At 35.0% G+C, this 144,179-nt stretch overlaps 2 protein-coding genes across 5 annotated transcripts; one reads left to right on the top strand and one right to left on the bottom strand.

Annotated features, from left to right (window-relative positions):
- Window positions 1-7,281: 7,281 nt before the first annotated feature.
- Window positions 7,282-32,482, bottom strand: LOC142347936 (uncharacterized). Its single transcript, XM_075399104.1, has 9 exons — window positions 32,169-32,482; window positions 27,483-27,748; window positions 15,659-15,917; window positions 14,698-14,817; window positions 14,012-14,342; window positions 10,201-10,322; window positions 9,710-9,886; window positions 8,773-8,947; window positions 7,282-7,641 (listed from the first exon to the last, which is right to left on the bottom strand). Exons 1-9 carry the CDS (start codon window positions 32,239-32,241, stop codon window positions 7,362-7,364), a joined length of 1,803 nt encoding a protein of 600 aa, XP_075255219.1. The 5' UTR covers window positions 32,242-32,482; the 3' UTR covers window positions 7,282-7,361.
- Window positions 32,483-39,110: 6,628 nt separating this feature from the next.
- LOC142347947 (uncharacterized) lies at window positions 39,111-66,818 on the top strand. 4 transcript variants are annotated; one of them, XM_075399129.1, is made up of 11 exons: window positions 39,593-39,673; window positions 39,939-40,020; window positions 44,670-44,684; window positions 44,978-45,252; window positions 48,556-48,701; window positions 49,479-49,795; window positions 50,921-51,102; window positions 51,768-52,132; window positions 55,743-55,934; window positions 57,140-57,681; window positions 66,430-66,818. In XM_075399129.1, the coding sequence occupies exons 4-11, from the start codon at window positions 45,020-45,022 to the stop codon at window positions 66,736-66,738; spliced, it is 2,286 nt and encodes a 761-aa protein (XP_075255244.1). In that variant the 5' UTR covers window positions 39,593-39,673; window positions 39,939-40,020; window positions 44,670-44,684; window positions 44,978-45,019; the 3' UTR covers window positions 66,739-66,818. The 4 variants fall into 4 exon arrangements, with proteins under 4 accessions (XP_075255228.1, XP_075255236.1, XP_075255244.1 ...); XM_075399113.1 differs by lacking the exon at window positions 39,939-40,020 and having other exon boundaries at window positions 39,111-39,673; XM_075399135.1 differs by lacking the exons at window positions 39,593-39,673; window positions 39,939-40,020 and adding an exon at window positions 40,033-40,047 and having other exon boundaries at window positions 44,668-44,684.
- The last annotated feature ends 77,361 nt before the right edge of the window (window positions 66,819-144,179 follow it).

The raw sequence follows: 144,179 nt of genomic DNA on the forward strand, positions 1-144,179 counted from the left end.
CTGTAACGAAACCGGAACTGAAGCCTTGATCTTCTGTATGATTGGCCATAACGTCAAGGAGAACAATAACGATCGCAGCGGATCACCCTGCTGAATACCCGATTCACTTTGAAGATTGCGTTGTTATAAAAGAGTGGTGTGTGCTGGGAGTAGCAAAAATTGTTCAAGGCGGCAGTTCCAGGAATAAAATTGTAAATTGCTTTTAATAAGTGTGAATGGTTGACTGCGTTAAAAGCGTTTTGGAAATCAATTTGAAGCAGGCCTTCGTCCGTCTGAGCACTAACTATGTTATCGTATGTATTTTTTGACGAATGAATGATAGCCTCAGCGCCTCTGCTAATGCCGACGCCCAATTGCAAACTATCAAATAGCTCAATTGCTCCTGATTTAGCTTCAACTGCCATGCATTTTGCTATCAGGCGTCACAACACTTTGCCAACTGCTATCGGACGCACCCCACCTTTCTTTTTGGTTAAAGCCGTGAGTGAAGCGCAGCAGATACCTTTGGAAATAAAGCAGGAAAAAGCTAACAAAATTTACAATTTTTGTTATCGTTTTAATGGAAAGCTCGAATCGATCAGGTGCAGTGCAGTCTACTGCGTGCTGAAGATGTTCTGGAAACATCTTAGAGGGACCGGATGCAGTGTGCTTGATGAATGTCTTCAGTTTTTCATAAACTACGTTTTCAGTAAATTGGAACGCATTGGACTCAGTATCGTCAAGTAAACTGACAACAGGTAACGGTTCTTTCGGTTGCAACTTTTCCATGTGTTTTGAATGTAGCTTTGTTATCGGGTTCGAGACCTTCAGAAGCTAAAACTTTAGCAGCTCGGCCAAGTTGGCCTTGTAGGCAAAAAGTTTTCGCTCTGATGGATATTTCTTCAAAGCGGTTAGTTCTCTGTCTTTTTGATTGTTTCAAGGAGACAGCTTTTGACCAAAACTTCCCAAATTCCCCGCCGTTCCAACGATCAAAACGTTCTGCGAGACGTTGGTCTTGATTGCGCTTTTCTTTTTTGCCTCCGCGGTTACAGGCACTTAGAACACATTTTCATACCGGAAAAAGTTTTTGCCAATTTGTCTCGTTGTCTGGAGCCTCAACACATTCAAGAAGCAATTGCAATTTCAAGAACACATTGCAATTGAGACCATCTTGCTCTGAATTTGATAGGAAAAAAGCGACAGGTGGGCACGTACGAACTCAATATTGTCAACACCTCTGGCAATTTGTTACTCTCGGACTTAGTTGAGAAACCAACACGTTCAAAAAATTAGGAGTAACTTTAGAATCTATCTGTATGTGCAGAACTTAAACACCAAATCAGAAAACTTTGACACTTCGAAAAATTGTCAATTTGTACCAGAATTTTGTTTGTGCTTTAATCCCATTGTGCGTCGAGCGGGTCAACGGTGGCTATTTTACTGGATTTGCCGGCTATGTTTTTGATTACTCTTAACTTGGGCATGATTTGGGCATGATTGCACAGGCTTCATTGCAATAAGTGCGCTGGAGCACATTTAAGCCTAAACTCTACAATTTTGCTTTGTTGAAAAGCTGTCAATTGTACAATAATGATTCACCACCAAGTAGTATTCGGTAAAAAATACGGCTACTGCTGTTTTTCCTACTCCAGTTATAAGCTAATAGCCCGTTATTTTTATTCTAATGAAATATAATGCAGGGAAGTTTTTGGATACAATTGCAAATAAAAATTGTTCCGCCTTAGATTGGTTGATTATTTGCCTTTTGTTGCCTCAAACCACCATTTTTTGTTCGGTTAATCCTGAGCTCGGGATATATATTAGCGCAAAAACTTGATAGAAATTTCATTTGAGTACAAAGAGTAGCTGAAATCTGGAACCCAATCATATAAATTCTCATTTTTGGATCACTCATTCTCTCTAGGGCCATGGCTGTTTTCCTGTCTATGTTGAACAAAAATCAAAAACAAATAACCTGAACATTCTCGTTTCTAGGAAACCACTGTTTTCCATGGTACTCTTAGGAGATAACAGGATAAATTCAAAAAATTCAGATAACAACCGTGATTGACATTATCACCCAATAATGGTCGGAATTTGATAAACATAATTATTCGTTGTCTATTTCTGTGGATCAAATGAAATTTAAATCACTTTGTACTATTTTGACTATTGTGGCTATTTTTTTTGTATCAAGTGAATGATTAATTTCACCTGAACTCGTCGTAATTCACTGCTATAGTTACAGCAACTACCTAAGAACAATTTTTCTGGTCAAATTATAAAAACAATTTGCAAAGGTTTGTATGGTAAAATAAAGTTCTGTATAAAAAATTCGAAGTAGTCTGGATGTTCGGTAGTGAAAGCGAGAAATATTGCTTTTCTTTTGTCGGTTACGTGCAAACTTGACAACTTTGGTGATGTTAATTGCAAAATCTTTGAAAACTTCAGAATGATCAATTTCAACAACTTAATATTTATCTACGCGTCCGATGTAGCTCTTCGAATTTGTTCTTTAACGTTCTTAGACCAGAGAGCAATCAGCGAGCACCAGCCCTAACAATAATACTAAACCCTAATCTTAGAATTAAACCCTAGTCTTTTTCCTAAAAGGCTCCCAGGCTGAGGTGTGCGCCTGAAATTGTCCTGATCTGACCGTACCCAACCGAAAGTGCCTCTGTCATACATCATCAATTAAATTAGTGCAGTATATTTATTATACGTTGTACTTATTTTAATTTAGTGTATTTATTCCATGGGCATGTGTAGAAGGGCATGTGTAGAAGTCGAGTGTAGTTCATTGTTATTTCATGCGCTAGTCTGTCACCTTAATTCCCGCATCGGGAAATTCTTGTTCATGATTGTTGTGACTTCTGAGATATCATTTTACTTTCAGTATCACTCTTTTAGTTTTGCACTTCGCGACCAGTTGCATAGTTAAATTATTCTTCAATAATCGTCTTTACTAATCAAGTAAGCTAGACAAGTATTTGCCGAGCGATTCCCTAAGCGAATTCATTTGTAAACTACTGAGCGCACCCGCCGCGCAAATTAGCAAAGTAGAAACATAATAGCAACTCACGACTCAAGATCAAGTACACAAATTCATTTGTGTACGACATGCCGCAGCCAGCAACCCAAAAGCGGACCCCACTTGGCATTGAGCCGTTTTGGGAAAAACCTAGTGTTGATCCCCCACTGAAGTGGGAGAAGTGGCAGATGCAGGCTAAATTGTCTCTCCTTGCGAAGGAAATTATTAATCTAGACACTTTACTGGAACCGAAACCCGAAACAGTGCAACTACCACTTGAATCCATCTATGAGAATACAATAACAGGATCGTCGGCAGAATCGGAGAGGGAAAGACTAGCAAGGAACGCACAACTGAAAATGAAATGAAAAAAATTGCTGCCAGAAACAAATGGAGATCATGGTGGGGACAAACCGTGGGCACAGGCTGACCGAAAGACTGTATCAATGCTATATCTCAGTTCAGGCACCGAGGGAAGACGAATTGTTTTTAGCAGGAAACCGCACCTCAAGATGGACATCTTAACAACAGGAGAACTTTGGAACATCATGGAAGCCACATTTATCCGCCAACGAAACATTACTTTTGATAGGTATATGCTTCTGACTACGAAACAGTCGAAAGGAGAGTCTATCGAGCACTTCTTCTGAAGGAATTATCCGAGAATTGTGAACTCGGAAGCCAAGAGGACACTCTGATTAGAGACTTGTTATTGCAAACATACTACGAGAAACTCTTGAACCAGCTTAAGCTCTCTGTTTGGTCATAAATATGGTACTAGGACAAAGAAACCAACTGCAAATCACAAATTCGCAACCCGCATCGCATGTTAACGCGGTAACTTCTCAACGATCCTTTCGACAACCCAGTCAACGGCCACAAACTTCTGGCTCCACTCGACCATCAAATCAACTGTGCAGAAATTGTGGTTTAACTTGGTCAGCAAACCACAAGGACAAGTTTATTGCAGGGAGCAAGACCTGCAATAACAGTGGTTTACAAAATCATTTTTCACGAGTGTGCCGAAAACCGAAGTCCTTATCAAATAAGCCTAATCGCTCGAATGTTAACTCTGTTGAAGACACCCCAACTGATCAGACGGTGAACGCAATTCAAAATATGGACTATAACCCCCAATGCGAATCTGACTACGATAGCTCAGATGAAAACATGGTCGCCAGCATTGCAAGTAACTCTATACAAATCGAACCAAAGAAAACTACGTTACAAATTGGAAATACCCAAGTAGGGCTACTCATTGACTCAGGCAGTGTGTGTAATATCTTGACCGAGTCTCTTGCTGCGGAAATAGTGGATAATTCCCCTCTTGCGCGATGGTTGATGACAACACTCCCTCAAGAACTCAAAACATTCGCAAATGAACCCATAAATATTATGGGTATGATACAAGCACCAATAGCGAGCAAGGGGTGGCGAATCGAAGACGCTGAATTTGTGGTATTTCGCGACGGACTAAAACCACTAATTGGTAGAGACTTGTTTGACGCTCTCGGAATCTCGGTTACTCAAACCCCAAACTCAAATGAAGGTAGTATGGTCAACGCAATCACACCTCAATGTCCATTCAAAACTCGCATTGCAAAGCAATTTCCACATCTCATTTCACGTATTGGACGGTCAAAAACTCATATTTTTGAATCTAAGTTTCATAAAAATTCTAAACCAAAACATCAAAAGGGTAGAAGAGTACCCATTAATCTACAAGAACGAGTCAATAGTGAAATTACAAAACTTCTTGAATAAGGACACATAGAAAAACTGAATAACTGTTCTGATCAATATTTTATTTCAACTATAGTAATTACAGTCAAACGAGATCGAACATTAAAGTTTGCATTGGATTCCAAAGTTCTTATTAAATCTATACACAAAAATAAGTATCAGATGCTGAATATTAAATTTTCGCCAATTCTGCTATAATTGGTAAAAACTGTTAACAATATTACGGTTAATTTTATTCTTAAAGACGGAAATGTATCGTTGACTATTTGATTTAATTCTTTTGGCTTAAATTTTGGCTAAATGTTAAATGTTTCAAAATTCAGCCTTTTTCATCAAAAAATGTCCCAAATAAGCTTCTTTGGTCCACTTTGATTAAATTTGTCAGAAGTACACACGCAAAACAACCAACAAAATCTTTTAAAACTACAAAGGGAGCTAGCCTACTTACAATTTCATTGAAAGCAGTCGCTAATTAAAATTTTGCCGTTTACCGCTAACTTTACTATGATTATCACAACTGATCTAGGCGTATAACATTCGAAAAAATTGAGTAATATTATTGGACGAACCGCAATAGTAAGGCTGGTTTTGGTTTTGGTTCAATCTTGGACTGTAAAAAAACCAAAAATACTTCTGTTGGTAATCAGTCGGCTTTTAAAATGTTAATTAAAGAAGAGAACAGTTGAAATCAAAGCTCAATGTCGATAAGCCTAAATGGCTTCCTAAGGAGCTCCAATTTAATGTTTCCAGTTTCTTTACTCGAAAGATTATGTTCGTTTTAACTTTCAAAAATTATTGATTTTCAAAAAAAACAAGGACTTATTGAACTTTGCAACTTTTCTTCTCTTAGTTTGGTCATTTTGTAGCCTAGTGTCAGCAAACAAAGAGTGCTTCACCTTCCTCTTTTCTCTACTGAATTAATTTTTAATCGTTTTTGTTGTTCTGGTTTTTTGGCCTTGGGTCATTCTTCACGGTTTTCTTTCTCGTTTTTTCACATTATGACTCTTTTGACCGTTCACATTTTGCTTTTTCACCGTTCAAAATAAGGCACAATTGAACATATAAAAGTCTCGAATGGAATAGATTATGCTTTTAACGGCTATCTCGAAGATATTATTTGAATTTTTTACATTTGTCTTCAGTCGTATCAAAATTACGGGATAATCACAATTCTCATTGTTTTTTGGAGGAATAAATGAACCTATTTTCTGATTTGAGTAGATAACAGATTTTTTTTGTGATTTAGGAAACAAATGTTTGAAAAAACGAAAATGAACAATTTTCTCTTCGCATTTTTGTTCATTTTTGTCTACTTGTTACCTAGTTTCGTTAATTACAGGTCACCTATGACAATATTGTTGCCAAGAGAAGGAGCAATTGTACACCATCTAACGTTTAAAGAATTGATTATGAGTTTACAGGCTTCGACACGGGTTTTTCGTCAAAAAAATTAACTAATTTTTAATTTTTTTCTACATTTGACGTTCATTTTGTAGACGTAAGACATATTCGGATTAATTAAAGGTCTCAGAGGTTACTTTCGGACAAACAGACCAAACTACTTAAATAGTTCGTTTTGTAGATAACGGCTTTAATAACTTTGAAAATAATTGTTTTCGAAAAATACAAAAGTTTTACTTTGCCCTTTTTCTCTTTGCCCTTTTTCTCTTTTATTTTTCAACTTGTTACCTCTTTTCATTTATGATATGTCATATACCACAATTTTGGTGTTCGTGAAATGCTCAATTGAACATATTTTGAGGCGCAAAACATGGCTTTACGGCTTCTACAGCGTTTTCTCGCAATTTTTGATTGAGTTTTTTTTGTCGTTTCTTTTTGTTGTTTTTATGAAACGGCATAAACAACTGATCAATGACAGGTATTAAAGCTGTCCTATAGAGGCATAAGTGATAATATTCGTGTGGGATGTTTTCAATTGATATCTAATGGTTTTCATTACTTTGAAATTAATTCTTTTTAAAAAATAAAAGACAATTTGGTAAATTTGCTGTTTTTTGTTCTTTTTGTCTAATTTTTACTGTGCCTTTTTCAGGAGTGGTCTTATTTTTGCTCTATTGAAGAACAAGTCATTTTGTTAAATTTCAGTTTTATCTGACGCTATTTTGACCTTGTAAATAAGTTTTTTTTTAACAAAAAATGGACATAAATTTTGGATGTAATTAATGTTTGTTGTTATTGTTGTTTGATTTTATTGTATGTCTTGAATTGCTTTCTTAATAATGGCTGATCTCATCAATGTAATGCCGCATTTTTGACTCCGCTGAGATGTTGGCGCTGGTGGCCATCTTTTTGTTCATACGCACTTTTGTTTTGAAAAATTCTTGAATTTTTGATTGTTTTCTATCTGTTCCTCATTTGTACATAATTGTACCAAAAATGGGGATGATCGTGGTCGGAACTTTATGTGTAACGCACATTACCGAGCCTCCTTGTCTTAGGTCTGAAACCAAACATTTCTGCATAGTGACATGTAGCATTCCGGCACAAAATTGCTTGTGAAAACATAATTTGCATAATTCTCTAGTGCATTGTTTTAAATTCTTCAATTCGACAAAAAATTTAATTTAACATTTTTACAGATAGCAATTTACTTCACAGGAGAAATAGCGAATCTCACGATGATATCTCTCAATAAATTGATGAATGTTTCTGCATCTCTCTCTTGTGTGATGTGATCGAAATAGCACATGTTCCAAATGAGTTGTCCATTGATAGTAGCCACGTAGTTCATGAACACGTTGCCCAGTACTGTTCCGGATACTCCGAACTGGATGTCATCCAGACAGACTCCAGTGGCACTACTGGTGCTACTGTTGATGGCACCCAAGTCAACGTTGCCCAGATTCGTCAGAAGAAGGTGATGATACCTTAAGAAAATAATGTTACGGAAGCTGCCAAGAAAAGTTGAGTTTCTTATCAAATGTTGACTCCGCTCCGTTTTAAATAGTTTTTCGTTTTCAGATATGTTTGTACTGGTTATAGCTTGTGCTGGTTATATTCTACCAGCTAGGTTGTTTAGGAAGTCTGTTCATTACTTGAACTTTGACTTTGCTCTTTTCTAACATTGACTTCTGTTTTCGATCGGTGACTTCCGTTCGAACATTGATCTTTTACAGTAGCTTAATCTCTAGTGTATAGTAATTGTCAACCGCTTGTAAAATTCAAGGCCAAAAGGTTACTCCGAAATATTTGTTTCACATATCACCCTAATAGTCCCTCCTCCCTATTTAAACTACACACACTCGCCCCACCTATCTACCCCCCCCCCCACCTACCTACTCCCCCCTCCCCACCCGGACGCACACGCACGGCCCCCCAATTCCATACCCCAAAATAGTTCCCCGCATTTAAAAACTTAACTTTACCCGCAAATACTTACCCAAAAAACCAGCATACCACCATGCAACCACCAAGAGCCCCCTTTAAACCCCCGCCCTAAACGCACATACCCACGTTCCTAAACTAAAAGATGTGTATGCATTTTTAAAAGACTTCTAAATTTTAATATTGCATTAAATTTTTTCTGATATTTCCGATATAGTTAATGTTAGTTTAGAGATTATATTAAAAGTTGCAGATTGGAGTAACCCATGATCATGAGGTCACTTTTGCCTGGGACCGGACAGACGTTCCCAGACAGAACCCAGACTAAAAGACCGAAAGTTCTTATACTTTCGTGCACTGGCAACCATCTCTGCGAACGGGATCACCTAACTGAGCAACGTATTTGTTGGATCTGGTTTATCTTCCCAGGTCTTGACGTGCGTTAATGATCAGACAATAAAAACGGAGAGCAAAGTGCGTTTTTATTAAATGGATGAGCTCCTTACTTAAAGTCTGCCTAAAGTCCGATCATGAAATTAATGAGCTTAAGTTATATGACCCATTAGGTCGAGGGGACTCAAGATAACTCCAAACACTTTGTCGGCACATAAAGCTTGTTCAGAAGCGATAGTAACGATTTGAATGCAATTTGAAGCAAAGAAAAAAAAACAAACCTGCCATACCCCTCTGCATCGTGCAGTGCCATGTCCATTACTGTCGATATACTCTCTTTGTCTGAGAAGATCTTCTGTCTCTGATTCCAGCTGCGCAACACCTCGCCAGAGTTGATTCTTGACTTCAGACTCAGTGACACCAGACGCGTCTTTGACCAGAAGTAGTCAAATAATGCTAAAATTACATCATTGGTTGAAAATAGGACATCATTCTTCTCGAACTGATTACGTGCTTTGAAAAGAATCGCAGTTCGAAAACAAAACAAAAAAAATTAAAATGCCTCTTCTGTGTGTTCCCTGGTTTCTACCTCATTTTATCTGAAATCCAATTATTCTTGTAAGTTAATAACTCTTTTGTTTTGAGCTGTCCTCTCAGAATCGTTTCATAGAGTTAGTTAGAAATTTGAAGAATCATTTTCAAGTACAAAACCTATCAAATTATCGTTTTGTAGCCCTAATTTTAAAAGAATCCAAGTGGAGACTTGCATAACAACTTTTGTCCCACCTAGTTTTCAAAAGATTCTTTTTTCAAGCGCAGAAAAATATTTCAATATCATGGAAGGCAAATTGGTTGTTGCCAGTAATAGCCCCTTCTTAAAATACTGGAAACCAAAACATACAGCATACAGACCCCCTTCCCCGCTCATTTATTCCAAAGGGCTGAATAGTTTGTCTTTTTTGGGACCGGGACTGTAATGGGAAAACCACACAAATGATTGATCGCCTGATAGACAGACAGACATGGATCTATTCTGCTTCGGCCCCCAGTATTTTTATGACCCCCAGTTTCAAATTTTGTGTTGTTATATAGCACGTTACTATGTAAAAATAATGCACGTGTGCCTGGGGGCCATAAAACATATATTCCCACTAAGCTGGGGGGGGGGGGGCAGAATAGATCCACAGACAGATATATATCTGTCGAATGTTATCTAACTTTTGTTTGCTGTTTTGCCGACAGTGCACTTGACAGTAAGTGTGGCGAGTGGGGTGGCACAGAAGACCTGCTTGGCCTTTTCTTCATTCCTTCCCCCCTCAGTCGCACTGATCATGTACTTCCTCAAATCCACTGTCACATCCGTGTAGATGTCCACGTTCTCATGGAAGTTGCCTCCTGTAAATTTCATTTTAAATATTGCCAATCAAGCCACTTTGATTGTAAAAACCAACAAGTTGATAATCATGAACGCTTTAATCAAGCACGCCGTTCGACAATTTCAGATAGTAAGATCAACTTAGTTACACAGATTGATAACATGCTAACATGCTAAGATGCAGCTTGAGATCAAATTTGCAGGACCTTACTAGATTATCATCCACCATGCAAGGTCCTTGCACGATTAACAACCAGCTCACTTTACTTTAAATCTTTTCAATGATGCACGTGCGCCTGTTGGACAAATTCGTCCAATAATGTGGGTTATTTACCCTGCATGAGGCTGGACATTGCGATGCTGGCTACTGTGGTGAGAGCAGCAGTGACTGAACATTTCTGTTGTTTGCATCGTCTAAGAAAGTAGGAAGTTTCCTTCTGTGTCAATTTCAGAACCCTAAAACGTTGAGACTCCATACTTTCTCCTTAAATTGTAGATTGCATTCTTCAATTATTACACTTATCCGTGATTTTGGTTCACTTTGGTTCAATTTCCATTGATTTTCAACGACATTGTCTATGAAACTATCACGAATTAAAATTTTGGGCATTAGTATGCCATTTTTGAATTAAGTTTCTCTGATATCCTCAAATACTTCACAAATTTCTCATTCATCTTGATAGTAAAAATGAATTGGGGAAATTTAATTAAATTATTTAGTTGTCTATGATATCATGCTTTTTCCGAAATTTATCGTTGATTACTTCTCTTTGGTCTTCAATATTAAAAAGATTTTGGTTTAATCAGATGATATTAAAAGATTTTTAAAATTGTGTAAAAATTCTATTTTTCTTTAATAAAAATTCATGTTCCAACACTTAAAATCAAAATTTTGATAAAATAAGACATTTCTGGTGATGAAACCCATTCTTACTTTAATTAGACTTTGAATGATCGATTATTGATCAGTTACAATTTTTACCGTTGTTTTTGTTCATTGATGACAAAGTTAAGGTTTGCTAAATTGTAAATGAAACTTCCTGAATGTCTTCATACTTTTGTTTATAGAATCAATATGTTATCACATCGATGGTACCCGAGTATCTTACTCTCGTTGTGCACTGTAGCCGAGAGTAGAGATTTGATGCTTCATTTTTCTAATGCTAAATTTTCGATTGGGATTCGATCGTTGATGTGAATTGCCCCTATTGTTACGAAAAAACCATCATTTAGACATTGATAGACATATAAGACGTTAGATTGACAAAATTGGGGAAGAAGTGCGCAAAAACTTGTCGGGGACAAGAACGTAAAATTTTACATTAGTTTCACACACTTTGCAAAGTCTAATTTAGTGTGGATTGATAAATTACACTTGCTTTTCAATCATTAAAAACATAAAAAAACTAACAAGAAGCGTGTCCGGACAAAACAGTCCTAGACAAAATAGTCCCAAAATCCTACAGATTCTGAGTCAACGCATTAATTAACAAAAGACAATTAAGCTAAACCGAATTGAAAATCAGAGTATCAAAAGTGGGCGGAAAACTAGTTGTTAAACTCAATGACAGGTTTTGTATTAATTGGGTAGCATATAAAAGAGTGCCTCACGAGGTTTGGCTTCAAAATTTTGATGCAAATTGTCAATATGGACCTCATTAAGTCCAACAAAAAATCGGAATTTCTCGTATCTAAAGGTTATGGCTATATTAGGCAGCGAAAACTCACAGATTGTGCATCTTATTGGCACTGCCATATTACAAACTGCAATGGCAGAGTTAGGCTCTGCAAAGAACAAATCAAAGTCATCACAGTTCATAGCCATTTACTTGATCAAGTAGACCTTGAAAACAAAAAATTCCGCTAGGCGTTGAAAGACAGAGCAGCAATGGCTGACGAGACTCCCGCCAAACAAAATTTGCTGCCCAAAAAGACATCAACAGAGATACAGCAGCCAGTATTTCAGCTTAAAACTCAAACCACAGGACAGTTAACAGAACGCGCCAACAAAATCCTCCACTAATGAGTGAGCGAAAGGTTTTGACATTCCCGAGTTATTACAGATGACACATGGTAATGAGAAATTCATGTATTATGACTCAGGGCCCCAAGATGAAAAAAGAATTCTTAATTTTGCGACTCTGCTAGCCATTAAATTGCTCGAACAACCGGACGACTGGTTCTGCGATCTCAACAGCTCTAAACGTCTTATATCAGCTCAACACAATTCACGCTTCGGTTGACGGCGTCAACTTGCCTCTCGTGCATGCTCTTCTTCCAGAACAAAAAGAAGGCAGCTATCGAAAACTACTCAGCTGCCTTCCGGAAACATCAAAACGGTTAACAATCAAATGGCAGTTCAAGACGCATTCCTTCAATTGAAAGATATCGTTCAACTTCAATTTTGTTTCTCTCACCTCGTTCAGAACTAGTGGAGATATGTGGAGTCAGCCGGCAAAACATCGCAATACAACAAAAACTTGGAGTTCCGAGAGCAAATCAGAATGATGCTTTGCACGGATTTCGTGCCAGTGAAAGATGTCATTAAAGCATTTCAAAAATTGCAGTCAACTTGCCCAGAGGACTGTGAGCCAATTTTCAACTACTTTGAAGACAATACATTGGCCGATGCAACTCAGAAACCGGACAGAGACAGAAACCGCGATTTGCAATTCAACGATGCAATGGCCTTGAGCGCATGAAGAAGGGCTGTGCTAGAAAAAACAACTCCATCAAAGGCTGGAACAGTAATTTTGTAAAATTGGTTAATACAAAACATACTTCACTACCCATTTTTTTTTATTTTCTGCCAAAATTTTATAAGTTCTCTTAATTGCAAATTGTCGATCATGAAGTAGCTTTTCATTTTGCCTTCTCTCACGACAATCCATGCCCGGGTTCTCCGGATTTTCCGATCTGATTTACCCTCAATTTTTCAATTTTGCGAAAATGTTTTTCCGTGCTTGAACCAGCGACCGCCAAATGTGCGTCCAGATCACTAACTACTGCGCCACCGTTATTTTGATCTTCCGACTTCAAAGGTTTTTTGAAGATCAAAGTTGCACTTTTTTATATATTTCTAACGAACACTTTGAGTGGGACTGTTGTGACAGGGACTGTTCTCTCTGGGACTTTTTTGCATTTTTGGATTCTTTTTAACTGGGACTGTATTGTCTGTTCAGCAAAAAGAAGTAATAAGCAGTAATAAAAACCACCGTAAGTAATAAACCGCCGTAAAAAAAATTATCAATAGTGAATTATAAATAGTGTAAAGCTTCACTTTTAATTCATCTATAATTCTTAAAATTAAACTGTTAAACTACACTTTTTCTACACTTATTAAGCGGAGAACGAACGATATAATAAACTTATTTTTACACTATCTTCATTCATTTCCCGGTTATATTCGGGTAAAATCTTCAGCCGGGGTAGTGCGTTTGCATATAGAATTTGTTGCAATTTTAAAGGGAAATTAATTATGCAAGGTTCTTAGCGTTAAATGTTAATTTATTGGTGAAACAGACTTTTGGGAGTAAAAAAATTAAACAGTTTTTTTTATTATAATTATTGATCAATCATTAATTGTTCTGATCGGATTTGAATCTTTTTATCCTATCCTAACTTTGAGGCTTTCTTACGTTTGAAACCAAACATACCAATTCTATGAAACCGAAGATACCGAATCTACAAAACCTAACATAACGACAATTTTTTTCATTTAATCAAACGTTTACATTTTAATCAAACGTCTAACCGATACCGACAAAAATCTGTAGAGAGAATGCAATCAGGTAATCTGAAATTTTGTATCTGGCTGGCAGCTGCTTTTAAGCGCCTAAACATCTTTTCTCATTTTTATATGTATGCACAAACATGTAAGGTGCTTTCAAAATCACAAATCGCAATTTATGATTTTTGCTATCAATGAGAGAATGAAATAAAGAATAGTTGTCGGCTAAAAAATTTGCATGCACGCTGTTTGGAGCGTTTAGAGCAAATCGGCATGTTTTCGCTGCGATTAAAATCTGAGAGGATGCAAAAATCGGAAAATTTTGCATCAACTCAAAAATTTATTGCAAGATTTTAAGTCTCTCATATCTAGGGTTTAGATGAGGAATCAGAAATAGACTTAAGATTTTTCTCACTTGACTATGGTCTCTCTTCGTTCTAATTCCGGTGGAACTGCAGGTGAGAAGGAAGTATTGGAACTCTGGTGTGATGTTGTCGTCTGGTACGACTCACTCGCTCCACCACTGTTGATTCCAATTCCACCCCCCGAACCACGAGTGTTGTCAGCAATCCCCTCACAACTATCCTCCTGGGGAGGGGGAGGCGGGAATGCTTTGAGGTATTTCTGCATTGCGGAGAAGTATGTCCATGGTTTGAGTCTGAACTTGATCATGGCTGCTATGGCCAGTTGAGATATCTGTTCAACTGGCCACGGGAGGTATGTGAAACAAACTTGCTTTTCAATTGCTGAAAAGAAAACAGCTGATCTATATTCAGAGCAAGCTTGAGGTAACTTTTGGTATTAGTCTTAATTAGTTAACCAGAATAGTTGAGGAGAGGGCGAATAGTGGCGGAGCACTATACAGATAGACCCCCCCTCCCCAAATAGCGTTTTTATCAGATCAAAATAGCATCTGAGAACATTCCAATTGCGAATGAGATGCTGGCTAGCACATATAGTTTAGTATAATAATATGTGCAAAAATTTTGCTCTCATTTTTTTCATGCGTCTTTCTCAGCAGTTATAACTAATCATTTCTAGTCATTTTTTCTCCTATATTTTTCCTAATGATTTTTGCAGTCATCTACGGTGCTGCCTTACGTGGTGGAATGGAGGATACGATTGAGGTGTATGTCTGATTGCCATTTAAGGAAGAGAGAAGGTACTGCAGCAGGATGGCTGTAGAGGTCCCGTCTACAATGCAGTGACTGAAGCAGATTCCTGAAACACACCAACCATCACCCTCACCCTGGTTTAGCGCAGACCTCAACCTAAGTCTATTGGGGGTATGTGAAGTAATATTGACTAAAAATACACCGACAAGTACTTTGTTAAAGTCGAGTTAGTCTTCATGGGTCCAGATAAGGTCTTTTTATAGAGATCGAGCCTGTCATTTTTTCATAAACACACTTGAGTGCACTTACAGTTACATTGTTTGAACTATTTTAAAATAAAATGCAGGAGTTAAACTTTCTCTCATACTGAGATATTAGTCTAACAGTGGAAGAGGTGGAATTTTACTTGTGGAGGTGGAATATTGAAGGTGGAATGAGTGGAGTTTAAGAGAGAAAATAAGTTGAAAAGAGTGCAATGAAAGGTGGAACAAAAAAAGTTTCTCCAATTTCCTATTTTATGTCAAACCCACATATTGGATATTTTTATTGTCTTCTTCCACTGCAAAACAAGTGCTTTAATTTTCTGCTCAATACAATTTTATGATTTAATTAGGTTAAATCAGAGAAGACTTCGTTCTTGCAACACTTCATTTTTTATGGTTTAGAATTTTGATTAGTTCTATAATCATTGCTTATAATTAACCTGACCGAGTAACCAAGTTGATTATATAATTTTTTAATTTGAAGTTTTATCATAAATGAATTTTCAACTCTTTCCACAAAGCGTAAATTTATTTCAGGAAGGCAAAAGAGTTCACCGTTTCGTTCTTACACTCTTTTGTTTTAAATTCTCTGATATAAAGAGCCACTTGCGCTACTGCAGTCTTTCGTTTTAGATATGAAGTAAGTGTGACGTAATATCCTGGGTATATCGCTTTAATTCCTACCTAATGTGTAGTAGTGCATGTTTCTATCTGGATCATATTCATGAAGCATATGCACTTTCCACAGAACATTCCTAGCTGATCCATTAGTCAAGTGGTTCACAATTCCACCCCCTACCCCTGAGATTCCCCCCACTGCCATAGAAGACGCCTTGGACTGTCGGCTGAAGGAGTGATGCAATAGGTCTGTTATGGTCGGGAACGTGTTCACATCTCTGTGGATTCTTATCAACTGACGCAACACTTCCGATGTTGAGAGTTGCTGCAAATCAAGTAATAATAGCAGAGAGATCTCACATTTACATCAACAAAGTATCAGCTGACTTTGGTGGCAGACACAGGTAGCTCTTTTCGCATTTTTAGACCACGTCTCACGCCACGAAAAATGGCTTTTCATCGATGCTACACCTATTTTTCTATTTTTTCTTTGATTTGTCTTTCATGCAGATCTATAGTCCTTCTGTATTGTTTCAGACCTTGTTGATTAGTTAAGCAAACAGAGAGCTTATCGATTTTCATAGGTCCACCACAATATCAGCAGCGAATTCAAAGGTGCTCTAAGCTCAAAAAAGATAGTAATTACCAGTTTATTACAACGCCAGGAAAACATTTTATTTACATTACCTATTCAGACATGCCAGTTGACTATGGTATTGTGGATTTCAAAATTTTTTAAGAATAATAAGAGCTCAAACTCAAGCTTTGCATGCTGCAAAGAAAAGCATTGGATGTCAGACCACAAAATTTTATTCACTGGCTTTCTCATAAATCCAACAAATTTTTCGTAAAGAACCACAATCTCTTCCCGTAGGATCTTTCTACTTGGAGACTCGCTATTTTAAAATTTACTTCTCCAGCCTTTTGATAAAAAACCGCATTGTAAATTCAGCACAACAAGCTATGCCTGATCCCATATCAAAAAACAAACTGCTTTAACTTTTTTAAAATTTTTTTTTGCATTCCCATCCATTGTGTACGTTTATTGTGTTACAAGGGTACAAGTTGATCCAGTAGCAAACAATCCCTAACACAAATTTAATGAAAACGTTGATATTGACGGCTTGAATTCTTTTGATCAATGGAGAATGAATTATTAAACAAACTACATTCGAACTCCATTTTCTCAAAACAAAACAATGTCAATTCAAATTTTGTTATCAATTTGTAAGTATCACATGGCTTTGTTTTCATTGTGAAACTTTTCATATCCCATTATTTTATACCCATATTTGCAAATTATGTTATTAATTATTCAATCAATGTTGTTTTTGAAGCATTTTGAACTTTTAATTCGAGCGTTAATCAGGTTTTGTTGCAAAATGTGAAAGATACTAATTATTATTCGAAAGAGTTAAGGCAATAAAAGTGTTTTTATTTTCTTTTAATAGTTTCTCAACAGAATTAAAATATTTAATTCCGATGCAGACGACTTCATTTAAAAATTCCAAGTTCCTAATTGAGATTACAAAAAATTATTTGTAATGTCATTGCAAATACTATTTATTAACCATAAACAAGGAGGCTCGTAAATGCGCGTTCGCAATTAAAGTTCCAATAATGCCCATGCGCATTGCAACTTACTTGACAACCAACTAAAAAGGGACAAGGTTATTTTCTAACCTCACATACTGTTCACAAACAACTGCTGTAAGATTATAATATCGTGGTAAACTCAAAGCACTTTATTTTTATATTAAGCAACAATAAGCATGATTAATAAATTGAATCAGATAAAACCTAAACAAGAAAATTCGGTTATACATCACAGCAAAGCAGATAGGACCTGTCCCTAATTGGATTGTCTTGGAAACATATCGAAAAAAAGAATAAAAGAGTTTTAAAATCCAATTAGTTTTTGGAAACCAAAGTTTCATATTGACGACCGAGTCCTTTTGGTCAAGAGAAAAGAGGTGTTAAACAAAAAATATTTGAACTCTATTTTCTCAATACAAAACAATGCCATTTGACTCTTTGTGTTTGAGTACCATTTGGCATTGTTAAATTTGTAAAACTTTTCATATCCCAATTTTTACAGAACCTTTTTTACCCTTCTTTGAAATCGTATCAATAATTATTCAATCAATATTGTTTCTTCAAGATATTTAAACTTCTAGTAAGAGCGTCGACGAGGCTGTGTCAGTAAGTTCGAAAAACAATGATTATTATTGCGAAGTGTCAACGCCAGAAAAGCGGTTATTTTTCTTTGAAAAATTTTTCAACAGAAATTAATTTTTTCTGTCCAACACTAACAGCCTTATTAAAAAATCCAGGTTCCTATTTCAGATACCAAAAAAGATTTCCAATGTTATTGCAAGTATTAATTATTGACAATGAACAACGATGGCTCGGTAATGTGCGTCTGCACATAATGTTCCAACCACACTTATCCACAAATTTTGACCCTGTTGTGAATCAATTGAAGAAGAGATAAGAAACTTTTCAACCTTAACTGTTCAAAAACAATGTATGCATGAGTAAAAATTGTTATAAACTGAAACAATTAGGTTTCTAATTGAATACGCTTTTATTTAAGAAGTGGAATCAGATAAAACCTAAACTAAACAACTTATTAATTAGGACCTTTCGTTGATGTGATTTTCTGATTATGGACCACTGAGGTTCATAAAATTAGGCAAAGTTCCAAAAATCATCTGAAAGTTATCAACTGTTATCAACTGTTATCATCTGAAAGCATAAGTGGACGATTGTTAAATCAGACCAAGAATTGAGTTTGCAAAAAGGGTCCCCAGTCGAGACCAGATGGTTATCTTGCAAGATTCTGCAAGAATCTTGCAAAAACTGCCTATCTTGCAAGATCTGACAGAAAAATGGTTATCTTGCAAGATCTGGCAGAAAAATGGTTATCTTTCAAGATTCTTGCAAGTTCGTTCCGGTCGAGCTGTCCTCTTATTGGCTCTCATTTATGCAACACATTTCATTTCGACCAGAAATTTACTTAAGAATCAGTTGCGTGTTTTTTAAGAAAAAAATAAATTTGAATACATTTTAAATCTGGAAATATTAATTATCTGAAGAAAACAAATTAAAATCTGCCTTTGAGAACAGTTAACACAAAATTACTATCAAAAATTATTTTTCGTCAACTTTATCAAGATTTACAAAACTACACGTCTATATTACCTTTTCTGATTAAAAAATTATGTGTTATTATTCTTTGCATCTTAAACAGCTTTATTTCGTTTAATTTAGCTCCTTACGCTTAATTTTTCTTGCCAATGCCCAACAAATTTGATGCTTAGATTAAGACTTTTCTGATGTTTTTTTAATAATTGTTTTTCGCTTTTTGGTCGATGCGCAAAATATCTGTACATTCGAATATTGCAACCGTTTTAGCATTTTCTTTCCAAGTGTAAGGTCTTTTTAAGTGCAAGAAAGTTTTTTTGCAAACGGCTATCTTGCAAGATTCTTGCAAAACGAACGGTTATCTTGTAAGATTCTGGCAGAACGAATGGCTATCTTGCAAGATTCTTGCAAAAAATGGTTATCTTGCAAGATCTTGCAAGATTCTGGCAGAAATTCTTGCAAGACGATGTATCGTCTTGCAAGATTCTGCCAGATTCTGGCAAAATCTTGCAAGATAACCATTCGAATCCGGCTTGGGGTGACAAGTGCAGTCAACACTCAAGAATTCAGCAAAAATTTACAAAAACTCATTATCATAGCCGAATCCGTGAGCATTTAACTGAAAATATATCATTTGCTTTTTGGACCTCGTTTGATCTTCCCGCTTTAATTGATCTTCTGATTGGACGCTGAATTTTCTCTAATTGGAACAAAAAAGCGCACAAACGTTTTAAAAATGAAAACACTATTACCATCTTAATGCTTACTAACTTTAAAACTCTAGATGAGACCAAATCTGGCTTTGCGATTACTGTGCAACTAATAAAAAAACCTAATTGTTCTTTGTCTAATGCTTTATTTTGCAAAAGACAATCTTGTTCCATTTAAATTAAATCATGCGGTTTTAAAATCAGTTGATTCCGCAAATCTCGTATCCTTTTTAAGGTAAAAACGAAAATCTTTTTTCAACCAATTGTTTCCTTTTTTAAGCAAAATCGGCAAAAGTTTTAATAAAAATTGTTGAAATTGTGAACAAAAATACAGCAATTCTAGGGAATGCTCACATAACCATAAATTTCAATAATTCGGAAAAGTTGAAATTCCAAAAAGTGTTATATTATTTATGCCTTTTAAAAAGATGTGCCTTCAAATCAAAGTGACCTCACTTTTTTTCAGCGTTGAATCATAGTAAAGTTTTTTCTGTATTTTAATCTTTCAAGTGCCATGTTCACGTCAGAATATTCAATAGTCGGAGACAGATATCAGACAACCTAGATTGCCTGTTGTTTTGAACTATTACATGCTAGACTGTGGCCTAAATTCGCGGAACATAACGTAACTTAAATGTAACTTTAACTACATTTAAGTTAAATTAAAGCTAATTGTACGTAAGATAAATCGTCGAAAATAATTAAAACCAATATTTCCCAATTGTGAGAGGTATTAAAAACGGTATTGACGTTAGCACTACGAAGATTTCAGTGATGAAAATTGGGTTAGAAAAGCCGCTGCTCTTAAACACTGCCACAATATAATACTGTTTTTCACGTTTACCGTTTTTCTTGTCAGCTGTCTCAAACTCACTTTTGTCTCAAAATTCACTAAATTTAATTTTAGTAAATTGAGTTCGGCTGATGAAAAATGTATCTTGAAAAAGAGTAACTTTCGTGATCTCAAGATATGTTAGATGGTCTAACAAAACACATCTGTCATGAAAATGTCCAGCATGGGGTTCGAACCAGAACATTATACCTGCAAACTGTTGAAATGATTGAAAAGTTAGACAAACTGCATATAAACTCCGGGCACCTCATATAGCGCATTCCAATTCCCGTTCTTATTCTAATATCTCTTAACTTTACGTTAAATAGGTGGAGCAGTTTTTAGCTATTGCCATCTCTCGTTTTTTCTTCAACACAAACACAGACTGAGGTTTCTTACTTTGCTATTACATTACAGCACGATAAAATTGTTTGAAAGCTCGCTTTAACATAAATTAACAATGTTCCTTATCAGCTAGAAATTATTGTTAAACACAAATATAGTCTTATTAGGGTAAAAAGATAACAAGGGGCCTCAAATGCGCGTTTGAACATATTGTTCCGACCCTGCTTATCCACAATACGATTTAATTGTCCATCAAATGAATAAAAGATTCCTGTTAAAAGATTCCTGTTAAATTCTAATCCGGTTAAAAAAATTGGTGTATGAGTAAAATTATCATTATATAATTAAAAATTTTTTGTTTAATTAATGCCGCATTACGGGACCGATGAGAGCTGCCACAAATGAGACTACGAGAAACAACAAACAACTAATTGAAAATACCTAAATCTATCTAAAAATGATATCCAGAAGAGAAAAATATCTGAAACACTAAAAATTTGTTTTTTTTTGGATTCAATCTAGCATGAGATAAGACCTAAGCTGAACCGAGGGGACATTTCTTTAATGAGATGGGGCAACAGGTCAATAAAAATGTTAAAGGAAAACTGATTTTTGCAATGGGTTTTGAATTTATTTGGTATCAAAAGAAGTTAACAGTTTTGATTTCCCTCTTTTTATTCTTCCGTTGGTCGACTTGTTAACTAGTCTCCTTATTGGCAGGTCCCGTCTGCTTTTGTATTGGAGAAAAAATTAACGTGTTATGTTTATGTTTCTTCCGATACTAATAAACTAAAAAACCCAAATAAATCCTAAACTAAATAATTCTCATTTTTTCTCACTAACAAGCAGATGGGGCCTGTAATAAAGGGGACTAGGTAAAAGGTCAATGAAAAGAAGAACGAAAAAAGATAAAGGGGCAATGGGACCTGACATAAGTGAGACGAAGCTATATGGCTGAAAACTGCCAAATACAGACAAAACAAAAAATTAACAAATAGCTTACAATAACACACAGTTTTGAAGCCATTCGAATCACAGATATAAACTAAAAATCTTATAAATGTTAAATTGGGCCTCATTGGAATATCAATGTGTCCCGTTTTAAAGGTGCTACGCAAAAAGATAACAAGAAAAACAAAATTATTGATCATTAACAAAAACATTCATTTTTTTAAAAAGATATATAGTGTAGGCGCGGAGGCATCGATTTTAAAACAGAACTAATACAGATTGATGTTCGCTTCGCAGGAAGTTGGATTGTACGTCTCATTAATGAGTCTAAACTGAAAGTTCACAACAAGTAGAACAAAATGTTCCAAATTGGATTGAAATTTTTGTTAACATATTAAATTTCAAATATACTTCAATAGGAAACAATGAGACATGAATTCCTTAGAATTTGTCATACGAGTATAAGAAGAGCATAAAAGACGTCCGAAATTCGAAATTCGATTTAAAAGTTTTGTGAAAACTGTCAAAGCCATTAACGCCGTAAAATATTCTTTGAAAACAATTTGCGAGCTTATTGGCCTCTTTTCAACACCAGTTGGACTACTCGTAGTTGTCATATTCTGAAGAGGGACTAAAAAAGAACAAATGAATATAGGCAAATATTAACTAATCAAATATTTTTCGTTTCGCAAACAAACTTTTGCTCTCAAAGTCAGAGAAAAATCACTTCAAACATAAAGCAGGTTACTCTGTGTCACTGTGGATGAGATGATTTGGTCTTTATTTCAAAGGAATATACACAAAGGGGGCTGAAAAATATTGTTTGCTGCGTTCTTGCATTTTAGAGTCTGAATGTTCAAAAACATAGCAAATTTTCATTAACAAAATTGGGTCAAGCTGTTTAGCAACCCTCTCCTCTTTTTATGTGTAGAACCATTAACATCTTCGTAACATTCTTAACAATTTTTGAGCAAATTATTGTGAGAAAAAACAACCCATAGTGACTGAAAATACACCGCGTTTTTACATTGATAACATCGTGGAAAAATAAAGTACAGAATTATATTTTTAATTTGCTCTCTACGCTTGATGAGCTTCCTAATGATACCTCTACCTACTAATGACATCTTTCTGAGAGGAAAATATTGCTTAGTCAACATTGACTAAAAAACAAACCTAACTGAGTTTACAGTTATCCCCCTCATTAACTGGGAGTTGGAATGATTATTTCCCAGGAATCTTCAATAATGCTGCTGCTATATGAAATTTTTGTTTGCATGCAATCTTGCATTGAGTTTTCCTGGAACTTTTTTTTCTATGGTGGCTCAACAGTAAGACTTTCCATCAACAATTGCATTTTTTTCAAGGCAAAATTTTGTGGTAAAAACTACTTTGCTACATTCTTTCTCTCGAAAAAAAATAGAAAACCTCCCTGTAATTATTCATTTTATGATATGCAAAATCCATTGCCCAGATTTCGATTGAATTCACACGTTTTGCCGTAGACGCTCGTTTGAAATTTTGTTCAAAACTTCTGATACTGTGAGAATTGAAAGCAGTGAGGCTTCTCCACGTTTTCCGATTTTTTAACTTTCTGTACAAAGATGTTTGTTATATTTGTAGATTTTGACGAACTCAACCTTTTGAAAGCTTTAATTTACCAGTTTGTAGTCCTTTTTTGTGCCGTACTTTGTGGTTGGCAAACTAGGTTCTAGTGGCTTCCTTTGTTCTCGTATTATACAACATTTTTCTTTGCTTAATGTTTGGACAAAGTTTGATTTAAAAAAGCGATTTTCTGCATTTTCAACGATAGAGATTTTTAACACAAAGTTTAAAACTCGATAAATAATTGGGAAATTGAAATATGAACCGCTTGATGGGTTTCCTAATGATAAACCTAGTGACGGGTTTCCTACGAGGGCAACAACTATTGATCAACATTGAATGAACAAAAAATCAAAGAATAACAATCCAATTTGAAAATTTATTTTAACCCCCCTCATTAGATTGGAGTCGTGAAAAGTTTTTCTCAGAAATTTTCATAAATGCTTCTGCTATATGAAAATTTCTTTTGCAAGGAATCTTTCGTGGAATTTGTTAGACACTTTCTTTTTATGATGACTCATCAGGAAGATATTCCATCCACAATTGCATTTTTTATGGCATATTTTAGTGGCGAAAGTCTCGCTCTTTTTATATATCAAAAGTTGGGGCAGACGATTTTGTCATTTTTCAATTTATGACGTGCAAAAGATCCATGGTTCATTGACTCGAATTCGCCTGATGGTTCATTCACTCGAATTCGCATGATGTGTTCAAAAATTGTGATAGGGAGAGAGAGAGAGAGAGAGAAATTTCGAATTTTTTTGCTTTCTGTACAAAGATTCCTTTGAAAGCTTATTTTTACCTGTTAATAGTGCTTTTATTTTGACGTGGTTGGTGGACGGCAAACTAAGTTCCATGGATTCGTTTGTCGTTGTATAATACGACAAGTTTCTGCTTACTGTTTGTTCATAACTTTATTTAAAAAAGCGATTTATTGAATTTTTCACAATAAAGACTGTTGACACAAAATTTGATAACCCGATAACTCGATTTTCAAATTTCGATAACTCGATAATCATAACTCAATAATTCAATAACTCCTCGGAAAAACGAAATACAAAAATATCATTTCTATTTACTACTCTACGCATGACGGGCTTTCTAATGATACCCCTGGCAACCCTCTACGAAGAAAATACCGATCGGTCAACGCTGACTGAACAAAATAAGAAACCCAGTTGAGCATATAGTTCCCCAATTACTAAGGTGGGCTCGGAACAACTATTTTTTTAAAGTTATGTGTTTAGGTATATCACTTTTTGTAAGATAATTTGTAAATACTTAAGAATGGTCAGTTGATACTTAAGAAATACCTTAAACCTAAAAACGAATCTTCTGAAATAATTTTTTAGTTGTTAATATTAAGCAATTGTATTAAGCACTGCAATTAGCAATCGTATCACATGGCACCAAACTACTGTTTTTGTTTTGGTGCTGTTAAATTTACTGCGTCTCAAATCAGTGCTTTAAATTCGATTGTTTTTCCCCGCACTTGTCGTTTCATCCTACTGCTTTTCGATTTGCAAGTTTTTCCAAACGCTAGGTTGAGTAGGAGTTTTCCTGCGTTGTTTGTCGCACAATTAGTTTCAATTGCAGCATTATCCACCACATAGATTATTCGCATCTATCGTGAAACAAAAGTTGAACTTAAAGGATTGCCAAATCAGGCAGAATAGCTTTCTTCTTTTGGGTTCAATTTGTTTTAATTTCTGATGGTCACTTAAATTTCAGAAATTGTTCAAATAACGCGTGCTGCGATATGAAAAGTATGTTTGCAAATCAACTTTAGTTGAATCTTCAAGGAAACTTTTTTTCTATGCTGTCGCTACAAGGAGACTTTCCATCCCCAATTGAAAATTTTTTGGGCTTAATTTTGCGGCGATAAACTACTTCGCCTCGTTTCGCTTTTTCTGTCAAACAAGAATTGGAGTAGACGTTTCTGTGATTACTCAATTTTTGATTTGCGAAATCCATGGTAACTGCACTCGATTTCGCTTGGATTCACACGTTTTTCCATAGGCACCGTTATTCATAAGTTTGTTCAAAAGTTCACTCGGTTTCGCTTGGATTGGCACGTTTTTCCATAAGCACCATTATTCATTAATTTGTTCAAAAATTTGAGAGAGTTACAGCATGCTAGTTATCCACTTGTTATTCGAATGTCTTTTTTCATTTCTGTACAAAGATAGTTGTAGATTTTGACAAAATCATTCATTTGAAAACTTCAATTCAGCTAATCGTAATACTTTCATTGTGACATACTTTGTAGACGACCAACTCGGTTCTAGTGGCTTCTATTGCCTCGTATTAAATGACGTGTCTCTGCTAAATGTTCCCATAACTTCATTTTGAATAGCCATTTTTTTTTGCATATTCCACCATAAAGATTGTTGGCATCAATCATGAGCGGAAAAGTTGACGATTTCCAAGGGTTCTTTCAAAATCTGTGAATAGTAGATTATTATGTTGAGTACCAGAGCGAAAAAATTGTTCCAGGATGGTGAATATTTCGAGATACGACTTCAGAAGATTCGTCTTCTTATTCACTCTGACAAAAAAAACCTTGACATTAGAGGTCAAATTGTCGCTAGGTACTGTTTTACATAACACCCCGGTAGAGATTGTTAGTATCAACCACAAACTTAAAAATGTAGAAATATCCCCGTTACATAACACCACCGTACAGGTTGTTCGCGTCAATCATGAACATGAAGTTGTTGCTGCCGAGGAATTTTCACGCCGTTTTCCGTTAAATCCCTACTCCGTTTTGAAATATATTTTAACCCTTCAATCTTCAATCCTTCGTGGGCTCAATTTTTGCTATCTTTCTCTAATATCGCGTGCCCAATATTGGAAGTCCTTGGATAAATACACACCGCATCTTTTAGATCTTTCAGAAGTTAATAAACCAATTGGTAGTTGATTAAGGAAAAGATGATAAATTTCTTGAATAATTGAGTGAACATCAATATCTGTTTTATTTATTGTGTATATATGTATCATATAGTCGAACTTGAAAAACGATAATTGGAAATAGAGACAAGTCTTTGAAAATAGTAACAGTAATTCTTTGAAATAAACTGCTTTGACATCAATTTTGATTTTTTTATAGAGCATGATACCACCGTACAGATTATTGGCGTCAATCACAAAAAGAGAAGTTAGACCTCGATTTCAGAGACTCACTGCCATTCGGCATAGAGAAAATCTACCAAATTTTAAAACGTTTGCAGCAATATAATCACCGAAGACAAAAGTTGAATGGAGAAAAGCAGAATTTGCTGAAAATAGTTGTAATAAAACATACATTAGAGTTTTTCTAAATTGTTCTATGCTTGCTGAAGCACTGATTTCTTGACAACAAATTTCCATAGAAAATAAAGTATTAGAAGGTATAAAGCACAGGAAACGAATTATAATCTGTTTCCAGTGTTATCCAACTCCAGTAGTCGTTTCAGCTTAGAGCCTGATATAAACGTAGATCCAAATATTGGGTTTTGAGAGGAAATAAAGGAGTTATAAACACACCCAAAAATAGCTCCCATTTTATTCTTATTGTGCGGACTCAGTTGCACAATTTAGGGTAAATTCTTATCAACTTTCGTAGACCAAACCATTTTATCTATGCAACCGAATGTTTAATTGCGTTGCTTAAAGTGTGAAGAGTTCGCGTTCAGGCGGTTGGAGTTTGTAGAGAATATTGGACTCAATTGAATGGTGGATATATTCCAAACAAATACAACTAAATGCTCTGTTCTGTTCTCAAGTTTACCAATTCTGCCCATTTTCCTAGAACTTAAAGACTTGCCCGGCTATTTCGTCACTATTGAGCATTCAATTGCTTTCTTGCTTAAAAAATACGTTGTATTATATTAATGAATCCACACAAATAAAAACATGAATTCCGTTTTTGATTTGATTTCAAAGATATGTCCTATATGGTCAGATATGGTAGCTCTAACATCAGATATGGTAGCTCGATAGATCAAGGACAAAACGGGAACGAACACTTCAGACCGTGAAACTGTTTAATACTTCTCACCGAAGTAGCTATTGGACCTTAATACTTCAAAATCTGAGATATCCTAAAAACTGGGAACAAGAATTTAGTAAATCATAATTGGGTAAAATGACACCAAAATGAACTGATAATCTCAGTGGTCTCTTAATATGTGGACCACTGATGTAGCACCCGTTGCTAATGTTTGAACACGTTAGGTTGAATTTTTTCTCGAAGAAAAAGTCAAAACCAGAAAATTCTAGAACCGATAAGAAACTTGACAAGTGCTTGTAAATTAACCTTGAAGTAAAGCACCCCAGAGGTACCCTGGGGATCTGCGCTATCACAAGTTCCGATGCCCATATTCAAAATAGGGTGCTGCTGAATGACACCCTCGAATGTGTTCACCCAGTCACTCATTTTGAAGTCCAGCTGTGAGTTGAGTCGGACTATACAGCCTATAGTCCCGTCTGAAAAGTCGGAGTAGTACTTCATGCCCAACTCTGCCTTGCCAAGACGTCTCACACATCTTCGTTCACACCGACACTCTGGGTTCTCCACTGGCGCTAAAACAGGCGGAGCTTGTTTATAATAAAGAACAAAAGTGATATGGTGTTGTGGACTGTTAGAAGGTTAAGAGAGAACAACCTAATGTAAATTGTGCATAAGATAAGCTTGACAGCTTGACAAGAAGCTGTACTTGTTTAACGTATACTTGGCTAGAGAAAACAAGCCTTAAGGAACAAGAAAGAACCTGAGAATGGGCTATAAGAAATGCCCAAGTTCGAGAGCTTTAGACCAGTTGGTGAATGGTTGGCACACTATGCTTGCAAGTAAGAGATGCTGGTTGGAATCCAGTACTGGTCCATTTTCACAGTATTTGCGCCTGCTTAGACCTCCTGATAGGGACTAGAGTTCAAGGTTGTTCAAGAAATAAAATTCAAACTGTAATATACCTGATTCAATCTTCAATGAGCTAGCTACCTATGATTATTGGATGGAAGAATTTTCAATATGATCATTCTTTCATCCATACATGGACTAATTGCTAAACAACGATGGAAGTTCGCTGAACCATGAAGAAATAAAATATAATCTAATGTGACTTCAGCCACGGACAATTTTTGTCGACAGGACGTCATTTTTTTTGTTAAGATGACGTCGATGTTGAAACTTTGTATTTCATTATATTTTACAATTAAATCGGTTTTTTCTTTCAATTCCATCAAAATAAGAAAATATCATCAAGAGTTTTTCGAAAAATTTTATTTTGTTGTTCGACGTAGCTTTTAAATGTGATAGGCAAATAAAGACTTTGATTGCAAGATATTTCAACTACATCATTCAGAAAAATGCATTATTAAAATTAGCATTTTATAAAGCAGAAATTTTTAGTTCTTTTGGAACGATGTAATATAGTCCACAGGTAACGGGACCAATTGCGCAAATCTACCCGGCAATTTTGTTTAACCAAATTTACAAGTTACTTTCGCAATAAATTCTTAACACAACAATGAGGTGTTCAGTTGCTATATATTACATCGTTAAAAACGAACTCAAAATTTCAGGTTAAAAAAGATGCTAATGAGAAGCTTAGGATTTAAAAAAGTCGTCTAAGAATATAAGGAGTAACAATACGAAAAAAACAAAGTTACAATAATTTTTGTTTTACTTGCAGCGAAAAGAATTTAATAATCTCCATTTAATAAGATGAGTATGTCTATGGGTCTGCAAGAAATTTATTTTCAACCAACCAAAGGAGATGAATATGGATTTAAAAGAATTATTTTTTTGTTATTAGAATTATTTTAATTTTTTTTGAAAATGGTTGCGAGGTCTTCTGTTTTCAATATTTCACGGAAAACATGAGCGCTTTTATATACGGCTTTTAGAATAATGCGACAAAGTTTCTAATGCAAAAATCTAATGAAGCACAAATTGTGAGTGAGGAAAAAGTTATGAAAATAGCCAAAAAATGATTTTTTACAACATTCAACAATTTGACGTTGGATACCCCTATTGACGAGACCGATACAATGGGTAAAACTTTTGTAGGAAATGATAGTTTTTGATCGGTTTTGAGCGTTTTTAAGAAGTATTTTTAGATTTTAAAGAACTGATGGTTTTTGATTGTTTTCGATCGTTTTTGATTGATAAAGTTTGGAAACGATTGTTTCTGACATGCTTTTTAGAAGACTGTATTTCCCTATATTTTCTTTAGGAAACAACCGTTTTTGCACGTTTTGGAATGTTTGATTTCAACCACCGCAAAGATCTTCGTTCAAAATCACAAATACGGATTTTGTAACCCTGCTTGAGATAATATTGCAGGAAAGTAAGTAAGAATAGCTGTGAATGCGTTGGAAGCGATGAAAAAATTGCCACTATGAATCGCAAATCTTGCCACAAAAAATCGCCTAAGGTGTGAAATATCGTCACCTCGAAAATATTGCAGAAAATTTAAGGATAGCAGTGAAAGCCTCGAGAAACTGCAAACCGTACAAAATTTAACCGCTGAGTTTTCACCTTCTTCATTCCCATATTTTTAATGAAACCATGTAGGAAAAAAGTTTCTCGTGTTTAAGAAACGCTCAGCAATGGTCTTTTTGTAAATAAAATACGCTCAAAAACGGAGATTTCTTAGTTTTAAGAACGCCCAAAACTGCCAAATTGTGAAAAACGCTCAAAAACGATACCTTTTTATGTCAGACAACGATCAAAAACAAATTTTTTAAATGTTTTTGATAAAATTTCAACTGGTGTAGTCGCCGGACTTAACCAGCGATAAACCATTTAATATCCTCCAACTGTTCAGCATTTATTTTGATTTTAAGGGAAACAGTGGATAATGAAGATAACAAGGCTCTATAAAGATAGAACTGCAAGGGAGGAAAATGAGGCCACTAGTGGTGCAAAACGTGATGGCAGCAACTATAAAATTTAGGCAATCAGTTTGATGGACATTTGTCACTAAACCTTAGGTCACGAAAATGAAGTTTATTATATGTACGTTTTTCAACTATGACCGAAATCGAATTCAATTTGATTACTGTACCTTCTGACTTTATGTTTTATTCTTTATGAACTTATTGAAAAGAAGCGAGAAAAAAATGGATCCTCAAGTTCATATACCGTTTAATTTATTAGAAAACTCGCTCAGACTTTAATGAATGTGTGAACTAAAAATGAAATGGTTTTTTTAAGTGTTTGCGATTGTTTGATATTTTTGATCTACAGCAAGAAAAAACGATAGCAGGCTTTAAAAAGCTTCCAAAATTCTCCTTCTTTTTGCAGTTAGAAAACTCGTCTATTTATGTTTATAAAACAGCAGGACAAGTCCTGTTTTTCAATACGAAGAATTGAAAAAAACTACCAGACTGACAATAAAGACAATAAACTGTTTTGTAAAAACCAGCCTCTGATGGTATTAGAGCACACGAAACAACAGACATAAAAAGACAACAGACGGAAGAGCAGAGAATCGCTTTAAGAGAGTGTTTTCCACCAAATTTTAGAGTTGAAGTTTTAGAAAAAGAGATAAATACTGATATTTTGAAACAGTTAAAACTATTCAACGTTCAAATGTGAACAATTCGGTTAATAATATCGCTAAGAGTGAAAGATAGCAAAGTAATTCACAGCCAATGTTTGCAAAAATATTGTGTCTGAGCATAAAAAACCGATAGGTGCACAATGGAGATGCAAAGTATTTCAACTTTCATTGGAGCAGAGGGCTGATGAAATCCATTAATTTTGAGAGTAAGCAAAAATATAGTTAAAAAACAACGACAAATACTAAAAAAACGGTTTTTTCAAAAACAGTGTCAAAGTTGTAGAAAAACAGCGATGAACTCAATACATAAAAGAGTTTCACATTTAGCTTAATAAAAAACTCAGTCGGATCTGTCATTATAGAGACTAAATGGCAAGACCCGTTTTTGCTCAAGCAATAAGCCCGAATTTCAAAGATGGCAAAAAGAACAACAGCTGAGCGCAAAACTGAAATTTATTCAAAAAATCTAATTTCAAAGTTACAAAAACAGTTAGCTATCAATCTGAAGTTGGTTGATCTATGCATTGTTAGAAAATAAGAAAGTAAATAAGACCTATCTTTACTGAGACGAACTGATATTACTTCAAACAGAAAAATAAATGGGCAAAATTCAGAAATTCACTATTTTCTTTATGGAAACACACTATGTCAAAATCATTAAAAAATTTTAGCTGTCAGCTGCAAAAATTGAATATGTTCGATTCTGTTTTTTTTTGCAAACTCAGTGGAACTTGTTATGAAAGCAAGTAATTCAAAAAGAAGCAAAAAGAATAACAAATACAAATGAGACACGGAAACAAACACTAACAAAAGCAAAGAACTCTGAAATCAAAGAACTCTGAAATCAAAACACTCTGAAAACAAAAACGAACTTTTTAGAACAGAGAACTCTGAAGCCCTAAAAACCATCAGCCATCCATTCAGGGATTTAAATAGCAACTGCTAAACGTGCGAACAGGTGTTTCATCCTTCATAGAATTCGAGAAAACTCAGGAGCAAAAACAGTGAAGAAAGAAGTCTGAGTTCAGAGTGCAGTACGTGGAAAAGGTTCTCATACAACTACCGAAAATTAAATCGCTTAAGATACAATCTCTTACTCTACCTAAATAAAAAGCAAGTTGAAAAAGTGCATGCTTTAAAACTATTCGTTTTCTTGCTCTCATTATTACTCCTGCTTGACTAAAATAACCATTCTAAATCATACTTTCATTAACAAGAAAAGGTCAAAAATGTTTGAACAGATCTTTAAAAAAGACTAGAAAATTATCGGCCTGCAAAATATATATCTACATTCGATTCAAGACACCAATACGACTAACAAAAAGAAAACATGATAAATTCGATTTTTAGAAAAGGAGGAAGTTAAAATCTGATTTTTTAGGATAGGATTCTACTCATACTTGGCCTGTATGGGGATAGCTGAGAAATTGTACCTTGAATATCTGTGATGGCTTTGTATGCTGTGTTCACACAGTAGGTAGCGAGAACTGAAGCTAAACCAGCCATCTAATTTTTCATTAAAATGCTGATTGCAATGTTAGATTAGATTGATAATTTTAACTGACGTTTTAAATCTATTGCAAGTTCATATTCAAACATCACAAAATACATGTGTTAAGTTTCGAAACGCGTGAACGGTTCTAGTTCTATAAATATGAAGAATTCTACAAACTAGCAAATGCGTGATAGCAGCAAAATTCGAGTTTGGTTGATGCTAGTGATGGTTAGTAGTGGCAAATAATCAAATAAAGCCTACTAGTTATGACAAGTTGAAACGGACGGCCGTTTTGATGGTCGCAAGGGCAGCAAATATAGTGAAAGTTTATTTTATAAATGACTGAATGTTACCTGTACATATTTATGGCGAAATGATTTGGCGTCGTGGTTAGTTAAATCAGTAAATTTGACTGTAAATTGGTAGATGTTGTATATCTGAAGCACAAAACATATCCTTCTTAATGCTTTTAAACTCAATTAAATACTTTTGATTATACAAAAGTTGGTGGTAATTTTACACGACCATATATGTGAGACATAATTGTTGAGACCATATTTGATTTGGCAACCATGTAAAATCATATATGGCTGTTGTGATCTCCCCGTTGTGATTCATATGCTAAATAAGATTTCTTGGCTAACTTTTTTGCGAGAGAACGAAAGTTCCAGGGGTTTAATTTTGGAACAGTTGCAACTTTTTAATGTTGCAACTTCTGATTTTATCAATGAAAAATTCCTTCAAAATTTAAATAATTTAATTTAAAAAAATGAAGAATAACTGAGGCTTAAAACATTTTTACATTTCTTTCCTTTTCACGATTTTTAAAGTGGTGTCATAAAAAGAAAAGAGATAATGCCTCCCTTCAACGACATGTCAAAATAAATTTTCAGAAACATTTTTTAGTCCGACCATCATTTCAGTCCGACATCAGTCGAGACACTTCGAAGTCTAGTTGAAGAAATGAGGATTGATTCTTTTCATTTTTAAAATTTTTGCGCAACTAATACGTGTCATGTTGTCACATATCAAAATCTATATAGCCCTTTTATGCCCTTTTATGCCTCAAGGTTGAATTATGCCGTATTTAAAATTCATGGAAAAAGATTTTTTTTAAAATTTCTGTTAACAATAAAAAAATCAAAATTACTGGATCCACATTGTCAAAAGTCCTAATATCCAAATTTTACAAAAAAAATTGGATTCATTCTGTTTTATAACCCCGTGTTTCTATTAACGCCTTACGAAACATGTGTAGAGATCATGAGTGGGATGAACAAAAAAGATATGAGAAATTTTCAGTTTTTTTTTCATTTTATTATCCAGGAGTTATCTAACGCAGACCCATATGCTCTTAAGAAAACGCACTTAAAGCAATTACTTCCAGAAGTGAACATGAGAATTTCTTCAAATTGCATGAAAAAAGAAAATATAAATTGAATCTTCAAAAAGTTCAATTTTTTGTTGAATTTTTTACTGTTATTTTTTTTGTTAATCTTTTAATTTTGGAACGCTGGGTTTCATTTTTATATAGTAAATGTAATTTTCCGACAACTGGTTTTTAAAGAGGAAAGATATATTGTTTAAATTCTCTGACCTTGACGAAACGTACGTCCAATGTTCAGTTTTTGACAACTTTGAAAGAATTTTTGCCTCTTAATTTTTGTTTCTAAGTAAACTAGCTAAAAACTGGTGCTGAAAATTTTTTGTAAACAATTTCTTTACAGGCAGTACTGAAGGATTTCTTTTCTGCCTTTCAGCTCTCACTTTCAAGGTTATCAAGCTTTTTCAATAACTATTTAATAAGAAATTCACTTTTTAATGTAAACTTGATTCGACATCTATCAGTTGATAGGAACCTATTATACAATATGGCTTTAAAAAGAGCCTATCAATTTTTGTTGAATGGATACAAAATTAGCGTCTAAATGAGGTCATAACTACTTTTCTTTCTTTTTAATTTTCGGAAATTTTCGTCGTGGCACATTTTAAATGTAACCTTTTCAAACAATTCATAATTTCAAACGTTTTTTAATTTTTGATTTGAGATAACGAATGAATACTGGCAATTTACCAAAGATACGAAAAACTTGAAAAAGTTTCTATGAGTTGATCAATTGGTTTTCTTAATAGTTTTTTTCAGTGTAGCAAAAATGCGCTTTGAATAGACTTTGTGTTAGATCTTATGAGTTCCTATGCGACGACATTGATTCTACCAGATGTGAAAAGCTAGGGCTCAGGATGCGATGATTTCTTTGTCAGATTTTATTCTATTAAAAACCAGTTTTCCGAACTAATATCGGATAATATCTTATAATATAATTATCAGAATTATATTATCAAAAATTTGAAGGAGTTTATTTTTATCATAATTTTTGAAGGAGTTTATTTTTATCATAAACTATTATCATAATTTTTGAAGGAACTTCACCAGAGCTAATAGAAAAAAGTAAAGTTGTTCATCACGTTGCAAGAGAAGAAAATTTTTTTCTCTTGTTCTAAACAAATAGTTTTGAAAATTAGAAGTTTTTACGAAATAAAGTAACGATGAGATATTTTGAAATGTCAAAAACCCATAATAGTTTCGAATCTGCATAATGACATCTCTTAACTGTTAATGCCAGTGCGGTTCGTGATAGAGAATCCGTAAAATTCTTTAACTAATTTTAGAGAGATTTTACTTTCTTTTGATGAACAATTTGCGAATGAAAAATAAGTTTTTGATCGAACATTTTGCGCACCAGTAGGATTGCAAAGATTATTTTTTGCTACTCTTGCAATTTTTTTGCATGCTACTCTTGCAGCTTTTTGTTTCACAGCTTACGAAAAGTTTTGCAAGTGAAATTTTTGGCATAAAAAGTAAAAAGTACGACCTTGCAAGGAAAAATTATAACAGATCTGACGAACTTTCATCTGTATCATGTCAGAACTCAAAAAATATTCCATTTAATAACACTTGACAAAAATTATCCAGGCTCATGAAAGAGCATTCACTGGGCTCATGATTTGTAAATAGCTGGATCTAATTTTTGTAAATCGTTATTTTTAGTCCAGCAAAGGTGAAGCAGAAATTTTTGATCGAGCTAGCTGAAAATTTTGTTCAAGCAGAAATTGAGGCTGATTATTTGGGACGACCAACAGTCCAGTGTAAACGGTTTGAATTCAACAAAAGTCGAGCACAATTTTTTGGGTCGAGCAAAAGTCCAGCGTGATTAAATTGTGTCGCTCTAAAAGTCCAGTTGTTTGCTAAAATCGAGCTAAAGTCATTTGATAGGCTAATGTGGTCGCGCATGATAATTTAATAGGTAGAGGTCTGAAACTCGGGTAGAGCGAGGCATGGCAGTGAGGAGGACATCAGATAGAAGGTGGCAAAATGGGCGGGATGATATGAACGAGTTAAAGTCTCATTATGATGTGTCTGAGCAACCTCATTTTTGAATTAGACCCATGTGTTTTTATGAGCAACAACCTCAGTCTGGTTCCTCCGACCCACTTTAGTGGGGAAGGAACCATATACTCAAATGGGTTTTTTTGTTCAGTCAACTTTGACCGATCGATGTAATCATCGTAGAGAGTTGTAAGTGGTATCATGAGAAAGCCCGTACAGTTTTCCAATTCCGCTTTTAACAGGGAGTTATCGAGATTTTGAGTTTTATGAATAGCAGACAGAGTTCCGTTGTTATAATTCACATTTTCCGCATTTTTTGACAAATTTTGCCAAATTTGCTAAATTTATTTAAAAATGTTATCGCTTAGTGTTAATTGTGTAATTATCAAGGATAGAGGAGATTTGCTGAATTGTTGATCCGGTTTTTTTTTGCTATAATATAGGCTAAATTTTTCACAAAATTCAGAATTCTTACGTCAAAAATGAGACCAAATTTGCATTTTTAGCCCACTTTCTTTAAACTTGCTGATTGTAGACACCAAAAAAACTGCGTAAAAAGCTCAAAAAGAGTGATAGTTGTACTCTTGCTGCCTTTAAGAGCTAATGGAATTGAAGTTTGCCAGTTTTGTAAACATAAACTCGATAAGTACACAAAATGCATTTTTCATTTCTGATATAGTGGAAATTTTTGTTTAAAAACTGAGGCTATTCGCAATTTTTGAACAATTAAGTGTTTTTTCAGACGCGCAGAAGTATCAGGGATGATCATGATCTCGCCATCGATCATTACATTAAAAATTTTGTTAGGTTTTATTTGGGCGCGGGCTATTTTTCAGAATTTTTCGGTAGTTTTTGTTTTTTATATTAATTACTGACAAGAGTTGAGCAAACAATTTTGTAAAATTTTATGTGCTTTTTAAGTTTTGTTTCCATTTGTTATACTTTTTTGCAGTCCAATGACACAATGCTGCCAATCAAAGATCCAATTGGATTATTTGGGGGCTGCATGTAAGCATAGACAAAGCTTCCAATTGCTATCTAATGTCTCTTATGACTTTGAAGGTATTTGTTTTAAGAAATTGCCTGTGAACTTTTGAAATTTGCTACTTATTTATCTTAGTTATCTCAGTTTGTAACGCATTATCAGTGAAGACAGGCCAAAATACATTTACTATGAGTTTTTTATCTACATTTGTATCGGTCTTATAAATAACTGGCGATTGCCTCTTGTTTCTGATACTACGATTTTTCAAAAAAAAGATTTTTGCTATGATTGCTTATTTTGGAGGTTAGATTTCTTTATTGATCGAACTGTCTTTTTATTGAAAGGTCCAATTGAAAGATTGTAGTGCCGGAAAAAATCAAAACGTTGAACAAAAAGGCAACTGAATATGCTGTTAGTTTTTGTGGAAAAGATTATGTTTTATGAGCTGAGACACAATTCTCCCGACCTTTCTTTTTATTTTTGCCATTGTTTGTCATTCTTTTGATGTTTCACAACATATACCTGATAATGATAGGTCTAAATTGCTTCCCCAAGACTTATACTATAACCTACTGAACGATTTCTCTTTTTAGCTAATTGCTTTAATGTCTTTCAAAAGAATTTCAAAAAGATTAAAAACTAACTGTCCTCTTTTTGCTCTCGTTTTTGTCATCGTGTAATGTAACCTCAATAAGAAGAGATCTCGACAACCATTATTGATTTATAAACATTAAACTCTCTGCTGCAAACTCTCTGGTTATTTAAAACATCTAATTTCGTAAGAATTTTTCAATTTTCCGTTAATTTTCAATTTTTGGGTGTTTTTTGTTTTCATTTCTACATAGTTTTTTTTTTTACAAAGAAGGCCCCTTAAATTCACCTGAGAATCAGTAGATAATCTGCAGTTCTTGCAGATAACATACTATAATTAATTATATTGCCTTCAACACTTTGATGTCATAAAAATTGTGGCTTCTGCCTGTATTTGTTATTATTCTGTAGTCTTGCAGAGTATTCTCATCATTAAAATGCTTAAATTATTTTATTTTCCAAAATTTTTCAATTTTTGGTGTTCTTTTTGTTGTCATTTCTACGCATCCCTTTTAGAGGGAAAGCCCTTTAAAATTAACATGAGAAGGAATAGCTTATCTACAATTCGTGCAGACAACATCCTATAATTAATTATAGTGCCTTCAACACTGTGATGTCATAAAATTGTTAATGAAGTTTTGGCTTTTGCATGTATTTGTTGTTATTTTGTATCTAGCGACTTTTTCTCATCATTAACATGCGCAATTGGCTTCCTGAAGTGTGGAACCTAATTCATCGTTATTAGTTGAAATCTTATGTCTTTTATTTACTTTCAAAATCTTATTTGCATCTTTCATCTCCGCCATTTTTTAAATCGTCTTCGTTTTGTAGTTTAGTTTATTTAAAAACAGATCACGAACCGTTTCCATTGAGCTATGATTTTTTTATAACGGCTCTAATTGTTTTTTTACAAACATTTCTTTCTCGCTTTGTTACTACGAGATTTCTTAAATTAATTGAGGTTCATAAATTAAATATAGGTCCCATTGACATTGAAAAATTGCGCATATGAAGAATTTCAGATGACAAACGTTCTAAGTGCATAGTGACAAAATAGTTATGACGTAAGCTGGATAATTGTAGGTCTCAATCGCTTCCTATGGAGGTTTGAATGAACAATTTAGTCATTTCAATTATTGTATAATGATTTTAATAACCTTAAAGTTAATTGTTGTCAAAAAAACTTATGTTTGAACTTCGCTCCTTTTTGCTCGCTGAAATATCGCTAACTACTGATAAAGAATTTACAGTTTCTCAGGCCTAGTCCCAAAATATTCGTTTTTAAATCGTCGCTCGGTATGGTCGGTTTTGGTTAGAGTTTTTGGGTATCTCGCAACATGTTCACACCGTACATGTCGACGATTTCATTTGTTGAAACTGAGCAATTCGAACAACTGTTGCAAAGTTTCTGTCGTTTTTGTGCGGTCTTCTTGAATAGGGAGGATCGAAAATGATGAATTAAAATCGCAGAGGTCACCGTGCGCTCGCATTCAAGTTGCCTCCAAGCAACTTTCGAAAAAATTTCGAGGGTATTAATCAAAATTTATCTCATAAATCTGACAACGGAATCCTGATGGCAGGTGTTAAACATCATCAAGTGTGACTGAACAGTTTATGATTTTGCGTTTGATCTCTTTTTCTCTACTACAGCTGACTCATTTTGTCATGTTGATTTGTCTATAACCAGTAATTGCAAAAATATAGTCTTGCAAATATAAAATTATATAAATTAAGTTTCAGATGTCGTAAATTAACTTACAGAAGCATTAAAACTTTGCCTAAAGGCTTCGTAATTTTTTATTTGTTCTTTTATTATGTAACGATTGGTTATTTATTAATTAAATCTCAATAATCACTCAAAATTTTTAAATTCGTTTTCCAGCACCAAAAACAAATGTTGAAGTAGTATCTCACAAATTAGGTCTACTATATAGATTTTTAATACAATTGTGTTTATACAACATTCGAATTGGTCTTTGACAAACGTGCTTGATGCACAAACACAAATCAATTACGTTTTTGCTTTCAATTTTTGCATTGTTATTCGCCGCAAACAACAGCTTAAACGGTTAAGTCAAGCTGTTTACCACAAAACATGCGATTTATTTTCAATCCTTTTACTATTATGATTACGTTGGTTATCAAAAATGTCTTAAACCACTAATAACTTGTGTCATTATTTGATTTTTCAAAGCGTTTTTACAAACTTTGACCGAATTATTTAACCATCAAAATGGCAACAATGGCTATAAACACAGACTTGAGCTGCAATAAACTGCGAAGCGGTCCTCAAAATCCGCAGGTTGAGAGTTTTGAAGACTCGCTACAGGCTAATTACACTTCAAGCGCAACTGCTGAAAAGTTGGCCGATCAAATAATTGGTAAAATTAATCGAGAAAATAATCAAAATTCACCACACAGTTTTCTCCTGCAAGCAGCTCAGCAAAGATGTGAAGAGATTCAATCTAGAGCTTACAAGGTGAGCCAAGAATACAGCAATATCTAGTTCCATTTTGTGCATTTCGAAGAGATACCCTAGTCGGGACCTGGAAATAAAAGACCATCCTCGACAGATTTAAGGTATTAAAAGACTGTCCTCGACAGATTTAAGGTATTAAAAGACAATCCTCGACAGATTTAAGGTATTAAAAGACAGTCCTCGACAGATTTAAGGTATTAAAAGACTGTCCTCGACAGATATTGGGTATGAAAAGAATGTGTCTGGGGCTAATGTGATGTTCTAGACTTTGGCTGGAACTAAAACAACCACCCTAGAATTTGGCTGGAACTAAAACATACGTCCTGGAATTTGGCTGGACAATAAAGGTATTCTGGAATTTGGCTGGACAATAAACCATGTACTTGAATTACGCCTGCGACCGTTATAATGACTTGTTTTCAATTTCTTTCAAAGTTAAGGACCTGTAGCGCAATTGGTTAACATTACGATGCAGAGGTGGACCCAAAATTTCCGCCTTAGTAAAATTGGCTCGAAAACTAGATACATACAATGAACGAAATTTGGAGACATCCTTTGTATCTTACTTTTCGCAAAATGGGTTCCACCAATTTTGCGAAATAAAAGAACAAGCGGTGCGAAAAGTAGGTAACAAATCTTGTAGCACGCTTCCGCTCAATTTAGATATCTATTATTCGCGCGCATTTTGAGCATGCAATAAGCACTTTAATAAAGATTCAATTAAAGCTTTCAAAGCTTAAAAGTGCTTTAAATACATGCAACCACCAAAATTGATTTTTTTACGAAAAAATCCCTCGCACACTAAAAGCTTTGTATATCAAATAAAGTAGTAATGAAGTACTACTAATAGTAATAAGTTAGGCTCAATTATATAAGTAGTAATTAAGTTAGGCTTAATTGCGGATTATATGCAAAATCGAGCTACATTGCGTGCGAAAAATTGATACATAAATGGAGCGGATGTGTGATACAACTCGCGCGAAAAATATGTTATTAAGTTTGTACTTGTGTTTCGCGGCTAAAGTTAGGACACTTTTGCGAACACGGGATACGATATTCCCTTCCATTTTGCCGGTTTCTGCTAAAGTAGCTATTTTCCGCAATATTGATTCACTTTCAATGTATTAACATAGTAAAAACGAACAAGAGATACACGCATCGGGCATATCTGCCCGTGACGATTTGGGTATACCTCTGCATCGTAATGAAGGATTGGGTAAGATTGATGAAGGTCTCGAGATCGAACCCAGATGTTGTCGGAACTGTTTAGTTTGCCTCATTTTTGCATATGAAAAGAATTTGGCTGGAATTATGGAAAGAATTATCCTCGAATTTAACTAGGGTCCTCGGCCGTGTAATTTAATTCAGTATTAACCCCCCTCATCTGGAGTTAATAGGTCTTTTCATAAATTCCAGGTCTCCACTAGGGTAATTGTGCGAGAACATAGTACAAGAGGCAATATGCAGAAATGATCGAAGGTTTCCGAAACTGATCATGATTTTGATCGAAACTAGCGGGGTCCTTCATAGAAATTCTCGACAAACATTAAGTTAAAACCGCAAATAATAATAGGTTCCACTTCTTTTTGCTCTGATTGTGACGAAATTTTTTTAGACGAAATCTATGTGTGCCTGATTTTAAATGTAAATTGTCACAGTATATAATGAACCAAAGTTGAGGTGAAATGGCAGAGGTTGACGAAGCGGGACACCAGAACAAAACAATCCCAATTTAAAACTCAATTAAGTAGAGGGGGGGCACATTATCTAGCTCCCCGGGTCGAGGTATTGTCAAAAAATAATGTAAGATTAGCGGTGAATAGCGGTGAAAAAAAACATTTTTCACCGCAAAGTGCCCGCATCTTTTAGCGTTGAGTTTTTGTAAGAATTGCGTTGAATTTTGCGGTGAAAATTTTTTTTCACCGCATTCACCGGATTTCTTACAAAAAAGAAACTGCTGTACACGGGTTCGAACCACTTACCTGCCGCATGTCACCAACTTCTTATTGCACTGCGCCATCTCTCACTTACCACAAAGATATTTCCCGCGAATTTAAGATAAGCGTTGAATTTAGCGGTGCATATCTGTAAGATTTGCGAATTAAGCGGTGAAAATTTTTTTTTCACCGCAGTCTACTGGTAGCGGTGTATAATTTTTTTACCGCATTCTGCTGGTAGCGTTGAAAAATTTTCTTTCACCGCTTAAGCGGTGAAGAAAAATTTTTCAACGCATAATTAATTTTTTTTCACCGCATTCATCGCATTGAGCGCAAATCTTACACTTTTACTCAAATTTACCGCAAATTTTACATCCTTTAGCGATTTTTAGCGTTGACTCCTCGACCCGGGTCAAGGAATTGTTCAATAATGGGAAACATCCAACGACGATTTCGGCCTCTGCATCAGATATTTTAGTAATGAAAAACCTTAGGAACGTAGGAATTACGAAACAAATGTACAACAAATACGACAAAATGTGCTGACTTTAAAACAGTTGTTTGGTGTTTAGAGCGTTCACAGCGTCTGGCGTCACAGCGCGCCAAATACACTGTATTTGGCACGGTAATCTTAGTTTTAATGATACTCTTTTTAGTTTGATTCTGATAGCAATGCTTTGACTGCAATCTTTAAGTTTTGTGGAACTAAAAAGGTTTGGGACTTATTTTTCAAGGTTTTGTTATACTAAAAATTTTGAATCATAGTCCGTCATTGTATATATGTGTCCGTTTTTTCCGTTTCGTATGTTTTTATTGAATTTTTGGCCATTTTTTGTCAACATGAAATATCTGCGCATTGAAATTGTCCATCCAATCCAATTTTTGTTGGTTCACAGGCATTTAATTTTTTATTTGTAGTTTTTTGGTCAGAAGTGTTTACACAGGTTAAAGTCAAAACTTATGATTCAAATTTTTCTTCTACGACTCGCAGAGGAGTATTGGATTTAAAATGGTTTTGACGAATCGAAGTGGAGTATGGTGAATCTACAGGGTTTTTGGATCCATCATGTTTAACCCCCCCCCCCCCAGATTAGTGGGCTTATATTTCTTACGCCCCCTAGGCGCATGTGTTATTTTTTCATAGTAACGTCCTATACAACATGTAGTTTGTAACGGGAGGAGGCGTTTAAAGAACTGGGGGGGGGGGGGTGGGAAACAGAATAGATCCTTTTTTTTTAGCTGAAGCAAGTTTGTTCTTGACTTGAACTTTTGACTTTTGTTTTTGAACATTGACTCCTGTTTTTCCGTTTTGGAGGGTTGACTTCTGTTCTCCTGGACTTTAAAAGTAGTTTAACCACCCAAAAAACCAAAAGAAGTTTTCCACCCATAAAAGTTAATTTTACCTGTTCAAACTACAAACAACCCCCACCTCATCGCCCCCACCACATCACCCCCACCTCACCCCTACTTCAACTATTCATTCTCACCCCTACTTCAACTATTCACCCTACTTCAACACAAAATACCATCCCCGCCTACTACAACATCCCCACACCTACCACAACCCCACCAACCACAGCTCCACCATTTAACTCCCATCTGCTCCCCCACCTCCTACGCCCCCTTCAAATTTAGCTACCCCCTATCCTTATCCCAAATCTCCCTTTCACTCCAATCACCTACCACAAAACTGATTCCAAAATCCAGAACGAAAAATAATATAAGTTTCTGAAACATTTTCTAAACTTGTATTAAGCAGTTAATTTCTTTCTTAAATTTTTTATATTTCTTATTTAGGTAAGTGTAAAGGTTATTTTGATCGAAGTTTAGAAGATTTTCTGTTTTTTACCGGCTGTGTTCTATTTAGCTGAAGTGATCTTTTTTCATGACTTGAATTTTGACTTTTTTATTCAAACCTTTACCTCTGGTTTCGAAAATTGACATCTGTTTTCAAACTTTGTTTTTATCTTTAGCTTTGGTCTTAACAGGGGCTTAATTTGTTATGAACGGTAATTGGGAACTGCTGTTAGTTTTTAGGGAGAAAATGTCATTTTCTCAATTTTTCATCGCACATATTTCCCTGCTAGATATCTAATTTACAGACCAATGACCTACCTATCATGCCCCTCTGTATTCCATCCCCCACCTGCCTACTCAACACCCAACTATCCCCCATACCTACTTGCAACCCTCCAACTATTGAACCCCGACACCTATACCCCCTACCTATTCCCATGGGCACCTATCTACCCCTTCCCTACGCCCCAAACCTCCTTTACCATCCGATCACCCCACAAACCTGCCACCAATCTCCGTACCAGCCTACTTCCCCTCCAACTAGCTACCCCCAATGATGAATTTTTTGAGAGATCATTATCAATAACAAACGCGAGGCTTTTGATTGTGCAATATTTTGTAATCATTGACATGATTTCGTGCCTTTTGCGATGTTACAGAATATGTAATTTTGAACGCATGACACCCCCTCGGTCTGGACATACTTGCTTCCGTCTCGGACCTCAACCTGGGAACAGTTGATAATACTGAAAGAGTAATAGAAATAACTAGATAAAGAGCTTACGTTTTTTTCTGTTCTGACTGGCAGATATTTCATTATATTCTGGCGTGGTCTTGTACTATAATATCATTTCCATTTAGATTCCATCATTAACGATCTGTGGCCCAAGCCACAGGCAAAAAAGCAACATCTCACCAGATTTTCATGTGCTCAATAACTTTTCTGCGCTCGTACCGAGGTCGAATTCGCATCTGCTCAGTGAAAAAAATTGGAATAAAATTATGCGCACATTTGTGACTATTTTCAGCACAGCAAATATTCCTTCATATGAGCATTCAAATCTACTGTCTGCCAGGCATTATTGTTCAGTCACTGTAATCCTATTGTATGTTTCTTAACTCATAATCCCAAACACCGACAAAGGCAAATATTTGTAGATATTAAAACACAAATTCATATTGCATTTAGTCTTGGCCTATTTTTCTACAAGACAACATAATTGTAAGGAAAAGCAGTAATTTTATTTTACGTGTGGTTTCAGCGATGGTCAAAAACAGTAGGTTTTGCACATTGTTTAGTAGCTGTTAATCTCTTTATTTTCAACTAACTTCTTCCTTATACTATTTGTGAAAGAATTCAGAGATATCTGTTGCATCTTTGTTCAAAACTCTTTGCTCAACTAAATGTCCCAATTTTATTAATTTCGTCAAGGTTTTTATTTTTCAATTAAAGTAGTACATTAAGTTCGATATTTCAGTTTACTAGCACACATCAGTTATTATTTGCATCACACTCTTTTCGAAATGCAAATGATTCTGATTAAAATACTATTTTGGTCATAACGTTTAGGGTAATGTGAGATTAGACCAGCTGGACAAAATAGCGCACACCATGTACCAGATACCAAACTCAACGCCTTCATCTGCCAGGCTCTACAATCACCACCCCAACTACCACTACTCCCCTCATCAGATGTTGTTGACCACAGGTGTCGTAGCAGACCCCTCGTCACCTTTGACCTCTGCCCAGTACAGAGTGTCATCCTATTCTGTGTTAAAGGGCAAACCCAGCATGGGTGGACATTATATGGCCACGGAACCCCCTTTGAGCTTCATTTATTACAAGTAACTGCAATACTTGCAATATAACTGCATCCCTACTCTTTAGCCGTCGCTTATCTTGCAAGATTTTTGTGGTATAATGTGTAATCTTGGAACAGCTTTCTGTTATATCTTGTAAGATAACCGTCCCTTTTTGCATTGGAAGATTCCCATTTTTCTTGCAAAACTCTATTATTTTTTTGCTATCTTTGATGGTACTTCTATTGATAGTACTCAGAAAACCCCTGAAAATGTCTTAGCAGTACATATCAGATTATGCGTCAACCGTCTATGACTTCGTAAGACATTTTTATGAGTTCCCTACAACAAAAACTTGTAGTGAGGTGTATACAAAATCAATTTTATCGGATCTTGAAACATCTTGCACGATAAAATTTTTTTTGAAAATTGTTAATTTATGAAGAATTTAACACCTTATCAGTTCACCAACACTAATTTCACCAAGCGATACCGAATCATTATCTCGCAAAATCTTGCATGAATCTGGCAAAAGCAATGAATATCTGATTTGGTATAATGCTCCAACAAGATTGCCTGACTTGAAAAGATTTGCAAGAATATGACTGCGTTGCTAGATCTTGCAAGACAAATGTTTATGTTGAACGATTCCTACAAGCTCATCATCTGCTCTCACCGGTTATTTTTGAAGAATCTAGCACTCGTCCATTTTCACAGTAGTGGCACATACATATCCCCCTAACAGTTCTCCCTTTATCTAATTGCCTGTGATGAAAAAAAAACAGAGGTCGCATCAGAATTTGAAAAAAGCAAAATTAAATTTCGCTAGATTACCGTTGGGAGTTACAAATTAAACTATGTTAAACCCAATCGACTTCAATTATTCATTTTACAATTTCGTGCAGGATATGTCACCTTATTGCAAGGTTTTCTTCTACAATTTTCCAAAATTTTACAAAGTTTATCTTATAAAATCCTCCAGGATAACCATTCAGCTCCTAAATATGCGATATATCTGAATAAATCAGCATGATCGAAATATCTATCACCAGTCTATCATCCACAATCTTTCCGGATAGTCGGAATTAACAACCAATAGCTGCATTCTTTTTCTGCACGAAAAAAAAAGTTTAAGAGAGAATTGAGGTGACACGTTCAAAGAAGTTAAAGAAGAGTAGAAACTGCAAAAGACGTAAATCTTATCAACAAAATGCATTTTGTTACTGGAAATTTAACCAAATGTGTAAGCGTGTAAATCCCCACCCAAAAAATCGAAAGTTTTAAGGTGTTTCTAAATTGCGTTATTATTGACCAGGGAGCAGTCACAGTTTACGCTTCTCGGAGTTACCTCTCATAGCATTTCATTAATGTATCTTTTTAATCCAATTTCACTGAATCTTGTTATTTGCTGACTAAATAAATCTGACTGACTGAGCATTGAATCAACATAAACTTAATGATGACGTTTTGAATGCTGTTTGTCTGTGTATGATGAGAAGTGGGACTGCTGTTTGTCTGAGCATGATGAGTCAGGCATTCTAGGATCACTAGCGTTCTGCTGTTTCACTGCGTAGTCTGACAATTATTGACCAACATGTTGCAGTATGTCATAGCAATTCCATAATAAGTGAATTTGAAAATTTCGAAAATCCACGACGTGTCCAAAATGGCCTTCCCCGAAACTAGCCTTCTGCAAAATTCCGCATTACATCTTTGGAGTGAAAGCGGTGTAGATTGGTGGAGGTCAGAGGAGGTCGATGGCAGAGGTCGGTGGAGGTTGGGAGCGGAGGTCGATAGCGGAGGTCGGTAGCGAAGGTTGGAGGCGGAGGTCGGAGGCGGAGGCGGAGGTCGATGTGCGAGTCAGAATTAGTTGTGGTGTAGTATTAGAAGTAGTAGTGCAAGCATCGGGCTTCGCCCGTGGGGTGTCAATCCCAGTGTTTATCAGTATGTTTCCGTTTATCTTTTTCCAGTGTCTCAGTAGTAGACTCAATGGTCTTCATTTGTTGTGTATTTCAGATTTGATTGTTGTTTTGTTTTAATTCATTTGTTTTTATTCATTTGTTTGCTTTGAATTGTGACAATGGCTGCTGACAACATATCAATTGAATTTTGTTTTCACGAGACGATCAATACCTATGGAGAGACTTTATTGCGGGGCGTTATTGATCCCAAAACAGATGTGTCATGGAACTGCCGGTATAAAAACGGTTATGCCAATGGAAAACAAGGTGAACAAGAAAAGAAGGGCGGCCAGTACTAGAAGGGCGCCCGGTGTCAAAGAAGACGGTTTTCTTGTGCAATTACTGCAACTATCAATCTAATGCCGAATATATGACTGACCGCCACGTGACGCGGATTCACAATAACAGCGTGGACCAGCAAAGTTGCAAGTTTTGTAAGTTTACTACTATATAATCCTTCAGTATGAAACGCATTCGACAAGAACAAATTCGATGGTAGCGAACATGGCTGCAGACTATGTCAACACGATCCCCGGCTGCAACACGATGGAGGTCAGTGGAGGTCGGTGGATGATTTTGAAGTGCTGAGATGACTTGCGGCTGCCAGAACAAAAAGTGGACGAGGGAGATTCTAAACTCTACCAAACTGTTTTAATTAAACTCAGTATTAAACTGATTCAATTTATTAAATTCTTCATTAATTCCTCAAATAAATCCAAATCATGTAAAACCCTTTTGTAAAGTCTGCATGCTTTGTTAACTCTGCATGCTTTGTTACGACAATTAATTTTTGTCAATTTTGTGTTTTTATTTTTCATTATGAGCCACTTGTATTTACACAGCCACTTGAAAGCCTCTGGAGCAAATAACTGTGTTTAAATTGCCGCGGTTTGCTTAAAATAGAAGCGCTTGAGTTTGCCGCGCTTAAGTCAGTATGAAGAACAATAAAATACTTGTAGACTTCCTGCTAGATAAACAGTAGAATACGTCAACCTATTCAGAGTAACAGCAGAATATTTTTCAGCCTGTTCAGAGTAACAGCAGAATATTTTTTCATCCTGATCAGATAATCACCAGAAGTGTTGATAAAAGCTCATTATAAACAGTCTATAATATGTCATGATCAGTATTCTGTGCATTTTGCAAAAGATCCATGATTCAATTCTGAAGTGTAATGACTGGTGAGTCCGGGTTAGCCGAACGAATTTGAGTTGTTCTTTTCTCCACTAAAATAGATATTCACAAGTTTATTTCATAACTTGTTTAAAACTGTGCGTAATGTTCACACCGTATGATATCGGTATGAATAATGTATTCGAGGTGTTATACTATCTTACTGAAAAAGGAAACAGGACCCGGCCTTTGCACGTCTTATTTTCTATTTCAGGGACAAAGCTGAGAAATACTACTCGACTACAAATGGTTTTAAGTTCACCCAGCGCCCTAAATCAGCTGGATCAAATTTAACGTCGCGAGGCCTCCTGAAGAACTACTATATACACGAGAATCAAAAAGACAAGCGAGACATTGCCGGTAAGATCATGGAAAATGATTCCTAGAATTGAAGTGTTACTATGACTTCTTCAAATAATGAATCTGGAAGGAACATGTAGAATGACGTTTACTGTTCAAGATCTTCAGTGATACGACGAGATATACGGACAGATTACTGGCCACAAAATTGGGACTAAATATGTTTGCTCTTAACGTTCAAATTCTAACTTAAAACCTGCTAAAATCGTTTTTGGTTTTGGTCAACTTTCTACCAAATTTAGGCTCACAGAATAATTGATCGGGGGCTCTAACTTCCCCAGATTTAATCCATACGAAATTCAGAAGATTAACAACATTCAATCAACTCTTGTTCAAATAACAGCAGTTTCATAACATCAATAAAATGCTAGCGTCCGGTGAATGCTACAAACATCTGTAATCGTAGCAAAACTCTTCTTCGGAATTTAACTACTTTTTAATCTGACTTTTTCTTGTCACGGTTGCTAGATAAACAATGGCGGGAAAATAGTGGCGGAAAAAATGGTCTAATCAACTACAAAAGAGGCGCAAAGTTATGCAACTGTTGTAATCGCAACATGCTGATTAAAAACATGGTCACACGGTTGTTATCGACCTCTCGAAGTAAATCTACGACTCGGCTTTGCCTCAGAATTTGATAACTTCTACATGGCAATAACAACTCAGGGATAATATTCATTCCTCAAAAATGCTAGATCTAGAGCTTCATTTCAATAAAACGTTAGATGCTACCGCTTGATTTTTCTGAATATCGTTCTTGCTTAATATACTGTTTAGTAATTGGTAACGAGATAACAGCAGACTCACAAGCCCATGTACATCGACTCCTCTGCAGCGAAAGTCGACTATTCGCATCTAGACCCCCCTCCCCAGTGGCATCTGTCGTCAATTCAGTCATCAAAGCCCAGCAGACCGAACCAGAGACACCAGCAGAGAATCGGTTGAACGAATACGGAGTCAAAAAGACTTCAGAATCGAATGTAGTTAACAGCTACAGAGACAATCAGGGTGACGATAATTACGTCCAATTTGAACTGAAGCAGCAACTTGAGACACCCAGACCTAGGAAGACGCTGGAGATGTTCATACCTCAGGTTAGGGCCGGAAAATTTACTCTGACCACTGATACTAAAAGGGAAAACTTTTGCAGAGTTTAATAAAATTATTGATCGCTGCCACCTATGATCACAGTTGAATTTATTAATTTGCAGCAGTTTTCGCCTCGAATAGCGTTTAATACCAGCTCAGTTTATGAAAAATGACAACGCTCAAACTATTTTCATTCCATTACAGTTTAGCACATTGAATAAATTGCGACCGTTTGCCTGAGCGATATCACTTACGGCGAGAAGCAAAAAGGGTAAGATTGCTACGCCCTGGAAAATTGGAATCAATTATCTGAAAACTTTTTCCTTTTTGTTTCGTCGAGGAAAAATTGAGGTTTAAAGTTTTTCAAACTTTTTTCATTTTTCTTGAGGAAACTATCACTTTTCAACCGTGATGTTCATTTTTTGTGCATTCTCACATCATCATAAATTGACTTTGTTGAATAGTATTATTTAGATTATTTTGTTTAGTTTTTTTTCGGAGAAAAATTTACTTGTTCGAAGTGCATAAATTTGGATTTGTTTTGTCTCAAGAATTTTCCACGATTAGTGAAATCGGTTGTTTGACCGCCCCACTCAGCAATTCTGACTCACGAGAAATAAACACGATCAATTTTTCTCGGCAACTGACAATTTTCGTCAGTTTTCTTTACTGTTGCCAACGATATTGATCATTTTGACCATTTTTTACCACTTTTGACTAGCACTTTTATAGATCAGTTTTTGAGAAAACATTTTAACAGCCAAACAATTATCGACACATTAAAACCTAGAAAACTTTTTTTAAATCCAAAATTGTATTATTCGCAATCTAAGTCGGGGAGGAAGGTATCTGGTGCGCAGGCTTCTTTTATATGATCGTGACTTCGGACTCGATGGAGAAGATGACCTCCCAATTTTGCTACTTATTACTGTGACTGAGTGATTGATGAATTCCTGAATTTTGTTTAGCCATTTTCTATTGTAAACAGTTTTCAGCTACGATAAACAAATATCGTTTTTATTAAATCAGTACAGTTTAAAATTTGTTCTGAAAACGATAATACTAATCAAATGGAAAATTTTAACTCACGAAATTGTTTTGACGAATTTTTTTTTTTTGATGGTTAAAAGGTGGAGAAAGATGCGGAGGAGGAGGAGACTCATCCAAGCGTGAACAACAAAGAGGATAAAAACAATCAATCACCTGTTGTGAATGGAAGAGACAATATAGGTGATCAGTTTCACAATGTGGGAGTGGTCCAGATCGAAGACACAACGGACTGCGAGTTGCTGGACTATCAGAAGATAGATTGGTACACCTACCGTTCGAAGTTGAAACTGATTTGCTTTTTGTTTTTGTTTATAGTGATTTTTCAGAGGGATTCAAGTTTTCAATATATGATCCTGGATTAGCAGAAATCGCGAAACCATTTCATATGACAGTGCGTATATGATTATCAGGATAAAAACGATTCTACAGTATGGTTGTTTATATCTCAAACCAATTTCTACAAGGTTCAATGAGCGTAACGTATATGTATTAATAAGTATAAGTATTATACGTATAAGTATAATCCCCTTACAAATTTTCAAAGAGACTGTATGGTCCTTTAAATTATTGTGAAATATTATACCAATCATATTGCCCCTATGACGAACAGGAGTACGGCATGAACTATGAATTATTATGATAATAGTATTGTTGTATGATTGTCAACCCGGGTCAAACGTTCGGACCCCATTGTAAAAATCTCAGTATGTTTTCCGAAGTGCGGGCATAATAGTTCAGATTTTTTAAAAATCTAAGTGGGATTTGAAACATGATTTTTAAATTTTATCAGTCCAAATTTAGTGGGCTAATGTCAAACGACAATTAGCAGAGATTCCGCCTATCCTATCATAAAGCCGTGCGCGTTTATGTTCTTAGATTTCCTATTGATCTGTGCGTAAAGAGAAAATCAATGTTTTCTTGCTTCAGGGAAAACGCCGATCTTCTGCCTGATCCTGAAAGTCTTACCCTAGACGCCCTTTTAAGTCCACTGGACATGGGTCCATCCTTGCGAGAAGTTACAAACGCCTACGCACACAATCTGTTCAGACGGCAGACGGACCCAGCTACCCTTAGAGAAAATTCACATCCTACGAAAGGATACAACCGTGTGCCAAGTTTAGGAGTTCGCTCGTTCAACAATGTGAAGCCAGGGTACTCGTCTGTTGATCGAACTAGGCAAATGAGACCACCAAAACCCGAGACAAAACGAGTTGTGAGTGAGAGCAGTGCTGCATTTGTACCCAATGGCAATGAGAAGAGTTGTGGACCATTAAATAACACGGAATCAAATGGTAACTTTTATACAATTAGAAAATTGCGATAATGCAATTTGAACCTTTATTAAAGAAAGTAAAACGCTTCCTGTCCCACGGCCAAGAAAAACAACTCAAAGCATATAATGCGTTAGTATTTTGCTAAATGCAAAATTGATGAGTTTTTAATGGAATCAACGCTCTGAATCTTTTTATGCTCATGTATTGAGTGCATTCAACAGAGTTGAAAAATTTCAAGAAAAAACCAATGATTTCGAAATTTTAGCAAGATTTTTTTAAGCTTCTAGAGACCTTTTGTCACTAATGTTATTATGAGTTCAATAATCATTGGACATTGTAAGCCAAGTATATTAGAATCGGTTTCCTCATCTCCGCAATTTCGAGAAAAAATCAATTTTCCTATTTGTGTTATTTGTTATTTTTATGTTGCTTTCCATATTGTGTCGCTCGTCGATTTCTTAGCTTAATTTGACGGAGACTCATAAACTAATTTTCTATTTGTTGTTTCTCCACCTCTCAATCAAGAAAAATCTTCGTAGCGTTTGTTGGGCTGAGTTCGCCATATAAACCAAACAAAGAGGCTCGTAAATGTGCATTTGCACATGATGTTCTGACCCGAGCTCATCATTATCTTTGACTTAATTGTCAACCAAATGAAAAGATAATCAAAAATAGATGTTTGAGTTTTAAAAAACTCTCTACACACCCAAACTAATAAATGAATTACATAATGCCATGCCTCATTCCAGCGCTCACGAGATCTGCCATTAGAAAGACTACAACAAAACAAACAACAAAATATGCAGAAACAAAACTTCACGGCAAAAAAAAACTCAAAATCTAAATTTAAAATCACCTAGTAACAACGTTAAAATCACCTAGTAACAAAGTTAAAATTTTAGCTAAATAAAATTTACACCTTTTCATAAATACAAAGCAGATTGGACTTTTCCTTAACGAGATAAGTAAAAAGTCGACAAAAAGAAGAAATAATGAGGCAAAGTTCAGAAATCAAACGACGTTTTTTTAAACCAAATATTTTCAAACGTCTTAAAAATCATCAGCTTTTAACAAGATAATTCTGAAAAATCTACTAAGAAGTCTTTATGATACTGCTATGACCTGTCTTTGGTTAGACTAAGTCATTGAAACGGACTAAAAAGGTAGAAAAATCAAAAATTAAAAACCATTTGCGAAAACACAAATTAATTAATCCAATAAAATCATTAGCTATCATCTGATTTTTTTGTTTCAAATGTTAATTTTAATAATTCACTAAAATTATACCGAGGGATTAAATGAAATCACTTGGGACTCATTTGAAAATCATTGGGATCGCTTATTACGCGAATGTGCTAAAAGAAGAGAAGAAGAAACACAAATATTGACCAATCACAAAACTTTTATGAAAACACATATTGTCCATCGATCAAAACCTCAGCAATGATATAATATCAAAAGACACGTTAATTTTTGAATTTTTGATTGACCAGAGATTGTATGGGACCTCACAATGGTCGGAACAAATTACAAGTTAATTAAAATAACAACAAAAACTAAAAATTGAGAAAATTTTTTTGAAAGGGAATAATATTATAAAACTTAAGACGATTCGCTATAAACTGGCTGCGTGGAGAGAAATCAATAATTCAGTCTTCAATTAGAAGCCTATGAGACCGCTCAGAATTTTACGACTACATAAAGAATAGAAAAACAGGCAAAAGCATCAAAAATCGCGAGAGAAAAATGTGGCAGACATTAAAAAACGCACTCCTAAGTAAAAATAATTCTTGTTTGAAATAGTTTTTAACGGCATTGGGTTTTTTAAACAATATGGCTGCAAAATTTCAAAAAAAGGAAAAAAATTTTAAAATCACGAAATTTTTTGAGAAAACCAGTAGTATCAACGCCATTAAATTCAATAACTTTTATTGGAAGTCAATAATTACGCTAAGTTATGCCTCCATGGGAAGAAAATAATTTTTGTCATTTATAAGTTAACAATAAAACTTTACAATAAGTCTAATGGCTATGAAAACAACAACAAATACAACCAAAAACAAAAAAAATTAATTAGAAAAGTACTTTGAAGAAGGTGTCGGAGCCATTAAAAAAGCTTCTCTCTGCAATTTTTATCAAAGATCAATTGGACTCCATGTTATACCAATGGGATTTGTATTTTTAGTATATTATTGTAAAGTTTCAAAAGGGACAAGATATTTGAAAAAAAATGCCCAAAAATTTTAAGAAAGTCTTAGAACTCCTGGCATCGAAGTCTTAAAACCAATATTTAGAGTATAGAACTGCCAACCAAATTAATTGGTTGCAGTATAAATGGAGTTCTCTCTTTACTGAGGTGGACTTACAGTTCACAAAAAAAATTGAAATCGGTTAATGTTGAAAAAAAATTCGAAAAATTAATTTTAAATTCCTGACAACCATTGGGTGTCCACTAAAAGCACTAGATAGTTTCAGCTAATCCTCAATAGGAAACCTATTGCACTTTAAATCAATGATTCTGTGCCATAGGACTACAAAAGTTTATTAAAATCTCGAAAAGAAAGTCAAAGTTTCATTGAAAATTACGAAAACTCTGAGTCGAAGCCAAAAAAACATGAGCGGTTCCTTGAAAACGAATCTTTTGTTCTTTGGACATCTTTTGTCTGCAGATGAAGTTGGTAGTTAAAAGAACCTCGGTGTAAAAAATGACTAGTCTATAAGTGACTTAAGAAAACAAAGAAAATGAAAAGTTTTCTAGAATGACAGCTCTCACATTGAATTCGATTTTTTTTATAGTGAACTTCCCTATGAGACCAGAACTAGCTTTTTTTAATCTCCTTTCGTCTATTAGGAGCACAAAATTGATTCCTTTTGTAGCATGAAATGTAATTTTGCATTAACTTCTTTACTGAAAATATCTTAATTGGAACAGAAATTACGCTAAAAGTGAGCAAAATCATGCTAAATATCCCGCGTTCACACAAAACTTTAATCCTCGATAACTTCTTGAAAAATAAGAAATTATTACTTTTTAATTTTTGAATTCTATGCTGGACGAGATTTTTAATGATACCACTCACATTTCTCTACGATGAATCTATCGATCGGCCAAGATTGACTGATCAATAAAAAAAACCCATTTGATTATGTAGTTCCTCCCACCACAAGTGGGGTCGGAACAACAAGTGGTGTTATTATTTTTGAATTGCCTCTTGCTGAACGAACTCGGTATTCATAAAAGGATCATATATGATGTCACAAAAATCATAAAGTTACTCCTAGTACAATAATGATTGCACCGAATCATTAAATCGTACATAATCTGGGCATGGAACCAAGGAAATCATAAACGATGGTAGCATAATTCTGAAGACAAAAAGTTACAATTGCTTTGGAAGTAAACGAGAGAGTTAGTTCAAGAAAGTTCTGTTAAATCTGTGACTCATATATGATCCCTGTAGGAAACTGCAGGAAATTGTACATGATTTTGTAATGTTTACCGGGAAAGAACCATTGTGGTCTCATTCAAATGGTTTATTTTTTTAGTTTGATGTTGCTGAATACCTGACTATAGAATAATTATCAAAAAGGCACAAGCTATGTTTATCAACTTGTTTATTTGTTCCAGAAAAAGATCTCTCCAGAAAGACCTCAACAAGTGACCTCAGGTCTGCATCTAGTCTGTCAATTGCCAGTCTGACATTCTTCGATGACTTGAACCCCGACAACAATCAAGACGCATCTGTGGCCGACCACATAAACAGTCATCGCTCCTCCTACTCTCTACTAAACAATAGAACAAAAAGTGCCTCAGTAGCAAGTAAGACAGCTAGAAGCATCAATTAGTATTTAAAAAAATGCTTTGTTTACTTTTGCAAGTTGCATCCCTCGTTCATGTTGCAAGCTATATAGTTAACTAATGTTTAAATTCCAAAATATCCAAATACAATTAACTTTGCAGAGGGCCCGAATGAATCTCGCAACTAGAACACGAATTGTTGAAAGTGCAGTGACGCACTAAAATTAGATATCACTTCTAACCATCTGGCCGCTAATTTGATCATTTCATTCATTTAGTCATGGCTTTTTACCAACCCAAAAAGAGTTCTGTTCATCTTCGTTTTTTATTTGTTCAAGTGTGAGAGAAACGGACACTCTTGAAACCTTAATTTTCAACGTACTCAATTTTACATTTTAAATTTCAACCTTTTTATGATTAACCGTGATTGTTCAGTTAAAAATGTTTCAAAAATTATTGTAAAAACTTAAAATTTACTTAATGCAAGTATTTTTCAGATAAGTTAGGGTTTAAACGGTGCCCACTTATTTTTCAGGTAAATGTCAAACAAAGTTCTTGTTAATTTAAGTTTAAGGTTAAGCCAAAACTACTTGATCATTTCAGGTAAGTTAGGCTGTTTTTCAGCTAGGTTTACACGAACTGTTTTTAGTGTGGGGATATGAGTCACTTTTGCTCGTGAAAACAAGTGTTCAGCTGAATCTTTGACACACGTTTCAGACAATTTTGACAGGTTTTTGTATTCATCTTGTTTTATACTTGCTTAGGGACGTTTTCTTGTTGCAATAAGTCTTTTTCACCGTCTTTTATGGGGATCGTGTCATCTTTAATTCGTTTTTTTATCGGCGAAAAGTAAGTCACCAAATTTGTGCTTTTCATAATCTATTTTCAAAAAATTTTTCCTATTTTGTAAAACTTTTGTGTTTGTTCTATTTTTCAGACTCTTTTTGTCCGTAGATTCTCAACTAAGAGTCTCAACAGTCTGTTTCGCACAATCTGGATATTAATCTGGTTAATAATTTCCAAAAAAAAATATGTGTCATATATCTTATGAAATTGTGCTTTTGAACAATTCTTAAAATGACAGTAAGAGTTTTCTATCGTGTGTTTTTGTTTACGTTGTTGAAAACAGTTGATAATAAAATATCAATATCGGCTTCTGGTTTCATCTTCAATTCGTTTTTCTGGTTTTTTACGAGGAGGCGCAATTAATTTTGTAATGCGATTAGGCGCAAATTCCCGGAAGAACGGAGTGATCCGGAAACAGGCCAAGTTGCGGGGAATAACCGGCATTGAAATTGTCAACAACCCAAAAGGAACTCCAACTGAGAAAAACTACGAGTACGAACGCGCTATGATCTCTGCTGCTGCTGCTGAGCCAAGAGAACCCGCTCAGAAAAAAGTGACTACGATAACATTCGGCTCAAAAGACACAGTTTTAGAGAACGGGTACATATTGCAAACGACTAATCGAAGTAACGAAAAGCAAAACGCTCAATCAGCATACAATAGCTACGCGAGGCCAAAAACAGCAATGGGAACAGCCATGACGCAACCGAATGTTGATAGTTCGACAAATATGCCACTGTCTCTCAAATCAGAATCTTCGGGAATTGAGGCGCAACCAAGTCACGCAGTGAAGGATTACACTTCAAAATCGAGGTTTCCGAACAGACCAACGCAGCAAGCGAGTAGTAACTTGAGAAGTAGGGTGAAAAGTGCTCCATTGGCAACCAGCAATCGAACTGTAGTCAAAGTGCAATACGAACCTGTAAGTCATACTTTTTTGCTACACAAATGCTCAATTTTTTAATTAACCGATGCAGCCAGTTACTGGACTGAAAGAATATGCTGTCAACTTTGGCAGTTGATCTGAAATAGTTTGATAGGAGCAAAAATTCTCCATAAATCTCTTTCGTTGGGAAAAGCGTACAGCCGAATCCCTCTTCGGACCTCTAAATATATACCACGGATAGGAACTTGCGCATCAAGTTCTAATCTATCAGTTCGCAAACTGAACTGTAAAGTCATTGATGTTCGTAACTATAGTGAGAATGAAGAGAACCAAGAACATCATTATCAAAGATAAGAAAAGAGTGCAAACTAATCAAAACACAAGATTCAAAACACCCTATCTATATCGATTTTGTCATATGATACGGCGGCTTTGAAGCGAAGCAGATTAAAAACTAGATAGGCTAACACGGGTATGCGGAAATCGAAAGACAAATCTAGAAATTTACTTTTACGTTATACGCGGTATTAGCCTTGGGCTGTAACTTGACAAACATCGATTGACTCCAACGTTATAAGCTGGGGTATCACCTGCTTTTGTGTACTAACTTTAATTTGATGCAATCCAATTGCTGCAAAACCATTGGTAAATGTTTTGTCTGTTGAGCAGAAAAGTTGAATTTTAAAATTCGAGTAGAAGAAAAACCCTTTTCTCTTTTTTTATCTCAAGACGCTTTGCGCTAATATGACACATGCTCAAAAAAACAATCAAGCATGAGCATTTTGACAAACGCCGTTATATGTTTCATTATTCAGTTTCAAAATTGATGGAAATTCTTTTTCTCAATTGTACGCAAGCTCTCGAAAGTAACAGCTGTCAAACGCTGTATATGCGTTTAAAGTAGTAAGTCAAATGACTGGACATTTTGTTCAGAAACCAGCAGGCAAATAACAATCAAAACCTTCATTCAGATGTCAATTACCTCTCTGGGTATTTTATAAAGTTTCATCTTTTCGAGCCTCTCGCAAAAATTTAGCTGAGCACTTACGATACTGATAAAAGAGACCAGAACTCAATGCAACAATACTTTCTTCATCAAAGCTCTAGATAATGTTGTCCTGCTTAATTTACCCTAAAATATTTGCGTCAGAAGCTTTATTCTGTTTTTGTGATTGAAAAAAGCACTCACTTACCTCTCAAGCCGGCAAATAAAAGCTCTCAAAATGAACCAGATAGTAAGAACCCCCAGTCATATCTAAAGAATTGGAAACAAATTTGACGGAAAAACAGAAAAAAAAGAATTCATTTAGTTTCCCTTTTCTTTTCGTCTTTAAAAACAAAGAAGGATTCTCGGTAATTTGCGTTCGCACATAATGCTCCAACCCCGCTCATCAACATTTTTCACTAAATTCTCTACTAAAGGAGGAAGAAATAAAAAATTACGTTATCGTTCAATAAATCACTACATGAATAAAACAATATACCTTAGAGGGCCGAGGAGACCTGTCATTAATGTGACTACCAGAAATGTCGGCGATGAAAATCAAATAATTACAAATAGTAATATAGACCAAAACTCCTTGTCCATTCATTTTGACTCAATTTAGGCTTTGTTAAAATTTCCACTGTGAGTTGGAGAATTGCGCCCTAACTACGTCACACTGTTTGAGCTTAAAGTGCTATCGTCTTTTTTGTTGCCATTGCTTTTCTCTTTTTTCTGTATATCACCGCCTTCTGAAAAAACACGAACACTTCATATTATGATTTTTTTCTAAAATGAGAGAATTACAAAACAAACTAAGGTTTTATGGTAACCCAGCATGAATGTGTTACGCATCACCAACAGAGTAAATTCCACATGCCAAAATTCTGGACTTTGATAAGATCTTACCAGTATGATAATTTAAAAAACCATGTATTTATTGAAAAGGCTCGATATAAAACTTAAGATATAAAAAACCTAAGGAGTCCCGATAATGTGTGTTTGCACATATTGTTCCGATCCCGTTCATCCACATTTTGATTTAATTGTCTGCCAGAGAAGGAAGGGATAGAAAACTTTTCTCAAACTCACAAGTCGTTCAATAAACAACTAGGTGAAAAAATAATGCTGCATTAGAAGACCTATGACAATTTCCACTTCTGAGAGTACTGGAAAAGACAAAAATAAAAACTAAGACAATAACAAACATTAATTACGCCCAAGAGTTGATGTCTATATTTAAAGAAACACTTATTGACAGAAAACGAAATCAGATAAAATCTTAACTAAACAAAGAAATTAACATGTACTTATTATTACTAACAAAGAAATTAACATGTACTTATAATTAGGTAAGATTTGAGACCTGTAAATAATGAGACTTGGTGACAGGTCGACAAAGAAGAGCAAAAAGGGGAAAGTTCAAAAGACGTTTCTTTTTTTTCAGAACAACCAATTTCGAATTGAATTAAACCAATAAGTATCAACTCGGCTTATTAAAAAGGTTAGTCTACGATTCATAGGAAAGAATTTCGACCTGTCATTGTCCATAATATGTCGGGCAACTATACTAAGATAGGCAGAAACGAAAACAAAAAATCAATTAATTTTAACAAGAAAGCCATCTCGCAAAATCAAAAAAAAAACAGGCTAGGGATGGCAAAAAAAGAAAATATTTTTTATAGCGTTTTTCTTGGACGACATTTGGGCCAAGCCATTTGTGCGATAATGTGGCAAGGCAACAAAAAATCAGAAGTCAATTAGTATCCAAAAATCACATATTCTTACAAAATTGCGTACTATTAAAAAAACATGTAGTTATTGAAAAGGCCCGACATAAAACTTAAGATATATAAAACCTAAGGAGTCCCGATAATTTGCGTTTGCACATAATATTCCGACCGCATTTATCCAGATTTTGATTTAATTGTCTGCTATATGAAGAAGAGATAGAAAACTTTTCTCAAATTCACATGTCATTCAACAAACAACTAAGTGAAAAATAATGCTGGGTTAGAAGGCCGATGAGAGTTTCCATTTCTGAGAGTACCGGACAAGACAAACATAAAAACTAAAACAATAACACACAGTAATTACGAACGAGAGTCGAAGTCTATATTTAAAGAAACACTTAATGACAAAAAACGATATAAGATAAAATCTTAACTAAACAAACAAAATAACATGTACTTCATTAGGTAAGATATGAGACCTGTCAATAATGAGACTTGGTGACAAGTCAATGAAGAAGAGCAAAAACGGCAAAGTTCAAAAGACGATTCTATTTTTGAGAACAACCAATTTTGAATTGAATTAAATCAATACGTATCAACTCGGATTACTAAAAAAGTTAGTCTACGCTTCAAAGGAAGGAATTTAGACCTGTCATTATCCATAAAATGTCTGACGACTAAACTAAGATAGGCAGAAACGAAAACAAAAAAAAATAGTTTTAACAAGAAAACCATCTCGCAAAATTAAAAAACCAGGCTACGGATGGCAAACATAGAAAATATTTAATAGCGCTTTTCTTGGACGCCATTTGGGCCAAGCCATTTGTGTGATAATATGGCAAGGAAACAAAAAACATATTCTTATAAAAATGCGTACTATCAAAGCTACAAAACCATTAGTTGGAAATGAAATCGCTACAAACGTTTGAATTCGGTTCCCTAAAAAAGCATTTCACTTGTGATAAAGAAAACCCAGATTACAAAGTTGACCGAATTATGATCAAATTGACAATGCTCAAATTTCGCCTGGTTCTTCTAAAACAAATATTTTCGAAAATCAAACCAACCAAAAGCTTTCAATTTAAAACAAAAACAAATTAGTTTTCAGCTGCTGAGGAAACGATAGATGTTTGTTAACTGTGGAACCGATTTATTAGACGACAAAAAATCATCAAATACGGATATAACTCAAAATTCGACAAACAACCTATCGACACAGTAATGAAGACAATAATAATATAAGACCTTGGGAATCATTAAAAGCTTTAAATCAACGAAACATGACCTTTTGCTGGCTTCTCTGTTCTGGTCCCCGTTGAAAAGAAGTTTTATGAAAACGACAGCAGAACAAAAATAAAAATTGACTAGTATCGAAAATTCACGAACTCTCAAGAAAACACTTCTCTATGCTTTAAAGAAGACAGTCAAAACATGAACATCAGCGCAAGTATAGTTCAGAACAACAGAAATTTGATGTGCACTGTCAATAATGATCCTAAGGGACTAGTTGACGACAATGAGAACCAACATTCGGATATCAAAAATATGTTCCCTAAAATATTAATTGATTGTCACTAAAACTACAAACGGCAAACAGAAATAAGTAAACAGATTCCTTAAACATCCACAAATTTAATTAAATTTAATTAAATAGGCTCTTTTGTCACAAATATGCCTTACAACAACAAAAAAGAACGACAATTAAAGCAAAAAGAAAAAAAAATATATTAAGATTTCCGAGACAACGGTTTCACACCATTAAACTTCTAAGCTACTCCCTGGGATCTTCATGCTATTTTTGTACATTGCTTCAATGCCAAATGGAACGATCTCTGATGTGATAGTATGAAAAGAAAACAAAAATAAAACATCAAATACAGTCAGATGTGCAAAAATCAGAAAAATTAGACTTTCCTAGTAAGTAAGCCAAGAAAAAACTAGTTAAGTAAAAAAAAATTGTATAAAGAGCTTTTTAAATCACGTGAAAATTGTTCGCTCCTTTGATTTTTGAGTTACATTTTGAGACTAAGCTACATGTAGACAGAAATAACATTAAAAAATTGGAAAACTTCGAAACTTCACTGACATTTCCTTAAGGAAAATGTATTCAAAGTCATAAGAAGCGTTAGATGGTAACTGAAAACATCGAATAGGTTCATTTTGTTTCATACAAGCTCAATTAATCGCTGTTTAATAAGTCGAATTCGCGAAGCTGCACAATGGATGAAAAAGCAAGGCTAAACCAGAGAGATCAATAAAGTTTACGCAAACACATAGTCAAAGCCAGACAAAAATATATGAGTTTCTCTGAAGAGATCTTATATATCATTTTGGCTTTGTTCTTTTGTAAATGGGATGTGTCATTAATTTGCACTTGACTTCAATTGTTCTCGTCAGTAATCTCATAACTTAAAAAAACAAAATTGCTGAAAAGTACTTTGAAAGAGACAGCGCTCCAATTGAGTCTGAATAATTATTGATTGTAAGAATCCAAGAGGATTCAAAACCTAACCTCATTTTTGCTGTGCGGCCATTAAAACAAAATTGTTTTCTATGCCTTTGAAAGAAGATTAATTATTAAATGAAAAATTTCATTAAAGCAATTTACATTATGCATTTTGTTTAATTGTTCGAAAAGTTGGCGAAATTTTAGTTAGAGGAGACTCTTATGGGAAACCAATGTACGAGTAGCTTTTTTGGAGGTTGATAGATTATGCCAGGTCTCTACTGTTGGCATATTTGAACAAAGTGGCAGAAAAAATCGTATTCGGAGCTATTTTTTGATCAGCAAGAATCCCCTCTCTTTAAAATTATCGCCATTAAAATTTCTATTGAATTTTTTTAAATAAAATTTTTCGCGAAAATTTTCAAAGTTTTGCTGAGAAAATGCGGAAAATGTGAAAAAAAACAACGGAATTCGGTCTACTATTTTCAAAACTTTAATCTACGACAACTCTCTCTAAGAAACCAAAATATTTTTTAAAAGTTCTTTCTTCTACGCCTGACGGGCTTACTGATGATAGTACACACAACTCTCACGATGAGTATATCAATTCACCAAAATTGACTGAACAAAAAAACAGTTGAGTATAAAGTTCTTCCCCAAGAAGTGGGTTAGAACAAAAAAAAACTTAAAGATGCTTGGAAAGTTTTTTAGACCCATTTCTTTGTTTTAGTAACCCGGACTTTAGTCTCAGAGTTTTGAAACATCGCATCTCCAAAATACGTTGATTTTCTTTATGTGCACTTTTTCTTCATTATTATTATATGAGGTCACAGAGTTCGTCCAGGCTAAAATTATACAGTATAGTCTGATAGTCTGAATATTACACATCATACCCCAAAATTAAGTCTGAGCAGAATAATGTCATACTTTTGTAGCTAATAACTGGTAATAGTAGTATACTTACTATTTATACTTAAGCTAGTTTGTCGGCAATTACCACAAAGCCCACTCAGCTTAGTTGTTACGACTTGCTGCGCAAATTAAATGTTACAAGTACCAACGCGGAAGTTCGAGTAGCATATTAAGCAAACCTTGTTGGCGGGAATTAAGCTCAACATGTAGTTTTTCATATAGTAAGTTTTACTCAAAAATGAAAACTAGGCAGTGTAAATTGTGACATGAACAGAGTACTGGTCATCCTAGGAAAACAAAATGTCTATTGACTGATTCAGCGCTGATTTGCTCTCACTGGTCGACCACCATAAATCTTTCTTGGCAACCATATCCAAGCCATATATGGAGTTTATGGTAACTTGGCAACCATATAGATGACCATGCAAAAAAAATTAACAGTGCTCAAAAAGCTCTTAAAACACCCATACATTGCACTCTGAGTGGAAAAAAACTCATCAACACACTTGAAAAAAATTGAACTTTATTGTGTCTTAGGAACCATATCCAAGACCATACATATTTATGGTGCCATATAAGACCATAAAAGTCAAAGTCAAAAAATACAAAAATATTATAGAGAACAGCTTAATTAACATCTGACTACACTAAGCGTTGCAAAAAGGCAAATTAGGTTAGTTCGATTTTTTATTTCTTGGCAACCATATCCAATAAATATATATGGTCTTGCATATGGTTGCCAAGAAAACCATGACTTTTCAGATTTCTTGAAGAGTGTTTAAAAAGCTTGAAAAATGGCAGTAAGTAACACATTTTTGGTAGCAGAAGGAATATGTTTACCTCAGCACTATGTGGAGTTCTCAAAAAAAATAATAGAAGAAGAGATACGAAACGACTTTGAAATTTGGCACAAATACATTGTTTCTTGAGCCAAAATCAGTAGTAGAAATAACGACCACTCTCTTCAAAAATAAAAGGCCATACTAAAGTGTTTTTGCGGGCATTTTGATCAGAAGGTATAATTAGTAACTGAGATCTCATTCACTTACACAAAAATAAGCTAATGTTCTTCTTAATTAGGATTTTTTTTAATTTGAGGTTAATATAATTTGCTGTATTTCGTGGAGTGCGATAAAATGTGCTATAAATGCTGCAAAAATATCTGGAGCTATAAAATGCGGCCTCATACCTATAAGGTTGTCACTTTTAGCATTTTGTTGTAATGGTCTACGATATGATAGCCAAGAACTCCGTAAAAAATATAACTTTAATTAAAGATCTTCTTTTCGTACTTTTTTATTGTTGCCCCATAGTTGTGCTACATTAGCGTAATCTGCCACTGTCGGAAACACATGTAGGAAACACAGAGCAAGAATGCGGAAAACACTTACTATACGTGGATATTTAGAGAACCATGGAGCCTCAGAAAAGGCAGTTAGAAGTTAAAAAACACAGAAAAACAAGTAAAAACTACAGTGGTAATATCAAAGACATTAAACCTTCGAAAAAGCAAATTCAGTTCTTTTTTATCCTTCTTGGCAACCATATGCATGTAGGAAACACAGAGAAACAATGCAAAAGCCATGTGCTATATGTGAACTTTTTGAGAACCAGTGGGTCTTAGAAAAGGCATTTATAAGTTAAAAAAAAACAGAAAAACAAGTAAAAATTACAGTGGAGATATTAATATGACATTGAGCTTTCGAAAAAGCAGATTCAGTTCCTTTATATTCTTCTTGGCAGCCATATGCAAGTAGCAAACAAAGAGCAGCCATGCAAAATCGTGTACTAGACGTGGATATTTAGAAAACCATAGAGCCATGCAGGAACCGTTATGGAACATTTTGTGGGTCATGCAAGAACTATGTATGAATCTTGTAAGAACCATTTGTGTATCATGTAAGAATCATGTAATTAATCAAAAAGGTTTTGTTGTAATAACCTGATATGGACCATGTTTGGATCATGTAAAAAACATGTTGGAACCATATATGAGCCATCAAAGAAACATGTAAGAACCATATATGTATCATGTAACCACCATGTCACTAATCACAAAGGTTTTGTTGTAATGACCTTGAGTGGACAATGTAATAACCATGTAAGAAACATGCCGGAACCATGTAAGAAACCTTTAAGAACCATATATGGACCATATAAGAACCATATATGGACCATATAAGAACCATATATGGACCATATAAGAACCATATATGGACCAATTAAGAACCATATATGGTACCAATATGCCATAAGTCGTGTAAAGCGTTTAAAGCTGGAACTGCTGCATAAGCTTTGTATGGGCGTTGAAAGAACGCATAAATCACCATATTGGATTCCTGGATGCCATATAAGAATCATATATGGAGATCTTGGCAACCATAGCAAGATCATATAAGAAAATTTTGTATGGCCTGTATGGGACCATATATGGTTCTTGGATATGGTTGCCAAGAAAGGTCAACCCGGGCTGCCACCAACCTCCGGGAAGAAACTGAATTCACTTGTGTGAACTTCTGCGACTATATAACTGCAACGAACAAAGGGGTCACTTTTACCTGAACTACATTCAATTATAATTAGATATTGAAATGTCATATTTTCACTTTTTAAAGCACTAAGGTCATCGACAGATTTTCACAACGCTCAGCGTGTTTTAATGTATAGCTGGTACGAAAATACAAAGTGAGATTTTGGCGATCGCTTTTCAGGATACAGAGTTAGGCTCTCTAGTTCTGTTCTCGACCAAAGATGAAACTGACCGGGTCCCAAACACCAGATACAGAAGCAGACCCTCATCCTCAAAAGCCACAAGGGTCAATTGCCAGAACACTCATAACCAACACTCAGTCCCCCAGACCACCCAGACCAACACCACTCCCAATTTGACCCCGAGACCAGTATTCAAACCTCTGTCTTCTGCCACAGATAGATCCAGAGCTCATCTTGTCCACCACAACAATCATATTGTCAAACCCAATGCTGCCCCTCATAGAACCGCGTTTAACAATAATGGCTAATTTTGATCAGTGAACATAATGACTTTTTGAAATATATTTCAAGTTCGGAATACAAGTTTTCTATACCGAGCTATACATACCACTCCAAAGAAAACAGACAAAAACAGTCCCGAGCGAAACAATCTGCGACAGAGAATTTTGGTTCCACCAAGGCCTTGAAAAAATTTCTTGCTCGAGCTCATATTGCGATATCATAGAAAACAATATATTGTTTTCTATGATAACGCAATATGAGCTCGAACAGGAAATTGCTTCAAGGCCTCTGTGGAACCAAAAGTCTCTGTTGCTTAATGTTTCGCTCGGGACTATTTTTGTCTGTTTTCTTTGGAGTGGAATGTCTGACACTGTTTTGTCGTGGAATATTTTGTTTTTGGACTGATTTTGTTACGTTTGCTGCATGGTTGTTTCAAAGTGCTCTCAAAATGTTTCGTCATTCGTGTCACAGGTAAGCCTCACTTTCAGTTCTGGACTTTTATCGTGTAACTGTAATTAATCAACGCCAAATAATCAAAAACTGACTGGCAAAAACTGACCAAGGTTTCTGATAGCCAGCTCATCTATTTGTCATCTATTTCTGATAGCCAGCTGTTTATTTTTCTTTGTAGCGTTTGACAGCAATGAGTTGGTTTTGATTATAATGTTATAAAGAAACTAAGCACCTTTTAGTAGAGATATTTGCATTTTTCCGTCTGTCATCGCGTCCTCTTTCTAATTTTTAATACAATTTTGTGTTTGCCGTTCGGGCTTTTGGCTATTAGATGAGTCAAATTTGTTTTTCCAAAGTTGTACGTAATTCTTTGAATTGTATTTTTTGTAGACTTTTTTTTACTGTTTCACTAAAGTTGACAATTTTTCATGCACGTCCAGGTGATATCTTAAAATTGCCCATTGTGTAATGTACTGAGACTTCTAACGCGGAAGTTTTAGTCGGCGGCGTCGGTAAAATTTCACATTTCCCAGTGGGAGAAGTGAGAACACAACGCACTGGAACACTTTAATGCTAATGCATCAGAACAAAATTTTTTGCTGAGTGAAGAAGGGATGTTGTCTGAAAAATTTGAAGAAAAGGGAAAAAATAAAAGGTTTGAATGGTGGGTATCAGATTATTTTAATAATTTAGTTTTGATGATGACACTGTGAATAAATTATTTTTAAAATATGTATATTAGATAAACAATATTGTTAAAAAACAAAACAAAGTGGAACGTTCTTTCTAACAATGTTAAAAAACAAATAATCAAAAGACGAAGAACAAAACATTTTTTTGAACTTTTCACGGGTGTTTCTCTTCCAATTCTTGTGTTCCAAATTTTTCAATTTTTAAAAGGGTTTTGAAAATAAACAGATAAAAAAATATAAACTTTGAAAATCTTCGAAAAATTCACCAAAAGAGGCTAAAAATTTATAAAAACAAAAAAAAGGAATTTTTTTGTTTGTTCCTTTTTTTGAAATGTTATAATAATGTTTCGTGAAATGTATGTAGTATGATTTAGTTGGTAACTTTTTTGCTAGCATTGAATCCAATTTAACAATATCACACTCCTGATGTATATAAAGACTTTAGGAATATATTTTTTAGAGAACGCGGAAAAAGACAAAAAGAAAGTGAAATTTTACACTAATCTTTTCGCTTGTTTTTCTCGCCTTTTGAACACAAATTTTTGTAAGAGTTGGGAACTGCATTTTGTGAATTACTTGATTCAACAAATCAGTGTTGTTTGTCTATTATAAATTATTCGAATTAAGAAAAAAATCAAACAAAATTAAACGAAGAATATTAGTTTTTTGTCAAATTGGGGGTCACTTGAGCTAAATCCAAATAGCACAATAGAATTGAGAAAGAATTCATATAGGAAGTTTACAGAGATGGCCAGATATTGGATGGATGAGATGGGAACAACAAAAACAATTTTTTCAAAAGGGAAAAAGGGTGTTTTTAAATATTTTCTTGTAGATTATCCCTGATGCTTCAACTGAATTTCTAAGTATAGTGCTAAAATGGCTGAAAACCTATAATCTTTTCTTTTAACTGAAAATCTGAAGTGTTCAGTTCTAAGTATATGTTTTCTTTAGGAAAGTATTTCCAATCCCGTATTTTGTTTGAAGACTAGAAAATGATAATTTTATTATAAATATCTGCTTTTTTTCACACTATACCTTTTATTTCTATATTTGGAAAACAAAATTTAGCAATAAATTTTGCTTACTGGTTTCAAAAGGTTAGTTCAAAACTTAAACCAGAAAAACAGAACAATAATGCCACTGGAGGGAACGTCAAAAAATTTATTGGGTTTTTCTATACTATATAGACTATACTTAAATTAATTTTGGCTATTGCGCTGTTGAGTCGACTTAATAAAGATAACTTTTATTTGGTAGCATATCAGAGTTATTAGCGATTCCTTAGGATTGTTTTATGGTTATCAATTCAAACAATAACACTAAACAAATAGTTTTAGAGAAGAAAAAAAATTTTTGCAATTTTTTTCCGCTGAACGATTTCTCAAAATATGTCTCAATGTGATTAAGGGTTCAATTTGACGGTTAGTTCATTGATCACCCTTGGTAACTTTGTGACATATACAAATTATTCTTAGAAATAAAAAAGAAATAAAAAAGTAAAGTCTTTCAACGCTGCTCAGTTCTTCTCAGCTGATCTAATTGACTTCAAAAAACTAATTCAAAAATTGAAATTTTTACACCTGAACCAACCAGCTTGAGGTAATTGATATACAAAGAATTTCTTTTTTACTTACAAAAATGAAAAAGCGTTTCATCTCTTCTGTAAAAATCATTTTTCTGTGAAAAAAACTTGAAGTTTCTGTAAATGATTATTCTAACTTTTTTTTTCAAAAAGCGAATGCCATACTCCAGATTGCTGCCGAAACAATGCTTCACATAGAATTGCAAATAATTGATACTCAATAGAGCTTTTTGTCTCAGAACAAGGAGAAAATTTTGAAAAACTTAAGATGTATGTTAGAACTTTCGGTATTACGCACAGTTACGCGCCAGCCGTTTTGCTAAGAAAACTTATCTTAACGTAGGTATTTAGTCGTAAATCCCATAGTGTTTTGAGATTATATGGTTGCTTATAATTTTAGGCCGCAAGTGGATAATGCTTCTAACCTCATCACGAATGCAGTGGTACTTCGGTTATGACGTTTTTGACAAAAAAGGACACAACATATTCTTGATTCCTCAAGAAGTATTATAATGTTGAAATTTACAAGCCAATTGCGCAAAAATACAATTGGCTTGTGCGATTGATGGCAATGGATGTACAAACTGAACGCAGTTTTAAAATTATACTGAGAATACTGTTGCAAGCAAATAGTACCTTTGTCATTTTTTTGTGAAAAAAATTGAAACTACGTCAATATAGCATATCGATTGGACATTGAACGCCCTGAATGCTTAGTACCAAAACTTTCACGAGTTAACGAACAAAAATGAAATCCAACTTTACTCGGTTTTTATGACAGACTAAATGATTCCAAATAGATTAAATTGTTAAACTGCAAAATATTTTTGTTACGTTTTTTGCTATGTTTTTTTTTATTCGGTTGATTTTTGCCGATCGATACATTCATGGTACAAAGTTGTGAGTGTATCATTTAAAAAAATCGTAAAGCGTAGAAAATGGAACTTAAAAGGTTTTTTAATTTCTTTTTTTCCCAGGCAATGATCATTGTTTAAATTTAAATAAACATTAGAATAAGATCCAATATTTCTGTTAACGTGCTCAATTTTTCATCAAGTTGCCAATTTGTAAAATTTGTTAACTATAGAGTAAGTGGTTTTCCCTCCAACCAAAGAGGAGGGCTACTAAGTTGTTTGATCTGCCAAATTTAGCTCTAATTTTTTATTTCTAAATTTTTCAAAAATCAGCCCTTTTTCATCTAAAATTGGACCAAAATTGTTTTTCTTTTTCCACTCTCATGATTCAGTATCACTATTAGAAGTGCCACTTAGCTTCCCTAAATGATATGAGTGAACCTATACAATGCTTCCGTTTGATACCTACTGGCTTTGATGTCTTTGAGTTTTTTGTTTTAAAAAATCTCGATAAAGTTTGAACACTGCCGATGACTGTGTACCGTTGTCAATTTGTAGCATAGTCGTACAAAAGAGGTTGCATCATTCTTCTTGAAAATGAAACATCAATTTTTACATGAAACATCAACTTTGAGGACTTTTTAATTAATGTTGCAATTGCTTCCACACCATGAGTTTTCATAAAATTTGACTATTGGACATTTGCCCAGCTTTCAGGTTTTTCAGTTGCCTTGATAAATTCTCAATTTAATAAAAGTTCTTTACGGCATGGAAGAAATTCTTAATGAAATTGGAATGAAATTTTTGAACTGTGCCCATTTTTGTTCTGCTTCATAACAACTTGTTACTTAGCCTCCTCATTGACATGTCCCAGCCTTTTTTTAAACAAAATTAATCCTTTTGTTGTTTTTATGTTGCAACTGACAGTTTTATCGCTTTCACAATTCGTGTTTTCAAAAAAATTATTAAGCTTTGGTTTCTGCTCTGTGCTTGTGGTTCTTTTTGTAGTCTTTATCGCATGTTTTAAGATGAGGGCCCAGTGGGTTCAAATGTGACCCAAGTAAACAATAATAAACGATTGAGATGTTTGTTAATCTCAGTTGGCGTTTTTTCTCTCAAGAAATAAGTTTAAATTTCTTTCCAGTTGTTTTGATGTTTTTGGTTTTTGTGATTCTGATACTTCGAGTTTTAATGAAAATTTAGTGATATTTGGATTTTGTGATATCTGGATTTCGTAACAGTATTTGAGTTTCTAGTTTATCTTTTTCTGTCATAATAAAACACCAATGATGGTTCGCATCGGCATCGATGATGAGCGAAACTGGACATTTATAACGGTTTTAGTGAACAATTCTTTGTTTCTGCGGCGTCGACACCATTTTCTCCCATTGAATAACTGAACTGAATTTCTAGTTTGGCGTGTATGTCGCTTTTTTGTAGCAGTCTGCCATTTTATGGAACTTGAAAAGTTGCTTTGGCTCACTATGGAGGAAAAAAGAATCCATTATACTACGAGTTATAATTATTTTCCTTTTTTTTAACATTTTCCCAATTTTGAGGCACCTTTTGCTTCCTTGTCTGATTTTTACATAAAAGACACACAAAGGAAAAGCTGCATATCACAATATTGGCATTGGAAGAACGTACAATTGGCTATTTTTGTCTACAGTTTTTGTTTATTGTTTCTGAAATTATTGAATAGATTATGATTTGAAAGTTTTCGACACCGTTTTCTCACAAAATTTTGCTTTTTTTCTGTGTTTGTTCTTTTCGTAGTCGTATGAAATTCCGGACAATGACACGTCTTAATAACTTTCTATAGAGGCATAGACAAAAACCCTTCAAATACTTCAAATGATAGCTAATGGTTTTAATCACATTGAAGTTTGTTGTTTTTAAAATAAAAAGTAATTTCAAATTATACTCCTCTGTTCCTTTTTGCTGACTTATTAGCTAGTTTCAGTAAAGCGCGGAGCCATATAGTTGCTAGATAAATAAGGTACAAGTTTTTGATTTTTCGATGCTATTCATATTTTTCTCATGCTTTATCTGATGCAATCTGGCTTTTTTATGGTTTTATCCAATGCCTTTTTGAATTTGTAATTAAGTGATTCTAAAAAAAACTGATAATGATTTTGGTCTAAACTAGTGTCTGTTTTTGGATTGATTGTAGTTTATTTTATTCCTTAGCTTTATAATTGACAGGTCTCCTCGATTCTCTAAAGCGGCATAATTTTGTTCAATTACGTTTAAAAAAGTTTTTTTTTTAAATTCATTTACCAATTATTTTCAAACAGCAAAGGCATTTTTGAAAGTATTTTTTCTATAGGTCATTTTTCACACATTTTTGTCAAAAATATGGATGAGCGGTGTCGGAACATTGTGTAGAAACGTACATTACCGCGCCTCCTTGTTTCAGTTTTCTAATCGAAGTATAATGCTTTATTGCCTCAAAATTTACTCTTATCATTTCACATATCGGCTTCTTTAGTGTGGTTATATAAACTGTTTTAGGACAATCTAAAGGGTTAGTTTTATTCTGGAAATGTATTCCTTGAACATGATTAAAAAACTTAAACCATGTTCATTTTTCAAAGCACGGAATCATTAAACTCTGATTTGTCTTTTAATCCAGAAAATAAAAATATTCGAAACGGATACGTAGATATCACCCAAAAAAAGACCCGACCAAATCACTTGCAGAGAAAATTTGCTGTCCCTTTCCGATGTACCATAGCACAATGACGCCTCCAAACTTCGTAAATTTGTAAAACTGCAACAGAGGATATTTGCGATCAAACCCAGAGATCTGAGAAAACTGCTGTGTTTTTATGTTATATGCACTGAGGTTTTTTTGAAGCAATCTTTTTAAGTTAAGAAAAATTCAGAAAGTTAATTGAATAGGAAACGAATATTGTATTAATTGAGACCCCTAAAATTTAATAAAGAAGTTTAATTGTCTTGTTCCTTTTACCGTTTACCCTATTCGGATTGCATTTAAAACTATTTTCCCATGTATCAAACTTTTTCGGACAAAATGCAGCAAAACTGTTGCAAAAGCAGTGTATCTGGCAAAAGTCCCGTCTTTGACAACATTCATTGCAGTAACTTTGTACGACAGGTGTTTTTCCTAGCCTGGTGGATTCACTTGAAAATATCTGTCTTATACTTTTCATGATTGTGAGATTTCCATACAAAATACGTTGGATAGCTGGATAAGTTGGATTGATAAGCTATCGCATAATTTTAATTAAAATATCGATTTTAATCATAAAAATATAATAGGAAAGGGTTCCCGGGTCATCGATCATACAACTTTCTTGGATTTCGTACTAGGTCATATATGATTCTTAGTAACCGTACTAGGTCATATATGATTTGTATGATTTCTTGGTAGTCATACAAGGATCATAAAAAAAATAAAACCTACTCTCAAAAGGGTGCAATCGCTATGCTCATGGTTACTGATACGAAAAAAATAACAATCAAAGATGCATAAAGGGTGGAAAAAATTTTTCTTTGTAATCATACTAGGTCATATATTTGTATGATTTCTTAGTACTCATACAAGGATCATACAAACATTTTCAAATGATGCCTCGCACACTAAAAAAAGTAGTGGGTTTTACAAGCAACAAATAAACCATATATGGCACTTCTGTGGGTAAAAAAGCAAAAAAAAAGAAAAAAATCTTTGTAATCATACTAGGTCATATATGATTTGTATGATTTCTTAGTACTCATACAAGGATCATACAAAAATTTTCAAATGATGCCTCGCACACTAAAAAAATGTAGTGGGTTTTACAAGCAACAAATAAACCATATATGGCACTTCTGTGTGTAAAAAAGCAAAAAAAAAACGAAAAAAAATTCTTTGTAATCATACTAGGTCATATATGATTTGTATAATGGCATCTCCCAAATAAATGTGATTCCTTTGGTTTCATACAAGGATCATATATGATTTCATTTTAAGTTTATAAATCCTTTCATCGGTTTTTAATTGAAAACTCTAAATGTTTTGGTGATATGAGAAGCTACAATTCCCTAAAAGGTTTTTTCGGTGCCATCCATCAAATTCTATAAGATTTCTTTTTTATCACACTAGGATCATAATTGATTTCTTTGGTTTCATACTAAGGTCATATATGATCTCTTTGGTTTCATACAAAGATCATATATGATTTCTTTGATCTTATACAAGGATCTCACACTTTTTAAAGCGCGTTTTCTTCGTTTCATGAATGGTCCAAATACGATTTCTTGGATATCATGCTAGGGTCATATATGAAAACTTGGATATCATACAAGGATCATATATGATTTCGTTGATCTCATACATCGATCATACACTTTTTTAAGCGCCTATTCTTGCTTTTCTTGAATGCTTTTCTTGAATTGTTCGTCTATGATTTCTTGGATTTCATGCTAGGAGTCATGTATGAAAATTTGGATTTCATACAAGGATCATATATGATTTCTTTGGTTTAATACTAGGATCGTACTAAGAAATCGAGTATGGACAGTATGAAATCATATATGATCCTTGTATGAAATCAAGGAAACTTCAAACCGGGTTGTCACGAATATCTGAATCAGAACATTATCGAACCCAAAAAATAGTTGCAACGCTATTTTGTTTATACAAATTAATTGACTTCATCAAAAAATGTTTGACGACCCGGGTTGACCACTATAAAAGAAACTTACTAATCATGAAATGCCATACATGAATTTTATGGAAATTTACTAAACAAACAACGATCATAAAGAGTTTTGAGTCTGGCTGAGAAACAGTCCAAAGGGACACATGCAAATCCAAAACAACGTTTCTGTGCATAAAATTTCAAAATTCTGTACTTTAATTTTATGGTACCGTACTTACCATAAAACGCCATGAAAAAAAAATTTATGGACCGTTTTGTGGTTAAAATTTTTTCATAAAAGATTCTGTCTCTTAAAATTCCCAATTTTTTCGGTTTATTTTTTAAATAAAATCAAAAGACCACTCTCAGATTCCCTAAACGTCAAAAAACAAAAAGTCCACTTTTATGGTACCGTACTTAACCACAAAACGCCCTAAAACATTTTTTTGGACCGTTTTATGGTTACAAATTTTCCATAAAAAATTCTGTATTATTAAATGCCCGATTTCTAGGGGTTGTTTTTCAAATGAATTCGAAAGCCCAGTTTTAGATTCATTATACGTCTAAAAACAAAAAGTCTGCTCTTATGGTACCTTACTTACGATAAAAAGCCATAAAAAACCTTTTTATGGACCGTTTTATGGTTTAAGATTTTCCATAAAAGATCATAAAATTTGTGGAGGAAATTGCAATTTGCCGCACAGGACGCTAAAATTGAATGGCTCAGTGTTTTCGTTAATTTTTGCTTGTTCTCGATTTTTGGCACAAAAGGCAAGCATACTAGTCTAACCAGTTCTGAATCTGCGAAGGAATTGGTCAGAATAAGTTTTGTGCAAGAAAAGTTGGATTTGTGGTGAAAATTACATTTTGCCGATTAAATGGAAAGGGTTTTTAGCCTTGGTTTCTTTTAACCTAGTGCGTGCTCTATTCTCCAATAACTATTTTCTTAACTCCGCCACTGCTGGTCCCAAGCCCGGAATGAAAAAGGAGGAGGGCAGCAAAAGCATAATATAATTGAAAAGTCTCAATTAGTCGGTTTTTAATTCGACATTGAGACGTTTCCGACATAAGTTAGCTATAATTTATTTTTAGCTCTTTTAATCAAATTTACGTGTCATAAAACAGACCATATAAAGTATCTTACTAACCATAAAACGGACCATGTATGGTATCTTACTAACCATAAAACAGACCATATATGGTAGCTTGCTAACCATAAAACGGACCATAATTGTTACCCATAAATTATCATCTTCTCCATAAAAAGGAAAAATTTAATGAAAACTTTCATATCATAAAGCGAGCCGTAAATGGCAACTTACGAATCATAGCAAGATCATAGAACGAAAACAATTTATGACTTTTATGGGCCATATATGGTCCGTTTTATGGTAAGTAAGTTACCATATATGGTCCGTTTTATGGTAAGTAAGTTTGGTCAACCCGGGGATTGTGTTAACGATGTAAAGCAATTGTGTAGTATGAAAAAATTAAATGGACGTAAAAGTAAGACGAATGGTATGTAATAGTTATGTAAGCTTTCAGAAATGTTACCCTAATGAACGCTTCAATTAAGGCACTGCACTGTTTTGCAAAGGATGATTTATTCGAGTGCACGAAATACGTCATTTGTAAACTTCTAGCTTTGCGAGTCCCATGGCCGGACACAGTGGAATGTCGTCCTTGACCTCCATTGTAAAAAAGTTTATGTTCCGAGATTCTGCCAGAACCTTGAAAGACAATTCTTCGTCTTGCAATATTTTCTTCCAAATTCTTCCAAGTCCACTTTTTTTGCAAGATTTTGCAAGATACACTTCTTCTTCCAAATAGGTAAATTAAGGTACAAAACTGGACGCGCTTGAGCATGATCAGCAAATGATGTCTAAAATGAGTTTCAATAGTTTTTTAGAAATAAATCTTTTTTTTTCAGATTTTTGAGATTTTTTATTTTCAGATTTTTCAGATAAAAATCTTTTATTGAATTGTGGACACTGAAAAAGTGCACTAAATAATGCAAGGAACTAAATACGAAATAACACAAAAAGATTTTAAAAATTAGTTAATTCTAGGTTCTATGTTTTGGGCAAATACAAAATTTTTAAGGATAATTTCTTTTCTGAAAATAATAGCAACAAAGATTTAAATTGGCCCGGGTAGGTTTGCGGTAGGGCAAAAAATGTTGCCCCTAAAAGAAAATAATGGAGCAGGTTAAGTTCTTTAATTTACTAACCATTTTTTTAAATGGATGTTGAATCGAAGCAGTATTTGTAATTTTGTAATTTTTGATCCTCTTAAGTGTTATTAATTTTGGTCAACTCGCTCCTGAGCGGTATCTGCAAAAATAGACAAAATAAAAGTTAAGATTGAAGCAATCAGAACATAGATTAAATTTTGCAAGATTATATTCCCTCTTGCAAGATCTTTTAAGATAACTTTTCATCTTTTAAAATCTCGTATTATTACGAGATTAATTTTTGTCTTGCATTGTCTTACAATATAAACTTTGTATACAAGGAAATTGCAAGATCTTACAAGATAGTATTGTGTCCTCGGTTATAGCTTACATCCCAACTACTGTGGGATGTAATTAGAAACAATCAGCGGGATATCGCGGCGAAGCCACGATGCACCGGAATTGTACCTCCAGGATTGCTTGGGACAATTTACAATGTGGTCATCTGTTTTTTTTTCAAGTTTCTTCTGTCTACCTCTTTTTTTCCAACACTAGGCTTGATTAGTCGCCATTGCAGGTTAAAAATTTGTTTCTTATAGATATATACATTAATGTCAAATTTCTAAATCCAAGTTCGAAGTTAGCTGCAATTGTTAACTTTCAGGAACGCAAAAAACTGTTACGCACTATTGACAGAATTGTTTTAACTACATGAAGTGCTTTTCACTTCAACATAATATTATTCTGAAACTTGGAAGCCTTATTTGCGGCTGTCGAGAAATAAATTTTTCTTAATCTAAGGTTTCTGAATTCAAGATTTCTTTTTTGTTTTTGCAGAAGTCTCAAAAAACCTATTTTGCCTCCATTCAAATCAGCAAAACTTTTTGCCTAGAGTTTTCTAATGATAAATTTCTATTAAAACCATTCATTACGCGGCAGAGGTATACCTAAACCTTCACGGGCAAATTTGCCCGATCTGAGTTTCTCTTTTTCGTTTTTCCTATGTCAATACTTTGAAAAAGCAAAAATATTGCAAAAAATTGATACTTTAGTGAAAACAGGCAACATTGAAGGGATTTACGCAACCCGTGCAAAATTGTGCAAATTTTAAACGCAAATTTGAGATACAAGCTGCGTATCCTACTTCTCGCCCCCTACGTGTCACGAATCTAATCAACTTGTTCATTTTTTTCGCACGTAAGGTAACTCTATTTCGCACTGAATATATCAAATTGTTGAACTGAATGTATATTCAACCCGCATTTAGGCTTTTTTTAGTGCGCGTTATTAATTAATAGCAATTAAGTAATTAAAATGGAATTGGCATGATCCAAACCCTTTTTAGAGATTTTTCAGAAAATTTGACAAGTAAAAGAATTTCTGAAGAATACCTGTTTCTTTCAGGTAATGGAAAATTGATATAGCTTTGACTGATATTCTTGATCGTCGCCTCACTATTTCTCTATGGTTTTACAGGCTTTTATTTGTATTCAAGCTTCTTTGTTTTGAGATAATTTTTTTAAATATGTTAAATTATTTATTTCTGAAAAATATCTCAGTTTCAATTTTTTAATGCTCTATGGTTGATTTTGCTATTTCATCAAAAAATTGGGCAATTAGGTAAATTTTCTGTCTAAAAAATAAAGATTTATCCGGTAGCAACTTATTAACTCCTCCTATTTGTCCATAACAAGATAAGATTGTATAGAGGAAAATCTCGGGTACTGTTCTTTTCTTGCTCAATTCAATTTCATGAGTGATTTGTATTCGAATTCATCAAATGAAATGTTTGTTTTGAGTTTGCTTAAAAAATTTTGCGTCTATTTAGAGTTTTACAAGTTTCCAGCAATTTTTTCTGGAAAATCCCTCAATTATGCGTCTGTTTTTCATGTCCATTTTTTTTTTGAAAAAAAAACTCTATTGCTTGACCGCTTGTTGCGTCATTTGATAGGTTTGGAGGGGTCCAATAATTTTTGAATTAACATTGTATAGCGCCTGATTACAGTTTTATGGGTGTTTATTGTTTTTTTTGTGTATTTACAACTTTACAGATGTCTATAATTTTTCCTGGAAAATTCTCCATTCTGCTTATTCTCTCTCTCTCTCTCTCTCTCTCTCTATATATATAATATATATATATATATATATGTAAATCAGAAAAAAATTCAGCAGCAAAAAAGGGTGTTTATCACATATGAAAATTTTTCCTCTAAAAAACAACAAAAACCAAAATTCTAAAAAATCTATTCCTTGTCGCGTCATTAATTCACTTCCTTAAGCCACTTTCAGATGTTCAAATCAATTTTGCATGCTCAATTTAAAAAACTTTAAAATTTTTTTGCATGCTCAAAAGCGTGCTTTTAGTTAGGCTCAATTTCGAACCAGAGACAAATTTATAGGACAAAACTATCTTAGGACAAGACTAGTCACCTATTTTACTATTTTAATGTATCTCAATTTCGCCAAAATGGCGTAACCTTTTTTGCGCAAAAAAAATACAAAGCTTGTTTCTAGTTTCGCTCTTTTCATGTATCTCTTCTTCGCTGGATTTTTACTAATACGTCTGCGTCCTAAATTAAAGAATAGTTATATGATATATAATAGTTGGAATATATGATAACAGCTTCTACGCTATTGATAAAAAACTATGCGACTGTTCTCAAGTTCTCTCTCAGCCTTGAAACGAACGCATGCTCTTACTTGGCCAAATCAGTGCAATTTGGTTATCAATTGAGTCCAGATCAGTAAGTGTATAACCTTGTTAAAAAATGAAGTATTATCCGGTAGCAACTAATTAACTCCTCTTATTTGTCCAAAACAAGATAAGATTGGACAAAGGAAAGTCTCGGGTACTTTTCTTTTTTGCTCAATTCAATTTCATGAGTGATTTTTATTTGAATTCAGCAAACGAGTTGTTAAATTGAGTTTGCTTAAAATTTTTGCGTCTATTTACAGGTTTGCCAATTTTTTTCCGGAAAACTTCTCCATTCTGCTTGCCCTCTCTCTCTCTATTTAAATATATATATATATATATATATAATATATATATATACATATACATATATATATATATATATTATATATATATATATATATATATATATATATATATATATATATATATATATATATATATATATAAATAACAAAATAACAAAAGAATTCAGAAGCAAAAAAGGGTGTTTATCACATATGAAATGATTTCCTCTAAAAAAACAAAAGCCAAATTCTAAAAAACATATATCCTGTCGCGTCATTAATTCACATCTTAAAATCACTTTAAAAACTTCAAATCAATTTTGCATGCTCAATTAATAAAGCTTTTTTATTCTTTTGCATGTTCAAAGGCGCGCTTTTAATTATGCTCAATTGCAAACCAGAGACAATTTTATTGGAAAAAATAGTTGCCTAAATTGAGCGTAAACACGCTACAAGACTATTCACCTATTATACTGTTTAAAGTATCTCAATTTCGACAAAATGGCTTTTGCGAGAAAAGACACAAAGCATTTTTTTCTACTTTCGCTCGTTTTATGTATCTATTCTTCGCGGGATTTTTACTAAGGCGGAAATTTTGGGGTACATGTCTGCGTCGTAATGTTAAGAATAGTTATATGATAAATAATAAATAATAGTTATGATAACAGCTTCTACGCTATTGATAAAAAACTATGCGACTGTTCTCAAGTTCTCTCTCAGCCTTGAAACGAACGCATGCTCTTACTTGGCCAAATCAGTGCAATTTGGTAATCAATTGAGTTCAGATCAGTAAATGTATAACCGCGTTCTTTCAAGCTTTCTGCAGAACTAAATAGAATTAACTACTGCATCTCATTGGTGATGGACTTATTTAGCTTTTCAACGCATTTAAGAACTTTCTTTATTTAATTACGTACAATTTCTACTGTATGCCTTTGTTTTTTTTATAAAAATTTGCGCTCAGTGCCTTCTTGGAGTATTTAAACAGGTTCTTAACAACACAGAATCAAATCAAACCAAAACACATCAAAAAAGGTTTTGCAAATTTAACTACTCGTTCTGTTTTTATCGGTTATATGCAAACAAAGTCCAAATCTGTCCCCACCAGATCTGTCCCTGATTGAGGAATAAATAGAATTTTCTTTTCAAATTCAGGAAATTCAATTAAAAATATCTTGATTTAATTTAGCAGAGTCCGAAATTTATATCAATCAGCATTGACAGTTCAGTGCATTGATCAGACCCAAACACTCATCTCGAACTCGCCTCTTTTTGGTGAGTTCAATCAAACTGAGAATCCATATACCATATTGCTTTGCTCCCCATTTTTCGGTAAGTCTAAAATGGAGACGAATTATTCTCCTCTTCTCTAATTGGGTAAAATGAAATTGCGTACGTCTTTCTAATGTTTCTCTAAAATTCAGCGTGCTAACAGCATTCTTAGCTCGGAAAATTCACGGCACGCGGGCTAGCAGTATTATAACAGAAGCATGAGTTGCAACTACAACAGTGACTGGGCCAGCTGGTATTACTTAATACAGAATCCCTTCGACTCATATCTTCTGCCCTCTGCAAGTATGGCCAATCGTCTTAATGTTCATTTGAAAACACGTTGTTATGTTGGAGAAAAACGTCAACTTTGCTTCGCACAACGTAAAGAGAACTAATTTTCGTAGCGAAACTAACATTTATTTAGCCGTGAACTAATGTGTCTAAGGAATACTTTGTATGAATTCAAACTAGAATGCGGAACAAATTGCTTGTACGATTGAGTTTTTCTCCAAATTAACCTGACCCAATTTTCTGCCTTGAATATACCGTAGTTGCGGCATTTTTGTGGCGAAATCTCTTTCCATTTAAATATAGCCATTTTCTCTACAAAGTCCAGCTTTTATTAACTGCTATATTAACTGTCACAAATGTAAAACAAGGAAGATCGCGAGGATGTTGTGAGGATTTTGTTGAAAGCAGTGTACACGATCAAAAATAATTCCTCAAAATTTAACTCACTTTCTTTACAAAAATTTAGTTTACAATTTACAAATTTTTTTTCAGAAAATCACGGCCTGAGATTTGCATAGTAACCATGGTACGAATGACAATATTACTCATCAGTTATTACTAGACCGCTTATTCATAGATATTAACAACTAAAGTCCTTTTTACCCATCAGACCTCAAATTATTTTTTATTTGCGTTTTATTTAGAAGAAATTTACGCTAATATCAGCTGACTTCTTAAGCTGAAACAAGATGAATTTTTTTCAATGTTTACTTTAACTAAAATTGATTGAATTGTTTTGTATTTCTACAGCATGTTGTATAACCACTATGATACGTATCGATTCCACTAAAAGACAAATTTGAATTTAATAGAACGATTACGACGCCATCAATTTTTCTATTGTATTTTTAGCAAATTTTTTTTGCAAAGTATGGGTCGAAAACAGTGTCCAATGCAAAATTAACAGGCTAACAGTTCTTAATTATTTTGAGAAAATGTATTCTGATCAAGTTTTTTTTATTAAATTAGATTGTGCTTAGTGTCACTGTTAACTGAGATATATGTTCCGTAGTTTCCACCAGCAATTGTTAAGTTTCCTTTAATATCTCACCAAAACAGTATTAGGAAACGTTTGCTCTGAAAATGAATAAAGTTACCACATTGACAAAGCTTTTTTTAATAAAGTTATCTTCAGTTAACCTAAAATAAGTTACGATCTTACCTTAAATCGTTACGATCTTCTCTCCGTTGTTGGTTCAAGAAAGCTGTACAAAAATTAGCAGCTGTACAAAAAAGAAAGCTGTACAAAAATTCAAGAAAGCTGTACAAAAAAAATATTGAGCAGACTAAAATTTTGGTATGTATTAAAAAATTACCTTTGTTCTTGTTTTGGAACAAGTAAAAGCTGAAAATTAAATTCTGTTAATAAGCGGCGGGATATAGTGTTGCAAAATATTTCTATGGAAACCTTAATGTTATGAAAACGAAGTGACTAAGCTTTGAAAACAGAAGCTATGAATTCACCTCTTTATTATAAATCTTACAAAAATTTCCCCTGAAAAATTTTCAATTCCTAAGTGCTTGTAATTTTGTTAATATTTAGTTGTTAAAAGCTGCCAAAAAAATTTTGTTAAGAAAGTCTTGACCAAAAAATGAATATAATTCAAAAAAGCAACCCACGGAAATGAATTCAAGATCTGTCGTCTGTAAAGAACAACAAAAAATTGTCGAAAGTTCAGAAGCGGTAAAATATTGGTCAAAATTTTAATTTCTTCAGAACCTTCTATCAAAACCTTTCTGATTATTCTTCGGATCTCCCCTCATATAGTCAGATTTAGGCACCCCACAAAAATAAAGTTTTCTCTGTCTTCTCCAAGGTTCCCGTACCTAACGCCAAGTCAATAACAGTACTGGGCAAGTATAATTCCAATTCTAGATATCAGTACTGATTCAGAGCTATGATTATAACACATTTAAGGCTTGTCAGACTTGGCAAGTCTTAATACAAGTGCGAAAAGAAAGTTACGTACGGGGATGGAACCCACGCTCTCCATCTCCTTATGTTTATGTCCTTCTTACTGCGCCACGGCGACTGTTGAGTTATTTCTTTTGCGCCGCTCTAATGCGCTTCAAAGAATCAAATTTCAAGCGAGAAAGCGAGCAAATTATATTACATGGGAGACTTACATTTACAATTGCCCAGTACTGATTAACACTTGGAGTTCGGTACGGGTTTACTCATTTCCATACCTGCGTACCTGGTATAGTAGATGTAGTAGATGGACAAACATATTTGGATCACCTTTCAGGGAAATCAAAATATGTAGACTCCTTTACCGAGCGCATAAGTCCAAAAAAATGCAGCACAGAAAATAAATTTCATTTTGATGTCTGCAGCATGGTGACGTCTTACCAGATAGACGTACCAAAATATAGAAATTTCAACGAATGTGATTGGTTGAGAAATTTAAAACACTGTACCTTTATGCGTTCAATTAGCCTAAGTTGGACAAAGCCTAATGCTAGATTGTAATTTTTTTTACCGCATCTGACCATGCCTCGCGGGCCATGGCCATGCCTCAGCGGCCCGTGGGACTTGATATGGATCTATCACAACCGAACGTGAGACCAGTTTACCTCAAAAAATTATAATTATTCTATTTCGGCTTATCGCGATTTCTGAAGAATTTTACGTTAACACGCATATCCTATTTTAAAACATGGAGAATTTGTTGAGATATCAGCCAATCAGAAAACAACACTCCTATTGTCTCAATTGTGATTGGCCAGCAGTAAAATGTCTATATTTTGGTACGTCTGCCATTTTCACTAGCGCCATGCATCATATATAATGCGCTATAGATGTATTAATTTCAGACCTCCCCTCTGTTTTATAAATGTCTATTCACACGTATTCATACGTACATAATAAAATGCAAACATAATGTTCAATTATTTACAAATGGGGGGGGGGGGCGCCTAATGTCTAATTTAGTGGGGGAGTGGTGAAAGGGGGTAGTGGTGCTATGTGTTGCTTAACAACCGGGCAAGCTCAGTGCGCGCAACCCACGTAGCCACGCGACCTAATTTGGTGTGAACAGATGGCTGGGGTTGCGCACTTCTTAGCCATGTGGCCCGGGCCGAGGAACTTGGCCAAAATTATGTAAGATCAGCGGCAACTAGCGTTGACAAGTCGGAAAATTCACCGCAATTTTCTTACATAATTTTGCGTTGAATGCGTTGAATTTGAAGACAAAAATTCAACGCATTCAACGCAAAATTATGTAAGAAAACTGTGGTGAATTTTCCGACTTGTCAACGCTAGTTGCCGCTGATCTTACATATTTAGCGTTGAATTTAACGTAGATCTTACATAATTAGCGTTGAATTTAGCGTAGATCTTACATATTTTTGCGTTGAATTTAGCGTTGATCTTACATAAATAGCGTTGAATTTAGCGTAGATCTTACATATTTAGCGTTGAATTTAGCGTAGATCTTACATAATTAGCGTTGAATTTAACGTAGATCTTACATATTTTTGCGTTGAAATTAGCGTTGATCTTACAAAAAATCAAAGCGTCCACTTGAACTATTGACCTCCAGTTGCGTATGGGACTCGAACTGCTGACCTCCTGTTTGCTTGTCGCCTCTTCTACCATTGTGCCACAGTACCTTGGTTTCCTTAAGAGCCGCAATTCTTATAAAGCGTAGATCTTACACATTTTGCGTTGAATTTAGCGTAGATCTTACATATTTGGCGTTGATTCTGTGCAGTATAGGGGGTCGAAACAGTAAAAAAAATCAATTTTTTGAAAAAAAAAACTTGAAGAATTTCTGAAATCGTAAAATGGTCTGAATTGGATTTTGCACTATAAAAGAGCACTGAAAATGATATTTTTCTGACCTCAAGTTTCTTACCTTTGCAATATAGGGTTCGAAAGAGTGAAAAAAATTGATTTTTTGAAAAAAAACTTGAAAAATTTTTGAAATAGTAAAATGGTCTGAAATGCATTTTGCACTATAAAAGAGCACTAAAAAGTGATTTTTTGCTGACTTCACTTTTCACGCCTGTGCAGTATAGGGGATCGAAACAGTAAAAAAATTAATTTATTGAAAAAAAACTTGAAGAATTTGAAATAGAAAAATGGTTGGAATGGGATTTTGCACTAGAAAAGAGCACTAAGAACTGTTTTTTCTGATCTCATGTTTCTCACCTGTGAAGTATAGGGGTCGAAGCAGTGAAAAACGTGACTTTTTGAAAAAAAAAACTTGAAAAACTTTTGAAATCGTGAAGTGGTCTGAAATGAAATGGAAAGATTAGCGTTGAATGCGTTGAATTTAAGCAAGATCAACGCTAAATTCACAGCTAAATATGTAAGATCTACGCTAATATTCAACGCTAAATATGTTAGATCTACGCCAAAATTCAACGCAAAATTATGTAAGATTAGCGTTGAATGCGTTGAATTTATGAAAGATCAACGCTAAAATTCAACGCTAAATATAAGATCTACGTCAAAATTCAACGCCAAATTATGTAAGATTAGCGTTGAATGCGTTGAATTTATGCAAGATCAACGCTAAAATTCTACGCTAAATATGTAAGATCAACGCCAAAATTCAACGCAAAATTATGTAAGATTAGCGTTGAATGCGTTCAATTTATGTAGGATCAACGGTAAATTCAACGCTAAATATGTAAGATCTACGCTAAAATTCAACGCTTAGTTAGTAAGATCTACGCCAGAATTCAACGCAAAATTATGTAAGATTAGCGTTGAATACATTGAAATTATGTAAGATCAAAGCTAAAATTCAATGCTAAATATGTAAGATCTACGCCAAAATTCAACGCAAAATTATGTAAGATTAGCGTTGAATGCGTTGAATTTATGTAAGATCAACTCTAAAATTCAACACTAAATATGTAAGATCTACGCCAAAATTCAACGCAAAATTATGTAAGATTAGCGTTGAATGCGTTGAATTTATGTAAGATCAACGCTAAATTCAACGCTTAATGTGTAAGATCTACGCTAAAATTCAACGCTAAATATGTAAGATTAGCCTTGAATGCGTTGAATTTATGTAAGATGAACGCTAAATTCAACGCTAAATGTGTAAGATCTACGCTAATATTCAACGCTAAATATGTAAGATTTACGCCAAAATTCAACACAAAATTATGTAAGATTAGCGTTGATTGCGTTGATTTTATGTAAGATCTACGCTCAGGCGTAGATCTTACATAAATTCAACGCATTCAACGCCAATCTTACATAATTTTGCGTTTTTTAGCGTTGACACCTCGGCCCGGGGGTTATCATTTCAAGTGGAGATTTGGTTCACAACTCATTCAATTATAATTGGAGACAGTCCTAATGAAGAGTAGCACACAAAGTTTAGTTATCTTATTCTTCGGTTTATCTCTTTTTGCTATTATCGGCTTCCACGACAACTTTTGGAGCCCTTTCTTGCCTACCGAATTCACAGATCGAGGTCTTTCCGACTCGACAACCGGAATCATTATTGCATCCTATGACGTAGCATGCCTCTCCACACCAGTTCTAATTTTTGTTACAAAAAATATCAAACTAAACAAACACACTTTTTCCATGTCAGCGCTGTCCCAGGGATTTTTGTCAGTTATATTAGGAGTATTGATCTTTATAGAATCAAATGTATCGTTTGTAATTCTTTGTATTATTACACGATTTTTAATGGGTATAGCAAACGCATTGCTTTGGTGCTCAGGAACCAAAATATTCCTTTCTCTTTTTCCCGACGATCCTGGGAAAGTTTTTGGTGCAATCCCGGGATCGGTTAGCATTGGGATAATTCTGAGAACGCCTTATGGGAGCTTTTTCTACGGAATTGATGGGTACTATCTACCGTTTGTGATTGATGGTTGCTGCGAAATGGTCTTAGCCCTTATAACTTTTATAGTTTTATCCATGAAACCAAAAAAGTTCCTCGGCAAAAAAGATTTTACGCTTGAAGAAAAAAATTGTGATGGAGAAGTTGGAAAAGATTACTGCCGTGAAAATGAACAGACGTCCTCAACAAAACTTCTATCGTCATGTTCAGCAGATGATGAAAGTTTCTCTGTGGTCCAGTTCTTGACAAACAAAGGCGTTTTGGCTCTATCAGTAACGTTTACTGCATACACTTCGATTGTTGGATTCTTTTTTGTTACTTTCGGACCATATTTGTTGAGCAAGTACCAAATTCCAAGCGAACGCGCAGGTCAATACTTTCTACCATTTACGGTTATAAGGATAGTGGCCGCACCACTGTTAGGCTATTTAACAGACTATGGTTTTGCCGGAGTAATTTTTACTTGTTTCAGTGCAATAATCGGAATTCCGCCATTTTTGATATTTGGAATTGCAGAATTTGCAGATGGGTTGAACAATATCTACCTAGCTGAAGTATTAATAACTTTTATGGGCATTAGTTCTATGACTTGTTTTGTAAGTTTTGTTCCCTTAATTCGAAAGATATACCAGACAAAGAACGATACATACAATGTGGAAATTTTGGATGTCTACCCGGGTTGACCACCATAGAAGAAACTTACTAATCATAAAACGCCATATATGGATTTTATGGAAACTTACTAAACATACAACGATCATAAAAATTTTCGAGTTTGGCTGAGAAGCAGTCCAAAGAGCTACATACAGTTCCAAAACAACGTTTCTGTGCATAAAATTTAAAAATTCTGTACTTTATTTTTATGGTACCGTGCTTACCATAAAACGCCATAAAAAAAACTTTTATGGACCGTTTTATGGTTGCAAATTTTCCATAAAAAATTCTGTATTATAAAATTCCCGATTTTTTGAGGTTATCCTCCAGATAAAATCAAAAGACCAGTCTCAGATTCACTAAACGTCAAAAAAATAAAAAGTCCACTTTTATGGTACCGTACTTACCATAAAACGCCATAAAAAAAACTTTTATGGACCGTTTTATGGTTTCAAATTTTCCATAAAAAATTCTGTATTATAAAATTCCCGATTTTTTGAGGTTATCCTCCAGATAAAATCAAAAGACCAGTCTCAGATTCACTAAACGTCAAAAAAATAAAAAGTCCACTTTTATGGTACCGTACTTACCATAAAACGCCATAAAAAAAACTTTTATGGACCGTTTTATGGTTTCAAATTTTCCATAAAAAATTCTGTATTATAAAATTCCCGATTTTTTGAGGATATCCTCCAGATAAAATCAAAAGACCAGTCTCAGATTCACTAAACGTCAAAAAAATAAAAAGTCCACTTTTATGGTACCGTACTTACCATAAAACGCCATAAAAAAAAATTATGGACCGTTTTATGGTTACAAATTTTCCATAAGAAATTCTGTATTAATATATACCCCTTTTTGGGTATATTTTTCAAATCAATTCAAAACTAAGTTTCAATGCCAAGATTCAACGCTGAAAAATGTCTTTTCTGATTTTCAGCTAGAAAATTTGTCAAGTGTTAATTAAAAAAAATTTCATTAGTACAAATTTTACCGCAAAAAATTTGTTTCTTAAAAAAATCCAGGTATAATTTTAAAGCAGATTACAGCAAGAGTTCAATAACGTAGGTTGGGGGCTCGATTTTTTGCTTCATCATCTAGAAAAAAAAGATTTAAAAACAATTTTTTTTTTCATTTTTTCACTACTTTTGTCTCCCTTCAACACTTTCCGGTTTCACTTGCACCCAACTGATTTTTCTGAAAAATTGCAAAAATAGATTGAAAGTAGATAAAAACAAGAAGTCAAAAACTTAGGTTGTGCAAAATTTTTTTGCTCGATCATATTGAAAAAATGATTTAAAAACAAAATTTTTTTCATTTTTTCATTACATTTGTGTCCTTTCAACAACTTTCCAGTTCCAATTGCACCCGACTGATTTTCTGGAAATACAATACTGCAGGTATAATTTGAATTAATATTTTAGCAAGTGTTCGAAAACCTATGCTGGGGGTCGATTTTTTGCTCCATCATCTAGAAAAAATTGATTTAAAAAACAAAATTTTTTGATAATGTCACTAGTTTTGTCTCACTTTAAAACTCTCCGGCTACACTTGCACCCAGTTGATTTTTTGAAAAAGTGTAAAAAAATTGGAAATAGATTACAGCAAGAACTCAAAAACATGGGTCTGGAGGTCGAATTTTTGCTCCATCATATAGAAGAAATTGATTTAAAATTAAAAATTTTTCGGTATTTGTACTACATTTGTCTCCTTTCAACACTTTCCAGTTTCACTTGCATCCAACTGTTTTTTTTTTAAAATTGAAATTATAATTTAAAAAAAGATTACAGCAAGAGTTCAAAACTTAGAATGGGGGTCGATCTTTTGCTCCTTCATATAGAAGAAATAGATTTGAAAATTAAATTTTTTGTTAATATTTCGAAAGTTCATGGCTTTTATAGCAACTTTGCAGTATTTGTTAGTTAACAGTATAGATATACGGAGTCCAATTATTTTCTATGTTACTGCATTTTTTCCCAGGATAACTTGTAATGTTGTTTTTATATCAAGTGTGCGGTAATTTTTAGTATCCAGCCCGTTCTCATTTAGCAAAACTCGGTGTAAGAGTTTTTTTTCGGTAATTCTTCATCAAAAACTGTTTCAAAATGAATCAAATAAGAAATAAGACCCGCTTTTGTTTTGCTACTGAGTGCTATTTTGTTGTCAAATATAGATGTTGTACTAGAAAAGCCTAGCAAGAAAATTGAAGAGCTAATTTCAAAAATTTTTGTTTGGCACAATTTTTACGTTAAAAGATGTTATTTTTTTCATTAGGATATTTTTGAAGTTAGAAATTGCTTTATTTGTTCGTTTTTCAAGTCTATGAATCTACTACAATCAATTGTTTATACATTTTCGACAATTTTCTCTTTTTGGAGTTTTCCGTAAATTCCAGTGAGTTCGTTTTTTTTGAAAATACACAAAACATCCTGGTCTTAGTGGCGAGGTGGGAATTCTTTACCTCTTTGCGGTAGAGGTCTTCTGTGTCCAGTAGATACGCAGTGCACTTAGATTGCGTCCGGATTTACATCCGAGGCGCCGTTGATAGCCGTTCTGCAGATATTTTCGAGAAAATTAGGTCTCAGCGTAGCCTAGAAATCGGGGGACGTTTCAATTGTTTGTCGATTTCTCCAAAGTTACTGCATCAAACTGAACAAACTTAAGTGCGTTTTTTTTGTACTGATTGCTTGTTCAAATGATTTTTTGAATCAACCTTACCAAAAAAGTTATTAAGGTGTAAATTTGAAAGACTAATTTTTTCTAAGCGTTTTTATGAACAGATGATTTTCTTCTCCTGCAGGACATTGTTATCGATTGACAAATGAATTATTTACGCTCCAGTCAATGGATTCCAGAGGCTCTTTCAGTCATACAACAAGTCTTATTAGGTTCTGAGGAACATTTTGCATTGCTTATCTTTAAATTTGTGTCTTTTAAGAGATCGAAAGTCAGGTTTCAGTTTACTGTTTTATTGATATCTCCTAAAGTACGCAATCAAATTGAACAACTGAGGTGGTATTTTGTTTTTATTGAGTTGTTCCTGCTAGTCCTTTTTGTCTAATTTTTGTATCGGTCTTAGCAAATAACAATTAATTTGTAAACGAAGTTTATTTCGTCGAACAAAAAAGGCGCTCAGTTTTTGGATTTTTTCTTAGTTCTCGGTCAATTAACCATCAAAATAGGTAACTTATAACGCATTCTCTTCCCTTCAAGCACATCTTCGATGGAATTGTTAGTGTTCTTCTTAAAAAAAGTTTTGTGGAACGGTAATTTAAAAGTGATTGCTGAAAAACAAAACATTTCTCAAATTTTAATCGCTTATTGGTGTTTTGAATCGAAGAACAAGTTTTTCGGCGTGCATTTTGTGTTTTCTATGCAGCATTTAGGCCCCTGGAGCTACTTGTATTGAATAACGAGGTTAATTCAACAATTTTTCTTTTTTCACGATTTCATCAAATTTTTATGGATGCTGTTTTATGTCAAAACACACAAAACATCATAACCTTCATGGTGAGGTGGGAAATTTTTTCCCACCTCCCCATGAAGGTTTTCCGTGAACCAGAAGTTGCAGTGGACCAGAATCACACCCACAAATACTCCGGCAACGCTGTTTCACGTTTTACGTCAGTTCCGGAGATTTTGGGCTTCGCTTTTAGCCCAAAAATGGGGTTCAGAACAGTATTTTGTTAATATCTGCTAAAGTACTCGACCAAATTTAACGGGAGTGGTCGCATTTTGTTAGCACTGAACCCCTCTTGCTTGCAGTGTTTAGCTGGTTTCCCAAATCGGCCTAATCAAAAAGTTATTGATGTTCAAAGTTGAAATAGGTCGAATTTTCGGGCTATTCTGGGTGACCCAAATTTCGGTACAACAAAACAGCTGATCTGCGGAATAAATGTTAGTGTTTTAGAATCCCCAGTTAGTGGGGAGTATGCCCATATATATTTTCCATAGCATTTTACAGAATTGAGATACTCAAATTTGGCTCTGAAGTCAGGTCACCGCGCTTTTTTGGTCATTTGGTACGGTACATTATAATTGCTATAACTCCTCGAAGAACGTACCGATTGTGCTCATTTCTTGATATGATGCGTATCTCAAGCAGTGCTACAAACTGTACTAAGGGGGTTTATTTTTGTTCGGCCGTTTCAGAGAAATTGGCCAGTAAAGTTGCCCTCGGTTTCAGCCCCAGAAGCGGTTGACACCATCCGTTGACACCATTGACACGACACCTTGAAGCTTTGAACTATGTTACAAATCTTAGTGTTTTAGAATCCCCAGTTAGTGGGGAGTCTCCCCATATATATTTTGTATGTAGTTTTATGTAGTTCGGGTGGTCAATTTTAGCGAAACGTGACCCGTACTTGTCCATTTTTGCGATTTGGTACGGTACCTTTATGTTGGAATATCTCCTCGTAGAGTGAACCGATTTTTGATTTGTTTGTTGATTTGAACTCAGCGTGAGCCGTACTTGGATCCCTGTAAATGGCGTTTTGTTTTTTCCAGCCGTTTTCGAGAAATTGGCCAGGACACATACCCCCATTTTGACCAATTCGTGTCCGGTACATTTCGGGTATGCACATGTTAGACCAACAAAAAAGACGAATTTAGCCCCGCGAATTGATTCTTTAGACTCCCCCGATAATGAGGATTCTCATCATATATGTTTTACAGGGCGTTTTCCGTAGTTTAGATGGTCAATTTTTGGTCTGCAAGTCACCTCTCCTCGTTTCTGACGAGATTGGTACGGTACATTAACTATGCAATATCTCCTCGTAGAATGGACCGATTTAGATGATGTTTTGACATAAAGCGTATCTTAAGCAGTAACGTTTTTGGTCCCAGTCTGGTTTTTTTTTCTTCCGGCCAGTTTTGAAATATTGACTATTAAAGATACCACCATTTTGACCTGCTGAAACAGGAGAACCGCCATCTGCAACCTGTTACTAACTGACCGTAAATATTCCGCAATGCGTGGAACATTTAACAGCAACCATGGACAAAGAAAAGGAACACAGTCCGCGCCCGACGACACTGAAGGGCCAAATTCCTATTACTACTACTCCTACTACTACTACTACTACTACTACTACTACTTAAGGTGAGGGCCTCGGGCCCACATGAGGTGCACACCCCCCCTGCCCCGTTGAGACGCCGGTTAGTCGGTTTCCCCCCCGCTGGGATTTTGTGCACCTCATGCTGGGGACGTAGTTTGCGTGCGGTCGATTTTTCGGGCTCTCTTGAGAGGTCTGTTTGGTCTGGCCCACGGTCTAGCCTATGGTCTGGACAACGGCCTGGCCATGGTTCTGTTCGGTCTGGCCAATGGTCTGGAGAAAGTCTGCTCAGTCTGGCCAATGGTGGTCAAAGTCTTTGGTCTGGCCAAGGGTGGCCAAAGTCGGTTCGGTCTGGCAAATACCTATCTTTGGGTATGGTCGGTCTGGCCAATGCCTATCTTGTGCATGGTCGGTCTGACCAATACCTGTCTTGGGTCGCGAACTTCATCTTGGGTAATTTTCAGCCTTAAAGCTTAGGCATAGAGTGTCCCATGTTAACCTAGAGTGTAAAACAAAAAGAGTTTTTGTCATAGCTTGACTACGAAAAAAGTTAGCTTTTCAAACGGAAAATTGCGAATTTCGCGATTAGCGAATTTTAAAAATAGGTCTCTTTCATCGGGTCAAGGAGTTGTCCAAATCAAACCAAACTCAGTATGGAGTATCCCCTGTGTACTTAGAGTGTAAAACAAAAGAATTTTGCTATAGCTTGCTTAGGAGAAAAGTTAGCTTTTCATACGGAAATTTGCTATTATTTCGAATAATTTTGCGATTATAATTTTTAAAATAGGTCTTTTTCGTCGGGTCAAGGAGTTTTTCAAATCAAACCAAACTCGGCATGGAGTATCCCATGTGTATCTAGAGTGTAAAACAGAAAGATTTTTTGCTATAGCTTGTCTAGGAAGAAAGTTAGCTTTTCAAACGGAAATTTGCGAATTTCGCGATTAGCGAATTTTAAAAATAGGTCTCTTTCATCGGGTCAAGGAGTTGTCCAAATCAAACCAAACTCAGTATAGAGTATCCCCTGTGTACTTAGAGTGTAAAACAAAAAGAAATTTTGCTATAGCTTGCCTAGGAAAAAAGTTAGCTTTTCATACGGAAATTTGCTATTATTTCGAATAATTTTGCGATTATAATTTTAAAAATAGGTCTTTTTCGTCGGGTCAAGGAGTTGTTCAAATCAAACCAAACTCGGCATGGAGTATCCCATGTGTATCTAGAATGTAAAACAGAAAGAATTTTTGCTATAGCTTGTCTAGGAAAAAAGTTAGCTTTTCAAACGGAAATTTGCGAATTTCGCGATTAGCGAATTTTAAAAATAGGTCTCTTTCATCGGGTCAAGGAGTTGTCCAAATCAAACCAAACTCAGTATGGAGTATCCCCTGTGTACTTAGAGTGTAAAACAAAAAGAATTTTTGCTATGGTTTGCCTAGGAAAAAAGTAAGCTTTTCATACGGAAATTTGCTATTATTTCGAATAATTTTGCGATTATAATTTTAAAAATAGGTCTTTTTCGTCGGGTCAAGGAGTTGTTCAAATCAAACCAAACTCGGCATGGAGTATCCCATGTTTATCTAGAGTGTAAGACAGAAAGAATTTTTGCTATAGCTTGCGTAGGAAAAAAGTTCGTATTTCAATCGGAAATATCGACTTATTCGCTTATTATTCGCTTATTCTATTTTCAAAAATATAGAAATCTGATCGGGTCAAGGAGTTGTCCAAATCGAACCAAACTCGGTATGGAGTATCAACAGTGTGGTTAGAGTCTGGCACAAAAAGAATTTTTGATATAGCTTGCCTAGGAAAAAAGTTAGTTTTTCATACGGAAATTTGCAATTATTTCAAATAAATAATTTTAAAAATATGGCTTTTTGATCGGGTCAAGGAGTTGTCCAAATGGAACCAAACTCGGTATGGAGTATCTCCAGTGTATGTAGAGTCTGAAACAGAAAGAATTTTTGCTATAGCTTGCCTAGGAAAAAAGTTAGTTTTTCGTACGGAAATTTCCGATTAATTCGAATAATTAATTTTAAATAATTTTTAAAAATAGGTCTTTTTTATGGGGTCAAGAAGTTGTTCAAATCAAACCAAACTTGGTATGGAGTATCCCCGGGGTAGGTAGACTCTTCGACAAAAAGAATTTTTGGTATAGCTTGCCTAGAAAAAAAGTTAGTTTTTCGTACGGAAATTTGCGATTATTTCAAATAAGTAATTTTAAAAATAAGTCTTTTTTATCGGGTCAAGAAGTTGTTCAAATCAAACCAAACTTGGTATGGAGTATCCCCGGGGTAGGTAGACTCTGCGACAAAAAGAATTTTTGGTATAGCTTGCCTAGGAAAAAAGTTAGTTTTTCGTACGGAAATGTGCTATTAATTCGAATAATTTTGCGATTATAATTTTAAAAATAGGTCTTTTTCGTCGGGTCAAGGAGTTGTTCAAATCAAACCAAACTCGGCATGGAGTATCCCCGGGGTAGGTAGACTCTGCGACAAAAAGAATTTTTGGTATAGCTTGCCTAGAAAAAAAGTTAGTTTTTCGTACGGAAATTTGCTATTATTTCAAATAAGTAATTTTAAAAATAAGTCTTTTTTATCGGGTCAAGAAGTTGTTCAAATCAAGGCAAACTTGGTATGGAGTATCCCCGGGGTAGGTAGACTCTGCGATAAAAAGGATTTTCGGTATAGCTTGCCTAGGAAAAAAGTTAGTTTTTCGTACGGAAATTTGCGATTATTTCAAATAAGTAATTTTAAAAATAAGTCTTTTTTATCGGGTCAAGAAGTTGTTCAAATCAAACCAAACTTGGTATGGAGTATCCCCGGGGTAAGTAGACTCTGCGACAAAAAGAATTTTTGGTATAGCTTGCCTAGGAAAAAAGTTAGTTTTTCGTACGGAAATTTGCGATTATTTCAAATAAGTAATTTTAAAAATAAGTCTTTTTTATGGGGTCAAGAAGTTGTTCAAATCAAACCAAACTTGGTATGGAGTATCCCCATGGTAGGTAGACTCTGAGACAAAAAGAATTTTTGGTATAGCTTGCCTAGGAAAAAAGTTAGTTTTTCGTACGGAAATGTGCTATTAATTGGAATAGTTAATTTTGAATAATTTTGAAAAATAGGTCTTTTTGATTAGGTTTTAGAGTTGTCCAAAGTGAACCAAACTCGGCATGGAGTATCCCATGTGAACCTAGAGTGTAAAACAAAACGAATTTGCTCTATAGCTTGTCTAGGAAAAAAGTTAGCTTTTCAAACGGAAATTTGCGAACTTCGCGATTAGCGAATTTTAAAAATAGGTCTCTTTCATCGGGTCAAGGAGTTGTCCAAATCAAACCAAACTCATTATGGAGTATCCCCTGTGTACTTAGAGTGTAAAACAAAACGAATTTTCTCTATAGCTTGTCTAGGAAAAAAGTTAGCTTTTCAAACGGAAATTTGCGAATTTCGCGATTAGCGAATTTTAAAAATAGGTCTCTTTCACCGCGTCAAGGAGTTGTCCAAATCAAACCAAACTCAGTATGGAGTATCCCATGTGTACCTAGAGTGTAAAACAAAAAGAATTTTTTCTATCTGGCCTCTGGTAAAAGTTAGCTTTTCAGAACGGCTAAATTGGCTAAATTTTCAGAGCGGCTGAATACTTTAGTTGAAAACTTTAGTTGAAAACTTCCTTATTTCTCGATCAAGTTTTGGTTTTATTTCAGGTCTTGTCATGAGTTCATCATCTTCTGTGTTTTCGGGTTATAAAATCCCCAAGAAAACGGTATTGTCATACAAGTCGGGGTCGATTGAGATTCGAGAATCATATGTTCAGAAAGTGAGTAATTTTTTTTTGCATGTAATAGCATGTATGCCTCAATGCCAACAGGTAATAGTTCGGGAAACAACCAGATTTTCCTGATGGCGTTGGAATGAGGGCTTTTGAGTAGTTATGTAAAGCGAAATTTTTCATGTAATTCATGTTAAAAAAAGTCTTCAAAGTTTTGCACAAGACGCCAAGTTTTTCTTTCGCAAAAGACACCATATCTTAAAGTCTCACTGTTTTCGGTAATGTTTGCTTTTTCTCGATTTTTAGCACAAAACGCAAACATTCCAGTCCAACCAGTTCTGAATCTGCAAAAGAGCTGGTCACAATAAGTGATTTGGAAGGAAAGTTAGAGTTGTGGTGGAAATCACAATTTGCCGTATAAAGCGCTAAAAGTTGAAGTCTCAATATTTTCGTTAATTTTTTGCTTTTTCTCGGTTTTTGGCACAAAACGCAAACATACTGGTCTAACCAATTCTGAATATGCAAAAGATTTGGTCAGAATAAGTGTTTTGGAAGAAAAGTTAGATTTGTCATGGAAATTGCAATTTGCCGTATAAAGCGCTAAAAGTTGAAGTCTCAATATTTTTGTTAATTTTTTGCTTTTTCTCGCTTTTTGGCAAAAAAACGCAAACATACTGGTCTAACCAATTCTGAATATGCAAAAGATTTGGTCAGAATAAGTGTTTTGGAAGAAAAGTTAGATTTGTGGTGGAAATTGCAATTTGCCGTATAAGACGCTAAAATTTAAAGGCTCAGTATTTTCCTTAATGTATGCTTTTTCGCGGTTTTTGGCACAAAACGCAAACATACTGGTCTAACCAATTCTGAATATGCAAAAGATTTGGTCAGAATAAGTGTTTTGGAAGAAAAGTTAGATTTGTGGTGGAAATTGCAATTTGCCGTATAAGACGCTAAAACTCAAAGTCTCAATATTTTCGTTAATGTTTGCTTTTCCTCAGTTTTTGACACAAAACGCAAACATACTAGTCCATCCCATTCTGAATATGCAGAAGAATTGGTCCGAATAACTGTTTTGGAAGAAAAGTTAGATTTGTGGTGGAAATTGCAATTTGCCGTATAAGACGCTAAACTTTCCGTTCAAGTCTCAATGTTTTCGTTAATTTTTGCTTTTTCTCGATTTTTGGCACGAAACGCAAACATACTAGTCTAACCAATTCTGAATATGCAGAAGAATTGGTCAGAATAAGTGTTTTGGAAGAAAAGTTGGATTTGTTATGGAAATTGCAATTTGCCGTATAAGACGCTAAAATTCAAAGTCTCAATATTTTCGTTAATGTTTGCTTTTTCTCAGTTTTTGACACAAAACGCAAACATACTAGTCCATCCAATCCTGAATATGCAGAAGAATTGGTCAGAATAAGTGTTTTGGAAGAAAAGTTGGATTTGTTATGGAAATTGCAATTTGCCGTATAAGACGCTAAAATTCAAAGTCTCAATATTTTCGTTAATGTTTGCTTTTTCTCAGTTTTTGACACAAAACGCAAACATACCAGTCCATCCAATTCTGAATATGCAGAAGAATTGGTCAGAATAACTGTTTTGGAAGAAAAGTTAGATTTGTGGTGGAAATTGCAATTTGCCGTATAAGACGCTAAACTTTCCGTACAAGTCTCAATGTTTTCGTTAATTTTTGCTTTTTCTCGATTTTTGGCACAAAACGCAAACATACTAGTCTAACCAATTCTGAATATGCAGAAGATTTGGTCAGAATAAGTGATTTGGAAGAAAAGTTGTTTTTGTGGTGGAAATTTCATTTTGCCGTACAAGCCGCTAAAATTCAAAGTCTCAATATTTTCGTTAATGTTTGCTTTTTCTCAGTTTTTGACACAAAACGCAAACATACTATCCCATCCAATTCTGAATATGCAGAAGAATTGGTCAGAATAACTGTTTTGGCAGAAAAGTTGGATTTGTGTTGGAAATTGCAATTTGCCGAACTAGACTCTAAAATTTAAAGGCTCAGTATTTTCATTAATTTTTGCTTTTTCTCGATTTTTGGCACAAAACGCAAACATACTGGTCTAACTAATTCTGAATATGCAAAAAAAATGTCAGAATACGTGTTTTGGAAGAAAAGTTAGATTTGTGGTGAATATTACAATTTGGTGAATATTACAGATATTAAAATTTCTCTGTGAACTTTCTTTATCTACAACTTTGAAAATACTGTTATGCGGTTTTTCGTGAGCTGACTTGTGCGGCTGAAAAACTGCTGTCAGTATTGAATAAGTTTTACGGTAAAGTTACCACAAAAATTGAAATTTCTCTGTAATAGTTAAAAAAAATGGTCTTCTCGAAAAGTCTTCTATTTCTCGAGGTGGTGATATGACATATGTCTGCTTTTTTGTAAGTTTTAGTAGTTTGCTTTTTCTCGATTTTTGGCACAAAATGCAAACATACTGGTCTAACCAATTCTGATTTTGCAGAAGAATTGGTCAGAATAAGTGTTTTGGAAGAAAAGTTGGATTTGTTATGGAAATTGCAATTTGCCGTATAAGACGCTAAAATTCAAAGTCTCAATATTTTCGTTAATGTTTGCTTTTTCTCAGTTTTTGACACAAAACGCAAACATACCAGTCCATCCAATTCTGAATATGCAGAAGAATTGGTCAGAATAACTGTTTTGGAAGAAAAGTTAGATTTGTGGTGGAAATTGCAATTTGCCGTATAAGACGCTAAACTTTCCGTACAAGTCTCAATGTTTTCGTTAATTTTTGCTTTTTCTCGATTTTTGGCACAAAACGCAAACATACTAGTCTAACCAATTCTGAATATGCAGAAGATTTGGTCAGAATAAGTGATTTGGAAGAAAAGTTGTTTTTGTGGTGGAAATTTCATTTTGCCGTACAAGCCGCTAAAATTCAAAGTCTCAATATTTTCGTTAATGTTTGCTTTTTCTCAGTTTTTGACACAAAACGCAAACATACTATCCCATCCAATTCTGAATATGCAGAAGAATTGGTCAGAATAACTGTTTTGGCAGAAAAGTTGGATTTGTGTTGGAAATTGCAATTTGCCGAACTAGACTCTAAAATTTAAAGGCTCAGTATTTTCATTAATTTTTGCTTTTTCTCGATTTTTGGCACAAAACGCAAACATACTGGTCTAACTAATTCTGAATATGCAAAAAAAATGTCAGAATACGTGTTTTGGAAGAAAAGTTAGATTTGTGGTGAATATTACAATTTGGTGAACATTACAGATATTAAAATTTCTCTGTGAACTTTCTTTATCTACAACTTTGAAAATACTGTTATGCGGTTTTTCGTGAGCTGACTTGTGCGGCTGAAAAACTGCTGTCAGTATTGAATAAGTTTTACGGTAAAGTTACCACAAAAATTGAAATTTCTCTGTAATAGTTAAAAAAAATGGTCTTCTCGAAAAGTCTTCTATTTCTCGAGGTGGTGATATGACATATGTCTGCTTTTTTGTAAGTTTTAGTAGTTTGCTTTTTCTCGATTTTTGGCACAAAAAGCAAACATACTGGTCTAACCAATTCTGATTTTGCAGAAGAATTGGTCAGAATAAAGGTTTTGGTAGAAAAGTTAGATTTGTGGTGGAAATTGCAATTTGCCGCACAAGACGCTAAAATTTAAAGGCTCAATATTTTCCTTAATGTTTGCTTTTTCTCGGTGTTTGCCACAAAACGCAAACATACTGGTCTAACCAATTCTGAATATGCAAAAGATTTGGTCAGAATAAGTGTTTTGGAAGAAGAGTTAGATTTGTGGTGGAAATTTCATTTTGCCGTACAAGCCGCTAAAACTCAAAGTCTCAATATTTTCGTCTCAATGCCAGAAAAGTAGAAAATGAATTTTTTTGAGAAAACGATTTGTTGTTATTTTGATTGCAAACTGTTGGGATTTTTTAGACATTTTTTATAGACAATTTTGTTTCCCCATAAAAATGAAGATACTCTTTATTCTAGCTTCATCAAAAGAGTGGAAATTTTTGTTGACTTGTTTCAGAACTTCGAACAATCAAAAAAGCGCTGCAGTGGTTTAAAAGAGGCAATATCTTAAGAATGGGCTCCGATTACTTCCGAAAATGTGGACTTTTAGGAATATTCACATTCTATTTATACTCTATTTTGTTCCATCTATAAATTGCGTGAGTGCTCACTTTCTTTGCCCATGGTTTTAAGGAGATTGGAACACTAAAATGTTTATTTCAAAAATTTTTCTGTACGCCTAATTATGCTACAAGAAAAAATGATTTCTCAGTTTAATTATTCTCAAGCAGGAAAGTAATTGCTTAATCACATCTTTTAAGTTTCTATAATTGAAGGTATTTCTTTGAGTTTGCAAGGCATCTATTCGTTGCTAGCTTGAAAGCTCAAATAACAAAAATTATTTAGAGATAATATAAAGGTAAGATTAAACAATTGGTGACTGGATTGCAATTAATTTGAAGATTAATTGAGAAATCAGAAATCAGTTTCTTTGATTCCACCTGTATCAAATAAACAACCACAAAATTGTTTAAAAAATACATCAGCCACTGGCATTTTAAATTTGTTGAAAACGCTTGGCATGGTGTTCTTCCGGGTCAGAATAAGTGTTTTGGAAGAAGAGTTAGATTTGTGGTGGAAATTGCAATTTGCCGCACAAGACGCAAAATTTTAAAGGCTCAGTATTTCCTTAATGTATGCTTTTTCTCGGTTTTGTGGCACAAAACGCAAACATACTGGTCTAACCAATTCTGAATATGCAAAAGATTTGGTCAGAATAAGTGTTTTGGAAGAAGAAATAGATTTGTGGTGGAAATTTCATTTTGCCGTACAAGCCGCTAAAACTCAAAGTCTCAATATTTTCGTTAATGTTTGCTTTTTATCAGTTTTGGACACAAAACGCAAACATACTAGTCCATCCAATTCAGAATATGCAGAAGAATTGGTCAGAATAACTGTTTTGGAAGAAAAGTTGGATTTGTGCTGGAAATTACAATTTGCCGTATAAGACGCTAAAATTTTCCGTACAAGTCTCGATGTTTTCGTTAATTTCTGCTTTTTCTCGATTTTTGGCACAAAACGCAAACATACTAGTCCAACAAGTCCTTAATCTGCAAAGGAATTGGTCATAATACAAGTATTGGATGAAAAGTGGGATTGGTGGTGGAAATCACAATTTGCCGTATAAGGCGCTAAAATTTGAAGTCTCAATATTTTCGTTAATTTTTGCTTTTTCTCGATTTTTGGCGCAAAAGACAAACATACTACTTTTATCAGCTCGGAATCTGCAAAAGTTTTGGTCCGAAAAAGTGTCTTGGATCGATAAACTTGTCAGAAGAAAAATCTGCAAAATGTTTCAGGTGTCGAGAAAAACTTCTGGAAAAGAAAATAGCAAACAAAAACCGACTAGGAACGAGTATCGGAAACCAATTGCTTTCAGATTTTCCAAATTTGCACCGTCTTCTAAGGGTTCTTTTTCAAAGGCAAAGATGGAGATTAGAGAGCTTTACCCATTGGTGGCAAACGTCTCGTTTTTTCAACATCGAAAAAACTCAGAACTTCTTAGTGGTTGGATGAACTTCAAAAATCCAAAAGATTGTGCGTTGACGTACGATCTTGTCAAAAACTGTCCACAAAATGGAACTGTGGTGGACAAAATGGGAGATTGCCAGGCAGCAGAGTTCAAAGAAAGCTTGACAACGCCGAAATGTCAATTTCGAAAAAAAATGGTTCCTTTGCAAAACTTTTCTGAAAATGTAGATCAAACAGAACTAAATTTATTGTAACCAAAAGCATTTGTAGAGCGTAGACTCATTGTTGTCGTCTGGTATATTCTTTTGAATTTCTTTCTCGAACAAACCTAGACGAAATATAAGGTCTTCGCCAAAAGCCTTCTATTTTTCGAGATGTAGGAAGTCTTATTGAGTTTTATTCGTTAATGTTTAATAGCCGCGAAGCGATAGCGGCTATTATTGGGGAGATCGTGGTTCCCCCCCAGTACGTTATGCGCCCCCCACAAGTTACAGAGCACGTGTCATTACATAGTAAATTATCATGTAAAAATATTGCTCGTGCTTCTGGGGTGTGCAAATAATATGTGCCCACTAAGCTGGGGGCACAAACGGAAAAGATCCCTTTTTCCTAAAAGAACGTCAGTGTCAAAAAAATTGAAAGTCCGAATTCAACCCAAAAAGTCTAGTGATTTATTAAAGGACTGGTGGTCGATCTGTCTATCTTATTTCTTTAGGATTTTCAATTCATGGAAGGCCACGAGCGTCTATCGCGGCTATTTTCCGGCAATCTGCCGGCTATGTTTGCTTTTTTGCTAATTTTTGGTGCAAAACGCAAACATACTGGTCCAACCAGTTCTGAATCTGCAAAAGATTTGGTCAGAATAATTGTTTTGGCAGAAAAGTTAGATTTGTGGTGGAAATTGCAATTTGCCGCACTAGACGCTAAAAATTAAGGGCTCAATATTTTCGTTAATTTTTGCTTTTTCTCGATTTTTGGCACAAAACGCAAACATACTGGTCTAACCAATTCTGAATCTGCAAAAGATTTGGTCAGAATGAGTGTTTTGGCAGAAAAGTTAGATTTGTGGTGGAAATTGCAATTTGCGCACTAGACGCTAAAAATTAAGGGCTCAATATTTTCGTTAATTTTTGCTTTTTCTCGATTTCTGGCACAAAACGCAAACATACTGGTCTAACCAATTCTGAATATGCAAAAGATTTGGTCAAAAAAAGTGTTTTGGAAGAAAAGTTAGATTTGTGGTGGAAATTGCAATTTGCCGTATAAGACGCTAAAATTTAAGCTCTCAGTGTACTGTCTTTATCTACAACTTTGAAAATGCTGTTATGCGGCTTTTCGTGAGCTGACTTGTGCGGCTGAAACACTGCTGACATTATTGAATGAGTTGTACGTTAAAGTTAACACAAAAAAGTTTAAATTTCTCTACAGTAGTTAAAAAAATGGTCTTTTCTAAAAGTCTTCTATTTCTCGAGGTGGTGATATGAGATATGTCTACTATTTCTCGATTTCTGGCACAAAATGCAAACAGACCGGTCTAACCAATTATGAATCTGCAGAAGATTTGGTCAGAATAAGTGTTTTGGAAAAAAGTTAGAATTGCGGTGGAAATTGCAATTTGCCGCACAAGACGCTAAAATTTAAAGTCTCAGTATTTTCCTTAATGTTTGCTTTTTCTCGGTTTTTGGCACAAAACGCAAACATACTGGTCTAACCAATTCTGAATATGCAAAAGATTTGGTCAGAAAAAGTGTTTTGGATGAAAAGTTAGATTTGTGGTGGAAATTGCAATTTGCCGTATAAGACGCTAAAATTTTCCGTACAAGTCTCAATGTTTTCGTTAATTTTTGCTTTCTCTCGATTTTTGGCACAAAACGCAAACAGACCGGTCTAACCAATTATGAATATGCAAAAGATTTGGTCAGAAAAAGTGTTTTGGAAGAAAAGTTAGATTTGTGGTGGAAATTGCAATTTGCCGTAAAAGACGCTAAAATTTTCCGTACAAGTCTCAATGTTTTCGTTAATTTTTGCTTTCTCTCGATTTTTGGCACCAAACGCAAACAGACCGTTCTAACCAATTATGAATATGCAAAAGATTTGGTCAGAATAAGTGTTTTGGAAGAAGAGTTAGATTTGTGGTGGAAATTGCAATTTGCCGCACAAGACGCTAAAATTTAAAGTCTCAGTAATTTCCTTAATGTTTGCTTTTTCTCGGTTTTTGGCACAAAACGCAAACAGACCGGTCTAACCAATTATGAATATGCAAAAGATTTGGTCAGAAAAAGTGTTTTGGAAGAAAAGTTAGATTTGTGGTGGAAATTGCAATTTGCCGTATAAGACGCTAAAATTTTCCGTACAAGTCTCAATGTTTTCGTTAATTTTTGCTTTCTCTCGATTTTTGGCACAAAACGCAAACAGACCAGTCTAACCAATTATAAATATGCAAAAGATTTCGTCAGAAAAAGTGTTTTGGAAGAAAAGTTAGATTTGTGGTGGAAATTGCAATTTGCCGTATAAGACGCTAAAATTTTCCGTACAAGTCTCAATGTTTTCGTAAATTTTTGCTTTCTCTCGATTTTTGGCACAAAACGCAAACAGACCGGTCTAACCAATTATGAATATGCAAAAGATTTGGTCAGAAAAAAGTGTTTTGGAAGAAAAGTTAGATTTGTGGTGGAAATTGCAATTTGCCGTATAAGACGCTAAAATTTTCCGTTCAAGTCTCAATGTTTTCGTTAATTTTTGCTTTTTCTCAATTTTTGGCACAAAACGCAAACAGACCGGTCTAACCAATTATGAATATGCAAAAGATTTGGTCAGAAAAAAGTGTTTTGGAAGAAGAGTTAGATTTGTGGTGGAAATTGCAATTTGCCGCACAAGACGCTAAAATTTAAAGTCTCCGTAATTTCCTTAATGTTTGCTTTTTCTCGGTTTTTGGCACAAAACGCAAACATATTGGTCTAACCAATTCTGAATATGCAAAAGATTTGGTCAGAAAAGGTGTTTTGGAAGAAAAGTTAGATTTGTGGTGGAAATTGCAATTTGCCGTATAAGACGCTAAAATTTTCCGTACAAGTCTCAATGTTTTCGTTAATTTTTGCTTTCTCTCGATTTTTGGCACAAAACGCAAACAGACCGGTCTAACCAATTATGAATATGCAGAAGATTTGGTCAGAATAGGTGTTTTGGAAGAAAAGTTAGAATTGCGGTGGAAATTGCAATTTGCGGCACAAGACGCTAAAATTTAAAGTCTCAGTATTTTCCTTAATGTTTGCTTTTTCTCGGTTTTTGGCACAAAACGCAATTATACTGGTCTAACCAATTCTGAATATGCAGAAGATTTGGTCAGAATAAGTATTTTGGAAGAAAAGTTAGATTTGTGGTGGAAATTGCAATTCGCCGTATAAGACGCTAAATTTTTCCGTACAAGTCTCGATGTATTCGTTAATTTTTGCTTTTTCTCGATTTTTGACACAAAATGCAAACATACTGGTCTAACCAATTCTGAATTTGCAGAAGAATTGGTCAGAATAAAGGTTTTGGTAGAAAAGTTAGATTTGTGGTGGAAATTGCAATTTGCCGCACAAGACGCTAAAATTTAAAGGCTCAGTATTTTCCTTAATGTTTGCTTTTTCTCGGTGTTTGCCGCAAAACGCAAACATACTGGTCTAACCAATTCTTAATATGCAAAAGATTTGGTCAGAATACGTGTTTTGGAAGAAAAATTGGATTTGTGGTGGAAATTACAATTTGGCGTATAAGACGCTAAAAATTAAAGGCTCAGTATTTTCCATAATGTTTGCTTTTTCTCGGTTTTTGGCACAAAACGCAAACATACTGGTCTAACAAATTCTGAATATGCAAAAGATTTGGTCAGAATAAATGTTTTGGAAGAAAAGTTGGATTTGTGGTGGAAATTACAATTTGGCGTATAAGACGCTAAAATTCACCATACAAGTCTCAATGTTTTCGTTAATATTCGCTCCTTCTCAATTTTGGGCACAAAACGCAAACATACTAGGCCAACCAGTTCTGAATCTGCAAAAGAATTGGTCAGAATAGGTGTTTTGCAACAACAGTTGAATTTGTGGTGGAAGTTACAATTTGCCGTATAAGACACTGAAATTTAAAGTCTCAATATTTTCGTTAATGTTTGCTTTTTCTCAGTTTTTTACACAAAACGCAAACATACCAGTCGAAACAGTTCTTAAACTGCGAAAGAATTGGTCAGAATAAGTTTATTGGAAGAAAAGTTAGATGTCTGGTTGAAATTACAATTTGCCGTACAAGCCGCTAAAAATTAAAGTCTCAATATTTTCGTTAATGTTTGCATTTTATCGCTTTTTGGCGCAAAACACAGTCATACTAGTCCAACCAGTTCTGAATCTGCAAAAAATTGGTCAGAATAGGTGTTTTGCAAGAAAAGTTGAATTTGTGGTGGAAATTGCAATTTGCCGCACAAGCTTTCAAATATAAAGTCTCATTTCCGTGTTTATGTTAATTTTTAATTTTTTCTCGATTTTTGACACAAAATGCAAACAAACTAGTCCAACCAGTTCTGAATCTACGAAAAAATTGGCCAGAATAAGTGTCTTGGAAGAAAAGTTACATTTGTGATCGAAATTGAAATTTGCCGCTCTAGACGCTAAAAATTAAAGGCTCATTATTTTCGTTAATTTTTGCTTTTTCTCAACTTTTGGCGCAAAACGCAAACATACTGGTCTAACCAATTCTGAATATGCAAAAAATTTGGTCAGAATAAGTGTTTTGCAAGAAAAGTTAGATTCGTGGTTGAAATTACAATTTGCCGTATAAGACGCTAGAACTTATTCTCAATGTTTTTGTTACTGTTTGCTTTTTTTCAATTTTGGTGCAAAACGGAAACATATTAGTCCAACCAGTTCTGAATCTACAAAAGATTTGGTCAGAATAAGTGTTTCGCAAGAACAATTGAATTTGTGGTGGAAATTACAATTTGCCGTACAAGCCGCTAAAATTTAAAGTCTCAATATATTCGTTAATGTTTGCTTTTTGCGCTTTTCGGCGCAAAACACAAAGATACTAGTCCAACCAGTTCTGAATCAGCAAAAGAAATGGTCAGAATAAGCGTTTTGGAAGAAAATTTAGATTTGTGATGAAAATTACAGTTTGCGGCAGAGGACCAGTACGCTAAAATTTCTTCCTCTCTTTCTTTCTCTCAGTGTACTGTCTTTATCTACAACTTTGAAAATACTGTTATGCGGTTATTCGTGAGCTGACTTGTGCGGCTGAAAAACTGCTCTCGGTATTGGATGAGTTATACGGTAAAGTTAGCACAAAAATTGAAATTTCTCTTTAATAGTTAAAAAAACTGTTCTTCTCCAAAAGTCTTCTTTTTCTCGAGGTGGTGATATGAAATATGTCTGCTTCTTTCTAAGATTTACTAGTTTGCTAGTTTGTACCATCTGTATCTACTCTAATTGGAGCTTAGATTTGGTCAAAAATGTTTTGCCTTGATTACGGCAAGACTGTAAACTCGCCAGAAAAAATATTATGTTCCAAATTTAATTACTTTTCTAATCGGTGAAATTGACCAAAATTTTTAAAATTCCTCTCAGTTAAAGAAGTTTTTTTCACTGAGATTCCTATATTTTTGAGAAATGCCCATTGTTAGTTATGTCTATCGGAGTTTTTAACAGTTCACTATATGTAACCTCTATAATCGTTCCTGGTTGATATTATTTTATAAAAGATATTGATAAAGCTCAAAAACCTCGGTGTTTTACCTTCAGAAGTACAAAGCCTCAAAGTGTATTGGACTCACAGGATGCAACTGAGTCACAATGTTATCAACGACGGATAAACAAAGGTGTGAAATTGGTTGGAAATGATCCGGAGCTCGAAAGGAAAGCTCAAAAGCTGATGTGGTTCTTCGTCAGCCCCAACGAGGTTAAACCGTTTGCGCTATCGTGTAATGATGGATTCTGGCCTCAATCTATCAGTCTTGCTGACAGAATGGAGATGAAGAAACCGAACTTCGTTCAATTTACGTCCGCAAAAATGGGTGATTTTCTTGGGGAATTTGTGTGCAAAGTGAAAAGAAAGTATGAAAAGCAAACATGCGAAATGATATCAGCCGAGAGAGCAAGGAAATTGGACATGGCATCTACAACAATCCCTAATATCAGGTTTTCTATTATATTCTCTTATCTGTCTCTTTGACTTCGGCAAGAGCTTAAATAATCAATCGCATTGTTTTTCTGGCTTCAATTTTCTTTCCAATTGTAATTTCTCCCAGTATTGATATATGATATCTTTTTTTGTCCTGCAGGTTCTTTAAGACGTTTTCCAGTATAAAGGTGCTTTTTAGAGTCAACGGGAACTTTTCACTCATTAACGAGCCTACTAATGCAGAAAACGTACCACCGGATAACCATGATGAAACGATTGTAATTGAGCCTGCAAAAAAGAAGAGAAAGGACAAAAAATCTACCAAAGATGATGCGGTTGCAGATCCGATAGTGGTTCTAGGAGATCTTGACGCCAATACCCCTAAAAATTTGAAAAATGCTGAGGTTAGATTAATTGATTTAAAAATATGGAAAAAATTATAAAAATGTTAAAAAAATTTATTCAGCGATTATTGTTCTCAGCGATTTTTTGTTGTCATTTCCTTTTTATAAGGACGAGAAGGACTCTGATGAAGTTCAATGCCAAGAGTTGATGGAGTTTGTTGCCCGAAAGTTCCATGAGATGGCAGAGGTCAATCAAGAGCATGCCAGGAAGCAGGTCAAAGAGGCTGCAAAGTTTAAACATAATTTTCTCGAACTGCTTAAGACGAATGGTAACCAAGAGAGTGCAATAGTTAATAGCAGTTCCGTCATGCTAGATGATGAAACGCAGAGTTGTGAACCTGTGATGTTCGAAGGCGAAGACCTGACGAAGATTTTTGCGTCAGATGGTCCTTCATGTTTTGGCCGCCTCCTGGGATCAAAAATATTTGGAAGTAACAAAAAATGCACTCTGACATTTGAGCGGCTAGGGAGCAAGTACAACCGAAAAAATGGGAGAAGACCCTGTGCAAAAGAAAAAGAGGAACTGTTCAAAAGTTCGTATTCTGTTATTAAAAGTTCCAGTTTTTTGTTTAAAACTAAGGATTTTCGTCACTTTTACTTCATTTATGATTTCAGCTTTAGATTAGCTCTTTATTTTCATCAAGTTTCTTGGATGAAAAGTACGCTTTTTTCAGAAGTTGTCAGGCAGAAGTTCCCAAGCAATCCCGATGAAGCAGTAGCAGAGGCTATCAGAGGGGCCAATCAATACGGCAGCGAAATGAAAGCATTGTTATCGGTGGTAGATGAACACCAAAGACAAAATGACCAAAATAACGACAATTGATTTGCTGTGATTATTGATAAGCTGAAGATACGATAATCAATTTTTCGGGCATTTGGTGCTATATTTTTATCTCTGACATAAAATTAGTAGACCATTGTCTGATATTTTGATTTGTTTGGTTTTGATATTCTTTAAAATGCTGTCAAGTTTTCAATTGACCGTGAGTTGATTTTTACCAGTCGATTTGCTTTTTCTAAGCACAGTCAATCCCAGTCAATTGATTTTCTGCTCTGATACTATCAATATGATTGAACGCTGTTGTTGTAGCCATTTGAAGGTTAGCTTGTTTTCTTCGGGTGTGATATTGTTGAAATGGGAAAAAATCTTGGCAACAAAAACGGACAGAAATGTCAAGCTAAAAATAAATCCCGCAGAACGATTACCAGTTGTCTGGACTCCTCATCAGATGAAGACAATTTTGAGATGCAATTAGCAGGCTGGCAATCAACTCCTATTAATCTCAAGAAACAAGAGTTTGAAAGTTTCAAAATTAAAATTAACGACTGTATCGTATCACACAAAGAGAAGTTGAAGCGCATCCGTGATGAAGAAAAAGCGAATAACGAGGAGTTGATAAATGTGCTGAATGTGGTCATGAAAGGCAAGGAGCCTAACGTAGATAATTTATCCAACCATGAGGCTATTATGTGGAACGGCAAAAACGTTTTGGAATTATTTGCAGGTCCTGAGCCGTCAAGATTTGGGCGACAGTTGGCTGTTGAAATGTGGGGTAGCAGAAAAGAATCGTTGTTGAAAACCAAGATGATTGGACCGGTGCGCTAAAGAAAAGAATGTAGGACACCTTTAGATGACAAAAATCGTACAGTATTTGAAAAAGTGGTGAAATTGAAGTATCCGAAGACACCGTCGTTTGCTTTTTCTGAAGCAAGAAAGTCTGCAAACCAAATGGGATTGGACTTTCGTGCTCTGCTTGGTGATCAAATGGAGGAAGTTCCAATTGATCAATAGAAGAGGAGTCAAATATGCAGCTGTAATATCTTTCGTCTGGTGAAAATTTATTTTCAGCTGTTGCTTTCCAATTTTAGACATCTCTAATTGTACTTGCTGTCTGATATCTTGATAAATGATGTTTCTGAAACTATGTTAGCTGTTGTCTTGTAGAACCTGCGTAGCTGTTTGGTTGACTTCATTTACGAAAATTGACTTCCTTCAAAAACTTTTGTTCTAGATTTTAACGTTTAGTTAAAAAGTTAATTTCATGCGGTGTTTCAACGCTCGAACATTTCCATTCTTCGGATAATTTTATGCCACTGATTTTTTCTCTTCAGGTATGCAGAAATGTTTTGCGATTGCCCAGGCAGACGCACAAGTAACAAATTCAATCATCAAGGTTGGTTCCTTGGTTGTAGCGCCTATGGTGGAAATGCTCACTGCAAGCGAGTACGGGGAAAACTTGGAAGAGGACTCTCGGCTTCAAGAATTTGACACATTGTTGAGAAATTGCTACGCGGATGCTCGCTTGTCGGGGTTTTCTTTCGAGGCTGATCAATTTGGCGGATATGGGTTGTTTTATAAGGGTGATCGTTTGCTGAAACCAGAAATTACTTTCCCAAGAACCTACTTACCGGGAGTGGTTGGTTTCATTGAAAAAATTCCAGAGGAGTGTTTGGATAGCTTTGCTGATATCTCTCTCTTCCGAAGAACAGATGTCTGCAAGTTTGATAGAGTGATGGTTGGTGCTACACGATTTGCCAATCACAGCTGTAGGCCAAATTGCAGGTACAGCATTTGTGATACTGGCAAACGCAAAATTATAAAATTAGAGATTCTCCAAGCGATTAAAACTGGAGAAGAAATTACAGTTTTCTACTCCTACGGTGACTTTTTTGGCGAAGGAAACCAGCACTGTGGTTGTCCACATTATGATTTGCATCTAACACAAGGCTTGGAAGTTCTTCCCAGCTGCTCAAACGATTTGGATTTCACAACTGGCCCGCGTAACTATGAAGTACGTAAAAAAAGAAGGAGATTTTTGGTGTCAAACTTTCAGAAGAATAAAAAAGTTAGAAAAGAGGAACTAAGAAAGTTTTTCAACAGTAGTTCCGAAGATTGATCGTGTTCTTCCGCTGACAAACAGATTGTTGATGAAGCAACCTGCGATCGGATTAAAGTTTATTTTAAAAAAATTCCAGAGGACAAAGAAAAGGAAGACAACGCTAACTGTAATGATTTTGTTGATGGCTATAGCAGTGCTGACCAAAGTGCAATTGATGGTGATGATCAAGTTGATGGCGATGACTGTGCTGTTGACGTTGATAATAATTGTGGTGATGATGGTGACTACTCTGAGGATAGGGGAGGTGCTGACGATAATGACCATGATGATGATGCTGATGATGATAATGATGATGATACTGATGACGACGTTGATGATGATGATGATGATGATGATGATGATGAGGATGATGATGATGATGATGATGATGATGATGATGATGATGATGATGATGATGATGATGATGATGATGATGATAGTAATGACCCTGATAGTGATAATGACCAAGTTGATGACAATGATGGCGAAGTTTATGACGATAATTTGACCGAAGTCACTATTCAAGATAATTTTGCGCTCAGTAATACTCACAGCGTCGATTTTGTTAATATTAGAAATCATGAAATAGCTCCTAGATTCATTTCCTCTCCTCAGAGCAACCCGGAGGGCTTAAGTTTCAGTGTCAGCACGATTACATGCATTGACGAAAACAATTTTTCCAATTCTTCTTCTCAAAATAGTGACGCAGATAACCAACCGAACCTCAACCAGGTATCAAATGAAAATTTTCTCCTATGTGTAAATGAAATAATAGCAAAGCACGGAACCTCAGATGCCGAGGCAAATGACTGGTTGAAATTAATTCGAAAAACTTTCCCCGAGAAAAACTTTCCAAGTTACAAAACGATCAAAAAACGATACACTTTTTCGAAAAAAGATGAAAAATTACAGAGTCTGGATGGCGCAAAATGGGAGCTTTGGAAGTTAGATTTCGTATCCGAAATCAAGCAAGTGGTCGAGGACAATTTTGATGAAATTTGGAGTTTTTCCGCTTCGCGAAACAATGAAACTGATCTACAGCTTCCAGCTTTTTTCAACGAAGAGCTTGAAAGTATGAGAATTTTCCTGTTGTTGAACTCTGACGGTGTACGTATTATTAATTCTAACAAACAGTCACTTTGGCCCATCTGGTTCGCAATAGCAAAATTGCCGCCCATCAAAAGATGCATGTACAGAAACATTGTACTCGCGCGTCTCTGGTTTGGGAGAGGAAAACCGAACTGGGATTGTGTCTTCAGTGTGAGTGTTTTTGCTTAAATTTATTCTCTTTAATTTTGTTTTGAGTAACAATTTGTTTATGAACTGAAAAATGATCTGAAGATACAATTAGAAGTGCGAGGAAAAGGAAAGTTTTGGAAAGCCGAGTTGAAAGTTGTACTTCTTATAGCTGATTTACCAACAAAGTCTTCCATTTTGAATATGCAGCAGTTCAATGCTTATTATGGTTGCACATTGTGCTTTTCAAAATGTTGTAGAGGAGAAGGTCGTTCATTGTTTTACCCTAATTGCTGCTCTCCAATGAGGTCTTCTACTACACATAAAAACCTCCAGTCAATTGCTCAAAGAAGAGGAAGCCCCCATTATGGTGTTAAGGGACCCGCTGAGATATTCGACGTTGTTCCACATCTTCCTCTTACTGCCCCAGTAGATTATATGCACCAGGTTTTGATTGGTGTCACCAGAATCATTCTGCTTGGTGTGAAATCTCAAATTGGAAGTTCGAACATGGAAAGTTTTAACAACTCCCTCCAAAATTTGAAGGTTTACTTTTAACTGTGTTTTAATTTTTTTCTTTGTGTTCATGATTCTAATTTTTTTAGCTTCCAGACAATTTCAAGCAAAGGCTGCGACCGCTTGCAGAACTCGAGTTTTTCAAGGCCATTGAGTTTAAAGTCTGGCTCCTGTATGTGGGCCCTGTTTTGTTCAAGAGTTACAATCAAAGTGAATTGTACGAGCGATTTCATTTACTGAGTTTTGTCACGCGGATACTCCTCATTTCCAAGAAGTAAGCCGATGAAGCTCACAAATTAATCAAAGTTTTCCTTAAGAAAGCCGAAGAAACTTTTGATTCCCAAGTTTTCACTGCAAACCTGCACTCTTTTAATCATTTGGCGTGGCAGGTAAAAAATTTTGGTCCGCTCTGGTGTACGTCTGCCATGATGTTCGAAAGCGCAAACTATCTTCTTCGGACAAAGTTTACGGGAACTGTAAACCATTTGCGACTGATTGTTGAACGCTACCTCAGAAATAAAGCTGAACGTCGAAGATTGCCTGAAAAAGATGCTCTTGAGAGTTTTTGTTTGGAGCTCCGACGCGAGAAAACAGAAGACGTTCAAAAAGATTCCAATACCTCAGGAAAACTGTTTTTTGAGAAGTTCAGATACAAAACTGTTGCCCTTCGTGCTTCTAAGTATGAGAATGCAAATTCATTCATCTCCTTCATGCACGACAATCTCCTGTCATATGGTATTGTTCGTTCTTTTTACAAGTTATCTGGCGCAAATTACGCAGTTGTACAGCGGCTAAAAGTTAACTCGTCCGGAAAACCCAGCTTATCTTCTGTTGACGTTGTATCGTTTTTAGAGGTTACTGAGAGTGCAGAGGAGTTAGAAATAGATACCTGTGCAATAATTCAAAAATTTATGAAGATTAGACATACGGCAAAAACTTTTATTGTTCCTCTAATTGAAATGTTTGAGCATGATTGAACTTTCTATTCACCCTTTTGTCTTGAAAAACTTTTGACGACTAAAGCCTTTATACTGTTCTCTTTTTCAATATTTTATTCTTTTTGTGTCAAAAACTTTCTTCTCTTTTAGTTTTTATCGTGTCGCAAAATGGTGAAATCTTGCTTCAAAAGTGTGTCTGGTTCAGTTTCAGTTTTATATATTTTTTCAGAAATAAATGGATGAAAACAATGAAAATAGAGTTCTTGAGAAAAAAAATAAAAAACGTGGGCCGAGAAGTGCTGCCAGCAAATTGAACAGAAAACAGAAGTACCGGGAGAAACAGATCGGCTTATTCCGACAGCGAGAAAAGTCTCAATTGGAAGAGATCAAGTGCTTGAAAAAAGAATTACTGGAAGCAAACCAAACAATTTTGAGAGGTGGAAAGAAATCAAACAAATGGCAGACCGTTGCACGGGTAAGATATAAAGATTTAAATCTTAGTCCCACTCGGCTATTTTTAGTATAGTTTTGTTCATTTTTTCTAGAGTTTTCTTCAAAATCAACCAAAATGTGCTCGTATAGCGCTTCAGACGGAGCGTAAGGAGAATCACAACGGAAGAGCACAACGGAAGGCTGTGATTGAAAAACTTCCTGCTCTTGGAAACTTTGACGCTAACAATTTCAAAATCAGAAAGAACAGAAGTCTTGGCAAGGGAGCGTTCGGGGAAGTTTATGCTTGTAGTTTTGGGTATTGTGATAAACTACAATGCGTTCTCAAAGTTGCAAAGAAGTGCGGAGAAGAAGACCTAATGTTGGAGGGCAGAATACTGAAGAAAATTTTTGACGATTCTTTTGACGAAAGACAAAAGTTGTTCCCGTTCGTTTTTGGCTATAACGTTAAAGCTAAGGGGCTTGTTTGCGAGCGTTTTTTTGGATTTTCGATCAAGCAGCATGCAGTTAGTCGGGCAAAAAACGATTGGGTGAAGCGTCTGATTGAAGTTAGTAATGCAATTGAGTTTTTACATTCGAAGGGAGTTTTGCATTTAGACATTCATTCCAGAAATGTTCTGGCATCGGAGGAAACATCTAAACTCATTGATTTTGGGAAGGCTACGTTGGTAGCTTTTCCCATTACTTACAACCTGGACTCATCGGAAAGAAAAATATATAAAGAAAGACACACTCAAATCGAGTATGAGTTACGGAACGAAAAAAATTCAACAACAAAAGAGTGCTCCGATGTCTATAGTTTGGGTGCTCTTATTGTCTACATAGCAAGAAACTGTGTACTTGCTGACAGACTGTGTGCCAGATTTTTGGACTTAGGTGCTCCTCAGTCTATAAGAAGTTCTTTGACTCTCCTTAAACTTGATTTGGAGGAGCTATTGGAATAATTTGTGAAGATTGGTTCGCGAAAAATTCAATTGATTACTTCTCTATTTTTAACGACATAAAATTCGAATTTCAAGTTTGTGACAGTGTAGGACAGTGTAGGCTCGGTGTTTTCGTTAATTTTTGCTTTTTGTCAATTTTCGGCACGAAACGCAAACATACTGGTCTAATCAATTCTGAATATGCAAAAGATTTGGTCAGAATAAGTGTTTTGGAAGAAAAGTTGTTTTTGTGATGGAAATTTCATTTTGCCGTACAAGCCGCTAAAACTCAGTCCCAATATTCTTGTTAATGTTTGCTTTTTATCAGTTTTGGACAGAAAACGCAAACATATTAGTCCATCCAATTCGGAATATGCAGAAGAATTGGTCAGAATAACTGTTATGGAAGAAAAGTTGGATTTGTATTGGAAATTACAATTTGCCGTATAAGAAGCTAAAATTTTCCGTACAAGTCTCAATGTTTTCGTTAATTTCTGCTTTTTCTCGATTTTTGGCACAAAACGCAAACTTACTATTCTAGCCAATTCCTAATATGCAAAAGATTTGGTCAGATAAAGTGTTTTGGAAGAAAAGATAGATTTGTGGTGGAAATTACAATTTGCCGCACAAAACGCTAAAATTTAAAGGCCCAGTATTTTCGTTAATTTTCGTTAATTTTTGCGTTTTCTCAATTTTTGTTACAAAACGCAAACATAATAGTCTAACCAATTCTGAACATGCAAAAGAATTGGTCAGGTTAAGCGTTCTGGGAGAAAAGTTAGATTTGTTGTGGAAATTGCAATTTGCAGCCCAAGACGCCAAAATTTAACGGCTCATGGTTACCGTTAGTTTTTGCTTTTTCTCGGTTTTTGGCACAAAATACAAACAACCTGGTCTAGCCAGTTCCAGATCTGCAAAATATTTGGTCAAAATAGGTGTTTTGCAATAAAAGTTGGATTTGTGGTGGAAATTGCAATTTGCCGCACAAGCTTTCAAATATAAAGTCTCATTTCCGTGTTTTCGTTAATTTTTGATTTTTTCTCGATTTTTGACACAAAGTGCAAACAAACTAGTCCAACCAGTTCTGAATCTACGAAAGAATTGGCCAGAATAAGTGTCTTGGAAGAAAATTACATTTGTGATCGAAATTGAAATTTGCCGCACTAGACGCTAAAAATTAAAGGCTCAATATTTTCGTTAATTTTTGCTTTTTCTCTATTTTTGGGACAAAACGCAAGCATACTGGTCTAACCAATTCTGAATATGCAGAAGAATAGGTCAGAATAAGTGATTTGGAAGAAAAGTTAGAGTTGTGGTGGAGTCTGCAATTTACCGCACAGGACGCTAAAATTTGAATCTCAGTGTGCTGTCTGTATCTACAACTTTGAAAATACTGTTATGCGGTTTTTCGTGAGCTGACTTGTGCGGCTGAAAAACTGTTGTCAGTATTGAATGAGTTATACGGTAAAGTTACCAGAAAAAATTGAAATTTCTATAATGGTTTAAAAAAAATGGTCTTCTCGAAAAGTCTTCTATTTCTCGAGGTGGTGATATGACATATGTCTGCTTTTTTTGTAAGTTTTAGTAGTTTGCTATTTTGTACCATCTGTGTCTATTCTAATTGCAGCCTAGATTTGGTCAAAAATGTAAACTTGCCGGAAAAATTGAAACTTCTCTATCATTAAAAAAAATCTTCTTCAAAAGTCTTCAATTTTTTAGTATTTTTTCAATGTGCTCGTTAATGTTTGATTTTTGTCGCTTTCTGGTTCAAAACGCAAACATACTGGTTTAACCATTTCTGAATATGCAGAAGAATTGGTCAGAATAAGTGTTTTGGAAGAAAAGTTGGATTTGTGTTGGAAATTACAATTTGCCGTATAAGACGCTAAAATTTTCCGTACAAGTCTCAATGTTTTCGTTAATTTCTGCTTTTTCTCGATTTTTGGCACAAAACGCAAACTTACTATTCTAGCCAATTCCTAATATGCAAAAGATTTGGTCAGATAAAGTGTTTTGGAAGAAAAGATAGATTTGTGGTGGAAATTACAATTTGCCGCACAAAACGCTAAAATTTAAAGGCCCAGTATTTTCGTTAATTTTCGTTAATTTTTGCGTTTTCTCAATTTCTGTTACAAAACGCAAACATAATAGTCAAACCAATTCTGAACATGCAAAAGAATTGGTCAGGTTAAGCGTTTTGGGAGAAAAGTTAGATTTGTTGTGGAAATTGCAATTTGCAGCCCAAGACGCTAAAATTTAACGGCTCTTTGTTACCGTTAGTTTTTGCTTTTTCTCAGTTTTTGGCACAAAAAACAAACAACCTGGTCTAGCCAGTTCCAGATCTGCAAAATATTTGGTCAAAATAGGTGTTTTGCAATAAAAGTTGGATTTGTGGTGGAAATTGCAATTTGCCGCACAAGCTTTCAAATATAAAGTCTCATTTCCGTGTTTTCGTTAATTTTTGATTTTTTCTCGATTTTTGACACAAAATGCAAACAAACTAGTCCAACCAGTTCTGAATCTACGAAAGAATTGGCCAGAATAAGTGTCTTGGAAGAAAAGTTACATTTGTGATCGAAATTGAAATTTGCCGCACTAGACGCTAAAAATTAAAGGCTCAATATTTTCGTTAATTTTTGCTTTTTCTCTATTTTTGGGACAAAACACAAGCATACTGGTCTAACCAATTCTGAATATGCAGAAGAATTGGTCAGAATAAGTGATTTGGAAGAAAAGTTAGAGTTGTGGTGGAGTCTGCAATTTACCGCACAGGACGCTAAAATTTAAATCTCAGTGTGCTGTCTGTATCTACAACTTTGAAAATACTGTTATGCGGTTTTTCGTGAGCTGACTTGTGCGGCTGAAAAACTGTTGTCAGTATTGAATGAGTTATACGGTAAAGTTACCAGAAAAAATTGAAATTTCTATAATGGTTTAAAAAAAATGGTCTTCCCAAAAAGTCTTCTATTTCTCTAGGTGGTGATATGAAATATGTCTGCTTTTTTGTAAGTTTTAGTAGTTTGCTATTTTGTACCATCTGTGTCTATTCTAATTGCAGCCTAGATTTGGTCAAAAATGTAAACTTGCCGGAAAAATTGAAACTTCTCTATCATTAAAAAAAATCTTCTTCAAGAGTCTTCAATTTTTTAGTATTTTTTCAATGTGCTCGTTAATATTTGATTTTTGTCGCTTTCTGGTTCAAAACGCAAACATACTGATTTAACCAATTCTGAATATGCAGAAGAATTGGTCAGAATAAGTGTTTTGGAAGAAGAGTTAGATTTGTGGTGGAAATTGCAATTTGCAGCACAAGACGCTAAAATTTAAAGGCTCAGTGTTTTCATTAGTGTTTGCTTTTTCTCGAGTTCCGGCAGAAAACACAAAAACACTAGTCCAACCAGTTCTGAATCTTCAAAAGAATTGGTCAGAATAAGTATTGTGGCAGAAAAGTTAGATTTGTGGTGGAAATTGCAATTTGCCGCACAAGATTTCAAATATAAAGTCTCAGTTCCGTGCTTTCGTTACTTTTTGCTTTTTTCTCGATTTTTGGCACAAAATGCAAAAAAACTAGTCCAACCAGTTCTGAATCTGCAAAAGAATTGACAAGAATAAGTTTTTTGGAAGAAAAGTTAGATTTGTGGTGGAAATTGCAAAATGCCGCACAAGACGTTAAATTTAAAGTCTGAGTTTCGTGTTTTCGTGAATTCTGACTTTTAGTCGATATTTGACATAAAGCGCAAACCTACAAATCCAACCAGTTCTGAATATGCAAAAGAATTGGTCAGAATAATTGTTTTGGAAGAAAAGTTAGATTTGTGGTGGAAATTGCAATTTGCCGTATAAGACGCTAAAATTTTCCGTACAAGTCTCAATGTTTTCGTTAATTTTTGCTTTTTCTCGATTTTTGGCACAAAACGCAAACATACTAGTCTAACCAATTCTGAATATGCAGAAGAATTGGTCAGAATAAGTGTTTTGGAAGAAAAGTTGGATTTGTGATGGAAATTACAATTTGCCGTATAAGAGGCTAAAATTCATAGTCTCAATATTTTCGTTAATGTTTGCTTTTTCTCAGTTTTTGACACAAAACGCGAACATACTAGTCGAAACAGTTCTGAATCTGCAAAAGAATTGGTCAGAATAACCGTTTTGGAAGAAAAGTTGGATTTGTGATGGAAATTACAATTTGCCGTATAAGACGCTAAAATTCATAGTCTCAATATTTTCGTTAATGTTTGCTTTTTCTCAGTTTTTGACACAAAACGGAAACATACTAGTCAAAACAGTTCTGAATCTGCAAAAGAATTGGTCAGAATAAGTGTTTTGCAAGAAAAGTTGAATTTGTGGTGGAAATTGCAATTTGCCCTACAAGACGTTAAATTTAAAGTCTCAGTTCCGTGTTTTCGTTAATTTCGGCTTTTTTGTCAAAATTTGTAACAAAACGCAAACATACTAATCCAAACAGTTCTGAATATGCAAAAGAATTGGTCAGAATAAGTGTTTTGGAAGAAGAGTTAGATTTGTGGTGGAAATTGCAATTTGCCGCACAAGACGCTAAAATTTAAAGGCTCAGTGTTTTCGTTAATTTTTGCTTTTTTGTCGATATTTGGCACAAAACGCAAACAAACTATTCCAACCAGTTCTGAACATGCGAAAAATTTGGTCAGAATGAGTGTTTTAGAAGAAAAGTTAGATTTGTGGTGGAAATTGCAATTTGCCGCACAAGACGCTAAATTTAAAGGCTCAGTATTTTCCTTAACGTATGCTTTTTCTCGTTTTTGGCACAAAACGCAAACATACTGGTCTAACCAATTCTGAATATGCAGATGAATTGGTCAGAATAAAGGTTTTGGTAGAAAAGTTATATTTGTGGTGGAAATTACAATTTGCCGTATAAGACGCTAAAATTTAAAGGCTCAGTATTTTCCTTAATGTATGCTTTTTCTCGGTTTTTGGCACAAAACGCAAACATACTGGTCTAACCAATTCTGAATATGCAAAAGATTTGGTCAGAATAAGTGTTTTGGAACAAAAGTTAGATTTGTGGTGGAAATTGCAATTTGCCGTATAAGACGCTAAAATTTTCTGTACAAGTCTTAATGTTTTCCTTAATGTTTGCTTCTTCTCGGTTTTTGGCACAAAACTCAAACATACTCGTCTTACCAATTTTGAATATGCAGAAGAAATGGTCAGAATAAGTGTTTTGGAAGAAGAGTTAGATTTGTGGTGGAAATTGCAATTTGCCGCACAAGACGCTAAAATTTAAAGGCTCAGTATTTTCCTTAATGTATGCTTTTTCTCGGTTTTTGGCACAAAACGCAAACATACTGGTCTAACCAATTCTGAATGCAAAAGATTTGGTCAGAATAAGTGTTTTGGAAGAAAAGTTGGATTTGTGGTGGAAATTACAATTTGCCGTATAAGACGCTAAAATTTAAAGTCTCAGTATTTTCCTTAATGTTTGCTTTTTCTCGGTTTTTGGCACAAAACGCAAACATACTGGTCTAACCAATTCTGAATATGCGAAAGATTTGGTCAGAAGAAGTGTTTTGGAAGAAAAGTTAGATTTGTGGTGGAAATTGCAATTTGCCGTATAAGACGCTAAAATTTTCCGTACAAGTCTCAATGTTTTCGTTAATTTTTGCTTTTTCTCGATTTTTGGCACAAAACGCAAACATACTAGTCTAACTAATTCTGAGTCTACAAAAGCTGTGGTCAGAATAAGTGATTTGGAAGAAAAGTTGGATTTGTGGTGGAAATTACATTTTGCCGATTAAACGGAGACACATTTTAGCCTTGGTTTTTTTAACCTAGTGCGTGCTCAATTCTCCAATAACTATTTTCTTAACTCCGCCACTGCCGGTCCCAAGCCCGGAATGAAAAAGGAGGAGGGTAACAAAAGCAGAACATACTGGAAAAGTCTCAATAAGTTGGTTTTTAATTCAACATTGAGACGTTTCCTACAGAAGTTAGCTATATTTTATTTTTTTAGGTCTTTTCACCAAACTTGCGTATCATAAAACGGACCATATATGGTATCTTACTAACCATAAAACGGAGCATGTATGGTATCTTACTAACCATAAAACGGACCATATATGGTATCTTACTAACCATAAAATGAACCATATATGGTATCTTACTAATCATAAAACGGGCCATATATGGTATCTTACTAATCATAAAACGGACCATAATTGTTACCCATAAATTACCAGATTCTCCATAAAAAGAAAAAAATTAATGGAAACTTGCATATCATTAAACGAGCCATAAATGGAAACTTACGAATCATAGCAAGATCATAGAACGAAAACAATTTATGACTTTTATGGGCCATATATGGTCCGTTTTATGGTAAGTAAGTTACCATATATGGTCCGTTTTATGGTAAGTTAGTTACCATATATGGTTCGTTTTATGGTAAGTAAGTTTGGTCAACCCGGGTAGTGTGCGCTCAATTCCCCTTCTGATCAGGCAAGTTCCAGACTATTATCCAGAGAAAAGATCGCTCTCGAAAACTTCTCTAGACCGTGTATTTTGAGCGCACCAGATGTGCGCTGGTAGCTGGTCTGGACTGATCAGAGGTCTAGTCAGTTCGAACACCTCGACCATGGAAATTTTGTCTCATCGAGGGATTCAATCAGCTTTTTTGTTTTCGTTTTGTTTGGTTGTTGCTGTTGCTTTTGTAATAAAACTGACGTCACCTGCGATCAACATGTTACACCTGAGTGCTCCGTGATATGTTTATTTAGAGTGTTTGGGAAGTTTGAAAAAGGCAAGGTGAGATGCAAATTTTTTTAGAGTCTTGTAGAGGCAGTACAATGGAAGAAATGATTGTGAATGAAGTCAATATGTACCAAACATATACCCGTGTACTTTGGATCTCTAGGGATGTGATGTTTGTCCAACTTCCGATTTTTTCGCCTAGCAGTTAATGCTGCTAGTTAATTTAAATTTTGGACAGACGAACGGTTTCTCACAGGTAGTCAGACATTCAAAAATGTCGAAGAATTGTTCGATAATTAAATGTTTTTGAAGGAGATGAGAACTTGACAGTAGAGGCAGGTAGAAGTCGTCTCTAGTGGTTCTGCGAGCAGTCGTGACGGTCGCTCGCTCATTATCGCAATACGGATTTCATTTCTTTGGCTCGCGTTATTCAAAAATAATTTCAGATAGATGTACTTACCGCTATAGCCTCATATCGCTTTTTAGTTGCCGTTTTATGTGTCACGGTTGCATCTGAGGCTGTGTTCACTGCTCACACAAATTTTGTTGCAGTCTTTTATCATCTTTACACAGATGAGAGCAGAATTTGCCGATGTTTGGTCAAATCTTTGGGTACTCGTCGGAAACCGAAGAACTTTTCTTTCTTTTTAAGACCGCTGACTTTTTTATGGCTTACTGTTTCAGTAGCAAATCTCATTGGTTTTTAATAGAGGAGAGCCTTGACTCGCAGTTTGTTGAAAAAACACTTGAGCAGCATCATTAACAGAATGTAGTTTCGGATTATTAATACGAGTTATATTGTCTAAGAGTTATCAGAGCTCTCAAGTGAATACTGAAAAAAAAACATCTGTTTAAACAGTTCTATGCTATGTGTTCCTTTTGTGGCTTGTGAATGTTTAATCTACGCTTTGTTATTTACCTCTTTCACTCACCGTTACCGTTGCTGTGACCAAGTGTCTGTGATAGTATGTAGTACTGTTATCTGACGTCACACTTCAGTCCATTGGTATGAAGGAATTTATAACTAACTGACATTTGTCGTGGAATAGGTCATAAACGGAAGGTAGCCTTTTGAATTAACTTTCTTAAGCAATAGTCATTCCACAGTCAAGCGCTTTAAACATTTCAGTACAGCATGCATGGAACAGTCAGCTGTTAAACAGCCCTAGGAGTCACTCATACTCCTACCTCACCGAGCTCACCACAAAGCCTTTCAATTCAGATAAAGCTAGCGTGTCCCTACACTGAAGTTGGATACTGACGAACACCACTGCTCGCGAGTTGTCTGAGAACGACTAGCCCTGTGTCAGTTTGTTGTGTTCCGTCTTGTTATGTAAATGAAATTGCGGGATATTAGTTTCCTGATAGTTTGTAGTTCAATGATTTTATTACAACCATATGTTGTCCCGATGTCTTCAAAGCTGCAGGATATGCATTCTTTCAAGCAGCCACCTGGGAGGAAAAATTGCGTATGTTCTCAATTTGCGAATGAGGTTTTGGCTACAGACCGTTTGTTTACTTTTCCCTCACTTAATATAAACGAGTAAATTAAATCGCGTCACTTAGTTCAATACTCAGATCTAGCAGTGTTCAAATTGTTTATATTTGAACCCACGCCAAAACTCTCTTTTGCATCATTGATTGATTTTTTAATTCATCAGTACTGGTCACAAAAAACGAGTCTATAATTGAGTATAAAATGGAAGTAATGGGAGTTGCAAGCTATAAAAATTACGAAAAAGTATACAGTTTTTAGTCCAAAAACTCTTCCTTCGTTTTTCTAACCAAAGATTTCAAACATATTTCAGCTGACTGACTCATTGAATTGATTGTCTGATTTCATTCACTACTGTTTCAAATTGCTTCCTGCGTTAAATTAGCCTGAGTGGATTATCGTTCACATTGGTGTATCCATTTTTTACAATTCAAAGAATTTGAATTGTATTGGTGCGCTGTGTTTTTTTAAGATGTGTTCACACATTTTTCAATGACTTTGATCTTTCAAAACGGGATAAACTGGTAAAGCCCAGGACATTAAGTTGCATTAGAGGCCCAAAGTGGGCTTTAGTAGTCCTTCAAGTGCATATAATGGTGCGGCTGCTGAGATGGCCTTAATTTAAGGTTTGAAGGTCATTTTTAGGAGTCTTTGGGCCCAAAATTGTGCAATTTTTCATGTTTTTTGTGAATTTTTTAGTTTTTTGTTTGATTAGTCTTAGATCTTAGATTGAAGTTTTTAAAAGTTAATGAAGTCGAAAATTTTTGGTCATTTTTTGAGTTTTTTCATGTTCAGGGGCTCGTTTTTTTTTGTTTTTTTCACTATTTTGTTTGATTAGTCTGAGGTTGAAGTTTTTGAAAGTTGTTGAAGGCCTTTTGTGAGACAAAATGGCTTGTTATGACCATTTTATGAGCTATATGTCGTGGTACTACAAACACAAATACACAAAATGATACTAATTTTTGCAATTTTTTTCAGGTTCTTTGAAAATTTTTGTCATTTTTTAAATTTTTTTTTGCCCTAGGTGTCGCGAAACCTCCTCTTGGGTTTGATAAAGGGTTTGACGATAGTTTACTGCACAGTTTCTAGTGGTAATGGAACGGTTCTTAACTTTTGACATCATGATTTTTAGCGTTTTTTGACAAAAGTTGAAAACTTTTCATGTTTTTGACATATTTATTGTCATCGTTCAAGTTTTTTGAGACCCAGGGGCAAGAAAACCTCATTAGGGGTTGGATGGTAAGGTAGTGAAAAATTTTTAGTTGCCATAGAATAGTTTTCAACTTTTGAATACCACAAATTTTAGCAATTTTTTTGAACAAATTCGCATTTTTTTCAGGTTTATGAAAATTTTCATCATTTTTTCAGTTTTTCCAGCTTCAGGGACCAGGCAATCTCCTTTGATGTTTGTTAATAGGGCATTGCATGGTTTCTAAAATCAATGGAATGCTTTTTAACTTTTTAATGTCTCAAAATTTAGCATTTTTTTGATAAGATCTGCAATTTTTTTCTATGTTTCCTAAAGTTTTTGTCAGTTTTTGATATTCGTCCATTCTCAAGTGCAAGAAAACCTATTTCACGTTCTGATAAACAGTTACTGCATGGTTTTTTTTAAGTTTCAATGGATTTTTTTTTTCAACAAATTAATGTTTCGACTTTAGAAGTTTTTTCATAGAATTTGTAATTTTTTCAAGTTTTTTTTTTAAATTTGATTTTATTAAATTTTTCTTGCCTCAGTAGCAAGGTAACTGCATCCAGGGTTTGATAGTATGTTACTAAACAGTTGCTAGGGAGCAGTTGAATGGCTTTCAACATTTTAATGGAACGAATTTCTATTTTTTGAAGTTTGAATTTTTTTCTAAAAGTTATTGCCTATCGATCTATGAGCAAATGAGTTTTTTAAAGCTTAGAATTGGGTTATTGGATAGCCTCTAGAGACACGGAAATGATTCTTATGATATTCATATCACGATTTTTAGCAACATTTCCTTCTAATTTGCAATTGATTTCTTTTTTACATTTTTTGGTCATTTTCGATTTAATCGATCTTCAAGGGCCAATGAATGTTTTTCAGGTCTTGCATATATAATACTGGACCGATTTTAGAAACAAAAATTGGTTTTGAACATATTTTTGTAATAGATGCTTTTAAAGCGAAAAAATTTTGCCTTAGATTTAAAAGCTTCAAGTGTTTTAGCAATGAGTTTGTTTTTGTTTAGTTTTGATTCCTTTAGTTTCTCAATTCTTTGATTTTTGTGTTCTGGCTGGCATTGTTCAATTGATCTGCTGGTCAGGTAGAGTACGTCTGAGTTTTTCATTCAATTCTTTGATTTGCATTTCAGGACTTGTCCTGCTATGTTTTTTTGTTTCGTTAGCAACTTTTTTATGACAAAAATTGAAATAAGATGATGCAAACAGTTATGCCGATTGGCTTAATATTAGAAAGAGTAGTCCAACGGAATAAATCAAACCCACAAAGGAATTCAATAGTTCAATTAACAATCCCGGGGAGAAAAACAGCACAAGAGGACAATCTCTATCTCTAAACTATTCGCTTTGTAGCTCGTCAAAAATTTTCACTCAATGAAATTGGTCCAAAATCGTTAGAAAAAGCAGGCTATATTTGCACAGGTAAAAATTCTCTCTAGATAATCCCCTCCCCCCCACACACACACCCTAACTGCACGCAACCTCTCCACGACAAACCATCCCTCTACATAAGCACACCTTTCAACCACCAATCCAACAACTCCAGTTGTTTTACCCAACGCACTAAACCCTATACTCTTCCCTCGCCAAGCTCACCCCAAGGCCTTTCAGTTGAGATAAAGCTAGCCTCCCTAGAATTAAGTTAGGTACTGACGACTAGCCCTGCTCCGTCTTGTTATGTAGATGAATTCGCGGGCTAGTAGTCTTCTCATAGTTTGCAGTTCAAGGTTTTTATTACAACCATATGTTGTCCCGATCTCTTCAAAGCTGCAGCATATGCATTCTTTCAAGCAGCTACCTGGGAGGAAAAAATATGTATGTTCTCAATTTGCGAATGAATTTTTGGCTACATATCGTTTGTTTTTTTTCCGCCACTTAATTGACACTAGTGAACTAAACCGCGTCATTTAGTTAATTATTCAGATCAAGCAGTGATCAAACTGTGTGTTATAGCCCCAGCAAAATCACACTCTTCGTCATTTATTTGCATCATTTATTCACTCTTTTTAATTCATCACTGCTTTTCGCAAAAAGTGCATCAAATTTGAATAGAAATTGGCAAAAACTAACAATAAAATTTAAAAATACTAGAATGAAAATACTAGAACCGTTAGTTTTATTTTTAAAAAAAATTATGTGGTTCGGTTCTTGAATTACCAATCCCTCCTCGAGTAATCATGACGTATTACAGTAAAATTTCACACAACTGTTTCTGCTGCAAAATAATGCCGAAAGTGCAAAAAAAATAATTTTTTATGTTCAATTTCTATAAACCAAGCATCTGCTGTTTAACTGTTTTTTTTCGAAAAAACCACAGCTTCAAGAAAAAACTTGATATTTATTGTTTGCCTCAATGAACAAGTTTGGATAAAAGTCAGTTTTTTTCTTGAAAAGCTGTAGTTTCGAAAAAAAAGTTAAACAGCAAATTCTTGCTTCATAGAATTAGCGAACCAAATATTGATTTTGTTTGCACTTACGCCAATTTTTCAGTAGCGAATAAAATTGAGTAGAACTCTGTTATACGTCATAATTACTCACTATTGAATTAAGCTACGCGATATAATTTCCGCCTTTATATTTGAGGTCGGAGAAGTAAGCTAATGATCAGCAGCTAAAAACGTTCTTTTGCAAATTGAGGAGATACGTAATTTTTCCTCCAAAGGTGGCTGCATAAAAGATTGCTCATACTGCAGCCTCAAGCGTATTGTGACGCCATATGATCGTAATAAAAATCTTGAAGTGCAAATTAAGAGAAAGCTACTTAAGACGGAAGTAGTATAAAAAAGTGACTCTTCCTTCGTTTTTCTAACCAAAGATTTCAAACATATTTCAGCTGACTGACTCATTGAATTGATTGTCTGATTTCATTCACTACTGTTTCAAATTGCTTCCTGCGTTAAATTAGCCTGAGTGGATTATCGTTCACATTGGTGTATCCATTTTTTACAATTCAAAGAATTTGAATTGTATTGGTGCGCTGTGTTTTTTTAAGATGTGTTCACACATTTTTCAATGACTTTGATCTTTCAAAACGGGATAAACTGGTAAAGCCCAGGACATTAAGTTGCATTAGAGGCCCAAAGTGGGCTTTAGTAGTCCTTCAAGTGCATATAATGGTGCGGCTGCTGAGATGGCCTTAATTTAAGGTTTGAAGGTCATTTTTAGGAGTCTTTGGGCCCAAAATTGTGCAATTTTTCATGTTTTTTGTGAATTTTTTAGTTTTTTGTTTGATTAGTCTTAGATCTTAGATTGAAGTTTTTAAAAGTTAATGAAGTCGAAAATTTTTGGTCATTTTTTGAGTTTTTTCATGTTCAGGGGCTCGTTTTTTTTTTGTTTTTTTTCACTATTTTGTTTGATTAGTCTGAGGTTGAAGTTTTTGAAAGTTGTTGAAGGCCTTTTGTGAGACAAAATGGCTTGTTATGACCATTTTATGAGCTATATGTCGTGGTACTACAAACACAAATACACAAAATGATACTAATTTTTGCAATTTTTTTCAGGTTCTTTGAAAATTTTTGTCATTTTTTAAATTTTTTTTGCCCTAGGTGTCGCGAAACCTCCTCTAGGGTTTGATAAAGGGTTTGACGATAGTTTACTGCACAGTTTCTAGTGGTAATGGAACGGTTCTTAACTTTTGACATCATGATTTTTAGCGTTTTTTGACAAAAGTTGAAAACTTTTCATGTTTTTGACATATTTATTGTCATCGTTCAAGTTTTTTGAGACCCAGGGGCAAGAAAACCTCATTAGGGGTTGGATGGTAAGGTACTGAAAAATTTTTAGTTGCCATAGAATAGTTTTCAACTTTTGAATACCACAAATTTTAGCAATTTTTTTGAACAAATTCGCATTTTTTTCAGGTTTATGAAAATTTTCATCATTTTTTCAGTTTTTCCAGCTTCAGGGACCAGGCAATCTCCTTTGATGTTTGTTAATAGGGCATTGCATGGTTTCTAAAATCAATGGAATGCTTTTTAACTTTTTAATGTCTCAAAATTTAGCATTTTTTTGATAAGATCTGCAATTTTTTTCTATGTTTCCTAAAGTTTTTGTCAGTTTTTGATATTCGTCCATTCTCAAGTGCAAGAAAACCTATTTCTCGTTCTGATAAACAGTTACTGCATGGTTTTTTTTAAGTTTCATTGGATTTTTTTTTTCAACAAATTAATGTTTCGACTTTAGAAGTTTTTTCATAGAATTTGTAATTTTTTCAAGTTTTTTTTTTAAATTTGATTTTATTAAATTTTTCTTGCCTCAGTAGCAAGGTAACTGCATCCAGGGTTTGATAGTATGTTACTAAACAGTTGCTAGGGAGCAGTTGAATGGCTTTCAACATTTTAATGGAACGAATTTCTATTTTTTGAAGTTTGAATTTTTTTCTAAAAGTTATTGCCTATCGATCTATGAGCAAATGAGTTTTTTAAAGCTTAGAATTGGGTTATTGGATAGCCTCTAGAGACACGGAAATGATTCTTATGATATTCATATCACGATTTTCAGCAACATTTCCTTCTAATTTGCAATTGATTTCTTTTTTACATTTTTTGGTCATTTTCGATTTAATCGATCTTCAAGGGCCAATGAATGTTTTTCAGGTCTTGCATATATAATACTGGACCGATTTTAGAAACAAAAATTGGTTTTGAACATATTTTTGTAATAGATGCTTTTAAAGCGAAAAAATTTTGCCTTAGATTTAAAAGCTTCAAGTGTTTTAGCAATGAGTTTGTTTTTGTTTAGTTTTGATTCCTTTAGATTCTCAATTCTTTGATTTTTGTGTTCTGGCTGGCATTGTTCAATTGATCTGCTGGTCAGGTAGAGTACGTCTGAGTTTTTCATTCAATTCTTTGATTTGCATTTCAGGACTTGTCCTGCTATGTTTTTTTGTTTCGTTAGCAACTTTTTTATGACAAAAATTGAAATAAGATGATGCAAACAGTTATGCCGATTGGCTTAATATTAGAAAGAGTAGTCCAACGGAATAAATCAAACCCACAAAGGAATTCAATAGTTCAATTAACAATCCCGGGGAGAAAAACAGCACAAGAGGACAATCTCTATCTCTAAACTATTCGCTTTGTAGCTCGTCAAAAATTTTCACTCAATGAAATTGGTCCAAAATCGTTAGAAAAAGCAGGCTATATTTGCACAGGTAAAAATTCTCTCTAGATAATCCCCTCCCCCCCCACACACACCCTAACTGCACGCAACCTCTCCACGACAAACCATCCCTCTACATAAGCACACCTTTCAACCACCAATCCAACAACTCCAGTTGTTTTACCCAACGCACTAAACCCTATACTCTTCCCTCGCCAAGCTCACCCCAAGGCCTTTCAGTTGAGATAAAGCTAGCCTCCCTAGAATTAGGTTAGGTACTGACGACTAGCCCTGCTCCGTCTTGTTATGTAGATGAATTCGCGGGCTAGTAGTCTTCTCATAGTTTGCAGTTCAAGGTTTTTATTACAACCATATGTTGTCCCGATCTCTTCAAAGCTGCAGCATATGCATTCTTTCAAGCAGCTACCTGGGAGGAAAAAATATGTATGTTCTCAATTTGCGAATGAATTTTTGGCTACATATCGTTTGTTTTTTTTCCGCCACTTAATTGACACTAGTGAACTAAACCGCGTCATTTAGTTAATTATTCAGATCAAGCAGTGATCAAACTGTGTGTTATAGCCCCAGCAAAATCACACTCTTCGTCATTTATTTGCATCATTTATTCACTCTTTTTAATTCATCACTGCTTTTCGCAAAAAGTGCATCAAATTTGAATAGAAATTGGCAAAAACTAACAATAAAATTTAAAAATACTAGAATGAAAATACTAGAACCGTTAGTTTTTTTTTAAAAAAAATTATGTGGTTCGGTTCTTGAATTACCAATCCCTCCTCGAGTAATCATGACGTATTACAGTAAAATTTCACACAACTGTTTCTGCTGCAAAATAATGCCGAAAGTGCAAAAAAAAATAATTTTTTATGTTCAATTTCTATAAACCAAGCATCTGCTGTTTAACTGTTTTTTTTTTCGAAAAAACCACAGCTTCAAGAAAAAACTTGATATTTATTGTTTGCCTCAATGAACAAGTTTGGATAAAAGTCAGTTTTTTTCTTGAAAAGCTGTAGTTTCGAAAAAAAAGTTAAACAGCAAATTCTTGCTTCATAGAATTAGCGAACCAAATATTGATTTTCTTTGCACTTACGCCAATTTTTCAGTAGCGAATAAAATTGAGTAGAACTCTGTTATACGTCATAATTACTCACTATTGAATTAAGCTACGCGATATAATTTTCGCCTTTATATTTGAGGTCGGAGAAGTAAGCTAATGATCAGCAGCTAAAAACGTTCTTTTGCAAATTGAGGAGATACGTAATTTTTCCTCCAAAGGTGGCTGCATAAAAGATTGCTCATACTGCAGCCTCAAGCGTATTGTGACGCCATATGATCGTAATAAAAATCTTGAAGTGCAAATTAAGAGAAAGCTACTTAAGACGGAAGTAGTATAAAAAAGTGACTAGAACCTCACCGGGGGGGGGGGGGGGGGGACGGACACTTTTGGAAGCCTGATTTTCTCGGCCCAACAACACCGGGGTGGGACGTCAAATTTTTTTTGAAATTGGAATAAAATGTCTCCCCCTTATTTTTAGGTTCTAGTCAATTTTTTTATGGTTTTATGGTGCTATATTATTATTTCATTCGTCTAAAATTTTCTTAGGCTAATTGAAACGAGTTCTAATTCTTTGCAGATTTTGCTAATTTCCCGCCATATTGTGCAGCGCTAGACAAATGCGCTTTAGCTAGACCTTGTTTTACTACGTAAATTTAGTCACTTAGAAGCACTATTGTTCGCCGCTGCAAATTTTAAGCGTGCATTTATCCGATTTTAACAAAACCTAAACAGATTTTTAGCCAAAAATGTTCAAAATTTTCGGTTTTTTGTCCCCCACTAGGTTTTTGGCGGCAAGATCTTAGAAAAATTTGCCGACAGATCAAAAATTCAATATTCTGGGATATTAATAAAGGGTTTCAGGGGAACTGGGGAAACTTGTTTTTCTTACATTTTTGGCTAAAAACAAAAAGGCCACAGATGTTTAAAAACTTTGTCTGGTTCAATTTTTTGGTCCTTCTCATTTTTACTAAAATTATTGATTTTCTTAATTGTCTATTAGCCAGTCGGCACTTATTCAACTTGATTTGTTCCTAATTTGTATACTTGTACTGACTCCATCAGCACCGACAGACAGAAAAAAAATTGGCGAACTCAAAAGGAAACGTTTTTCTTTTTTGGGGGGGATTTCTCTCCAAACATTTGTATCGGTTACAATGTTTCAAATACGGGGGGCTTTCAATTTATAAGGATATGCCACTTAAAAAGATTAAATAAAAAATGGGAGGTGGTCTTCATTTTAATTTTTTCCGAATCTCTTCCGAAGAACATTTTCAAATCTATGGGATTCTACTGAAAGGTTAATTGTCTGTAAACTTTGACTTAATATTCATATTGTTCGCCAATTTTTGAAAACCCAAAAAAAACAGAAGCGGTACAACAGACATCATATCAACTGGTCCTTCACAACCCAATCAGCACAATCAACAATTATTCTGTAAGTAAAAAAATGTACGAATAATTTTTGGTGTAGTTGGATCAACTCTGTTCCCCCCATAAGTGGGCATACAAGATTTCATATATATATATATATATATATATATATTATATATATATATATATATATATATATATATATATATATATATATATATCTTTTTTCGCCCGTTGTAGAACATGCCCGTCTTTAACTCATATTCGTAATTGGGGGGGGGGGTCGGATGGAGGGGCAAGGAGGGAAATTTTTTTAAATTGTATGATAATAGCGGTTGTGCCTAGAGAAGGTAAGTAAGTAAATTTTGCTCACTAAGGGGAAGGGGTTTTGGGTTAGATAGGTGGGTGTGTGTATGTATGTGTGTATGTGTGTGTATGAGTGTACGTGGGTGCGTTTGTGTGTGTGTGGGGGGGAGGAGGGAGGCAGTTCCAATTTAATGAAACCCAAAAAGGATCCATAGATTTTTTTTAGATTTTGCCAAAACTCTACTAACCAGTTACCCCGGGCAGCTTCACGACTCAGTTGAAATCGAATTCCAATGGTTCAAGAAAGTTACTACTCACGTAAGTTTTCAAAAAAAACTTTGTTAATACCAAATTTGTTATTATCAAAAACCCACACTAAGTTGCTTTTCGATCCGTAATCACTAAATTAAAGCGTTCTATTTAAACTTAGAGCATTGTATCTAAATCGTCATGAAAGTAAGTGTCGGGAACTGAGAAAATTTTGTTTTAAAGCAAAAATCAGAAACATACGTCGGGTGGTGTTTTGTCTCAACAGAAGTGTCATTGACTTGAACATTTGCCACTGTGGAAAGTGTAAGAATCCAGCAGTTTTCAACATTCAAGATCGAGTTGTTCAAGTGGGTGCAAACGGGCAACTACACATCACCCTGCGCAACAACTAAGTATGAAAAAAATTTGATGGACCGGATTATTGGGTAGGAACTATTTTTTTGAAAAATCCGGTCATTTTATCTGACTTTTATTGGGTGTAAAACAATATAAGAGAAACCCTGCATGTATGGCAGCGGAAAAGCTGACTTAATTAGTTGACTGCGACACAAATTTTGTTGCAAAAACGAATTTTGATACAGTCTGATATGTGCAGGAAGAACTGTGCTCTGTCACACGCTGTGGCAGTTCAACCCCTCCTGGTACGTTGGACCACACCTTTCACTATTTCTCACACTTCACGCGTGCACCATCACAAACTCTCACTACACACAAGAAATTTCTAACCCAAAAAGGGGGAACGGTACAAATTTAACTTTTTAAAAAAGCCAATTGGGCAATATAAGCCCGGCTGCAAGTGTTTTTTGGACAATATAGGTACAAATACAGGATGAGACAAGACTTTTTAGTTTTGTTTGGTTCTTCAGTCCTCTTCGCTACTACTTTCTATAGTTCTTGCTCGTCTTTTTTTTGGTAGGCGGTTGATCTTGCAGATTTTGTCGATCAATCGTTACTGGGAGGTTGGCTGGTGGTTGTTCATCAATTGTGATTGGAGGTTGGGGGCTGCTATCTGAATCTTCTATCGCTTGACTTAGAATAAATCCGTCGCAAGCTGCGTCTGTAGAGGAACCACTGTCCGAAAACTCTGACAAATTGTCAAAATCTACCACGTTTTTGTTTAATTCATCCTCGCTGTATTCGCGTTGGTGAAAACCTGGGTCGGGAATTGAGTTTAAACTTGTGTTGAGCATACTGCTTGAATGTGGAATGTTTGTTGTATGTTGTGTTTGCTGTTTGTTTTTGTACTGTTGTTGCTGGTGCTGCCTGCCTTCCAGCACTTGCTGCTGGCTTTCCTGCGGGTGCTGCACGCTTTCCTGCGCCTGCTGTCAAGCTACCGAAGCCTGCTGCCTGCTTTCCTGCTCCTGCTGCCCGGTTTCCTGCTCGCTTTCGCCCGAGTCATCCGCGCCCCAATCCGGCTCATTCATTATTGACTTGAAGAACATATCTTCTCGCATCGAACGATGACCATAGGGTAGCATGGAAACTTGGTCACTCATAATAAACCGCTTGTCATCGTAGCCTGACAAAGACTTCTTGTTTACAGCTATTGTGTGGAGCCTGTGGTTGCTTGAAGCTATTCAAGTGTTCAGCAAACGCACCACCTCACCGCCCAAAAGAGTTCGTTTGTACAGCTCGTGCGTCATACTGCGGCGGGCATCTTTTGTCACTCCTTTTGCTGACTGCTTAGCAGGACCTAAAAAAAACGAACACTTGCAATTCATCCGAGCTTACCTGCCTGCAGAAAAAACTTGAATTATCTGAATGCCTAATGCGTGCTTTTTTTTACTGAATGATTGCGTTTGGATGGCGATACAGTGGTACCGAAAAAAAACTTATACTTGCCTTCAGCGAGCTTGAGTGAGTACAGCTTCGGCTTCAGACCACAAAACTCTGCAATTGGCTTGCTTGCCATTTCGTCTTTGAATTTTAACGTGACTCGGGCATTGTCCCTGCTGTACAAGGGGTGTTCTGGTGGAAAATTTGAGAAATCGAACTGCTCAGCGACCGATTTTTTCCGCTGTAGTTCTGCAAAGAAGTCTCGTGAACGCACCTCATATACGAAAGAGTCTGAATGAAACAAATTGCAGTCAAAGTTTTTCTTCATGACTTTATAGTGAAACTCGAACATGAACTTCTTTGCCAAATCCAATATACAGGCACCCACTATGGTTGGCTTGTCCCAAAGTATTTCCGATTGCTGAAGGCATACAGTGACAAGATCTTCACTAATAATTTTTGACGATTGGTACTCGGGCTTGTCTGTCCACTTTAGCGTTTCCTCTTCAGTGCGGGTTAATTTGACTTTCTTTCGGTTTCGCTTTCCTTCACAAGTTTTTCCAAAGGACGAATTAACCATCAGTTTAAAAAAATATTCCTCAAATTTATTTTTTGCTTGCTTTCGCTTTTCCGTATTCAGTTTCACGTATCGGGCGAGTCACTTTTGCTGTTTGAATGAAAGCACTCTATGGAGCTTGGTCACTACCAATCCTAGTTCGACATAGAGTTTGAGAGTTTGGTAGTGCAGTGTGTAATTTTGTTTATCAAACAGCGTCTGAATGAGCTTTTTCACCTGCGGGGGTTTTTTAATTTGCATATCGGCCAACAAGCTGCTTTGATACTCGCTGAGCCAGCATTCATCAATCGCTTCTTTAGTGGGTGCCAAGGGAAAATCAGAATGTAGATCGTGCAGGTTGTCGGGGTAACTTAAATCGACTTCAACTATGTATCCCACTTCATCGTCATCAGGCGTATTCAATATTCGGCGCAAAATTTCCTGGGCCTGCTCATTGGTCCATTCACTTTTGTCAAACATTTCAAATTCGTGAAGGGGTAGGGAGAATTATTCCATGATTCCTCCGTACAGATTATTGGCGTCGATCATTATTATAAACGAAGAAATGTTCTTTGGTTTGTAGTCCGAGAGAAACTTGTTGTTTGCGCGACAAAGCCGCCTGCTGTAAACCGAGCTCACGCCTCCTCTTATGAGACTTTCAACCATATCAAGGTGTTCTCTCTCTGTTAGAAGATGTAGTTTGGGATTGCATATTTTGAGCATTGCATCCCCTGACAAGTTGGAAGCGGTGTAGTACTGACAGCAGTCGAGTCCATATGTGTCATAACAAAGTTTTCGAAAACACAGTACTAGTGCAGCGAGGAGAAACACATCTGTTGTCAAATACAAATTGTAGTAGTCACCAATGTTCCGGCACTCAAATAATTTGAACACTTCAATGGCTCGCTTGTATTCATCTTCACTCACTGTTACCTCGTACTGCTGCAAACTGTTTGTCCATTTATTGAGAGGGGGAAGCTGAGCCTCTTGTAATTTTTCAAAGCTATCGACGAAGCAATAAGGGAATGAGCCGTTTTGTTTTAACAAATTTACCGACCTCGTCGGCCACGATAAGAAATGTTGGTCCAATAAGGTGAATTGATCAGCTGGCAGGTTCTGCACCAACTTGTCGAGCGACGCATTCATGAATTTGAATGAGTCCAATAGTCTGATATACTCATACTGACTGGTCCAAACACCTTTCTTGTTTTGTGTTGTTTTCATATGCAATCCAATTTGCAATGAGATAAATTTCTCACTTGTGCTTGGCACCACCGAAATTGTATTTTTCTCATTCAGGTTTTGCAGTGCCAATACTACGTGATGAAGGTCGTAGTCTGCCAAGTTGTGAGCGAATAGTGGTGTGAAGTTTAAAGTTTTGCGTTTCAAGTTGCACTGCGCATGTGCCCATCCCAGAAATTTTCCTGTGAAGTGACAGTGGTCTAGAACAGTTGGATCTTTTGAAGATGTATTTAATTCGGTTTCACAAATCCAGCACATGGTAGCCTCATCTTTAGTGATTGTTGGTTCGCCGGACAAATTTTTGTGTTGTTGTTTCACATCGCATATATCCCTAGCAATCTGCTCCAGTGACTTAACAAATTCAACCATGACATTCGGACCACATTTGAGGTCGAAGTAAAATGGCTTTGTTCCATTCAAAGCAACGAAGAGCAGAGCATAGCTGCATGGTTTATGTTGCTCCAATGCCCTAGTAACTCAGTTTTGTTGTGTGTTGTAAATGTAGGCAACTGGTTCGATTATTGACTCCAGATCGAAAAATCCAACTATCGGCGCGAACCATCGGGCTTGAACATTTTTGAATTCAAAGTTTTGCTGTTCCACTTTGGGCATTTTTATTATTGCTTGCGTGTTTTGATGACAAATTTCTTCGTGTCTCCCATGTCTATCCAATGAAGTGCTGATATGGAAACAGTTACGACACAAATGATTGTCAACGCGCTGGTGTTTTCCAAGATACTTATGGATAAGCCCTCTGATATTTGTGATCAGGACATAGTGATGCATCGAACCATCACTTAGCAAGAGCAGATCCAGGTTGAAACTATAGTTTCGATTATTTGATATGCGGAAAGGAATCAGTTTCTTATTCGAGTGTCGGAAAACATTAACGCGTACCTGGTTCAGCTCTTCAAATTTTTCCATTTGGTGAAAAGCCATAGGCATCATGAATTCACCAACCGGTTCTTTTGCTCTTGGATTTTCCGAACTGTACATGATTGGATTTGTTTTTTGCCTCCATGGAGCATTAGGCGGTATCAATTGTGGCCCAAATGTCTTATGAAATTGAGCTGTCTAGCAGTAGAGAAAACCTTTCTCGTCTTGTCGGTTGCGAATATTCAGCAGGTACTGGCTTTTTGCTAGGTCAGTAGGCAAGGCCAAATACGACGATGCTGCGATCGGCCTTGACCTGGCGAGTCTCAGTTCAATGTTTTCAATTCTATCTACTGTCCAACCGCTACCATGGGATGCAAAGTTGTTCAGTGCGAGCAGCATTTGTTCAACCATTCCAGCGAAACAGGATTTGCTCAAGCCTGCGAAGTCGACCCGCTGCATTTTTGAGTTGATGTATATTTTGATGCGATTTGGCTGACTGCTAACGTTTTCATCCTTCGATGGTTTTGTGAGTTGTACCAGTGCGCTAAACTGAAGTTTTTGTGCTTGATTTTGGGTGTTGAGTTGAACAACGTTTTCAACCTCATCACGTTTGCTACGCATGAAACTTAGCAAGTCTATTTCATGCTCTCCCACTGGTATGTCATATGTTTTCAACACACCGCCGAATACTTGCTCGGAATGAAGAATTCCCAAGTTCTGATTGTTTTCAGCATCAGCATCCCATACTGGCAGTCCATGACTTTTATTCATGTGCTCCATGTACTTGAGGTTGTCTGTGAAAAACTTGTTGCAGTATAGGCAATAGCGTGGGTGGGTTGAGTTGTGTTGTTGTCTTATATGCGTCTCGAGCTCGACAAATTTTTCATTAGCAAATGCGCACTCATCGCACACGAATACATTTGTTTGTGCATAATGTTTATGCACATCTTTCATGTGCCGACGTAAGCTTCGTTTGTCCGAAAGTGTCTTTTTGCAAACTCTACACTTCTCTGAATTCATTTTAGGTGTAATAACTTGTGACAAATAAGGATTTGGGTTGAAAGTTTTCAAGAGGAAAGAATTAGTTTTTTGCTGTTGCTGATTAGTTTTGATAAGACTGTTAAAAATTATTTCAGTAACTTGACTTGAAAGTTAAGGCAAAAAGCAAATGAGAAAAATTTATTGTTGGAAGGGAAACATTTTTACAACACTCTAAACCAATCAGAGTGAGCGTCTTTTTTGTTTACTTTTGGGATTGAAAGCTACTGCTCCACAAATAGTGGTTGGGGGCAGCAAGTCTACCAGACTGTTGTGTCAATAACACAGATGCACTTGTTTACCTGCTTGTCTAGTTTTTCTTGGTTCATCACAGGTGGTTCTGGGCTCACAGTTTTACTTCTTATTTCTATAGCCTAATTTTTTGTCACTTTCTCTACTGAATAATAGCAATTGGTGAAATATGTTTATTGACTGTTTGTCATGATATGAAAAAATCCAAGCTTTAACTGGTTTTTTTTTCAACCCGGTCTGTTTTTGCTTATTTGTTTACGGCAATGTCTCACATACTTGTCTGTTCAATGTCTGAATTTCGCCGCATCGCCTAAATCCTTCTCTCAAAAAATCATGCAATGTCTAGCGCTAAGATTGATTGTTAGAGAAAATTAAATTAAGAACTAGTTTAAAGAAGGAACACAATGAACAGCAACAAATGAAATTTTCAATATGAACAATGAGTTTGAGGTGGGTTTGTTTTGTTTAGAGTCGAGATAACTTAATGACCTTCTTGACGGGGGCATAGCACTGGCTCAATGGAGGTGTTTCATCGATGCTGACATCATCAGAAAAAGTGTTGACAAGCAACGGGAGGCTTTCCCGGGTTTTTGTTTCTTCACTTGGCGACTGATCAAAATTCCAGAAACCTGATATTTGCTCAACTTCTTCTAGCTGCCCCAATTGATTCTCCCAAATTTCAATGCACTCATGATCGTAGTCTGCAAAAAGTTCTCTTGTTCGCTTCGCCAATTTTTTCACATCCTGCTTTTTTGTTTGAATGGGAGTAATACATCCATTATATCGATGAGCATATGGAGATTCTTCTTGTCTTGGTGATTTTTCTGGCGTTTTTGTAAAATGAAATAAATCGTTTTGTTTTGTGTATTCAAGTATTGGTTCAATGTAATTAACTGGAACAATAAAGCTGTTTTTTGTATGCCATAATTCTGTCTGATCATCAAAGCTTTCCTTTACAAGGACAATATTTTTGAAGTTGTGACACATTCGCACAAGGGTTCGAGTGCCTCGCTCACTTGTTTTTGCAATTTCTAAATATTCAGCAGCCATATTGCAGGTAATGGATAAACAATTGGGATGTTTTTGTTCCGATTTTACGGATTTAAACGGTAACAAAGCACAGAGATTTTTTTGTAAGGAAAGTTTTATAAAGACTTAACAGCACCGAGTCTAGAACCAATTCTAGTAACAAGAGAAATGTAAACTTGTTTTTATATGATAAGGAACTGAATGGAGAAGCAGGATGAAAGCAAATTCTAGGAGAAGATTAAGTAACAAAAGACTTGCAGTAATGTAATAAGTAGCCAAAGAACGAAAGAATTTTCACAAAACTTATATTGAACAACAAGAAAGAACAATGGCGGAAAGATTGAAAAGATTGTTGCAGACGTTTTTGTTTATTTGACTTAGCCATTTCATGATTATTCCGTCATGTCTATAAATAGAATTATGTCATATTGAACTAAGTTGAATTGGGGTTCTCTCTGGAAATATAAATAGACTCGAGGAGGCGAGCTAATTTATCCATTGCTAATGAAAATTTGTCAAATTTTAGATTTAAAGGTCGGGACTTGTAAAACTGTTTTCTGCTATGGCCTTTATAATGCTTGGCCCGGCGATGTTGCATTAGTGAATGGAAATTTTTAAAATGCCATGGACAATTGTGACATTGAATGGGTCTTGATTCAGCAGGGTATATTTTTTCAGATCTTTTGATTTTCATATTTCGTATAAACATCAGAGCTGATATAGAGGAGTATAAATTTGTTTACACGCTAGGGTGGGTGGGTTTGTTTGCTCAGCTGTTATATTGTCTAGACATTTTGGCGTGGGGTTTAAAATTGTTTACATTCCAACAAACAGTAATGTGTTAGTTATTCATCATTTCAGATTACTTTGATACAGTTTGCCTCGATATATACAACATTATGGGTAAAGTTTTGTCTAAGGATGCTGAGTACAGCGACTTTCATTTGGATCTCTCGCTCAATGAAAAACGGCTTGTTAGGGCTGCTGTTAAGACTTATCATACCACTGGCACCTACTTATCCTTGAAATTGTTCAAACGTGATAGTAAACACGTCGATTGGGATTTCAATCAAAAAATTACACTTTCGGCGCCAGAGTTTTGGTTGATATGTCAGAACATAGAAAAACTAGAACAAATGCTTGATCAACCAGTTGGCTTGATCGATTCACTTCTAAAACCATATTCAACTGATGACTCAAAACGTCCAGCAAAACGAGCCGGCAAAACACCAACTCAGCGCCAAAAGAAGATACCAAAAACGTCTGTAAAAGTCGATAAGGATTCGGAATAATTTCTATTATACCTTTTGCTTCCTGTCATTGTTCTTGCATTCATAGTTAGTTAATTAGCTTTTTCTTTTTTTTTGTTCGTTATGGTTGAGGCAATGTATGAGAACAGTCCCGAATATTTCAAGAAATTTCAAAAACGTTTCAAGTACAATATTTGTGAGACGGAACCAAAACTTGAAAACACAACAATTGAAAATTATGCATATGGTTATCATTCATCTGCAACAGTTATCGAATTTTGGTTGTACATTTGGCTCCAATCATTATCATGTTATGTATGAATTTGGTTCGCAGGATGATAATATATTCGATTCTCTTTATGTACCTGCGGTGATACCGTGTCTCGTTAACTGTTTCAAATTACTTATTCAGCCAACGCAAAAAGACTTTGTTAAACCTGGTGCAATTATTTCACGACTACATGTTGCTGTTGAGTACCTTTCAAAATCAACTTCTTCTTCAGTTACCAAGAACCAGAAACAACTTCCAGCACCCTTGAGTGAGGCAACAGCGAAATCTATTAGTACTTTTACGGCAAACAAAAGTTCTTCTACAGTCCCTGATGTAACTTTGAAACGATTCTGTCAGCTTAGGCAAGGTGAACACTCCTCAACTCTTTATCAGATAATGGATATTCTGCTTAGTGGCCACGGGAGTTTTGTGCGAGAAACTTCAAACTCTTTCATAACCTTTCAATTTTGTAAAAATTGATATTCAAAAAATGTTGTTGTTTCAAAATTAAATTAAGTTTTACTTCATATGTTTTACAAAAGCTAGCAACTCTAATTCATCTACATCAGGTATGAATGGAAATTTCTCACTATAACAATAATGAACAATATATAAGCAAAATAAACCACAAAGCTGGGAGTCTGAGGATTGCAATGGAGACTGAATGTCTCTTCTATGTTCCATGATATCCATCATTATCTCCAAGTCTTTACACTGTTGTAAACGGTTGAAAATATCCTTGTAGGTAGTCAAGGGTAGAGCCAATGGATCTGCAAAGAATATTATTGGGTATGCATATCGTTTAGCTAGCACTACCCAGTGGGTTCCAATAGAGTTGGATCGTCATGCATTAACAATAATAAATGTGTTGGTTTGCAAGTTCAGCGGAAAATTATCAGCGACATAAACCCCTCTGAATTTGAATTTGAGGTGTTTACACTTTTTCACTTGAAGATGAATTTGGTCTTCGTCCATTAGTACGTGATCATGGGAAGAGCGTTTTTAGATGCGTTTCTTGCGGAGTCAATGTAGATAGAAGATGCTCTTTCTCCAAGAAAAAAAATTTCAACGTTATGAGCTAACGCTGCATCGAACTTGAGTTCAACAGACAAAGATGAATTTGTGAGCTCTGGATGAATAAAGTCATGAGTTGCCTCTTGAGTGCTGGTCAGATCAAATACCATTATATAATGGTTTGCGAATTCACTCAGAGGTATTCCATGGCCATTTTCTACATAAGCTAATGCACTCATTGAATTGTAGTACAACCTCTTGTTGTCAGTTGTTGACATTGGAGTTCCAGCCGTTGCAAAACCGTTTCGATAAAAGGTTATCTCTCTTAAACCAAACTTTTGTTAATGGAATGGATTAGCGGTTTTTGTACCGATGAAAGCTGTACCAACGCATAATGCAGCAATGACTCTTCTGATTGGCTCTTTAGTGAAAATGTCCTCATGTTTCCAGCTTTGTTGGCCTGTTGTAGCCAAGAATGTTTTGGTAATTACTTCATTGTATCGGTAAATTGCCGGAGTTTTCAATAATGTCTTCTCAATTGCACCTACAACATTATCTGACACCGTCATTTTCCTGATAAATAAATTAGCCTCAACTATTTTAACCTTGTAGTGTTTCGCTGCGTCTTCGATGATGACGGCAAAGTCATCTTGAGATCGTCTCATTGAAATGCGTAAGGTAACTTCACTAACCAAATGTTTCTCACACGAAAAGAAATCAACCGCCAACTTTCCATATAACGTTATACGTGCGGATTGTCGCACTGTTCTTTTTCTTATATCTGATATTGCTGCTGGAATAGTGCCGAGGTTTTCCTCATACTCGTAACCCTGACATTTTAGCCAGGTTTTTTTGCGTCTGTACCGTGAGAGAGTTCAGTTTCTATGAAACTTTTGTGTGCATAGTGTCCATTAGCTGTCGAAATTTTGATACCATTTGCAGAAAGAGTACAGTCGGCGAAAAGTGAATGAAGGATATTATTAGCAAAATATGGAAGATCACTGGCATTAGCGTCACCAGTTGTGTAGCGCAAATCCGTTCCATATGTTTGAAGTATTCGACACTTGATCTCCAGGTAAATTTTTGGCAAGTCAATAAAATTGTTGCGATCACCAACAACTTCAAATTCCAATGATGATCCTGAAGGCGAATAAAGCGATCCTAATTTTTGCTCGAATGATTGATCAAATGTTACCAGCAAAGGTGGTTTTTCAAATAAGTCTAAAGAACTGTGAGTAGCTTCAGATGGTATTACAATATTAGTTCGCATTTTTCACTCGCGAGAAAAAATCCAGACGACTCCTTTTTGGACGGGGTTTTTGAGAAATGATTCTTCTCGTTG

The sequence above is a fragment of the Convolutriloba macropyga genome, chromosome 1 (genome assembly GCF_964194025.1).
Source record: "Convolutriloba macropyga chromosome 1, txConMacr16.3, whole genome shotgun sequence".
Classification (NCBI taxonomy): Eukaryota; Metazoa; Xenacoelomorpha; order Acoela; family Convolutidae; genus Convolutriloba; species Convolutriloba macropyga.

Bases quoted from the DNA above. Each gene is read 5' to 3' on its own strand.
- LOC142347936 (XM_075399104.1), bottom strand. From the start codon at position 32,241: ATGGCTGGTTTAGCTTCAGTTCTCGCTACCTACTGTGTGAACACAGCA. The intron at 10,323-14,011 runs GTGAGAAAAATC...TCAACGTTTTAG, and splicing joins CGAAGAGAGACCATAGTCAA to GGTTCTGAAATTGACACAGA. The intron at 7,642-8,772 runs GTTTGTTTTTTT...TATTTTCTTAAG, and splicing joins GATGCAGAGGGGTATGGCAG to GTATCATCACCTTCTTCTGA.
- LOC142347947 (XM_075399113.1), top strand. From the start codon at position 39,428: ATGGCAACAATGGCTATAAACACAGACTTGAGCTGCAATAAACTGCGA. The intron at 49,796-50,920 runs GTTAGGGCCGGA...GATGGTTAAAAG, and splicing joins TGGAGATGTTCATACCTCAG to GTGGAGAAAGATGCGGAGGA. The intron at 51,103-51,767 runs GTACACCTACCG...TTCTTGCTTCAG, and splicing joins GACTATCAGAAGATAGATTG to GGAAAACGCCGATCTTCTGC.